Source organism: Manis javanica, chromosome 5 (genome assembly GCF_040802235.1).
Source record: "Manis javanica isolate MJ-LG chromosome 5, MJ_LKY, whole genome shotgun sequence".
Lineage (NCBI taxonomy): Eukaryota > Metazoa > Chordata > Mammalia > Pholidota > Manidae > Manis > Manis javanica.
The window spans coordinates 29,594,952-29,716,847 of NC_133160.1; the positions used below are offsets into that span (position 1 = coordinate 29,594,952).

A 121,896-nucleotide genomic window follows, 5' to 3' on the forward strand; every position below is an offset into this window, starting at 1 on the left:
GAAGCAGAATAATGGACAATGTTTCACAAATGATTACCTGGATGCAGCCACACCTAATCATGCCTATCAGCTCCTTCAGGACCACATAACCATTCAGCTAGGCAATAATTTAAGCAACATTTTTATTTCTATTTTGTAAATGGAGAAACCAAAACATGAAGAAATAAAATAATTCACTGAGTGATCCCACAACTAGTACATGGGAAAGGAAAAGATTCAAACTCAGGCCTCTGCCTCCAGCTTCCACAATATCTCACTGCTATGTCAGCTCGCTTAAATTATTTTCCTGGATTATGCGTTAACATCTCTACAATCTGAATTATGCCTTAGCAAGATGTCAGGAAGTCCCAACACAGAGGCCAGCACGACAATCCAACCAGTGGCTTATATAATCTTGAATTTCACTAGAAAATGATCCCTCCTGGTTTTCTCCACCATTTTTAATTTTTTAATCTCTTTCCTGGTTATTCATACATCATATTATAGAAAAGCAACTCTATACTTTTAGCCTCACAGCCATTCGTGCTTTTAAAAATACTCTTAAAATGGATCAAGGACCTCAAAGACTTCTTGCTTGTGTAGATTATATCTTTTTTGTATTTACTGTTTTAGAAATTAAATCTGAGAGATTTTTAAAGGATGGCTTTATTAAGTCATTTGAAAATAAGTCATTCCATCCATAGATGTTCATAGAAGTAAACATAAGTACTTCTATGAAAAATAACTACATTTTCCAAAACAAAAGCGTAGTGAGGAAATTGGCATTATATTGCATTTCTGGCATAATAGAAGACAAGTAAATCTTACACCTGCTTCTGCACCGGTAACACCCTGATGGCCTGGGCACCGTTGATGACTGGTGGTAAGAACACAGCACGGTTTGGTGCTCTGTGTTGATATGTGCTAAGGCACCAAGAATTTTACCCAACTTTACGTTTGCCTCCTCTGTATAAAGGCCAAGAGAGCCGATATTCAAACCCCCACTGTTGACAACAGAAAAAAACTAAACATAACACTGACCACATGAAGCTTTTGTTTCTACCCCAAAACTGTTTTTACATCTACACAACAGTCATCAGTATTTACTATGCAACTGTTCTCATCATCTCATGTTAATCCGATGAGGAAAGTTACTGGGGAAAGAATGGAAACCTTGATCTGAAGCCAAGAGTGAAAGTAAGACATGCTCCGTCACCTCAGGTGGCAGCTGTTTCTTGTAACCAGGACTCAGGTTTTGTTTTCTGACATAATTGTGAAGGCTATGTGATCCCTACAAATGCCTTTGATAAAATAAGAATTGCATTTTTGTTTGGTTCACAGAACTTTACCACAAAAGTGATCAAACACTGTTTAAAGGAACTGTTTGAGGTACACTGAAGAAAAGGACGAAGTGAGCGACTTTATGATGCTCAGTCTTCTCCTGGATACATCCTAGGTGAACCTGTGGCAGGCAGTTATGTCTAGCGAAGGAGGCCTGTGAGGATTACATGGCCTGTAGTGCAGAATGGATTGTGGTGGAGTCCATCAGCCTCTCTTCTGATAGTAATTCACTCTTCGCTTGTGTACAAAACAAGTCTTTGTATGGCATCATCGTTAATAAGGTGCTTTTTACCTGGTGTGCATACCAATGACAGAAAATCTTCAAATAATCAAGTGGGGTACATAAAACTAAGATCTCTGTTTGTCATTCCTAAAGGACATCTTTAAACACAGGACCAATATTGATTTGACACAGAAAGGCCAAACCAGCACCACCCAATGGTAACCATAGACGAAGTCCTCCATAGTTGTTCTAGCAAATTCCTCAGGCCATAGGGGTACTTGGCACTCAATGTTCTTGGCAATTGTTTTACCCATATCTGAACGCTGTACATTGCTCTCCAGAAACAGCAAACTCTAATGATGTTACTCTTGATAAAATGTCATATCCAAATATTACAACTCATTTTATGCTAGGAAAATGTTAAGTCTAGTTCCTTCATGCCTCACTTTTCACATCCATCAATTAAGTTAAGAAAATTCAACTATTTTAGAAAAATGTGGCTAATATAAGCACTTACTAGAACGCCCTTCTATTCCCCATTCACCCCTGCCAGCTCTGGCCCAGGCTTGTCCTAAGACAATTCCTGAAGGTGTTGCTCAGGAGACAAAGAGTGGAATCTTCTAGATATTGGGCCTTCCAGTGGGTATTATGCATAAAAAAGCAAAAGTGTATAGAGTCCTATTTCTGTGCAATGGCTACTAGGAGAAAATTTCTGTGAATACTATCGTATGTTTATGCAATGTTAAAGTTTAATTTGAGTCTCCATAAAACCTTTAGCTTAACACTAAAATTACAAATATAATTATAGGAAAAATCAATTTATGAAAGTGCTCTTCAGCATAGGAGTCCCTCAAATGTTCCAATGACTGAAACAGGATTCAGCGTACAGTTGAATATGGCAATGCGAAGGTGATCTAGTTCATTTCCTTACTATCTTCTTGTTCTCCAGATCGGGATGGGCTGTATTTGTGATTTCCATATGGCGCTGATGTAGTTCCTATTATAATAAAACCTCAAAAGAGTTTTCAGCAACCCAAATGATAAAAATATATATATGACAGAAATGGAAATAACAACCGGGAAGCCAAAAATATGAGAAATGCTTTAGAAAGAAATGATGGGCTGGAATTAGATCATTTATGGAGTCAAGATGCTGCTGTCATTAGCATTTGACCAAAGTTCTGCAGTTTGTGATGAATTAAAACCAAGAATAAGAAGGAGCTCCTCCCAGCCACAGAGGCATGCACCCACCTCTGTCAGGCTCACCTCCAGTCCTGGTCCAAGGGCCCTGGAGCCTGAACCGGGCACCCTGCCTCCGTGGGCTCCTGCCCAGCAGCTGAGGGCAGGGCAGGAATGCGCGAGAACACAGTCCACCCCAATACGGTAAGCTAGGCTCTCTTTCTTAGTCGAGTGTTGGAACTTCTTAAAACAGGTCTCTCTGCTTACAGCGTGGAGGGCCATCAGGAAGCCCAAACACGCATGCCCTGAGAAGGCTGCTGCCCATCCTTCTCGGGAGCTCACGTCATTGTCATGGACCACAGATGAATTTTGCTTCAATTAACCAACCAGACTTTACAGCCTGGAACTGCCCCCATTTTTGTGGAAGGCTAAGAGTACCTGCACCTGCGGCCTCCTTTTTCCTAAGCAGCCTGGCTCCATCCCCATTCTGAACTGGCCCACCAAAGACCACGACCATCTTCTCACTGTCGACCCCAGTGACCGGTGTCCACTGCACATGACGTGCAACCCCACTGAACCCCTCCACATCCCCTTCTGCTTCGGGCCACCTCCTCTCCATTTGCCCCTCGTTTTAAAGACTGTGTATGTGATCTTATGCTTTTCTCACCTTCTCCTCCCTTCATCAGACGTCCTATTTATTGGACAGGCCCCTTCCTGTAGGGGGAATTTCCAAGTCCACAGTCTCATCCTTGACTTTACCCTGGGCTCCAGTCCTGCGTCTTCAACCACCAGTGGGCATTTCTTCCCCGTCACCTCAAATACAGCATCTCTAAAACTGCGCCTTTCAACTTGGCCTCAGGGCTTCACCCCAAAAGCATACCCCTTGGCTTTCCTTCCCTGATTTGCTTATTTCTGTTTGTGGGAGCATCGAGTTCCACGTCTCCTACACATATTTCGCTCAAATATTAGATTTCACTGATTCTCCATCTTATTAGATTGAGCCCTATGAAATTTCTATTTATGTAGGTCAAAAATGGTCAAATCTCAGTAATTTCGTATGATTTCTTTGATGTTTGCCATCATAAAAGTTCAAGTCCTTTTAATCTCAAATCACTCCAGGAGCCTCCTGCTTTCTGTACTTCCATTTTTCTATGTACAGCTCACTCTGAAGGTCACCAACTTACTAATGCTTCTGAAATACTCATCTTAGAGAACTTATTATTATCTAAAGTAAAAAAACCAAATGCCTTTGCTTTTTACTTACGAGTTTACACAACCTGCCCCCTAGCCTACCTCTTCAGGCTCTTAGCCCTACTCACCTTCAGATTCCCTCTGTTCTCATGGAACTGGTGTAAATACCCTCTCTCTTTCCTCTTTTTCCAGAGAACCATCTTCTCTTACTTCAGAGATCCCTCCAACTCTGGACTCCACTCACACATTGACCTCACAGAGCCTAGGGACATTTCCAGTGTCATTCATTTCACTTCTCATTATTCTTATTCTTCACACTGTTTAAATGCTTGAAAGGACAAATGGTGTCTTTTATGCCTCCTTTTTAATTCCTTAAGCAAAATAAAGAACCTCACGTATGTAATTAAAAAATAGTTACTGTGGCTTTTAGTGATCTTTTAAGTGGTCTGAGCTCTGGCCTAGATACCATCATTTAATCTATGCTTATGAAAAGTACTCTCCTGGCCAGATACGGGGTATCTCTTAAAGTAGTTTTTAGACCCGACTCTTGTTTCCTGTCAATGCTACTGCTGTTCATGCCATCGTGTGCTGGTGGGCTGATCTGTCGCCTGGGCAGACTCCTAGATTTTATCAGAATGAAAACTGATGAAAGATGGAGATTTTCCACAGGTTTTTAAAATTCTTGGACTAGCCTAGAATTTCTTTATATCCCTAGCCACGAATTCTTAGAGAGATGTATGGCCATATATCTCAGAATTTACTAAATCCAAACAGTTAAATCGAGAGGCTTTGATACATGAATCCTCTTTTCATGGGAACTCATAATCTGTTATCTGAGTATCTGGGCAAGAAAATTCCTCTTTTGTCATCAAGTCATAATTGTCTGGTTCTTCCACTGCCTGCTTGATTTATTTTTAAATACCCTTGATGTTTGTCTTCTCATGGATATAAATGATATAATTCTTACGAACTCTGCTGGCCTGCTAATGTCCTCTCTCCATGTTTCATCTATGCTGCCAGATAATTGCTGAGATTCAATCCAAGATGGTTTAAAAACAAGCTGCTTTATGTTTCTAGATAACTCCCTAAGAAGGCAACTCTAAATCCTGAAGTTGTATTTCTTGGGAGATTTCTATTGCATTTTGTCTTTTACTTTATTACATAAAAGGAAAAAGAAAGGCAAAGAATGGGTTGTTTATAATAATTCTGCTCTTCATCAATGGAGTTAAGAAGTAACATCTATAAAAGAGCATGCCCTCTTCTGGTCCTCCAGGCCATTTTCAAAGGCTACTCACAAAAGAACATTCAACAGAATTAAACAAAGGTTTATACCATTAAACCCAGTAAAGAAGAGATTCAGTTCAGAGGACTGTCACAATATGTGAACAGGGAATAAAAGAAATTAAATCTACGATTTAATCTTGAAACAGGACATACTTATTAAATTTTCTAAGAATCTGATATGATAACATCTGAAGTTGTTTGGATTAAATCCATGATTAAAGAAATACAGATAACCACATTTATTTAAATGTACTGTATTCATTAATTATTGAGCCACATGACTGAATTGCTATTTTAACTTTGGTTAAAGTCTAACTCTCGTTCTCCATAAACCTTTCTTAAATCTTTTTACTTTGTAATTAAGTGGAAAGGTTGTTTTCTATGTCATATTAGAAAGGAAGGAAATTGATTGCACTAAGCAAAGACTTCCCCTTGACTCAGACATATTGATCTAAAAATGAGGGCCAAATGGAAGAAAAGATCTTGGTTTTGTTTTTTTTTTAAATCTGGTCTTTGTTCATCCTCTATTATCTTAGAACAGATTGCAAAGATTTCTTAACTAAAAACTTCTTTTCTTGATTTGCACTCGATTTAATAATATCAGAAAAAATTTACCTTTCAATACAAAATCACTTTTCCACTAGTTCTTTCTTAAGTAGTGGTATCCATGAACTAAGTATGATTAATGTAATTTTAAATTAAACATCATATTTCATTTCTCCAAGAGAAAAAATTTACACTTTATTTGCTCTATCTCAACTCACACCCAAAAATACGTATTGATGGCCAACTTTGTGGAAGTACTTCAATAAGTCCAATGACGTTGTGTAAGAAATCCAAGTTTGACGTGTGGATATTTTGATTTTGTTTGTATCAGGGACAGTGGGCAGCCTCTGAGGTAGTTCCCAGTGATGCCTGACTTCTGGTGTTGCTCAGCTCAGATACTAAGCCATGGAGGTCTGCATTCCAGTAGGCTTAGACGCACCTACGTGCCACAGCAGAGTATAATTAATCTTGCTGCCCGACCATGTGCATATCATCACCTGCCACCTTCTTCCACACCTCTGCCCCGCCTCCTCCCACCCCTACCACATGCACACATACCTTCCCTACGTGCCCAGCTCAGTCCATATTCTTGGGCTTATGCTCAGTTGTATGCCCAGTTCCCACTCTGAAATTGAAGCCTGGACTTCACAGACTGATGGACTGATATGTAAGCTGCTACACATGGGCCCTGATATCCAATTTTGAATATTTTGGTTAAATTTGAATCTGGTATCTTCCTATCCCTTTGGGGGCTTTCATTTGGACCCAAGTACAGCAGGGAGGCCCACAGCATCCGTGCTTCAACTGCCCATGGCCCTACCTGTGTCTGAATTCCTCCCTGCACGGCAGTTGTGGCTAGACCTGCAGCATGTCTGGGCCAGGCCTCCGTAGACGTGATGTTACCCTAGGTTAGTTTTATCCAAAAGCCTTTGAAAAGCTAGGTGGCCCAGAGATAAAAGGGAAACTTAAAAGGACTGAATGTCTGTTTTTGGAAACTGAGTATTTTAAGTAATTTTGGGTATATGTAAGACATTAATAAATTACTGTAATATTGTATTTTCACACATGAATGATAATGGTACAGTACAATAAAGAATACAGAAACCAAGATGAAAATGTAAAAATAGATTGTTAGACATGGGAAAGATATAAAATAATGTAAAACCCCTTAAAGCATTCTCTCTATATGCTCATTCTCGAGTTCCTGCGAACCCAAAAGAAAAAAATATGCATTTTACCTAATTTGGGGCTCACACAGAACCTAAAATTTAAACAAAGTTGAGATTAAAAGTCAATTTTGTGGCTCCTTAGCAGACACCCTAAAGAAGTAACAGCTTATCCAAAGGTCCTCCCCTTCCCCAAACTCCACTTGCAAAGCTACCCTGAACTTTAAGGACAATAACAAGATTGATACCAAGTTCAAGGTTTTATCATGTTTTATTACCTTCTCAAGAAACAGGTGAGCATGGGGGTAGCCAATGGAAAAAATGTGGGCTAACAAGTCCATTAACGGCTCTTTAAAATCTTGCTTTATCTAGACTTTTCAAATCTGGAAGCTCTCACTGTCTTTTCTGAGCTCCGCTCTTTATCAGTGGATAGATTAGAGAAAGAAATTTTAAAAAATAGCCTCGTGTGCTCTGACTTCTTCTGTAAGGGCTCTAAAAATATGCTTTAAGTAAACAGGCATGCAGTATTGTTCTTTCCATTCTATCTTGTAAAGCAGTGCACAGGGGACAGAAGTTACCACCATCGTTATTTCTACACACTCTATATTTTATCTGCCACCCTTGCTTAGCAAAGAAAGGGGGCTGCTTACAGAATGAGTCCCAAACCCTCTCCTTACTGTGAGAGTCTGTATTAATCACGGAACCGAAGACCTGGACTAGACCCCAGCCGTTTGCAGTCAGTAACTCTTACAGCTGGGATAAAAAGAAGGCCGACACAGAAAAACTCCCACGGAAGCAAATTTAACCTTTCCCTCTCTGGACGTGATGACCGGTTTGTCTTCACATTAAAGTTGAGTGTGAAGTGTTTCTCCCAGAAGAACATAACGGGAAATACTGGGTTTTTTTCATTGTAAGCATTAAGTTAATAACATGATATGTAACTTGCCTCTTTTGAGGACTTCCGTGGTAGTCCTTTCCATCATTTGCTGGTGGTTTTATATGAGAAGCATCCAAGATGAATGATGTAAAAATGGGTCATTTTTCCCTGCCTCATTCAGGAAGGCAGGGGCGACAGGGTGAAATGTATTCGTGTATATGAATTCTGAGCACTTTATAGCGCTTTCGTGTCATTTCTCTGTATTGACAAGCTCAGTTCCCATCATGCAATTCATCATAATTCCCCTGAATCCCTTTCTCCCGCCCTCGCCCACCCCTCCCCTTTGGTAACCGCTAGTCCCTTCTTGGAGTCTGTGAGTCTGCTGCTGTTTTGGTCCTTCAGTTTTGCTTCGTTGTTATACATCACAAATGAGGGAAATCATTTGGTACTTGGCTATTTCCGCCTGGCTTATTTCACTAAGCTTAATATCCTCCAGCTCCATCCATGTTGTCGCAAATTGTAGAATTTGTTTCTTAAAGTTGAATAGTATTCCATTGTGTATATGTACCATCTCTTATCCATTCACCTACTGATGGACACTAAGGCAGCTTCCATATCTTGGCTATTGTAAATAGTGCTGCGATAAACATAGGGGTGCATATGTTTTCTTGAATCTGAGAAATTATATTCTTTGGGTAAATTCCTAGGAGTGGAATTCCTGGGTCAAATGGTATTTCCATGTTTAAGTGTTTTGAGGAACCTGCATATTGCTTTCCACAATGGTTGAACTAGCTTACATTCCCACCAGCAGTGTAGGAGGGTTCCCCTTTCTCTGCATCCTCACCAGCATTTGTTGTTCTTAGTCTTTTTGATACTGGCCATCCTAACTGGTGTGAGGTGATATCTCATTGTGGTTTTTATTTGCATTTCCATGATAATTAGTGATGTGGAGCATCTTTTCATGTGCTTGTTGGCCATCTGCATTTCTTCTTTGCAGAATTATCTGTTCATATCCCTCACCCATTTTTTTTTGGTATCATTACTCTACAATTACATGAAGAACATTATGTTTATTAGGCTCCCCCCTTCCCCAAGTCCCCCCACATACCCCTTCACAGGCACTGTCCATCAGCGTAGTAAGATGCTGTAAAATCACTACTTGTCTTCTCTGTGTTGCACAGCCCTCCTCATGTCCCCCACTATACATGCTAATCGTAATGCCCTCTTTCTTTTTCCCTGCCCTTATCCCTCCCTTCCCTTCCATTCTCCTCAGTCCCTTTCCCTTTGGTAACTGTTAGTTCATTCTTGGATTCTGTGATTCTGCTGCCATTTTGTTCCTTCAGTTTTCCTTTGTTCTTATACTCCACATATGAGTGAAATCATTTGGTATTTGTCTTTCTCCGCTTGGCTTATTTCACTGAGCATAATACCCTCTAGCTCCATCCATGTTGTTGCAAATGGTAGGATTTGTTTTCTTCTTATGGCTGAATAATATTCCATTGTGTATATGTACCACATCTTCTTTATCCATTCATCTACTGATGGACACTTAGGTTGCTTCCATTTCTGGGCTATTGTAAATAGTGCAGCAATAAACATAGGGGTGCACCTGTCTTTTTCAAACCGGAGTGCTGCATTCTTAGGGTAAATTCCTAGAAGTGGAATTCCTGGGTCAAATGGTATTTCTATTTTGAGCATTTTGAGGAACCTCCATACTGCTTTCCACCATGGTTGAACCAGTTTACATTCCCACCAGCAGTGTAGGAGGGTTCCCCTTTCCCCACAACCTCGCCAACATTTGTTGTTGTTTGTCTTTTCGATGATGACCATCCTTACTGGTGTGAGGTGATATCTCATTGTGGTTTTAATTTGCATTTTTCTGATGACAAGCGATGTGGAGCATCTTTTCATGTGTCTGTTGACCATCTGAATTTCTTCTTTAGAGAACTGTATTACCTTCTCTGCCCATTTTTTAATTGGATTATTTGATTTTTGTTTGTTGAGGTGCATGAGCTCTTTATATAATTTGGATGTCAATCCCTTATCAGATATGCCGTTTATGAACATATTCTCCCATACTGTATGATGTCTTTTTGTTCTATTGATGGTGTCCTTTGCTGTACAGAAGCTTTTTAGTTTGATACAATTCCACTTGTTAATTTTTGCTTTTGTTTCCCTTGCCCAGCAAGGTATGTTCATGAAGAAGTCACTCATATTTATGTCCAAAAGATTTTTGCCTATGTTTTTTTCAGAGAGTTTTATGGTTTCATGACTTACATTCAGGTCTTTGATCCATTTTGTGTTTACTTTTGTGCATGGGGTTAGACAATAATCCAGTTTCATTCTCTTACATGTAGCTGTCCAGTTTTGTCAACACCAGCTGTTGAAGAGGCTGTCATTTCCCCATATATTCCTGGCTCCTTTATCATGTATTAATTGACCATATATACTTTGGTTTACATCTGGGCTCTCTATTGTGTTCCACTGTTCTGTGGATCTGTTCTTGTGCCATTACCAAATTGTCTTGATTACTGTGGTTTTGTAGGAGAACTTGAAGTCAGGGAGAGTAATTCCCCCTACTTTATTCTTCCTTCTCAGGATTGCCTTGGCTATTCAGGGTCTTTTGTGGTTCCATATGAATTTTAGAACTATTTGCTCTAGTTAATTGAAGAATGCTGTAGGTATTTTGATAGGGATTGCATTGAATCTGTACGTTGCTTTTGGCAGGATGGCCATTTTGACAATATTAATTCTTCCTAGCCAAGAGCATGGAATGAATATCCATTTATTAGTGTCCTCTTTAATTTCTCTTAGGAGTGTCTTGTAATTTTCAGGGTATTGGTCTTTCACTTCACTGGTTAGGTTTATTCCTAGATATTTTATTCTTTTTGATGCAATTGTGAATGGAATTGTTTTCCTGATTTCACTTTCTGCTAGCTCATCATTAGTGTATCTGCATGCCACAGATTTCTATGTATTAATTTTGTATCCCGCAACTTTGCTGAATTCCAATAATAGATATAATAGTTTTGGAGTGGATTCTTTAGGGTTTTTTATGTACAATATCATGTCATCTGCAAATAGTGACAGTTTGACTTCTTCTTTGCCAATCTGGATGCCTTTTATGTTTTTGTGTTGTCTGATTGCCATGGCGAGGACCTCCAGAACTATGTTGAATAAAAGCAGGGAGAGTGGGCATCCTTGTCTCGTTCCTGATCTTAGAGGAAATGCTTTCAGCTTCTCACTGTTAAGTATGATATTGGCTGTGGTTTGTCATAAATGGCCTTTATTATGTTAAGGTACTTGTCCTCTATCCCCATTTTGTTGAGAGTTTTTATTATGAGTGGGTGTTGAGTTATGTCTAATGTTTTTTCAGCATCTGTGGAGATGATCATGTGGTTTTTGTCCTTTTTGTTGATGTGGTGGTTGATGTTGATGGATTTTCTAATGTTGTACCATCCTTGCATCCCTGGACTAAATCCTACTTGATCATATCTTTTTGATGTATTTTTGAATTCAGTTTGCTAATATTTTGTTGAGTATTTTTGCATCTATGTTCATCAGCGATGTTGGTCTGTAGTTTTGTTTTTTTGTGGTGTCTTTGCCTGATTTTGGTATTAGTGTGATGCTGGCCTCATAGAATGAGTTTGGAAGTATTCCCTCTTCTACTCTTTGGAAAACTTTAAGGAGGATGGGTATTAGGTCTTTATCAAACATTACTACTAAATGTTTGATAAAATTCAGTGGTGAAGCCATCTGGTCCAGAAATTTGTTTTTAGGTAGCTTTTTTTTTTTATTATCAGTTCAATTTTGTTGCTGGCAATTGGTCTGTTCAGATTTTCTATTTCTTCCTGGGTCAGCTTTGGAAGCTTGTATTTTTATAGAAAGTTGTCCATTTCTTCTAGGTTATCCAGTTTGTTAGCATATAATTTTTCACAGTATTTTGTAATCATTCTTTGTATTTCTGTGGTGTCCATAGTGATTTTTTCTTTCCTCATTTCTGATTCTGTTTATGTATGTAGACTCTATTTTTTTCTTGATAAGTCTGGCTAGGGGTTTATCTATTTTGTTTATTTTCTCAAAGAACCAGCTCCTGCCTTCATTGATTCTTTCTATTGTTTTATTCTTCTCGATTTTATTTACTTCTGCTTTAATCTTTTTTATGTTCCTCCTACTGACTTTGAGCCTCATTCTTCTTTTTTTAGTTTTGTTAATTGTAAGTTTAGACTGTTCATATGGGATTGTTCTTCTTTTCTCAGGTAGGTCTGTATTGCAATATACCTCCCTCTTAGCACGGCCTTCACTGCATCCCACAGATTATTGCTGTCATTTGTCTCCATATACTGCTTGATCTCTGTTTTTTATTTGGTTATTGATCCATTGGTTATTTAGAAGCATGTTGTGAAGCCTCCATGTGTTTTTGGGCTTTTTTATTTTATTTAAATAATATATTTCTAGTTTCATACCCTTGTGGTCTGAGAAGCTGGTTGGTACAATTTCAGTCTTTTTGAATTTACTGAGGCTCCTTTTGTGGCCTAGTATATGATCTGTTCTTGAAAATGTTCCATGTGCACTTGAGAAGAATGTGTATCCTGCTGCTTTTGGGTGCAGAGTTCTGTAGATGTCTGTTAGGTCCATCTGTTCTAAAGTGTTGTTCAGTGCCTCTGTCTCCTTACTTATTTTCTGTCTGGTTGATCTGTCCTTCAGAGTGAGTGGAGTGTTGAAGTCTCCTAGAATGAATGCATTGCATTATATTTGCCCTTTTAATTCTGTTAGTATTTGTTTCACATATGTAGGTGCTCCTGTGTTGGGTGTGTAGATATTTATAATGGTTATATCCTCTTATTGGATTGACCCCTTTATCATTATGTAACGTCCTACTCTGTCTCTTGTGACTTTCTTTGTTTTGAAGTCTGTTTTTTCAGATAGAAGTACTGTAACTCCTGCTTTTTTATCCCTAGTAGGTGTATGAAATATCTTTTTCCATCCCTTCACTTTTAGTCTGTGCATGTATTTGGGTTTGAAGTGAGTCTTTTGTAGGCAGCATATAGATGGGTCTTGTTTTTTTAAATCCATTCAGTGACTTTATGTCTTTTGATTGGTGCATTCAGACCATTTACATTTAGGGTGATTATGGATAGGTATGTACTTATTGCCATTAGAGGCTTTAGGTTTGTGGTTACCAAAGGTTCAAGGGTAACTACCTTACTATCTAAGACTCTAACATATCTTACTTAGTATGCTAATAAAAAAACAATCTAAAGGTTCTTTTTTTTTTCCTCCTCTTTTTTCTTCCTCCTCCATTCTTTATATATTGGGTATCATATTCTGTACTCTTTGTCCATCCCTTGACTGACTTTGGGGTTAGTTGATTTAACTTTGCATTTGCTTAGTAATTAACTGTTGTACTTTCTTTATCATGGTTTTATTACTGCTGGTGACAGCTATTTAGCCTTAAGAACACTTCCATCTATAGCAGTCCCTTCAAAATAGATTGTAAAGATGGTTTGTGGGAGGTAAATTCTCTCAGCTTTTGCTTATCTAGCAATTGTTTAATCCCTCTTTCAAATTTAAATGATAGTTTGCCAGACAGAGTATTCTTGATTCAAGGCCTTTCTGTTTCAGTGCAGTAAATATATCATGCCACTCACTTCTGGCCTGTAAGGTTTCTGCTGAGAAGTCTGATGATAGCCTGGTGGGTTTTCCTTTATATGTCATCTTTTTTCTCTCTCTAGCTGCTTTTAATAGTCTGTCATTATCCTTGATCCTTGTTGCCATTTTAATTATTATGTGTCTTGGTGTTGTCTTCCTGGGTCCCTTGGTTGGGAGATCTGTGCACTGCCATGGCCTAAGAGACTATCTGCTTCCCCAGATTGGGGAAGTTTTCAACAATTACCTCCTCAAAGACACTTTCTATCCCTTTTTCTCTCTCTTCTTCTTCTGGTACCCCTATAATACTAATATTGTTCTGTTTGGATTGGTCACACAGTTCTCTCAATATTCTTTCATTCCTAGAGATCCTTTTTTCTCTCTGTGCCTCAGCTTCTTTGTATTCCTCTTCTCTAATTTCTATTTTATTTATTGTCTCTTCCACCATAGCTAATGTTCTTTTAAAACTCTTCATTGTGTTCCTTAACAATTGGATATCCACCCAAAATTCATTCCCGAGTTCTTGAATATTTTTCTGTACCTCCGGAGCATGTGTATGATTTTTATTTTGAACTCTCTTTCAGGAAGTTTGGTGAGTTCAATTTCATTTGGCCCTTTTCTGGGGTTTGTAAGATTTTGGTCTGTACCAGGTTCCTTTGATGTTTCATATTTGTATGTGGTACCTTCTACTGCCCAGAAGCTCTACTCTCTGGAGCTGCTCAGTCCCTGGAGCGATGTCGGGGGTTGCCGGATACTGCTGCTGGTGGCTGTGGGAAGGAAAGAGCTGTTTCCTGCTTTCTGGCTGCTATGCCTGTCTCCACTGCCAGAACCAGTGGGCTGAACACAGAGGTGTAAGCATCTATGCTTTGTGTTTCTAGCTGCTGTAGGCAGGGCTTCCCTCTGGCTGGCCTGATGTCAGGGCAGGGACTGCCAGTTTATGAGCTAGGTGTGGGCTGGCCGGGAGGAAGACACAGCAGGCTGTGTATCACAGTGAGGAGCCTTGGAGCTGCGCAGCCAGCCAGGGGGATGGAGTACCTGAAGATCATGAAAGTTCCCAACCTGCTGGGCAGAGTGTACCTGGACAATTTTGCCAGTCCTTGCCCCTTTACCAGCCCTCTCACTGTTCGGAAGTCTCTCAGATTGCCTGTCCAGACCAGCTGGATATGGATCCCTGTTTTCCACAAGTAGCTGGAGTCTCAGTCTCTCTAGGTATTCTGCCTGTCTTAGTTTTCTAACCCCACTAATCACCAGAGCACCATGCAATGTAGGTTCATACTTCCAAAGCAGATCTCCAGGGTTGGTGTTCAGCAGTCCCAGGCCTTCACCCCCTCCCCACTCCATTTCTATTCCTCCTGCCAGTGAGTTGGATTTGGGGAAGGGCTAGGGTCCCCTTGGGTCATGGCTTTGGTATGTTACCCTGTTCTGTGAGATCTGTTCTTTTCTCCAGGTGTATGCAGTCTGGTACAGTCCTCTTTCCTGTTGCTTTTTCAGGATTAGTTGTATTAATTATACTTTTGTATTATACATGGTTTTAGGGGGAGATCTTTGTCTCACCTCTCATGCCACCATCTTTGATCCTCTCTTGGCAATGAGAGTTTTTATCCCTAACTTCTCCTCCTTTCCTATGAAACCATTTCCTAGAACAACTGAAATCCATATATTATCTGGCTTCTCCTTTTCTTTTAAATGATTTTCATTGGGATAATTCTTCTTCCAAATAGGTATTTGGCAGTCCCATATTTTCTGGTTGCATTTGTCACAAAGCAGTGTCTAGTTCAGGAGTCAAAGGATCCAGTCCCATCCTATAATCAGAACTCTTCACTTGATATGCAGTTGAGGTTTCTGCCCTCTGACAGCCAAGGCCTACAGTGGGCCTCAGGCTGCATCTGGGGAAGGGCTTGTTGACTCACCTCTTTCCACACTGAGCTCATCTACTTCTCCTTCCCACTCTGCTGGCTACCCTTTCAGACACCTATTGGGAAGGAGAGAAGGGGAACGTTAAAGGCTTTCTTTAATTCTGTTTTGCCCTACACCTTGTCCTCTAGGGCCCGGTTCATGCTCACACCTGACTCTTTCTCTTGCAGATGCTGTTATTGAGTTTTTGAAAGTTGCCCAACCACTATCAGAATATCACTGAAATCTCTAGCCCTGACCTTTCGAATCCAGTTGTTTTTTTGCTTCTCCCTCAGCAAGTTAGACTTTTGTTATCCTGTCAGCTTCTCTTTGCTGGGCTCTTACCCTTTTAAATGGCCACATAATTTGTAGACCTCCATGTACTGACTTCCCTCAGTGTAGAACTCACTGAAGATCGGAGACCCCTCACTCAAAAAGTACTAAGAATTTCAAGCCAGTTACTGCAGACATTAAACCCATCAGAGATTCCTTCTGAGTGTAGGTTACATGTGACCTCACATGTCCCATGTCCATGAAGCTGGCCATGCAGGTGGCTCTTGTGAATAATATGTAAACAAGGTAAGGATGGGGCTTTCACTACTTCCATTCAATATAGTAATGGAAATGTTAGCCAGAGAAATAGGCAAGAAGAAGAAATCAAAATCATCCAAATGGGAAAGGAAGGAGTAAGATTATCTGTGTTCTCAAATTATATGATTTTATAGATTATAAAATCTTAAAGATTACACACATAGACACACACACACATACATGCATACAAGACATGCTAGAACTAATAAATTCAGCAAAGTAGCAGAATATTAAATCAACACACAAAAATCAGTTGTATTTCTAAATACTAACAATAAAGCAATCTCAAAAGGAAATGAGGAAAGTCCATTTACAATAGCTTCAAAAAGAACAAAATACTTAGGAATTAATGGAGGAGGTGAATAACTTATGCAATGAAAACTACAAAACATTGCTGAAAGAAATTAAAGAAGGCATAAATAAATGGTAAGACATCTCATGTTCATAAGTTCTGTTAAGATGCCAATATTGCCCAAAGAGATATGCCTTCAATGCAGTCTCTGCCAAAATCCCAATGCTTTGTTTTTGAGAAATACAAAAATCCATCCTAAAATTTATAAGGAATCTCAAGGGACAGTGGACAGCCAAAATAATCTTGAGAAAGTTGAAGGACTTACACTTCCTGATGTCAAGACTTACTACAAAGCTATGGCGATGAAAACAGTGTGGTACTGGCATAAAGACATGCATATAAACCAATGGATCAGAAGAGAGAGCCCATATATCTGTGAATATATACACAAATAATTTTCATCAGAATGTCAACATCATTCAATGGGGAATGGCCAGTCTTTTCAACAAATGATGCCTGAAAAACCAATTACACACATGCAAAAGAATGAGGTTGTACCATTATCTAACATCATATACAAAAATTAACTCAAAGTGTATCGGAGACCTGAACGTGAAAGTTAAAACTGTAAAACTCTTAGAATAAAATGTCCTAAAAAGCCTTCAATGCATTGGATTTGGCAATGATTCCTTGGATATTATACCAAAGGCACAGGTAGCAAAAGAAAAAAGAGAGAAATTGGACCTCAGGAAATTTTAAAATTTTTTTTTTATTTTTGAGAGGGCATCTCTCATATTTATTGATCAAATGGTTGTTAACAACAATAAAATTCAGTATGGGGGGTCAATGCTCAATGTACAATCATTAATCCATCTCAAGCCTAATTCTCGTCAGTCTCCAATCTTCTGAAGCATAACGAACAAGTTCTTACATGGTGAACGAATTCTTACAGAGTGAATAAATTCTTACATGGTGAACAGTACAAGGGCATTCATCACAGAAACTTTCGGTTTTGATCATGCAATATGACCTATAAACCATCAGGTCAAATATGAATATTCATTTGATTTTTGTACTTGATTTATATGTTGATCCCACATTTCTCCTATTATTATTATTATTTTTATTTTTAATAAAATGCTGAAGTGGTAGGTAGATGCAAGATAAAGGTAGAAAACATAGTTTAGTGCTGTAAGAAGGCAAATATAGATGATCAGATGATCAGGTGTGTGCCTATGGACTAAGTATTAATCCAGGCTAGACAAGGGCAGCAAGACATCCACGGATGCAGAAGATTTCTCTCAAAGCAGGGGGGGTGAGGTTCTGAGCCTCACCTCTGTTGATCCCCAAATTCTCACCTGATGGCCCCCCTGCGACTGTGCCTGTCTTAGGTTGTTCCTCCCTTGAGGAATCTTACCCGTCTCTGGCTAACCAGTCATCTTCCGGGGCCATACAGGGAAATGTAAAGTTGGTAAGTGAGAGAGAAGCCATATTGTTTGCAAAGGTTAGCTTTTTACTTCTTTGCAGATTTATGCCCTGTGGCTTCTATGCCCAGCACTTGTCTCGAGGTATCTTTACCACCTGGAGGAATTATGATACTCGGTAAATTCGATATGAGGCACGAATTCTATTTAAGGTTTGTAATTAGGAAGGAAGAAGAAAAGCTATAGATGTAGCATATGAAGGAAACTTGGGAGGATTGATTATTTCTTTGACATATCTTCTTGTATAGTACCTTAAGTATGTACAGGTTTTAAACTACTAACTAATTTGCACACACATATTAACATAATAGGAATACGGTGACATAAACAAAGCAAATCTATAATTACCAGCCATCTCCAGTGAAGCCAAGAAAACCATTTAGGCACCCTAGGCATTTGTGAAAATTTATCTATGATATGATGGATATTGTCCAACTGTACTTGAACCATCAGACAAATTAAAGTAGCCCATTTCTGGGATCTGTTCACATCCCATATGTTCTTTTAACCATAGATAGTCTATAGTCATGAGATTTTGGGGTGCTACAACTTGCACCCCTCCCAACTCCTGGTTGAGTTCCAACAGTACAGATCCAGTCAAATTCGTTGTCTCACTGTATGCACATGCCAGCCTAGACATCTCCCTCCTCCTTCTTATGGCAAGTCCAGGAGACGGTGGGCTGGATGCAGCCACAACCGCAGCATCGTCCGGATCCCTGTGGAGGCTTTTTGATGATCATCCCCCGGCACGAGTCCTCCAGAGAGTGCTGATGCCGGAAGCTCCTCCTCATATCGTATCTTAGTTCATTTTCTGGGTATCCAAGCTAGGCCTTGATCTTCTGCGTAGAAACAAACAGACCCTTTGCCCACGCTCTGACATGCCCTCTATACCACTGTGCAGAACTCATTGGAGGTCAGCACACAGTAACTGCTTTTTTTTTTTTTTTTTAATTAAGAGAAAGGAATATTATCAGAAAAGAGTACCTCCATAGCTGATCATCTGACACCCTTTAAGTGATCAACATTAAGGATATTTAAAGCATGCGTTGATCTTTGATTTACCAATAGTTTTATCCTGTTAAGGAGTAATCCCCCTTTTCTTTCTTTCTTTCTTTTTTTTTTTTAATTTTTAATCTACACTTACCTGAAGAATACTATGTTTACTATGCTCTCCCCTATATCAGGTCCCCCCTAACAACCACATTACGGTTACTGTCCATCAGCTTAGCAAAATGTTGTAGAGTCACTACTTGTCCTCTCTGTGTTGTGCAGCCCACCCTCCCCTTTCTCCCTCCCCCCCATGCATGCTAATCTTAATACCCCCCTTCTTCTTCCCCCCCCTTATCCCTCCCTGCCCACCCATCCTCCCCAGTTCCTTTCCCTTTGGTACCTGTTAGTCCATTTTTGGGTTCTGTAATTCTGCTGCTGTTTTGTTCCTTCAGTTTTTCCTTTGTTCCTATACTCCTCAGATGAGTGAAATCATTTGGTATTTCTCTTTCTCCGCTTGGCTTATTTCACTGAGCATAATACTCTCCAGCTCCATCCATGTTGCTGCAAATGGTTGGATTTTTCCACTTCTTATGGCTGAGTAGTATTCCATTGTGTATATGTACCACATCTTCTTTATCCATTCATCTACAGATGGACATTTAGGTTGCTTCCAATTCTTGGCTATTGTAAATAGTGCTGCGATAAACATAGGAGTGCATCTGTCTTTCTCAAACTTGATTGCTGCGTTCTTAGGGTAAATTCCTAGGAGTGGAATTCCTGGGTCAAATGGTAGGTCTGTTTTGAGCATTTTGATGCACCTCCATACTGCTTTCCACAATGGTTGAAATAATTTACATTCCCACCAGCAGTGTAGGAGGGTTCCCCTTTCTCCACAGCCTCGCCAACATTTGTTGTTGTTTGTCTTTTGGATGGCAGCTATCCTTACTGGTGTGAGGTGATACCTCATTGTAGTTTTAATTTGCATTTCTCTGATAATTAGCGATGTGGAGCATCTTTTCATGTGTCTGTTGGCCATCTGTATTTGTTTTTTGGAGAACTGTCTGTTCAGTTCCTCTGCCCATTTTTTAATTGGGTTATTTGTTTTTTGTTTGTTGAGGCGTGTGAGCTCTTTATATATTCTGGACGTCAAGCCTTTATCAGATCTGTCATTTTCAAATATATTCTCCCATACTGTAGGGTTCCTTTTTGTTCTATTGATGGTGTCTTTCGCTGTACAGAAGCTTTTCAGCTTAATGTAGTCCCACTTGCTCATTTTTGCTGTTGTTTTCCTTGCCCGGGGAGATATGTTCAAGAAGAGATCACTCATGTTTATATCTAAGAGGTTTTTGCCTATGTTTTTTTCCAAGAGTTTAATGGTTTCATGACTTACATTCAGGTCTTTGATCCATTTTGAGTTTACCTTTGTATATGGGGTTAGACAATGGTCCACTTTCATTCTCCTACAGGTAGCTGTCCAGTTTTGCCAGCACCATCTGTTGAAGAGACTGTCATTTTGCCATTGTATGTCCATGGCTCCTTTATCAAATATTAATTGACCATATATGTTTGGGTTAATTTCTGGGGTCTCTAATCTGTTCCACTGGTCTGTGGCTCTGTTCTTGTGCCAGTACCAAATTGTCTTGATTACTATGGCTTTGTAGTAGAGCTTGAAGTTGGGGAGTGAGATCCCCCCTACTTTATTCTTCTTTTTCAGGATTGCTTTGGCTATTCGGGGGCTTTGGTGTTTCCATATGAATTTTTGAATTATTTGTTCCAATTCATTGAAGAATGTTGCTGGTAATTTGAGAGGGATTGCATCAAATTTGTATATTGTTTTCGGCAGGATGGCCATTTTGACGATATTAATTCTTCCTAGCCATGAGCATGGGATGAGTTTCCATTTATTAGTGTCCCCTTTAATTTCTCTTAAGAGTGACTTGTAGTTTTCAGAGTATAAGTCTTTCACTTCCTTGGTTAGGTTTATTCCTAGGTATCTTATTCTTTTTGATGCAATGGTGAATGGAATTGTTTTCCTGATTTCTCTTTCTATTGATTCGTTGTTAGTGTATAGGAAAGCTACAGATTTCTGTGTGTTGATTTTGTATCCTGCAACTTTGCTGTATTCCGATATCAGTTCTAGTAGTTTTGGAGTGGAGTCTTTAGGGTTTTTTATGTACAGTATCATATCATCTGCAAATAGTGACAGTTTAACTTCTTCTTTACCAATCTGGATTCCTTGTATTTCTTTGTTTTGTCTGATTGCCGTGGCTAGGACCTCCAGTACTATGTTAAATAACAGTGGGGAGAGTGGGCATCCCTGTCTGGTTCCCGATCTCAGTGGAAATGCTTTCAGCTTCTCGCTGTTCAGTATAATGCTGGCTGTGGGTTTATCATATATGGCCTTTATTATGTTGAGGTACTTGCCCTCTATTCCCATTTTGCTGAGAGTTTTTAGCATGAATGGATGTTGAATTTTGTCAAATGCTTTTTCAGCATCTATGGAGATGATCATGTGGTTTTTGTCTTTCTTTTTGTTGATGTGGTGGATGATGTTGATGGATTTTCGAATGTTGTACCATCCTTGCATCCCTGGGATGAACCCCACTTGGTCATGGTGTATGATCCTTTTGATATACTGTTGAATTCTGTTTGCTAATATTTTGTTGAGTATTTTTGCATCTACATTCATCAGGGATATTGGTCTGTAATTTTCTTTTTTGGTGGGGTCTTTTCCTGGTTTTGGTATTAGGGTGATGTTGGCTTCATAGAATGAGTTTGGGAGTATTCCCTCTTCTTCTATTTTGTGGAACACTTTAAGGAGAATGGGTATTATGTCTTCTCTGTGTGTCTGATAAAATTCCGAGGTAAATCCGTCCGGCCCCGGGGTTTTGTTCTTGGGTAGTTTTTTGATTACTGTTTCAATTTCTTTGCTTGTAATTGGTTTGTTTAACTTTTGTGTTTCTTCCTTGGTCAGTCTTGGGAGGTTGTATTTTTCTAGGAAGTTGTCCATTTCTTCTAGGTTTTCCAGCTTGTTGGCATATAGGTTTTCATAGTAGTCTTTAATAATTCTTTGTATTTCTGTGGAGTCTGTCGTGATTTTTCCATTCTCATTTCTGATTATGTTGATTTGTGTTGACTCTCTTTTTCTCTTAATAAGTTGGGCTAGAGGCTTATCTATTTTGTTTATTTTCTCTAAGAACCAGCTCTTGGTTTCGTTGATTTTTGCTATTGTTTTATTCTTCTCAATTTTGTTTATTTCTTCTCTGATCTTTATTATGTCCCTCCTTCTGCTGACTTTAGGCCTCCTTTGTTCTTCTTTTTCCAGTTTTAATAGTTGTGATGTTAGACTATTCATTTGGGATTGTTCTTCCTTCTTCAAGTGTGCCTGGATTGCTATATACTTTCCTCTTAAGACTGCTTTCGCTGCATCCCACAGAAGTTGGGGCTTAGTGTTGTTGTTGTCATTTGTTTCTATATATTCCTTGATCTCTATTTTGATTTGTTCATTGATCCATTGATTATTTAGTAGCATGTTGTTAAGCCTCCATGTGTTTGTGAGCCTTTTTGTTTTCTTTGTAGAATTTATTTCTACTTTCATACCTTTGTGGTCTGAAAAATTGGTTGGTAGAATTTCAATATTGTGGAATTTACTGAGGCTCTTTTTGTGAGCTAGTATGTGGTCTATTCTGGAGAATGTTCCATGTGCACTTGAGAAGAATGTATATCCTGTTGCTTTTGGATGTAAAGTTCTATAGATGTCTATTAGGTCCATCTGTTCTAGTGTGTTGTTCAGTGCCTGTGTGTCTTTACTTATTTTCTGCCCGGTGGATCTATCCTTTGGGGTGAGTGGTGTGTTGAAGTCTCCTACAATGAATGCATTGCAGTCTATTTCCCTCTTTAGTTCTGTTAGTATTTGCTTCACATATGCTGGTGCTCCTGTATTGGGTGCATATATATTTAGAATGGTTATATCCTCTTGTTGGACTAAGCCCTTTATCATTATGTAGTGGCCTTCTTTATCTCTTGTTACTTTCTTTGTTTTGAAGTCTATTTTGTCTGATATTAGTACTGCAACCCCTGCTTTCTTCTCACTGTTGTTTGCCTGAAATATGTTTTTCCATCCCTTGACTTTTAGTCTATGCTTATCTTTGGGTTTAAGGTGAGTTTCTTGTAAGCAGCATATAGATGGGTCTTGCTTTTTTATCCATTCTATTACTCTATGTCTTTTGATTGGTGCATTAAGTCCATTTACATTTAGGGTGACTATTGAAAGATATGTACTTATTGCCATTGCAAGCTTTAGATTCGTGGTTACCAAAGGTTCAAGGTTAGCTTCTTTAGTATCTTACTGCCTAACTTAGCTCGCTTATTGAGCTGTTATATACACTGTCTGGAGAGTCTTTTCTTCTCTCCCTTCTTATTCCTCCTCCTCCATTCTTCATATGTTGTGTGTTTTGTTCTGTGCTCTTTTTAGGGGTGCTCCCATCTAGAGCAGTCCCTGTAGGATGCCCTGTAGAGGTGGTTTGTGGGAAGCAAATTCCCTCAGCTTTTGCTTGTCTGGGAATTGTTTGATCCTACCATCATATTTAAATGATAGTCGTGCTGGATACAGTATCCTTGGTTCAAGGCCCTTCTGTTTCATTGCATTAAGTATATCATGCCATTCTCTTCTGGCCTGTAGGGTTTCTGTTGAGAAGTCTGATGTTAGCCTGATTGGTTTTCCTTTATAGGTGACCTTTTTCTCTCTAGCTGCCTTTAAAACTCTTTCCTTGTCCTTGATCCTTGCCATTTTAATTATTATGTGTCTTGGTGTTGTCCTCCTTGGATCCTTTCTGTTGGGGGTTCTGTATAATTCCATGGTCTGTTCGATTATTTCCTCCCCCAGTTTGGGGAAGTTTTCAGCAATTATTTCTTCAAAGACACTTTTTATCCCTTTTCCTCTTTCTTCCTCTTCTGGTATCCCTATAATACGAATGTTTTTCCTTTTGTATTGGTCACATATTTCTCTTAGTGTTGTTTCATTCCTGGAGATCCTTTTATCTCTCTCTATGTCAGCTTCTATACGTTCCTGTTCTCTGGCTTCTATTCCTTCAATGGCCTCTTGCATCTTATCCATTCTGCTTATAAATCCTTCCAGGGATTGTTTCACTTCTGTGATCTCTTTCCTGACATCTGTGATCTCCTTCCGGACTTCATCCCACTGCTCTTGCATTTTTCTCTGCATCTCATCCCATTGCTCTTGCATTTTTTTCTGCATCTCTGTCAGCATGTTCATGATTTTTATTTTGAATTCTTTTTCAGGAAGACTAGTTAGGTCTGTCTCCTTCTCAGGTGTTGTCTCTGTGATCTTTGTCTGCCTGTAGTTTTGCCTTTTCATGGTGATAGAGATAGTTTGCAGAGCTGGTACAAGTGACCGCTGGAAGAGCTTCCCTTCTTGTTGGTTTGTAGCCTTTGCCTGGGAGAATAGCGACCTCTAGTTGCTTGTGCTGGGCAGCTGTGCGCAGACAGGGCTTCTGCTTCCTGCCCAGTTGCTTTGGGGTTTATCTCCGCTGTTGCTGTGGGCTTGGCTTGGCTGGGGCTGTTCCTCCAAAATGGTGGAGCCCCATTGGAGGGGGAGCAGCCAGGAGACTATTTATCTCCGTAAGGGGCCTCTGTGCTCCCTGCTGCCCATGGGGTTAGAGTGCCCAGAGATCCCCAGATTCCCTGCTTCTGGTCTAAGTGACCTGTCCTGCCCCTTTAAGATTTCCAAAAAGCACCCCTTCACAAGGCGCTGGGTTCTTGCAGGTGTGGATGTGGTCTGGATGTTGTCCTGTGTCCTGTGGTCTCTATTTTAGGAAGATTTTTCTTTGTTATATTTTCATAGCTCTATGTGTTTTTGGGAGGAGATTTCCACTGCTCTACTCACACCGCCATCTTGGCTCCCAGGAAATTTTAAAATTTTATCTTCAAAGATACTGTTAATAGAATAAAAGGCAACCCACAGAATGGAAAAAAATTGTAAATCATATGTCTGAGAAAGGATTAATACCTAGGCTATATGGAGAATCCTAAAACTCAACAACAGAAAAGCAAATAACCTAATTCAAAAATGGATGAAAGACGTGAAAAGACACTTAAAATATTTTTTTAAATTTTGTTATCATTAATCTACAATTACATGAAGAACATTATGTTTACTAGGCTCTCCCCTACCCCAAGTCCCCCCCACAAACCCCATTACAGTCACTGTCCATCAGCATAGTAAGATGTTGTAGAATCACTACTTGTCTTCTCTGTGTTGCAAAGCCCTCCCCTTTCCTCCACCCCCACATCATACATGCTAATCATAATAACCCCTTTTTTCTTCCCCACCCTTATTCCCCCCTACCCTTCCATTCTCTCCAGTCTCTTTCCCTTTGGTAACTGTTAGTCCATTCTTGGTTTTTGTGATTCTGCTACTGTTTTGTTACTTCAGTTTTTCTTTTGTTATTATACACCACAGATGAGTGAAATCATTTGGTATTTGTCTTTGTCTGCTTGGCTTATTTCACTGAGCATAATACCCTCTAGCTCCATCCATGTTGTTGCAAATGGTAGAATTTGTTTTCTTCTTATGGCTGAATAATATTCCATTGTGTATATGTACCACATCTTCTTTATCCATTCATCTACTGATGGACACTTAGGTTGCTTCCATTTCTGGGCTATTGTAAATAGTGCAGCAATAAACATAGGGGTGCACCTGTCTTTTTCAAACTGGAGTGCTGCATTCTTAGGGTAAATTCCTAGAAGTGGAATTACTGGGTCAAATGGTATTTCTATTTTGAGCATTCTGAGGAACCTCCATATTGCTTTCCACAATGGTTGAACTAATTAACATTTCCACCAGCAGTGTAGGAGGGTTCCCCTTTCTCCACAGCCTCGCCAACATTTGTTGTTGTTTGTCTTTTGGATGGCAGCCATCCTTACTGGTGTGAAGTGATACTTCATTGTAGTTTTAATTTGCATTTCTCTGATAATTAGCGATGTGGAGCATCTTTTCATGTGTCTGTTGGCCATCTGTATTTCTTTTTTGGAGAGCCGTCTGTTCAGTTCCTCTGCCCATTTTTTAATTGGGTTATTTGTTTTTTGTTTGTTGAGGTGTGTGAGCTCTTTATATATTCTGGATGTCAAGCCTTTTTCGGATGTGTCATTTTCAAATATATTCTCCCATGCTGTAGGGTTCCTTTTTGTTCCATTGATGGTGTCTTTTGCTGTACAGAAGCTTTTCAGCTTAATATAGTCCCACTTGTTCATTTTTGCTGTTGTTTTCCTTGCCTGGGGAGATATGTTCAAGAAGAGGTCACTCATGTTTATGTCTAAGAGGTTTTTGCCTATGTTTTTTTCCAAGAGTTTAATGGTTTCATGACTTACATTCAGGTCTTTGATCCATTTTGAATTTACTTTTGTGTATGGGGTTAGACAGTGATCCAGTTTCATTCTCTTACATGTAGCTGTCCAGTTTTGCCAGCACCATCTATTGAAGAGACTGTTATTTCCCCATTGTATGTACATGGCTCCTTTATCAAATATTAATTGACCATATATGTTTGACTTAATGTCTGGAGTCTCTAATCTGTTCCACTGGTCTGTGGCTCTGTTCTTGTGCCAGTTACTAAATTGTTTTGATTACTATGGATTTGTAGTAGAGCTTGAAGTTGGGGAGTGAGATCCCCGCCACTTTATCCTTCTTTCTCAGGAATGCTTTGGCTATTCAGGGTCTTTGGTGTTTCCATATGAATTTTTGAACTATTTGTTCCAGTTCGTTGAAGAATGTTGTTGGTAATTTGATAGGGATTGCATCAAATTTGTATATTGCTTTGGGAAGGATGGCCATTTTGACAATATTAATTCTTACTAGGCAAGAGCATAGGATGAGTTTCCATTTGTTAGTGTCCTCTTTAATTTCTCTTAAGAGTGTCTTATAGTTTTCAGGGTATAGGTCTTTCACTTCATTGGTTAGGTTTATTCCTAGGTATTTTATTCTTTTTGATGCAATTGTGAATGGAATTGTTTTCCTGATTTCTCTTTCTATTAGTTCATTTGGTGTATAGGAAAGCCACAGATTTCTGTGTGTTAATTTTGTATCCTGCAACTTTGCTGTATTCTGATATGAGTTCTAGTAGTTTTGGAGTGGAGTCTTTAGGGTTTTTTATGTACAATATCATGTCATCTACAAATAGTGACACTTTAACTTCTTCTTTACCAATCTGGATTCCTTGTATTTCTTTGTTTTGTCTAATTGCCGTGGCTAGGACCTCCAGTACTATGTTGAATAACAGTGGGGAGAGTGGGCATCCCTGTCTTGTTCCCGATCTCAGAGGAAAAGCTTTCAGCTTCTTGCTGTTCAGTATAATGTTGGCTGTGGGTTTATGATATATGGCCTTTATTATGTTGAGGTACTTGCCCTCTATTCCCATTTTGCTGAGAGTTTTTATCATGAAAGGATGTTGAATTTTGTCAAATATTTTTCAGCATCTATGGAAATGATCATGTGGTTTTTGTCTTTCTTTTTGTTGATGTGGTGGATGATATTGATGGAATTTCAAATGTTGTACCATCCTTCCATCCCTGGGATGAATCCCACTTGGTCATGGTGTACAATCCTTTTGATATATTTTTGAATTCGGTTTGCTAATATTTTATTGAGTATTTTTGCATCTACATTCATCAGGGATATTGGTCTGTAATTTTCTGTTTTGGTAGGGTCTTTGCCTGGTTTTGGTATTAGGGTGATGTTGGCTTCATAGAATGAGTTTGGGAGTATTCCCTCTTCTTCTATTTTTTGGAACACTTTAAGGAGAATGGGTATTATGTCTTCTCTGTGTGTCTGATAAAATTCCGAGGTAAATCCATTTGGATGGGGTGTTTTTTTCTTGGGTAGTTTTTTGATTACCTCTTCAATTTATTTGCTGGTAATTGGTTTGTTTAGATTTTGTGTTCCTTCCTTGGTTAGTTTTGGAAGGTTGTAGTTTTCTAGGAAGTTGTCCATTTCTTCTTGGTTTTCCAGCTTGTTGGCATATAGGTTTTCATAGTAGTCTCTAATAATTCTTTGTATTTCTGTTGGGTCCATCATGATGTTTCCTTTCTCATTTCTGATTCTGTTGATGTGTGTTGATTCTCTTTTTCTCTTAATAAGTCTGGCCAGAGGCTTATCTATTTTGTTTGTTTTCTCAAAGAAACAGTTCTTGGTTTCATTGATTTTTTTCTATTGTTTTATTCTTCTCAATTTTGTTTATTTCTTCTCTGATCTTTATTATGTCCCTCCTTCTGCCGACTTTAGGCCTCATTTGTTCTTTTTCCATTTTGATAATTGTGACATTAGACTATCTATTTGGGTTTGTTCTTCCTTCTTTAAATATGCCTGGTTTGCTGTATACTTTCCTCTTAAGACTGCTTTCGCTGCGTCCCACAGAAGTTGGGGCTTTGTGTTGTTGTTGTCATTTGTTTCCATATATTGCTGGATCTCCATTTTAATTTGGTCACTGATCCAGTGACTATTTAGAAGTGTGTTGTTAAGTCTCCATGTGTTTGTGAGCCTTTTTGCGTCCTTGGTACAATTATTTCTAGTTTTATACCTTTGTGGTCTGGGAAGTTGGTTTTTAGGATTTCAATCTTTTTGACTTTACTGAGGTTCTTTTTGTGGCCTTGTATGTGGTCTATTCTGGAGAATGTTCCATGTGCACTTGAGAAGAATGTGTATCCTTTTTGCTTTTGGGTGTAGAGTTCTGTGGATGTCTATTAGGTCCATCTGTTCTAGTGTGTTGTTCAGTGCCTCTGTGTCCTTACTTATTTTCTATCTGGTGGATCTGTCCTTTGGAGTGAATGGTGTGTTGAAGTCTCCTAAAATGAATGCATTGTAGTCTATGTCCTCCTTTAGTTCAGTTAGTATTTGTTTCACATATGCTGGTGCTCCTGTGTTGGGTGCATGTATATTTATAATGGTTATATCCTCTTGTTGAACTGAGCCCTTTATCATTATGTAATGTCCTTCTTTATCTCTTGTTACTTTCTTTGTTTTCATGTCTATTTTGTCTGATACTAGTACTGCAACACCTGATTTTTTCTCCCTATTGTTTGCATGAAATATCATTTTTCATCCCTTGACTTTAAGTCTGTGCATGTCTTTGGGTTTGAGGTGAGTCTCTTGTAAGCAGCATATGGATGGATCTTGCTTTTTTATCCATTCTATTACTCTGTGTCTCTTGATTGGTGCATTCAGTCCATTTACATTTAGGGTGATTATCGATAGGTATGTACTTATTGCCATTTCAGGCTTTAGATTTGTGGTTACCAATGTTTCCAGGTTACTTTCCTTACTCTCTAAGAGTCTAACTTAACTCACTTAGTATGTTGTTACAAACACAATCTAAAGGTTCTTTTCTATTTCTCCTTCTTTTTCTTCCTCCTTCATTCTTTATATATTAGGTATCAAATTCTGTACTTTTTGTCTATCCCTCGATTGACTTTGGGGATAGTCAATTTATTTTGCATTTTCATTTCTATCAGCTGCTCCACCCTCCCTACTGTGATTTTACTACCTCTGGTGACAGCTATCCAACCCTAGGAACACTTCCATCTATAGCAGTCCCTCCAAAACAGACTGCAGAGATGGTTTGTGGGATGTAAACTCTCTCAGCTTTTAATTATCTGGAAATTGTTTAATCCCTCCTTCAAATTTAAATGATAATCTTGCTGGATAAAGTAATCTTGGTTCCAGGCCCTTCTGCTTTATGGCATTAAATACATCATGCCACTCCCTTTTGGCCTGTAAGGTTTCTGCTAAGAAGTCTGATGTTAGTCTGATGGGCTTTCCTTTGTATGTGATCATATTTCCTCCTCTGGCTGCTTTTAACAGTCTGCCCGTATCCTTGATCTTTCCCATTTTAATTACTATGTGTCTTGCTGTTGTCTTCCTTGGGTCCCTTGTGTTGGGGGATCTGTGGATCTCCATGGCATGACAGACTATGTCCTTCCCCAGATTGGGGAAGTTTTCAGCAACTACCTCCTCAAAGACACTTTCTACCCCTTTCTCTCTCTCTTCTTCTTCTGGTATCCCTATAATGCGAGTATTGTTCTGCTTGGATTGGTCACACAGTTCTCTCAATATTCTTTCATTTTTAGAGATCCTTTTATCTCTCTGTACCTCAGCTTCTTTGTATTCCTCTTCTCTAGTTTCTATTTCATTTATTGTCTCCTCCACTGTATCCAATCTGCTTTTAATACCCTCCATTGTGTCCTTTAATGATTGGATCTCTGACCTGAATTCATTCCTGAGTTCTTGGATGTCTTTCCATACCTCCATTAGGATGTTGATGATTTTTATTTTGAACTTCCTTTCAGGAAGAGTCACAAGGTTCATATCATTTAAATCTTTCTCGGGAGTTGTATTAACAATTTTACTCTGGATGAGGTTCCTTTGGCATTTCATGTTTGTATATGGCGCCCCCCTAGTGTCCAGAAGCTCTGTTATGGAGCTCCTGAGCCCATGAAGCAATGTCAGGGGTTGCAGGGGAGTGGTACTGGTGCCTGGGGGTAGGAAAGATCTGTTCCCTGCCTCCTGGCTGCTGTGCCTGTTTCCACTGCCTGAGCCAGTGGGCCAGTCACACAGGTATAAGTTTTGTCCCAGAGCAGCCAGATATGGATCCCTGCTTTCCACAAGCAGCCAGAATCCCAGTCTCCCCAGGAACTGCCTGTATTAACTTTCCAACCCAGTAGTCATGCGAGTCTCATGAAAGCACCATGAAATGTAGGTCTGTGCTCCCAGAGTAGATCTCCGGAGATAGGTATTCAGCAGTTCCAAGCCTTCCACTCCCTCCCTGCTCTGTTTGTCTTCCTCCTGCTGGTGAGCTGGGGTTGGGGAGGGGCTCGGGTCCTGCAGAGCCACAGCTCTGGTACGTTACCAGAGGTCTGCTCTTTTCTCCAGGTGTGTGCAGTCTGATGCCATCCTCTTTCATGTTGCTCTCTCAGGATTAGTTGCACCAATTAAATTTTCTAATTGTATCCAGTTTTAGGAGGAAGCCTCTGTCTCTCCTCTCACGCCGCCATCTTTAATCCCATTTCCGTGAAAAGACACTTTTAAAAGAAGATATACAAATGTCCAATAAGCACATGAAAATATGGTCAACATCACTTATTTTTAGGGAAATTGAAATAAAAACCACAAAAAGGTGCCACCTCACATCCATTAAGATGGCTACTATATAAAAAATACTAACAGAAGCAGGGCGGAGCCAGGATGGCGGCGTGAGTAGAGCAGTGGAAATCTCCTCCCAAAAACACATAGAGCTATGAAAATATAATAAAGAAAAATCTTCCTAAAATAGAGACCACAGGACACAGGACAACATCCAGACCACATCCACACCTGCAAGAACCCAGGGCCTTTCGAAGGGGGTAAGATACAAGCCCCGGCCCGGCGGGACCCGAGCGCCCCTCCCCCCGGCTCCCGGCGGGTGGAAAGAAACTGGAGCGGTTTTTTTTTTTGGCAAGCGCTTTTTGGAAGCCTTAAAGGGACGGGCCCCCGTTGCTAGGGAGGCAGGGTGGCGGGACCGGTGAGCAGGTGCCTGGGACCGGTGCCTGAGGACAAAGAATATCCCGTGTTTCTCCCTGCGGGACCGGCGGGCGGGTGCCTGAGACCGGTGCCTGAGGACAGAGGAAATCGTGCTTTTCCCCCCCTTTTTTTTTTCTCTTTTTGGTGAGCGCTTTTTGGAAGCATTAAAGGGACAGGGACCCCAGTGCTAGGAAGGCAGGGTGGTGGGACTGGTGAGCAGGTGCCTGGGACCAGCGCCTGAGGACAAAGAATATCCCACGTTTTTCCCTGCGGGACCAGTGGGCGGGTGCCTGAGACCGGCACTTGAGGACAGAGGAAATCACGCGTTTTTCCCCCTTTTTTTTTTCTCTTTTCTGTGAGTGCTTTTTGGAAGCCTAAAAGGGACAGGGACCCCAGTGCTAGGGAGGCAGGGCGGCGGGACTGGTGAGCGGGTGCCCGGGACCAGTGCCTGAGGACAAAGAATATCGAGCGTTCCTTCCCTGCGGGACTGGTGGGTGGGTGCTTTTTGGAAGCCTTGAAAGGAGAGGGACCCTGGTGCTAGGGAGACAGGGCAGCAGGACCAGTGAGCGGCTGCCTGGGACCAGCACCTGAGGACAAAAAAAAGAAAAAAAAATCGCTTCTTTTTTTTTCTTCTTTTTTTTCTTTTTTTTTCTTTCTGTTCCCTCTCTCATTGTTGCTGTTGTTGTTTTGGTTTGGAGAGTGCTTTTTGGAAGTCTTAAAGGGGCAGGACAGGTCACTTAGACCAGAGGCAGGGAATCTGGGGATCTCTGGGCACACTCTAACCCCATGGGCAGCAGGGAGCACAGAGACCCCTTACGGAGATAAATAGCCTCCTGGCCGCTCCCCCTCCAATGGGGCTCCACCATTTTGGAGGAACAGCCCCAGCCAGGCCAAGCCCACAGCAACAGTGGAGATAAACCCCAAAGCAACTGGGCAGGAAGCAGAAACACTGTCTGCGCACAGCTGCCCAGCACAAGCAACTAGAGGTCGCTATTCTCCCAGGAAAAGGTTACAAACCAACAAGAAGGGAAGCTCTTCCAGCGGTCACTTGCACCAGCTCTGCAAACTATCTCTATCACCATGAAAAGGCAAAACTACAGGCAGACAAAGATCACAGAGACAACACCTGAGAAGGAGACAGACCTAACTAGTCCTCCTGAAAAAGAATTCAAAATAAAAATCATGAACATGCTGACAGAGATGCAGAGAAAAATGCAAGAGCAATGGGATGAGATGCAGAGAAAAATGCAAGAGCAGTGGGATGAGATGCAGAGAAAAATGCAAGAGCAGTGGGATGAAGTCTGGAAGGAGATCACAGATGTCAGGAAAGAGATCACAGAAGTGAAACAATCCCTGGAAGGATTTATAAGCAGAATGGATAAGATGCAAGAGGCCATGGAAGGAATAGAAGCCAGAGAACAGGAACGTATAGAAGCTGACATAGAGAGAGATAAAAGGATCTCCAGGAATGAAACAACACTAAGAGAAATATGTGACCAATACAAAAGGAATAACATTCGTATTATAGGGATACCAGAAGAGGAAGAAAGAGGAAAAGGGATAGAAAGTGTCTTTGAAGAAATAATTGCTGAAAACTTCCCCAAACTGGGGGAGGAAATAATCGAACAGACCATGGAATTATACAGAACCCCCAACAGAAAGGATCCAAGGAGGACAACACCAAGACACATAGTAATTAAAATGGCAAGGATCAAGGACAAGGAAAGAGTTTTAAAGGCAGCTAGAGAGAAAAAGGTCACCTATAAAGGAAAACCAATCAGGCTAACATCAGACTTCTCAACAGAAACCCTACAGGCCAGAAGAGAATGGCATGATATACTTAATGCAATGAAACAGAAGGGCCTTGAACCAAGGATACTGTATCCAGCACGACTATCATTTAAATATGATGGTGGGATTAAACAATTCCCAGACAAGCAAAAGCTGAGGGAATTTGCTTCCCACAAACCACCTCTACAGGGCATCCTACAGGGACTGCTCTAGATGGGAGCACCCCTAAAAAGAGCACAGAACAAAACACACAACATATGAAGAATGGAGGAGGAGGAATAAGAAGGGAGAGAAGAAAAGAATCTCCAGACAGTGTATATAACAGCTCAATAAGCGAGCTAAGTTAGGCAGTAAGATACTAAAGAAGCTAACCTTGAACCTTTGGTAACCACGAATCTAAAGCCTGCAATGGCAATAAGTACATATCTCTCAATAGTCACCCTAAATGTAAATGGACTTAATGCACCAATCAAAAGACACAGAGTAATAGAATGGATAAAAAAGCAAGACCCATCTATATGCTGCTTACAAGAAACTCACCTTAAACCCAAAGATAAGCATAGACTAAAAGTCAAGGGATGGAAAAACATATTTCAGGCAAACAACAGTGAGAAGAAAGCAGGGGTTGCAGTACTAATATCAGACAAAATAGACTTCAAAACAAAAAAAGTAACAAGAGATAAAGAAGGCCACTACATAATGATAAAGGGCTCAGTCCAACAAGAGGATATAACCATTCTAAATATATATGCACCCAATACAGGAGCACCAGCATATGTGAAGCAAATACTAACAGAACTAAAGAGGGAAATAGACTGCAATGCATTCATTGTAGGAGACTTCAACACACCACTCACACCAAAGGGTAGATCCACCGGGCAGAAAATAAGTAAAGACACACAGGCACTGAACAACACACTAGAACAGATGGACCTAATAGACATCTATAGAACTCTACATCCAAAAGCAACAGGATATACATTCTTCTCAAGTGCACATGGAACATTCTCCAGAATAGACCACATACTAGCTCACAGAAAGAGCCTCAGTAAATTCCAAAATATTGAAATTCTACCAACCAATTTTTCAGACCACAAAGGTATGAAAGTAGAAATAAATTCTACAAAGAAAACAAAAAGGCTCACAAACACATGGAGGCTTAACAACATGCTACTAAATAATCAATGGATCAATGAACAAATCAAAATAGAGATCAAGGAATATATAGAAACAAATGACAACAACAACACTAAGCCCCAACTTCTGTGGGATGCAGCGAAAGCAGTCTTAAGAGGAAAGTATATAGCAATCCAGGCACACTTGAAGAAGGAAGAACAATCCCAAATGAATAGTCTAACATCACAATTATTAAAACTGGAAAAAGAAGAACAAAGGAGGCCTAAAGTCAGCAGAAGGAGGGACATAATAAAGATCAGAGAAGAAATAAACAAAATTGAGAAGAATAAAACAATAGCAAAAATCAACAAAACCAAGAGCTGGTTCTTTGAGAAAAAAACAAAATAGATAAGCCTCTAACCCAACTTATTAAGAGAAAAAGAGAGTCAACACAAATCAACATAATCAGAAATGAGAATGGAAAAATCACGACAGACTCCACAGAAATACAAAGAATTATTAAAGACTACTATGAAAACCTATATGCCAACAAGCTGGAAAACCTAGAAGAAATGGACAACTTCCTAGAAAAATACAACCTCCCAAGACTGACCAAGGAAGAAACACAAAAGTTAAACAAACCAATTACAAGCAAAGAAATTGAAACAGTAATCAAAAAACTACCCAAGAACAAACCCCCGGGGCCGGACGGATTTACCTCGGAATTTTATCAGACACACAGAGAAGACATAATACCCATTCTCCTTAAAGTGTTCCACAAAATAGAAGAAGAGGGAATACTCCCAAACTCATTCTATGAGGCCAACATCACCCTAATACCAAAACCAGGCAAAGACCCCACCAAAAAAGAAAATTACAGACCAATATCCCTGATGAATGTAGATGCAAAAATACTCAATAAAATATTAGCAAACAGAATTCAACAGTGTATCAAAAGGATCATACACCATGACCAAGTGGGGTTCATCCCAGGGATGCAGGGATGGTACAACATTCGAAAATCCATCAACATCATCCACCACATCAACAAAAAGAAAGACAAAAACCACATGATCATCTCCATAGATGCTGAAAAAGCATTTGACAAAATTCAACATCCATTCATGATAAAAACTCTCAGCAAAATGGGAATAGAGGGCAAGTACCTCAACATAATAAAGGCCATATATGATAAACCCACAGCCAGCATTATACTGAACAGCGAGAAGCTGAAAGCATTTCCACTGAGATCGGGAACCAGACAGGGATGCCCACTCTCCCCACTGTTATTTAACATAGTACTGCAGGTCCTAGCCACGGCAATCAGACAAAACAAAGAAATACAAGGAATCCAGATTGGTAAAGAAGAAGTTAAACTGTCACTATTTGCAGATGATATGATACTGTACATAAAAAACCCTAAAGACTCAACTCCAAAACTACTAGAACTGATATCGGAATACAGCAAAGTTGCAGGATACAAAATTAACACACAGAAATCTGTAGCTTTCCTATACACTAACAACGAATCAATAGAAAGAGAAATCAGGAAAACAATTCCATTCACCATTGCATCAAAAAGAATAAAATACCTAGGAATAAACCTAACCAAAGAAGTGAAAGACTTATACTCTGAAAACTACAAGTCACTCTTAAGAGAAATTAAAGGGGACACTAACAGATGGAAACTCATCCCATGCTCATGGCTAGGAAGAATTAATATCGTCAAAATGGCCATCCTGCCCAAAGCAATATACAGATTTGATGCAATCCCTCTCAAATTACCAGCAACATTCTTCAATGAATTGGAACAAATAATTCAAAAATTCATATGGAAACACCAAAGCCCCCGAATAGCCAAAGCAATCCTGAAAAAGAAGAATAAAGTAGGGGGGATCTCACTCCCCAACTTCAAGCTCTACTACAAAGCCATAGTAATCAAGACAATTTGGTACTGGCACAAGAACAGAGCCACAGACCAGTGGAACAGATTAGAGACCCCAGAAATTAACCCAAACATATATGGTCAATTAATATTTGATAAAGGAGCCATGGACATACAATGGCAAAATGACAGTCTCTTCAACAGATGGTGCTGGCAAAACTGGACAGCTACATGTAAGAGAATGAAACTGGACCATCGGCTCACCCCATATACAAATGTAAACTCAAAATGGATCAAAGACCTGAATGTAAGTCATGAAACCATTCAACTCTTGGAAAAAAACATAGGCAAAAACCTCTTAGACATAAACATGAGTGACCTCTTCTTGAACATATCTCCCCGGGCAAGGAAAACAACAGCAAAAATGAGCAAGTGGGACTACATTAAGCTGAAAAGCTTCTGTACAGCGAAAGAGACCATCAATAGAACAAAAAGGAACCCTACAGTATGGGAGAATATATTTGAAAATGACAGATCCGATAAAGGCTTGACGTCCAGAATATATAAAGAGCTCACACGCCTCAACAAACAAAAAACAAATAACCCAATTAAAAAATGGGCAGAGGAACTGAACAGACAGTTCTCCAAAAAAGAAATACAGATGGCCAAGAGACACATGAAAAGATGCTCCACATCGCTAATTATCAGAGAAATGCAAATTAAAACTACAATGAGGTATCACCTCACACCAGTAAGGATAGCTGCCATCCAAAAGACAAACAACAACAAATGTTGGCGAGGCTGTGGAGAAAGGGGAACCCTCCTACACTGATGGTGGGAATGTAAATTATTTCAACCATTGTGGAAAGCAGTATGGAGGTGCATCAAAATGCTCAAAACAGACCTACCATTTGACCCAGGAATTCCACTCTTAGGAATTTACCCTAAGAACGCAGCAATCAAGTTTGAGAAAGACAGATGCACTCCTATGTTTATCGCAGCACTATTTACAATAGCCAAGAATTGGAAGCAACCTAAATGTCCATCTGTAGATGAATGGATAAAGAAGATGTGGTACATATACACAATGGAATACTACTCAGCCATAAGAAGTGGAAAAATCCAACCATTTGCAGCAACATGGATGGAGCTGGAGAGTATTATGCTCAGTGAAATAAGCCAAGCGGAGAAAGAGAAATACCAAATGATTTCACTCATCTGAGGAGTATAGGAACAAAGGAAAAACTGAAGGAACAAAACAGCAGCAGAATTACAGAACCCAAAAATGGACTAACAGGTACCAAAGGGAAAGGAACTGGGGAGGATGGGTGGGCAGGGAGGGATAAGGGGGGGGAAGAAGAAGGGGGGTATTAAGATTAGCATGCATGGGGGGAGGGAGAAAGGGGAGGGTGGGCTGCACAACACAGAGAGGACAAGTAGTGACTCTACAACATTTTGCTAAGCTGATGGACAGTAACCGTAATGTGGTTGTTAGGGGGGACCTGATATAGGGGAGAGCATAGTAAACATAGTATTCTTCACGTAAGTGTAGATTAAAAATTTAAAAAAAAAAAAAAAGAAAGAAAGAAAGAAAAGGGGGATTACTCCTTAACAGGATAAAACTATTGGTAAATCAAAGATCAACGCATGCTTTAAATATCCTTAATGTTGATCACTTAAAGGGTGTCAGATGATCAGCTATGGAGGTACTCTTTTCTGATAATATTCCTTTCTCTTAATTAGAAAAAAAAAAATCAGTTACTGTGTGCTGACCTCCAATGAGTTCTGCAGAGTGGTATAGAGGGCATGTCAAAGTGTGGGCAAAGGGTCTGTTTGTTTCTACGCAGAAGATCAAGGCCTAGCTTGGATACCCAGAAAATGAACTAAGATATGATATGAGGAGGAGCTTCCAGCATCAGCACTCTCTGGAGGACTCGTGCCGGGGGATGATCATCAAAAAGCCTCCACAGGGATCCGGACGATGCTGTGCTTGTGGCTGCATCCAGCCCACTGTCTCCTGGACTTGCCATAGGACTGAGGAGGGAGATGTCTAGGCTGGCATGTGCATACAGTGAGACAACGAATTTGACCGGATCTGTACTGTTGGAACTCAACCAGGAGTTGGGAGGGGTGCAAGTTGTAGCACTCCAAAATCTCATGACTATAGACTATCTATGGTTAAAAGAACATATGGGATGTGAACAGATCCCAGAAATGGGCTGCTTTAATTTGTCTGATGGTTCAAGTACAGTTGGACAATATCCATCATATCATAGATAAATTTTCACAAATGCCTAGGGTCCCTAAATGGTTTTCTTGGCTTCACTGGAGATGGATGGTAATTATAGATTTGCTTTGTTTATGTCACCGTATTCCTATTATGTTAATATGTGTGTGCAAATTAGTTAGTAGTTTAAAACCTATACATGCGTAAGGTACTATACAAGAAGATATGTCAAAGAAATAATCAATCCTCCCATGTTTCCTTCATATGCTACATCTATAGCTTTTCTTCTTCCTTCCTAATTACAACCCTTAAATAGAATTCGTGCCTCATATCGAATTTACCGAGTATCATAATTCCTCCAGGTGGTAAAGATACCTCGAGACAAGTGCTGGGCATAGAAGCCACAGGGCATAAATCTGCAAAGAAGTAAAAAGCTAACCTTTGCAAACAATATGGCTTCTCTCTCACTTACCAACTTTACATTTCCCTGTATGGCCCCGGAAGATGACTGGTTAGCCAGAGACGGGTAAGATTCCTCAAGGGAGGAACAACCTAAGACAGGCACAGTCGCAGGGGGGCCATCAGGTGAGAAATTGGGGATCAAAAGAGGTGAGGCTCAGAACGTCACCCCCCTGCTTTGAGAGAAATATTCTGCATCCGTGGATGTCTTGCTGCCCTTGTCTAGCCTGGATTAATACTTAGTCCATAGGCACACACCTGATCATCTGATCATCTACATTTGCCCTCTTACAGCACTAAACTATGTTTTCTACCTTTATCTTGCATCTACCTACCACATCAGCATTTTATTAAAAATAAAAATAATAATAATAATAGGAGAAATGTGGGATCAACATATAAATCAAGTACAAAAATCAAACGAATATTCATATTTGACCTGATTGTTTATAGGTCATATTGCATGATCAAAACCGAAAGTTTCTGTGATGACTGCCCTTGTACTCTTCACCATGTAAGAATTTATTCCCTATGTAAGAATTCGTTCACCATGTAAGAACTTGTTCGTTATGCTTCAGAAGATTGGAGACTGACGAGAATTAGGCTTGAGATGGATTAATGATTGTACATTGAGCATTGACCCCCCTATACTGAATTTTATTGTTGTTAACAACCATTTGATCAATAAATATGAGAGATGCCCTCTCAAAAAAAAAATACTAACAGAAGATCCAAGTGCTGACAAGGATGTGGAGAAATTAGAAACCTATGCACTCTTGGTGGGAATGCAAAATAGTGTAACTGCTGTGGAAAACAATATGACAGGTCCTTAAAATTTAAAATAGAATTACCATATAATCTAGCAATTCCACTTTTGGGCATATATCCCAAATAATTGAAAGCACGGTCTTGAAGAGATATTTGTACACCCATGTTCATAGTAGCATTGTTTACAATAGCTAAAATGTGGAAACAACTCAAATATCTATTGATGGATGAACAGATAAGCAAAAGTGGTATATCCATAAGAAGGAATATTATTTAGCCTTAAAAAGGAAGGACATTTTGACAAATGCTACAACATGGATGAACTTTGAGAGCATTATGCTAAGTGAAATAAACCAGTCACAAAATGATATAAGTGGTATGATTCCAGTCATATAAGGCACCTAGAATTGCCAGGGGCTAGAGAGGAGGGAGAATAGAGAATTATTGTTTATTGGGCATAGTGTTTCAGTTTTTCAAGATCAAAAGAATTCTGAAAATCTTGGTGGAGAAAGAAAATGTTCTGATGGTGTAGGTGGCTGCACAAGAATGTACTTAATACCATTGAACTGTACATTTAAAAATGGCTGATAGTAAATTTTATATTATGTGTGTTTTACTATAATAAAAAATGTTTTGCTTTTTATAGCTGAATTTCTGTGATTCTGTGAGTTCTACCTTCCAGTACTAGTTATCTGTGTAAACTAAAGTAAACCACGTAACTTCTCTGGGATTCAATTGTCATGGATTTTTTTCTACTTCCAAAATCCTACACGTTTTGGAAGCTGAAAGATGATAAAGGTGTATTTCTTTCCTCCTGAATAATCAATGTCTTGAGTAGAAGAGGCTCCAGACAATACATATTCTTTCTACGGAGAATGTAGTAAAATTTGGATTAACATTGAAGCCTAATATAAATTCATGAGAAATTGATTTTCAGGATATATTTTAGATAAATGCAATTTCAAAAACTTAGGTTTTAGAGAGGATAACAGGGTAGCTGAGTTGAAGCCATGTTTCAATTAATAGATGGGAATGAGCAAGGCAGTACTTTAGTGTACACACGTCTGAATGAACACAGGTTCTGAATTTAAAGGGACCCAAAGTAACATGGATCACTATTCTGCCTTGAAATTGTGTGGTTCTCTATGATGTCTCTAGAGGTGACAAAGTCAACCTACTTAATTTTTTCTTAAAAAAAAGAATGAAAGGAATTTCAAGTTTCTAAAAAAGTATTTCTATGTCATGGTAGAGCACAAATTTCTTATAGTTATCCACAGAACTTAAAAAAGTTATGATGTATTGCTAGAACTTCAGTAGATATTTATGAATATTATGGGCTTTGGATGAAAGAATATATTTGCATTAAAATATCTTTACAGGAGCATGGAACCCAATAATAAAAACCAGGGAAAATTATTCTAATTGTAGAAGAAAAATTAACACTACTGTCCCCTCCAACCTCACAGTTAATGTCTGGTGGAATTCTATAACCATCCATATGATTCACTTGCTGCATATGTAGGGGATGTGAGAGAGGACATTTTCTGAATTAAAAAATATCTCTCTTCTTTCCCTGTACCCCAGTTCCTGGCAGCCACCATCGTATTCTGTTACTATGAGTTCAACTTTCTTCTTTTTCTTTTTTTAGAGTCCATATGCACATGAGATTATGCAATATTTGCCCATGTTTGGCTTATTTCACTTATCACAGTGCCCTCCAGGTTCATCCATGTTGTCTCAAGTGGCAGGATTTTCTCTCTTTAAAAAGGCTGAATGAACAGAATTTTATTGTTGTTAACAACCATTTGATCAATAAATATGAGAGATGCCCTCTAAAAAAAAAAAAAAGGCTGAATGATATTCTATGTATATACCAAGTTTTCTTGATCCATTCAGCTGTTGGCTGACATTTAGGTTTTGTTTCCATATCTTAGCTATTGTGAATACCATGCAATGAACATGGGAGTTCAGAGACTCTGTTTCAAATAATGATTTTATTTCCTTTGGCTATGTAACCAGAAGTCAGTTTGCTGGATCATATGGTAGTTCTAGTGTTTTTTTTTAAAGAATCTCCATACTGTTTTCCATAATGGCTGTGTCAATTTATATTCCCATCAACAGTGCACAAGTGTTCTATTTCCTCTACATCCTCACCAGTACTTTTGATTTTTTGCTAATAGCTATCCTAACAGGTATGAAGTTTTTGATTTACAGTTTCCTGATAATTTGTGTTGTTGAACATCTTTTAATATATCGTTTGGACATTTATGTCTTTTTTGAAGAAATGTCTAGTCAGGTCCTTTGCCCATTTTTAAATTTAGAAAAATTTCTGGATATTAACTCTTTATCATATATATGTTTTGCAAAAGTAATTGCATTCTGTAGGTTACCATTTCATTTGGTTGATTGTTTCCCTTTCTATGCTCATTTTTGAGTTTGGTGTAGTCCCAATTGTTTATTTTTGCTTGTTGTCTGCACTTTTAGTGTCTCAAGGAACTATGAAAAGAACAAAGCCCACAGTTTGTAGAATGAAGGAAATAAATAACAAATAGCAGAAATAAATGAAATAAGAGTTTAGAAAGACAATAGAAAAGACCAACAAAACTAAGAGTTGGTTTTTGAAAAGATAAGCAAAACTAACAGACCTTTAGCTAGACTAAGAAGAGAGAAGACTATAATAAAATCAGAAATGAAAGACAGGACATTAAAACTATGTTATACCATAAAAACATAAAGGATCAAAGGTACTACTATGAATTATTGTATACCAACAAATTGGATAACTTAGAGGAAATGGATAAATTCCTGAAAACATACAATCTACCAAGACTAAATCATGAAGAAATTGAAAATCTGAGTAGATCAATAAGAAGTAAGGAGATTATATCAGTAATTAGAACTTTCACAATGAAGAAAAGCCTAGGATCTAATGGCTTCACTGGCAAATGCTACCAACCATTTAAATTTAAAGAAGAAGTAATATCAACTTAAACTCTTATAAAATTGAAGAGGAGAGGACACTTCTCATTTTACAAGGTAAATGTTACCTTGATACCAAAGTCAGAAAAGGACACTACAAGAAAAGAAAATTGTAGGCCAATATCCCTGCTGAACATAGATGCAAAAATCCTTGATAAAATACTAGCAAACCAAATTCAACAGCACATTAAAGGGATCATACACCATGATCTAATGGAATTTATTCCAGGGATAGAAGGATGGGTCAACATATACCAATAAATATATATGATATACCACATTAACAAAATGAAGGATAAATCATATGATCAACTCAATTGATGCAGGAAAAGCATTTAATGGAATTCAAAATCCTTTCATGACAATTTTTAGCAAATTAGGTATGAAAGAAATGTACCTCAACATAATAAAGGCCAATATGACAGGCCCACAGCTAACATTATATTCAAGGGTGATGAGCTGAAAGATTTTCTTTAAAGATCAGTAACAAGACAAATGTGCCCACTCTCACCACGTTTATTCAACATAGTACTGGAAGTCCTAGCCAGAGCAGTCAGGCAAGAAAAAGAAATAAAGGAATCTAAATGAAAATGGTAGAAGTAATATTGTCTTTATTTGTAGGTGACAAGATCTTATATATACAAAACCCTAAAAATGTCACCAAAAAACTGTTAAACTAAATTCAGTAAAGTTGCATTATACAAAATCAATATATAAAAATCAATTGCATTTTTATGCACTAACAATGAACTATCTGAGAAGGAAATTTTAGAAACAGTCCCATTTATAATAGCATCAAAAAGAATAAACTATTTAGGAATGAATTTAACCAAGGAGGAGAGAGACCTATACACTGAAGACTAAAACACTGATGAAAGGACTTGAAGAAGACACAGTTAAATGGAAGTGAACTCATGTTTATGGGTTAGAGAATTAATACTCAAAACAATCCACAGATTCAGTGCAATCTCTATTCAAAATTCCAATGACATTTTTTACAGAAAAAGAAACAAACAATCCTGAAATTCATATGGAGCCACATAAGACACCAAATACCTCAAGCAATCTTGAGCAAGAAGAACAAAGCTGGAGGTATCACACATCCTGATTTCAAGCAGTGTTATAAAGCTGTAATGATCAAAACCGTAAGTTATTGGTGTAAAAACACACACAGATCAATGGAACAGAATAGAGGACTCAGAATTAAGCCCATACATATATGGTCAACTAATTTTTGACAAAGGCCCTAAGAATGCACAATGTGAATAAAATAGTATTGCCAATAACTGATGTTGGGAAATTGGGATTCACCTGCCAGAGAATGAAATTGGACCCTTATCTTACACCATACACAAAAATAATCTCAAAATGGATCAACTCAAAAGACTTAGATGTAAGACCTGAAATCATAAAGCTTTTAGAAGAAAACTTAGGGGAAATCTCTCCTTGCCATTGGTCTCCTTAGAGAGAATTAAGAGGGAAGAAGAAATGTAGAAGATTCTTCTATAATCTAGGTGTTACCAGGAGCCTCTACATTCTTGAGTTCTAGCTAGGATTGCCTTTTGTTCTTTTCCTATTTCTGCAAATCTTTTCTCCTAATTACCTCTCCATTAAATAATTTAGGATTGTTTATTTCTAATCCAACATTAATTCAAACTTGAGGCGTGACTGCTGCTTTTCTCCCAAAATTAATTGTAAGAGTCAACAAAAGGCAACTTATAGGGTCAAATATCTACAACTGTGTGTGGTAGATCTTACTGTTGACTGAAGTAAGTGCGGGGAGCACACACTACAGTGCTACTTGGAAAATAATCTAAAATTGAATATTGGCTTCCTGGTGTCCAGAAATTCTCTTGTCCATGTCTGCCAACTTGGATTTCAGTGTTTCAACTTGTTATTCAGCTTTCTCTCCTGCTTCTCCTCTTCCCAGATGTGACAAAAATTCCTTGTATTTTATTATTATAAAGAGCATTTGTGCTCTAGCACTCATCCTCCCCCACAGTTCACACTTTGCATAGCTCAAGATTTATTAATGTGCTTTGCTAAAGAAAGGTTCATGTATTATTCCAGTGTCACCTTTTCTTTTTTCTCTGTCCCCAGTTAGTTTCTATAGAAGCAGGGAGAGAAATGTAGTTTATTTCCCCAGAGGTAAGAATTATAACTTTACCTTAGTAGACAGGAGGGTACAATTGGTTTGGGCTTAATTAACAATTGCAACAAAATCTCCATTATGTTACTGCCCCAGCGTAAAGAGTTGGGTAATGCTAGTTTACTAGAAGGGCTACTGAGAAAAGACTCAAGAGACCAGGTTCTTATCCTGATTCCATCACTGGCAAGTTACATGATTTGAGGGGTAAATAAGTATCTTACTGGGCCTGAATGAATGAACAGTCTCTAAATTCCCTGTCAATCCTACAACTCAATGATTTGTCTGAGAGTTTCTCTGGTGTGTAATTCTATAAATGCAGCCAAGGCTGGGATTCCCCCTCTTCACAGGTGGGTGAACATCCCACCACTCCGGACTGTATACCAACCTCTCCCTGGCCAGCTATCTGGTCGACGTCTGCTGTCAAAAAGCAATAGAGGTTTTTTACAGGTGAAGCTTTGGAGCCAGACTCAGGCACCAATCCTGGTTCTTTAACTCATGACTTCCATTTATTTGCTTTCTGAATTGGCTTCCTTATTTGTAAACTGGCATAATAGTATCTACCTTGGAAGACTCTGAGCATTTAATATAATAATGCAAGTGAAACACACTTAGTGATGTGTCTGGCACATAATAAATGCTCAATAAATGGAATTAATGGTCATTAACATCATGTTTGTCATAAAGGGGCTGAATAAGTGTTATGGAAAACTATTTCTGGGTCTGCTAAGACATCTTAGTGTGCGTGGTCAGACGAACTCAGCTTATTTTACAGGTCAACTCCTAAGCTTTGGTTTTGTTGAGTGGAAAATACAGTCTGAGAGGGAGAGCTGACTGGCTTTAGTAGCAATTTTTTTTAAAGCTTTGTGCAGGAAAAGGAAGACAGATGGATTCCAGAGTCAGGAGGAAAGGGGATTTTGAAACAATAAACATGACCAAGGGGGGTGTGATTCAGTTTCTGTACAGCAAATAGCAACATACATCCTTTTTCTGTCTCCATGAATCTTAAATTTATTTATTTATAAAACTTAATATAAATAGCACTGTGGAGTGATATCTCTTTTTGGAACTTATCAAACTGTGGAATTCTGCTCCATGGTGGGCTTACGTATAAGGGCAGAGACCGTGTGAGGAAATCCTTCCACTTAGAACACATATTCTGAAGATATTAGGCAGATTACATTGTAGGTAGTGACTCAGCACCTGGGGTAGGAGACTATATCATTTATGCTCTTGATGTTCAAACCCAGATCTGGCCAATGACCCTGTGAAAAATGGGACAGTTTTGCTGTTATCAGACCTGCCCCCTCATCTGGCTGGCAGTTTGCAGGGGTACAATGTATACCTATGGTAAAGAAACAGCTGAGGAGAGCCTGCATTTATCATGGAACAGTGCCCTCTGCTGTTTCTGAGGGAGCCATTTAGCCGTAGTCAAATCATGAGGGAAGAGCGCACTGCTCCAGAGACAAAGCAAGCTGCTCCTTGTTTACAATGGCCAAGATACTGGGAGGCCAGCTCCTGGCACCTGCAGACAGTCTCACCTGTAAATATTCAGCAGGAGAATCAAGTAGTCCAGCCATAGCAGCTGACCTCCCCTACATCTGTTCCTAGGTTCTAATCCCACACTGCATGTGAATGCTCCTTCCCTGTTTTCACTGCAAACACAGAAGAACTTCCATTAGTTTTGCTCCTTAGCAGAAGGAATTTTTACAACAGTGATTTTAACCACTGAAGCTTGTCTTTAGAAAACTTCTGCTTCTCAGTATCATAAAATTAAAGGAAGCACAGTCAATGGCTGCAGTGAAGTAGTCATGTAGAACAGAGCAGCAGTTCACTGTCGGAAGTTGACACTGCTAAGGGATCAACCTCATTTCCTTTCTTTCTTTTTTTCCTTCCTTCCTTCCTCCCTCCCCTGCTCCCCCCTCATCATCATCATCTTTTTAATAAAAATATCTAAAGTTGCCAGAATCTTTGTCTACAGGAATTATGTCACATAGTGGAAACTGTTTTTTTTTTTTGCTGACCCACTTTACATTCTGGGAACAACTTCTTTTTTTTTTTTTTTTGAGAAGGCATCTCTCATATTTATTGATCAAATGGTTGTTAACAACAATAAAATTCTGTATAGGGGACTCAATGCACAATCATAATCAACCCCAAGCCCAATTCTCAACAGTCTCCAATCTTCTGAAGCATAACGAACAAGTTCTTACATGGTGAACAAGTTCTTACATAGTGAATAAGTTCTTACATGGTGAACAGTGCAAGGGCAGTCATATCACATAGACTTTCAGTTTTGATTTACGCATCATGAACTATAAACAATCAAGTCAGATATGATTATTCGTTTGATTTTTATACTTGATTTATATGTGAATCCCACATTTCTCCCTTATTGTTATTATTATTTTTTTTAAATAAAATGCTGAAGTGGTAGGTAGATGCAAGATAAAGGTAAATAACATAATTTAGTGCTGTAAGAGGGCAAATGTAGATGATCAGGTCTGTGCCTATAGACTAAGTATTAATCCAAGCTAGACAAGGGCAACAAAATATCCACAGATGCAGAAGATTTTTCTCAAAACAGGGGGGTGAGGTTCTAAGCCTCACCTCTGTTGATCCCCAATTTCTCACCTGATGGCCCCGCTGTGACTGTGCCTGTCTTAGGTTGTTCCTCCCTTGAGGAATCTTACCCATCTCTGGCTAACCAGCTGTCTTCTGGGCCATACAGGGAAATGTACATTTGATAAGTGAGAGAGAAGCAATATTCTTTGAGAAGGTTAGCTTTTTACTTCTCTGCAGATTTATGCCCTGTGGCTTCTATGCCCAGCATTTGTCTTGAGGTATCTTTACCACTTGGAGGAGTTGTGATACTCGGTGAATTCGATATGAGGCACAAATTCTATTTAAGGGTTGTAATTAGGGAGGAAGAAGAAAAGCTATAGAGGTAGCAGATGGACGAAAACATGGGAAGATTGATTATTTCTTTGACATATCTTCTTGTAGAGTAACATAAGCATGTATAGGTTTTAACAAACTACTAATTAAATTGTGTACACACATTAACAGAATAGGAATACAGCTACATAACAAAAGCAGACCTACAATCACCAGCCATATCCAGTGAAACCAGTTAGGCACCCTAGGCATTTGTGAAAACTTATAAATGATATAATGGATATTGTCTAACGGAATTTGAATAGTTTGAAAAAATCAGACAAATTAAAACAAAACCTTCCTGGGAACTGTTCACATCCCGTACGTTCTTTTAACAGTAGATAGTCTATAGTTGCACGATTTTGGAGCACTGCAACTTGCACTTCTCCTAATTCTTGGTTGAGTTCCGACAGTATAGGTCCGGTCAAATTTGTTGTTTTACTGTATGCACAGGCCAGCTTAGATATCTCCTTCTTCATTCCAATGGCAAGTCCAGGAACCGGTGGGATGAATGCAGCTACAACTGCAACAGCACCAGGATCTTTGTTGACGTTTATTGATGATCATCTTCTGGAATGACTCTTCCAGGGGATGTTGATGTTGGAAGTTCTTCTTCATATCGTATCTTAATTCACTTTCTGAGTAGCCAAATTAGGTTTTTGATCCTCTGTATAAACACAAACAAACCCTTTGCCCACACTTTGACATGACTTTTATACCATTGTGAAGAACCTATTGGAGATCACCACACAGGAACTGCTTTTTTTTTTTAAGAGAAAGGAATATTATCAGAAAAATGTACTTCCATAGCTGATCATCCGACACCCTTTAAAAGATCAAAATTAAGGATATGTAAAGCATGCATTAATCGTTGATTTGCAGTTAGTTTTATCCTTTCAGGGAGTAATCCCCCTTTTCTTTCTTTTATTTTTGTTATCATTAATCTACAATTACATGAAGAATATTATGCTTACTAGGCTCTCCCCTACACCAAGTCCCCCCACAAACCCCATTACAGTCACTGTCCATCAGCATAGCAAAATGTTGTAGAATCACTACTTGTCTCCTCTGTGTTGCACAGCCCTCCCCTTTCTCCCACCCCCCACATTATGTATGCTAATCATAACACCCCCTTTCTTCTCCCCCCCTTATCCCTCCCTACCCACCCATCCTCCCCAGTCCCTTTCCCTTTGGTAACTGTTAGTCCATTCTTGGGTTCTGTGATTCTGCTGCTGTTTTGTTCCTTCAGTTTTTCTTTTGTTCTTATACTCCACAGATGAGTGAAATCATTTGGTATTTGTCTTTCTCCGCTTGGCTTATTTCACTGAGCATAATACCCTCTAGCTCCATCCATGTTGTTGCAAATGGTAGGATTTGTTTTCTTCTTATGGCTGAATAATATTCCATTGTGTATATGTACCACATCTTCTTTATTCATTCATCTACTGATGGACACTTAGGTTGCTTCCAATTTCTGGCTATTGTAAATAGTGCTGTGATAAACATAGGGGTGCACCTGTCTTTTTCAAAACTGGAGTGCTGCATTCTTAGGGTAAATTCCTAGGAGTGTAATTCCTGGGTCAAATGGTAAGTCTATTTTGAGCATTTTGAGGACCCTCCATACTGCTTTCCAAAATGGTTGAACTAATTTACATTCTCACCAGCAGTGTAGGAGGGTTCCCCTTTCTCCATAACTTCACCCACATTTGTTGTTGTTTGTCTTTTGGATGGTAGCCATCCTTACTGGTGTGAGGTGATATCTCATTGTGGTTTTAATTTGCATTTCTCTGATAACTAGTGGAGCATCTTTTCATGTGTCTGTTGGCCATCTGAATTTCTTTTTTGGAGAACTGTCTGTCATTTCCTCTGCCCATTTTCTAATTGGATTATTTGTTTTTTGTTTGCTGAGGTGGGTGAGCTCTTTATGTATTTTGGATGTCAAGCCTTTATCGGATCTGTCATTTATGAATATATTCTCCCATACTGTAGGGTACCTTTTTGTTCTATTGGTGGTGTCCTTTGCTGTACAGAAGCTTTTTAGTTTGATACAGTCCCACTTGTTCATTTTTGCTTTTGTTTTCCTTGCCTGGGGAGATATATTCATGAAGAAGTCATTCATGTTTATGTCCAAGAGATTTTTGCCAATGTTTTTTTTAAAGAATTTTATGGTTTCATGACTTACATTCAGGTCTTTGATCCATTTTGAATTTACTTTTGTGTATGGGGTTAGACAGTGATCCAGTTTCATTCTCTTACATGTAGCTGTCCAGTTTTGCCAGCACCATCTGTTGAAGAGACTGTTATTCCCCCATTGTATGTACATGGATCCTTTATCAAATATTAATTGACCATATATGTTTGGCTTAATGTCTGGAGTCTCTAATCTGTTCCACTGGTCTGTGGCTCTGTTCTTGTGCCAGTTACTAAATTGTTTTGATTACTATGGATTTGTAGTAGAGCTTGAAGTTGGGGAGTGAGATCCCCGCCACTTTATCCTTCTTTCTCAGGAATGCTTTGGCTATTCAGGGTCTTTGGTGTTTCCATATGAATTTTTGAACTATTTGTTCCAGTTCATTGAAGAATGTTGTTGGTAATTTGATAAGGATTGCATCAAATCTGTATATTGCTTTAGGCAGGATGGCCATTTTGACAATATTAATTCTTCCTAGGCAAGAGCATAAGATGAGTTTCCATTTGTTAGTGTCCTCTTTAATTTCTCTTAAGAGTGTCTTATAATTTTCAGGGCATAGGTCTTTCACTTCGTTGGTTAGGTTTATTCCTAGGTATTTTATTCTTTCTGATGCAATTGTGAATGGAGTTGTTTTCCTGATTTCTCTTTCTATTGGTTCATTGTTAGTGTATAGGAAAGCCACAGATTTCTGTGTGTTAATTTTGTATCCTGCAACTTTGCTGTATTCCGATATCAGTTCTAGTAGTTTTGGAGTGGAGTCTTTAGGGTGTTTTATGTACAATATCATGTCATCTGCAAATTGTGACAGTTTAACTTCTTTACCAATCTGGATTCCTTGTATTTCTTTGTTTTGTCTAATTGCTGTGGCTAGGACCTCCAGTACTATGTTGAATAACAGTGGGGAGAGTGGGCATCCTGTCTTGTTCCCAACCTTAGAGGAAATGCTTTCAGTTTCTCACTGTTCAGTATAATGTTGGCTGTGGGTTTATCATATATGGCCTTTATTATGTTGAGGTACTTGCCCTCTATACCCATTTTGCTGAGAGTTTTTATCATGAATGGATGTTGAATTTTGTCAAATGCTTTTTTCAGCATCTATGGAGATGATCATGTGGTTTTTGTCCTTCTTTCTGTTGATGTGGTGGATGCTGTTGATGGATTTTGGAATGTTGTACCATCCTTGCATCCATGGGATGAATCCCACTTGGTCTTGGTGTATGATCCTTTTGATATATTTTTGAATTCGGTTTGCTAATATTTTATTGAGTATTTTTGGATCTACATTCATCAGGGATATTGGTCTGTAATTTTCTTTTTTGGTGGGGTCTTTGCCTGGTTTTGGTATTAGGGTGATGTTGGCTTCATAGAATGAGTTTGGGAGTATTCCCTCCTCTTCTGTTTTTTGGTAAACTTTAAGGAGAATGGGTATTATGTCTTCTCTGTATGTCTGATAAAATTCCAAGGTAAATCCGTCCGGCCCCGGGGTTTTGTTCTTGGGTAGTTTTTTGATTACCGTTTCTATTTCTTTGTTCATAATTGGTTTGTTTAACTTTCGTGTTTCTTCCTTGGTCAATCTTGGAAGGTTGTACTTTTCTAGGAAGTTGTTCATTTCTTCTAGGTTTTCCAGCTTATTAGCATATAGGTTTTCATAGTAGTCTTTAATAATTCTTTGTATTTCTGTGGAGTCTGTCGTGATGTTTCCATTCTCATTTCTGATTCTGTTGATGTGTGTTGATTCTATTTTGTTTATTTTCTCAAAGAACCAGCTCTTGGTTTCATTGATTTTTTCTATTGTTTTATTCTTCTCAATTTTGTTTATTTCTTCTCTGATCTTTATTATGTCCCTTCTTCTGCTGACTTTAGGCCTCATTGTTCTTTTTTTCCAGTTTTGATAATTGTGATGTTAGACTATTCATTTGGGATTGTTCTTCCTTCTTCAAGTGTGCCTAGATTGCTATATACTTTCCTCTTAAGACTGCTTTCGCTGCGTCCCACAGAAGTTGGGGCTTTGTGTTGTTGTTGTCATTTGTTTCCATATATTCCTTGATCTCTATTTTAATTTGTTCATTGATCCATTGATTATTTAGGAGCATGTTGTTAAGCCTCCGTGTGTCTGTGAGCCTTACTATTTTCTTTGTAGAATTTATTTCTAGTTTAATACCTTTGTGGTCTGAGAAGTTGGTTGGTAGAATTTCAATCTTTTGGAATTTACTGAGGCTCTTTTTGTGACCTAGTATGTGGCCTATTCTGGAGAATGTTGCATATGCACTTGAGAAGAATGTGTATCCTGTTGCTTTTGGATGTAGAGTTCTATAGACATCTATTAGGTCCATCTGTTCTAGTGTGTTGTTCAGTGCCTCCGTGTCCTTTCTTAATTTCTATCCAGTGGATCTATCCTTTGGGGTGAGTGGCATTTGAAGTCTCCTAAAATGAATGCATTGCATTCTATTTCCCCCTTTAGTTCTGTTAGTATTTGTTTCCCATATGCTGGTGCTCCTGTGTTGGGTGCATATATATTTAGAATGGTTATATCCTCTTGTTTGACTGAGCCCTTCATCATTATGTAATGTCCTTATTTATCTCTTGTTGCTTTCTTTGTTTTGAAGTCTATTTTGTCTGATACTAGTATTGCAACCCCTGCTTTCTTCTCTTTGTTGTTTGCCTGAAATATGTTTTACCATCCCTTGACTTTTAGTCTGTGCATGTCTTTGTGTTTGAGGTGAGTTTCTTGTAAGCAGCATATAGATGGGTCTTGCTTTTCTATCCATTCTATGACTCTGTCTCTTTTGATTGGTGCATTCAGTCCATTTACATTTAGGGTGACTATTGAAAGATATGTACTTATTGCCATTGCAGACTTTAGATTCGTGGTTACCAAAGGTTCAAGGGTAGCTTCTTTAGTATCTTACTGCCTAACTTAGCTCGCTTATTGAGCTGTTATATACACTGTCTGTAGATTCTTTTCTTCTCTCCCTTCTTATTCCTCTTCCTCCATTCTTTATATGTTGGTTGTTTTATTCAGTGCTCTTTCATGTTTCCTTTAACTGGTTTTAGTGGGTAGTTGATTTTATTTTTTTGCCTTTAGTTAGTATTTGGTTGGTCTGCTTTCTTTGCTGTGATTTCATTTTCTCTGGTGACATCTGTTTAGTCTTAGGAGTGCTCCCATCTAGAATAGTCCCTCTAGAATACCCTGTAGAGGTGGTTTGTGGGAAGCAAATTTCCTAAACTTTTGCTTCTCTGGGAATTGTTTAATCCCGCCTTCATATTTAAATGAGAATCGTGCTGGATACAGTATCCTTGGTTCAAGGCCCCTCTGTTTCATTGCATTAAATATATCATGCCATTCTCTTCTGGCCTGTAAGGTTTCTGTTGAGAAGTCTGATGATAGCCTGATGGGTTTTCCTTTACAGGTGACCTTTTTCTTCTCTGTAGCTGCCTTTAAAACTCTGTCCTTGTCCTCGATCTTTGCCATTTTAATTATTATGTGTCTTGGTGTTGTCCTCCTTGGGTCCTTTCTGTTGGGAGTTCTGTGTATTTCTTTGGTCTGATCAATTATTTCCTCCCCCAGTTTGGGGATGTTTTCAGCAATTATTTCTTCAAAGACACTTTCTATCCCTTTTACTCTCTCTTCTTCTTCTGGTACTCCTATAATATGGATATTGTTCCTTTTGGAATGGTCACAGTGTTCTCTTAATATTGTTTCATTGTTTGAGATCCTTTTATCTCTCTGTGTCAGCTTCTATGTGTTCCTTTTCTCTGTTTTCTATTCCATCAATGGCCTCTTGCATCTTATCCATTCTGCTCATAAATCCTTCCAGAGTTTGTTTCACTTCTGTAATCTCCTTCCAGATGTGTGTAATCTCCCTCTGGACATCATCCCTTAGCTCTTGTATATTTCTCTGCATCTCCGTCAGCATGTTTATGATTTTTATTTTGAATTCTTTTTCAGGAAGACTGGTTAGGTCTTTCTCCTTCTCAGGTGTTGTCTCTGTAATCTTTGTCTGCCTCAAATTTTGCCTTTTCATGGCGATAGAGATAGTTTGCAGAGCTGGCACAAGTGACAGCTGGAAGAAGTTCCCTTCTTGTTGGTTTGTGGCCTTCCTCTTTGGGGAGAACAGCAACCTCTAGTGGCTTGTGCTGGGCAGCTGTGCACAGACGGGGCTTCTAATTCTTGCCCAGCCACTATGGAGTTTATCTCCGCTGTTGCTTTGGGCATGGCCTGCCTCGGCCTGCTGCTCCAATATGGTGGAGCCGTGTTGGAGGGGGAATGGCCAGGAGGCTGTTTATCTCCATGAGGGGCCTCTGAGCTTCCCTGATATCCAGGGGTTTAGGGTGCCCGGAGTACCCTGCTGCTTGACTAAGTGTCCCAGGATGCTTCTGTCCAGCAGTGGGGTCCCTGTCCCTTTAAGACTTCCAGGAAGCACTCGCTTTTTTTTGTCCCCGGAGTGCCAGCTGCAGGGACCTGCTCACAGGTCTTACTGTCCTGTTTCCCTAGTATCCAGGACCCCACGCATGCACTGTGTCTGCGCTCTGGTGCGGATGGCTAGGGCTGGCTATTTAGCAGTCCTGGGATCCCTCTCCCTACCCTTTCTGACTCCTCTCCTCCCACCCAGAGCTGGGATGTGGGGCACTCAGGTCCCACTGGGCCGTGGCTTGTATCTTACCCCCTTCATGAGGCACTGTGTTCTCGCAGGTGTGGATGTAGTCTGGTTGTTGTCCTGTGTCTTCTGGTCTCTCTTTTAGGTAAAGTTGTCTTTGTTGTATTTTCAAAAATATATTTGGTGTTGGGAGGAGATTTCCGCTGTTCTACTCATGCCGCCATCTTGGCTCCACCGGGGAGCAACTATTTTTGCTAGTTCTCTCCACTCTCTGAATTCTCATTCTCAATTTTGTATTCTGGGTGTTACCCTGAATGATATAGTCAACCTTTACTTAATCCAACAACAAGGGCAATTATGGACTTCAAGATGTTCTTAGGGATTTGTGTCCTTCCTAACAACTTTTGACTGTTTTCTCAGCATTATTTCACTTAGCTACAGCAGAGAAAACAGTGATGAATAATGAAATACACATGAAAGGAACAATTTTTTAAAGTTTTCTTAAGTGATTCTGAAATCACAATGTGTGAAAATACTTTTTGTTTCATGATTCTAAGTCTCAAATTCATGAGTGCAGAGGAGTGGATTTCTTGCTCTATCATGTGGCAGGACAATGGTAAATGGGAGCTGGCCATACCTTATCCTCCCCTTGTGCCAAGAAGGAAGTCTGGTTTAATGAAACACCTACTAAGGCCACACCTACTGGGCAGAAACTGCCAGATTCCCCTGGACGCTAGAATGCCACTGCCACTCAGTGTGGGAATAAGCTGCACATGCAGTGCTGCTCTTTGAGATGGTGGAGGGTGTTTCCATTTAGGGTGCCAGGTAAAAGCTCAGTGACTTGTATTGTCAGACAATGCGTATTTGCACATTACTCTAGTAATTGCCAGGAGAAAAGGATTTTGTTTTCTCTGAGGCCTGGGGTTAAGAATTTACTCATTCTAGGCAATTTACCAGATTAAGAAAGTTGCTTAATTTTTATTTTCCTTTTGGTCATTTCTGTTTGAAATATTTATCTGTAGTACAAGATGCCTTTAAGCCTTTCATTAAAGGATGACTTTGCTGACACATGATCAGCTGATTATGGGACAGGGATAGGCAATTGACCTCAGCCAATACAGATTCTTTGGTCTTTCCTGCTGTAGCTATTGGAAAAGACTGATTGTGCTGAAGTTGCTAACTTGGTAGCATAGGATTTAGGTTATTGGCAGAATATTGCCACTTAAAGGAGCAATGCCCATTCAGAGAAAGGAGGGAGAGAGAGTAAGCCTTGAGGACGCTGGTGAAACTTCTGGATTCAGTCATGCCTGAAACCTCAGATTTTTAGTTCCATAAGGCAATATATTTTTTTAAATTTTGCTGTAATTTGTATGTTAGCTTAAGTTAAGGTCACTTGCTGCTATAGAGTTCTAATTATCAGTAGTGAGCCATCTGCATTGCAGAGATTCAGTCTCTTACATTTTTAAGATTAACTAGAAGTATTGATGGACTCTAACTTTGCTTAGCATCTATGACATTATTCTGAAAATGGTCTACTTTGTTTACTATTTCATACTATTTAGCTTATCCTATAGCCACTGAAATCTATTGACAGAGCTGTTTACTGGGCAAGGTCTATCTTGGAAAGACAACATGGGAGGAAAGGTAATCAGTAGGCAAACCTCAAGGGAAAAACTGAAGAAAACATCTTCCCTCTACAAGTTCCACCATCTCCTAGTGTACACAGTCAGGTACCACTTGCCTTCTTTTTGCAAGGATGTTTTTTGGGGATTAGTGGGGCAGCACGTCCTCAGTCTGAAGTGTGAGAGATGCAGAGAGGAAGCTTCTTAGCCTCCACAAGGTGCTCCTGTTCAGTATCTTGGGTAGTATGTTGATTAGGAGATCTGGATTTATGAAGCTTATGTCGAAAAACAAGTAGCCCAGCAGTGTGATGAAAAACAGGGTAATGAAAAAGAGAAATTGAAAAATCCTGAAAAGACAAAGCCAAAGCAAGAAACTGCTAGCCAGATGTTAGAAAACCAGGAACAAAATAGTAAGTCATACCTAAATGCACACCTGGTTCCTTCTTGATATTCAAATGTCTCCCACTAAATCTTGTCTCCGTTCCCAGCAACCCCTTGTAAATGTGGTCCTTCCCTTGTGCTGGCTTGCTAGTTACTATCTTCCATCACTGTGTTTTATTTTCTTTTAGTATTTATCATTATCTGAAATTATCTTGTGAAGTAGTCACACCAATTTATACCCCACTAGCAGAGTCTACATTTATATTAATCTGCACCCTCTCCAACACTTAACCATCAGATTTTTAAAGTTTCACTAATCAAATGGGTGTAAAGTAATTTCTCATTATAGTCTTGATTTGTATTTCCCTGATGAACAGGGATGCTGAATATCTGTGCATAGGTTTATTGGTTTTATGTATTCCTTTTGCCATTTATCTTCTAGGTTGTTTGAGCTTTTCTTACTAAATGGTAAAAGTTCTTTATATGTTCTTGATATGAATCCTTTTTCATGTGTACTTTGAATAACTTCCCTCTACTTTCTGACTTTGACTTGCTCTAAGGGTTGAAGAGCAAAAGTTAATAATTTTTAATAAAGTCTAGTTTATCAACCTTTCCTTTAATTAGAATCAATCCTTTTTATGTCGTGTTAAAAATCCATGCCCTATACCAAGGCCTGAAAGATACTTCTATCTTCATTTGTAGCATTTTGAAAATATGTTCACAAATTCTTTGATACTCCTCTCATTATGAGATTTCCCTTCATTGGGATGTGGACTGGACTTAATGGCTCATTTCTAAAGAATACAATATTGTGGAAGTGACAGTGTATGATTTCCTAGACTAGGTACTAATGACACTGCAGCTTCTTCCTTACTCTCAGGAGAAAACCAGCTGTCATATTGGGAGGATACTCAACCAGCCCTGTGGAGATGTGCATGTGATGAGGAACTGAGACCTCTTGCCAAAATCCAGCAAAAAAGCCAGTGTGAAAATAGATCCTCTAGCCCCAGCCAAGCCTTCTAATTCCTGTAACTTTGGCCAACATCTTATCTGTAGCCTCACAACAGACCTTGAACTAGAACTACCCAGCTAAATGACTCAAAGATTCCTGACTCACAGAACCTATGGGATGACAAAATGTTTATTATTTGAAACTAGTAAGTTTTGGGGTAATTTGTTAAGTGGGAATAGATAACTTATGCTGAATTTTAAAGATTCCTTTCTTTCTTTTTGTGGGCATTTAAGTCTTTAACACATTGGGCTTGCTTTTTATATATGCTGAATGTTAGTGATCTGATATCATTTTTTATCTTATTTGGATAACGTTTTCCCTTCCATATTTTTGAACAATTCTTCCTTTCCCCTATGACATATAATTAGTGTTACATATCAAAGGTCTAAAAGTGCACTGTTTCTAAGCTCCTTTTTTGTTCTGTTTGATTGTTCAGTTTTCCTAGTCTGGTCCCAGTAGCACACTATCATAATTATTGTAGCTTCATAGTAAGTTCTGATATCTGAAATGGCATATTCCCCACCTACTGCTTTTCTTTAAAATTTCCAGGTTATCTCTGACCCTTTACTCCTCCAAATATACTATATTTTAGAATCATTTCATTCAATTCCATGAAAAATCTTTTGGGGAGTTTGATTGGAATTGAATTGACTATTTATCAACTGGTGACAACTGATATATTTCTGATGTTAAGGCTTCCTATCCAGGATCATGGTATTTCTCTTCTTTCATTCATGATACTTTTAATATTTCTTAACACAATTCTCTAAATTTCCCTATAGTGGTCTTGATTTCCCTATAGTGGTCTTGATTTCTTCCTTAAATGATGAATTTTTTTGCCCTTGTTGTGTTGCTATGATTTGCATGAGCAAACCACCACTGTTTCCTTCCTACATTAACCTTATCCAGCTGTTCTGGGCTGCCTCCAGCCCCAGGACAAATTCATCACCACCTGCACTCACTAGTCAAAGAGAACCCCTTCCCCACCAGTTCTCTGAGGTCTTTCTCTAGAGTTGATCTTAGAGCCAGGATCCAGGATCCATGCTAGTAAAGTATCTTGGAATTAGAATCAGAGCCCTGTACACACCTCCTTCCTCCTTCCTGCAAATCACCTTGAAGCTGGAGACAATATTCACAAGGAGGTTCTGGGTGACATTCCCAGGGACAATCTTAGGAATAACCAACTTTTTAATCTCCTGAGTTAACGGCCATCATACCAGTGCCCCACAGAATGGTCGAGTAAAACAAGAGGAAAGGTATTTGTAGTTTGCTGAACTAAACTTGTACATCCTCCTCCAGATTACCAACTCTCATTAAGGCAGACAGTCCTTGGGAGTCCACATGGGTGATTCCATGCTGGGCACTGATGTTAAAAGTATAGGTGAAGGCAGTTCTAGGAGTTCTAGGAAAAATTCTACTAGTTGTTCCAGGAACACTATATTTAGGGATATCAAAATATGTAGTACTTCATTTACCTCGTATGAAGGGATATCCCCCTTAAGCCAATATTCTAGACAATTGGAAATTACCTTTAAACACCAATAATTTTATGTTAATCATTTTGATGGAACCCTTTCTAAATCATATTTTATACCACTTTGAATCTATGTTTCTGTATGCCTTCTTAAACAGATTATATTGAACATAATTTGATCTTTTCTTGAAAATGCAAGGGCTACATGAATACAAATTTTTGCTGTCACAGTGATTCCTTCAGAACCAATATGCACTCAGTTGTTTGAATCTTGAGTTCTTACTCAGGTTAACAAATATTTTTGAGCAATTATGATGTGCTGGATACTGTTAGGTGCTTTATCTTTTTTTCAAAATCATTTCCTCTTTTAACTGTTATTTGGCAGCAGTATACTTGCGTTTAGAAGTTCTCTCCCTATGTATGTATATATTTTTCATGTCAGGGGTAAAGAGCTGACATTGTGACAAGGTTTGAGGGAGGCAAATCTCATACAGTAGGGTGAAAACCCAATCACTATGCTTATGAACCCCATTTCTAATCTACTGACTCTAGTGGGGAATAAGATACATCAAATGAATTCAGATTGTTAAGAAAGAGGGAGTATGAGATTTGCCACATCTCTTTTAGGTGATAAGATTCCTGTTTCTGATGACTACTAGGCTGTTGGCTGCTAATGCTGGAAAATGAGATTAGTCATTGCCTTTTGGCAAGAAGTCATAGCATTAGAACTGAGAAATGTGGTCACTGATGACACTAGTTTGTTGACTGTGTGTATGTGTGTGTATGTGAGAGAGAGCGTGTGTGAGTGTGCATACAAGGTTCTCCTTGTCATCTGCAGGATGGCTAGAAGATCTCCCAGTTTTCAGAAAGTTTGCTTAAAGATATTTACTTGCCTTTTACAGAGCCATATTCCCTTCTTTTGGAGAGAATTGTCCTGGGAGAAGAAGAAAGGACATTGATAAATAAACAATTTCTGGAAGCTGTCATCACTGTCAAGTAATATTCAGTGAGCCATTAGTTATGTTACATTTAGATACCATACAAATTTTTTCATAAGCATAAACAGATTAAGTTTTCAAAGGCAATGTATATACATATATATGCATATATGTGTGTGCATTATTTATATATACATATGCATATATATATATACACTTACATATTTATATATAATTTTGTATCACCTTCTTATATACTGATAGGAATAAAGGAAGGCATAGTAATGTAAAGTCTGTTGCCCAAGGTTATATAGCTGGTAAGTGGTAGGGCCAGGCCTGAAGCCTGGGACCTCTGGGAATCCACATTCTGGGCTCTCATAACTCTTTGCTTACCTTCTGCTCAGCCAGGAACCCTTAGGGGAATGAACAAGCTATGGAAACCACACAATATATTCTGAGATAAGTTTCAAAAGGTATAAAAAATGTAAAGATGAAGATATATCCTGAATTTCTGTGGCATTTCTTTTACAAAATATTTTCTTAGTTATTTCATTTTCCTTTTAACTTCCTTGGGAGATTAAAAGATAGAGGAATTAAGATCACATTTTAAAATTGTGTAAATAAGGCTCATAGAATTGGAATCATGAGAAACTATGTTTTACAAATTTGGTTCTATAGCTTGAGTCTGATGAGGTGAAGTGCCCTCTAATCAGTGCCCAGGGAGCGTCTCTGTAAAGACGGCTCAGACTCAGGGCTCGGGACCATCATGGGACTCTCATAATCTTGATGAAGACACTCTGTTTTTCCTCTGATGGGAAGTCAGAAGAATACTTTGATGAACCATTGGGGATAGATGATGGGACATATCAGAAAGAATGCTAAACCTCATCCTAGAGAGGGGGAGTCCAGTTAATTTCAGGGTCCAGTTAAATTTTTTGCTGAGTGGTATATGCAAGAGAGGGGCCAGAATAACTTGCTCAGAACAATTGGAGTCATGGCCACTGTGGGCATGTCTGACATATACTCAAACATCTGGATGACTCCAGGGACAATGGTGGATTACTGATGTTTGCTTTTTAGGAAAAGAGGACTTCGTTTTTTTCTGAGATTATCAAGACCATATATTTCATGCCAAAAAATTTCTGGTGAATGTCAACCTTGCCTCTAAAACCAATATATATTACAAAAATAAAGTTAAATAAAAGTTTGTCTTTTAGCCCTGTGAACTTGCTGCCACAAAATGCCAAACAGGCAAAGAGCCGTGATGCTCTGCATCCAATTCTATGTCCTTCTGACCTTTGCATATGTGCTGGTGACATCACAATGTTAAACATGAACAGACTTGGAGCTGTGTCATAAGGAAGTGATGACTTCTTATGTTAACTCATGGGGAAACTCTGATCAGATAGTGACAGGTAACCCTGGTGCTCTGTGTTTTGAAAGATTTGGGACCAAGTTGGGATCATCTGGAAAGAGCTCTGTGATTGCAGGAGGTGGGCAGTGTGGTGTATGTGTCATATATTAGCCCCTTCTCTGTAGAGCATACCCTCGGTTAATGTTCCTTCTTGCTTGCGTTCTGAACCTTCTTAGGTCTTAGACTAGTTTCTACGAGGACATGTCATTTACAGTTGTCTTCTTTGTTTCAGGTTGGAATGCTTTGAAATTATATTTAGTACTGTTCTTGGAAAATGCACATGGGAAGATTTGTGTATGTTTCATGGCTCATAGTGTTTTGGAAACTTTGACAGGCAGTGGCCCTGAAAGGACACAGGGTGGAACGCTCACCTTATTATTTTGGCTGTTGTATTCTTTTCTTGCAGAGTTCATGCTCAAGACTTTTGATCTAGGGGGAAATGAACCAAGATAGGGATGGAATAAAGTACACTCAAATATTCATACTACACAATGATTATTTAAAAAGTTTTATGCTCTAAAGCTGTGCTGTCCACTATGGAAGCCAGTGGCTGCATGTAGCTATGAACATTAAAATTAATTAAAATAAAAAAAATCAGTTCCTCAGTCACACTAACCATGTTTCAGGTATTCAGTAGGTGGCCAGTGGCAACTTACTGGATAGTACAAAGTTTTACTGGGCAGCTCTGTTCTAGAAACTTAGCAGTGAAGCCATACTTAATGTTCAAGAAGGCTCTCAGGAAACTTGAAGGTATCCTTCAGAATTCTAAGTCCTGGTACCCTGTGGCCCTCCCAGGCCACAATGCATACCAGAGCTATTTAGAGGTGGTATGAAGTTTGGGTCTCTTTACCTTGATCCCAAGATTCTAAAATATTTAATAAGTGTAAGTACTTCTCGCCTAAGTTAAGATTTAACTTCTAAAAAGGGGCCAAGAAATGGAAGTGAGATTTTTTACTTTGTTTTCTCACTATTTCAATTCTAGACAAACTCAGAAAGGAGGGGCTTTTGTCTTACCATTTCTAATCTTTAATGGTCATAGTTTAGTAGTTAATATAGTGTACAGTTTGAGTTTTATAATATGATAGCCTTCATGTGTCTAGAGGTTAGTTTCATGCCTATCTTATATGGCTGAGTCTCTATGTTTTTGGGGAAATGAGGGTGGTATTAGTTTACAGGGCTTTTCTGTGAAAGTAGGAATGTCCTACTCATCAGAGTGCCTGACCACCACCCTTTTAAAGTCAGATATCCCTGGCCTTAATACAAACCTGAATAGTGGAAAATGTGATAAAAGCATGAGGGGAGATGTGTTTCTGTGGTTTTTTAAAGAAGGATGGAAGAAGGACCTGCATTCTAAAGTTGGTGTGGTTTAGTGGGAGTCAAACAATCACTAACAGAAGGGAGAGAGATGTGGTGTTGGGGATCACTCAGTCCCAAGTAGGAATTGGTCAGAGGAATGTTTGCTCTGATCCAGGCTGAGATAGTTACCACTAAAACCAAGAAGTTCCTTTTTTTGTCAAAACTCACACTTCTCTCTCAAGGAGCCGAGTCTCTACTTCTTCTTCAATGTTCTTTGAAGTTTCCTGGTACATTTTCCAAGAGAAATAAAAGAAACCACAATTACTAATTAGAAGCCTTACACTTTTTCTAATCATCAGAAGCATGTATTATTACATGGTAACATGAATGTTTGGTCTCCTTTTCCAGCCCCCACCACCACCACCACTCCTGATCACTTGCTACACTTCCTACCTTCCCAGGCAGGTCCCTGGGTAATTGGCGTCATGAAAGGAATTTAAGAGCCCAGAGGTCAGGAGACCAGGGCTGTAACAGAATGATATTGGTGGTGGGTTGTCAGGGACACAAAGTCCCTTTGTAATGCCACTTTGAAGAGTTAATACTGTTCTAGAAAGTGTTCTTTGAAAAGCCTGGTTTCATATTATCCTGTACCTTACAAACCCTTTTCTGTCCTGTTACCAAGAAACTGTACCTTAATGCAGATGACCTGATCTTTGCAGAGCTGGGCCACAAATGCATAGTCTTCCATTACATGGGAAACCAAAATTTAGTCTTAAATTTCTTTCAGGAAATTTCTCTAAGAACCAGAGTATACTTGTTTCCTCCTAAATCCCAGACTCTAAATGTAGTTTTATAATTGTTCTAAATATGTTTTTGATGTGTATATGAACTCATTTCTTTTCTGAGGCTAGATAAGCTTTATTTTGGGGAGAATTTTATTTTGGGACAGTTGGGAGAAGAATAGATACTAATTTGTTGAAGATACAGATATGGAGCATATCCTGTAAAAATTATTGAAGAGAAGGAAACCTAGGAGACTGCATTTATCTTCCTTTCCTTCATCCCCTCCTAAACCCCATAATAGTTCTGGATCTGGAACCTTATTATATAACTTAATCATTTGCAGAATGTATTGCATCGTCTAACTGAACATCAACTTTTCCTTCCTCTGGGAGAAGTAATACTGAAATTAACACCATCACCTTGGCCAGTTCCTTCTCTTGGTCAGCGCAGGAAGTTTCCAGGAAGGTTGTAACTTAACCTATAGAAAGGGAAGGAGATGGGTAACTCAACGTGCAAGAAGATTCCATTCTGAAATGCTGTCTCAAAGGTTATCTTACAGGTGGTTGATGTGCATCAGATATGATATCAGATGTCTTTTTACTGGAGGAGAGTCAAACCATGCAGCGTCCTTCTGGCTAGCCTACCCTTCTGCACTCCCAAGCCCTTAGCATTCATCAGGGCTCCACTCATGCTTAAACTACAATTCTTAGCTTCCTTCCTTGTTAGCTATTTCTCTTAGGAAAAACATCAATCTTGAATAACTTCACTCTTCCCTTTCCTTTTATATAATTACGGCTCACTCCTTTTTTGCTCTCCATATTCCTTCTTTCTTCTTTTCCTTCCTTGTTTGATGAAAGCCTACTCTATATTGGTCACTATGTTGGAGTGATGGGCGGAGGGCCATGAGAGTAGAAAGGATATAGTGGTGAACAGGACTGACAGGCAGAGTCTCTGCCTCACAGAGCTGACATTCTAGTTGGGGACATTAACAGATAAGTCAACATGATAATGATAAATGCTATGAAAGAAATACAAACAGAGAAATGTTGTGATATCGATGGCATGAGAGCTATCATAGGTGAAGTCCTGTCTGATGAGATGATACTGGGTTGAAATCTAAATGGTAAATATTAGCCAAATGGAGATTTGGAAGAAATATCTCCCATGCAGGGTTGCAGCAAGAGCCAAGACTGTGAAAGAGCACATATGTAGTGTGTATGTGGAAGTTATGTGGCTGGAGCATGGAGAAACACCTGATAAGGAGGAGATGAGGTGGGGAAAGGTTGACGTGGGTGAGATTATGTAAGGCCTTATAGCTTCTAGAGATTGGTTCTTTATTTCAATTGCAGTGAGAAGCCAGGTGTGAACTCGAAGTAGTAAGGACATAATCTGATTTGTGTTTTTAAAGAATAAGTCTTTTCTATGTGTGAAAAGTAGATTAAGGGTAAGAGCAGAAGCAGGAAGACTAAGAGGCTAAATTGCAGAATGTATTGCATCGTCTAACTGAACATCAACTTTTCCTTCCTCTGGGAGAAGTAATACTGAAATTACTACCATCACCTTGGCCAGTTCCTTCTCTTGGTCAGCACAGGAAGTTTCCAGCTGTTGTAACTTAACCTATAGAAAGGGAAGGAGATGTAACTTGCCTTACATCCATGCAAGGGCTTTTGCAGAAGGGTGGCTTGCAAAAGGGTAATAGTAACAGAGGAATAGATGTGCTTGGGGTATATTCCCTAGTTAGAGCAGACAAGCCTGTGTTTTTCCTTCCTTCCACTTTTAGTTCTACTGTTCCTACTTTGATGTAGGTACCATTGTTTCACATCTGAAGACTTCTAACACTTCCTTTCCTCTTCAGTCAATTATATCCAGGGCCAGAGAGCCAAATGTGCTAAAGGTTGTATTTTCAGGACAGTGGTCTGAGACACAAAGAGGTGCAGCAGGCTTACCATTAAACTGATGAGCTGATTGCCAGGATGTAAGAACAGAAACAAGAGATGCTATGTATTTCATAGAACTGGGAAATCACTTGAGAATTCTACAACATATGTAGGCAAACGGGAGTAATTTAAAGGGTCAGTAATGCTTTAGCGTTCTTTGGAGATGGGCTAATAGCTTCCAGGAAAATAATGGCCACTGTTCTGACAATACCTGGAACTACCTATAGTCTTTCGGCTCAGCTGAGGTGACACAGCATCACCAGACTTAAAGCCTTGCCATGGGCTCTGGTGGGCTACTGTCAAGAAAACTTGTTTTGAGCAGAAGGAAGCAAATGCAGTTATATGACAAGGCTAGTCAAGGGGCTTCATGAGCCTTTCTAACCTGAGCCCCAAGTTTATCCTGAAGCACATGCAGGCTCCACATTTCTTCCTTTCCAGATACATTTCCTGGCAGGCATGGCCAGCAAGCTGTTTTGGTGGCTTTGGACTTCCTGTTGTTGTTGTTTTTTTTTTGTGTGTGTGGCCATCAGTACTAATTTGGCTGACAGGAAATAGGGTAGTAATTCTCTATTTTTCACTTTCTATTTCTATTTTCAGTGTGTCCATCTCTGCAGAGGCTCCACAGACGTTAGTATGGGCTTAAGTGTGAGCTTATAAGGCAAGGGTAAGATGGAATTTTACAGAAAGTATCAGGTAAGAATTGTACCTGCTTTCTGAAGAAAACAATAAGTCCACCTTTTTGCATCTTTGATCAGATGGATTGTGGTTGTGCCCAGGTTTTTATCTTTGGAATACAATTAGAGAAATGCTAAGCAATGTATGATGTATTCAGCAGATAGAGGTCACTGAATATTTGAGAGATAAATTGAATGAATCCTTTTCTGGATAGGTGTCAGTGATAGAGTGTGTAAATTACCTAGTGCACAATTGGTTGACAAATCCTAGCTCTGCTCTATGAATCCATACATTTGCCTCAGCTAGACTTTTAAATAATCACATTAAATATGTGACGTTTCAAGGTTTTACTCTTCAAAAAATGGAAAGAGTATTTTTAAAATATACAATTTCATTCAGTTTTCAAACTGAGGCTGAAAGGGGCTGACTAAATTGCCCAACTTTATATACCTCACTAAGTGCTGGGACCAGGATATAAACCAGGGACTTCAGTGTTATATATGCATTGTGCAATTGTGTTCTGCTCTTCCTGCAGGAAGAGAAACAAAATGTATGGCTTCAGACTTAAATTCCTTACCAAGGGCAGAAAAGAATTCAGTACTCACTAGCCTAGGCTTAAGTCTGACATGGGCTAAAACTACAAAGAATTTATATCAGTTTTGGAAGTTGTTTCCACTTAAAAGCTTGCTTCCTGGTCACGTAACCCAAACCCACTCAAGATTGCTTTTTTGTTTACCTTTGACTCTTTGGGTGCTCCCTTTAGATGGCCTTGTTTGCACTTGCTTGCCTTCTGTGATTTCTTTGTAAGCTATGATTTTAAATAAATACATATTTCAAATAAAAATACATCAAATAAAAAATTCTAGAAGACACACTGTTTCGTGTGTGGAGTCAATAAGATGGCCTTGATAAAGCTGCCAGGAGATGGTCCCTTAATGAATACTTGGTGCCCTTGGAAACATCTTTATTCTACCTCCATCTTCTTCTCACTAGTCTTGGCCACCAAAGCTAGGGCTGCACAAGCAGGAGTACTTCCCTGAACCCTATGCCATTCTGGGCTACAGAGGGCTGCAGGTGTGGGTCAGAAAGTAGTGCGATTATAGGAAACCCACTGTATTTTGAGCAGGAGTTGAGGTGGAGTGAAGGCCTGGATAAGGAAAGGGGAAGCCCTTGGCATTTAAGTATTTTAAAAGTCTCTGTTGAAAATTAAATTAACCTTTCACCTTCCAACAATGTCAGTGGATTCCATTTTCTTGTGATAGAATGAAAAACCCACGGGATCACCAAATAGCCCAAATGTCGCACCCACTCCCTTCACCTCATGCTTGCAGGGGAAGTGCATGGCATTCAGGGATGAGGCTCAGCCTCAGGACAGGGGGGCAGGGGTAGAACCCCCCCAGCACAGACTTTTCTGACATGTGGGATCCTCTGTGATCATTTTCCCTCCCTTGTCCCTTTGACACCTGGAGCCCCTGCGGGAAATGTGGGGAAAACTAGAGCCCCGTCCCACCTTTCTTTGAAGTTCCCTTATACCATGCACCAGAGTCTCATTTTTCCTTTCCTGTTGAGAGAAAGAAGCAGAGCATAGGTGTGGATCTCCCTGCTACCACCCATCTTTATTCAGTGGATTGGTCTCCCTTTCACCTGGTGCTATTTTCCTGCAGTCTCTACCTCACTGCATATTGTCAGGTAGGGACCCGTGGTTTGATTTCCACATATGTATCTATACCAACTCACCAGGATAGACATGCCCGCATGCAGGGCTTCCCAATATGAAATATTACCCAAGAAACTATGCCCTCAACACATATTTTAGCATGTCTTTTGACTTTTATTTGCATGTAAAAAAGAGGAGACTAGCTTATCTGATGACTGATGAGAGACAAGCTGAGGAATAAAACCTATCAGATGGCTCTTACCAGCTTTTTGCTTACAAGTCTGGCTATTTCTTCTTCCAGGTCTTGCAATGTTCTTTCCCTTTCCACTGTGGCACTATTCTGCTTCTCCCACTCCTCATCTTCGGTCAAGTCCTGGGGCTGAGTGATCTCACTTTCCAGCCTGAGTGAGACAAGCACATAGTGTGAGGAACAGACCGCTTCAGAGCTGAAACACATCTATCAGGGTTTTTTTTTGAGAGGGCATCTCTCATATTTATTGATCAAATGGTTGTTAAGAACAATAAAATTCAGTATAGGGGGGTCAATGCTCAATGTACAATCATTAATCCATCTCAAGCCTAACTTTCGTCAGTCTCCACTCTTCTGAATCATAACGAACAAGTTCTTACATGGTGAATGAATTCTTACATAGGGAATAAATTCTTACATGGTGACAGTACAAGGGCATTCATCACAGAAACTTTCAGTTTTGATCACGCATTATGAACTATAAACAATCAGGTCAAATATGAATATTCATTTGATTTTTATACTTGATTTATATGTTGATCCCACATCTCTCCCTTTATTTTTATTATTATTTTTATTTTTAATAAAATGCTGAAGTGGTAGCTGGATGTAAGATAAAGGAAGAAAACATAGTTTAGTGTTGTAGGAGAGCAATTGTAGATGATCAGGTGTGTGCCTGTAGACTAGGTGTTAATCCAAGCTAGACATGGGCAATAAATCATCCACGGATGCAGAAGATTTCTCTCAAAGCAGGGGGATGAGGTTCTGAGCCTCACCTCTGTTGATCCCCAATTTCTCACCTGATGGCCCCCCTGCGACTGTGCCTGTCTTAGGTTGTTCCTCCCTTGAGGAATCTTACCCGTCTCTGGCTAACCAGTCATCTTCCGGGGCCATACAGGGAAATGTAAAGTTGGTAAGTGAGAGAGAAACCATATTGTTTGCAAAGGTTAGCTTTTTACTTCTTTGCAGATTTATGCCCTGTGGCTTCTATGCCCAGCACTTGTCTCGAGGTATCTTTACCACCTGGAGGAATTATGATACTCGGTAAATTCGATATGAGGCACGAATTCTATTTAAGGGTTGTAATTAGGAAGGAAGAAGAAAAGCTATAGAGGTAACATATGGAAGAAAACATGGGAGGATTGATTATTTCTTTGACATATCTTCTTGTAGAGTACCTTAAGTATGTATAGGTTTAAACTACTAATTTGTACACACATATTAACATAATAGGAATACGGTGACATAAACAAAGCAAATCAATAATTACCATCCATCTCCAGTGAAGCCAAGAAAACCATTTAGGCACCCTAGGCATTTGTGAAAATTTGTCTATGATATGATGGATATTGCCCAACTGTACTTGAACAGTCTGAGAGAAATCAGACAAATTAAAGCAGCCCATTTCTGGGTTCTGTTCACCTCCCATATGTCCTTTTAACCGTAGACAGTCTATAGTCATAAGATTTTGGAGTGCTACAACTTGCACCCCTCCCAACTCCTGGTTGAGTTCCAACAGTACAGATCCGGTCAAATTCGTTGTCTCACTGTATGCACATGCCAGACTAGACATCTCCCTCCTCATTCCTATGGCAAGTCCAGGAGACGGTGGGCTGGATGCAGCCACAAGCGCAGCATCGTCCGGATCCCTGTGGAGGCTTTTTGATGATCATCCCCCGGCACAAGTCCTCCAGAGAGTGCTGATGCCGGAAGCTCCTCCTCATATCGTATCTTAGTTCATTTTCTGGGTATCCAAGCTAGGCCTTGATCTTCTGCGTAGAAACAAACAGACCCTTTGCCCACACTTTGACATGACCTCTATACCACTGTGCAGAACTCATTGGAGGTCAGCACACAGTAACAGCTTTTTTTTTTTTTAATTAACAGAAAGGAATATTATCAGAAAAGAGTACCTCCATAGCTGATCATCTGACACCCTTTAAGTGATCAACATTAAGGATATTTAAAGCATGCGTTGATCTTTGATTTACCAATAGTTTTATCCTGTCAAGGAGTAATCCCCCTTTTCTTTCTTTCTTTCTTTTTTTTTTTCCTTAATTTTTAATCTACACTTACATGAAGAACACTATGTTTACTATGCTCTCCTCTATATCAGGTCCCCCCTAACAATCACATTATGGTTACTGTCCATCAGCTTAGCAAAATGTTGTAGAGTCACTACTTGTCCTCTCTGTGTTGTGCAGCCCACCCTGCCCTTTCTCCCTCCCCCACATGCATGCTAATCTTAATACCCCCCTTCTTCTTCTCCCCTCCATCCCTCCCTGCCCACCCCTCCTCCCCAGTTCCTTTCCCTTTGGTACCTGTTAGTCCATTTTTGGGTTCTGTAATTCCGCTGCTGTTTTGTTCCTTCAGTTTTTCCTTTGTTCCTATACTCCTCAGATGAGTGAAATCATTTGGTATTTCTCTTTCTCCGCTTGGCTTATTTCACTGAGCATAATACTCTCCAGCTCCATCCATGTTGCTTCAAATGGTTGGATTTTTCTACTTCTTATGGCTGAGTAGTATCCCATTGTGTATATGTACCACATCTTCTTTATCCATTCATCTACCGATGGACATTTAGGTTGCTTCCAATTCTTGGCTATTGTAAATAGTGCTGCGATAAACATAGGGGTGCATCTGTCTTTCTCAAACTTGATTGCTGCGTTCTTAGGGTAAATTCCTAGGAGTGGAATTCCTGGGTCAAATGGTAGGTCTGTTTTGAGCATTTTGATGAACCTCCATACTGCTTTCCACAATGGTTGAACTAATTTACATTCCCACCATCAGTGTAGGAGGGTTCCCCTTTCTCCACAGCCTCGCCAACATTTGTTGTTGTTTGTCTTTTGGATGGCAGCTATCCTTACTGGTGTGAGGTGATACCTCATTGTAGTTTTAATTTGCATTTCTCTGATAATTAGCGATGTGGAGCATCTTTTCATGTGTCTCTTGGCCATCTGTATTTCCTTTTTGGAGAACTGTCTGTTCAGTTCCTCTGCCCATTTTTTAATTGGGTTATTTGTTTTTTGTGTGTTGAGATGTGTGAGCTCTTTATATATTCTAGACGTCAAGCCTTTATCGGATCTGTCATTTTCAAATATATTCTCCCATACTGTAGGGTTCCTTTTTGTTCTATTGATGGTGTCTTTCGCTGTACAGAAGCTTTTCAGCTTAATGTAGTCCCACTTGTTCATTTTTGCTGTTGTTTTCCTTGCCTGGGGAGATATGTTCAAGAAGAGGTCACTCATGTTTATGTCTAAGAGGTTTTTGCCTATGTTTTTTTCCAAGAGTTGAATGGTTTCATGACTTACATTCAGGTCTTTGATCCATTTTGAGTTTACCTTTGTATATGGGGTTAGACAATGGTCCAGTTTCATTCTCTTACATGTAGCTGTACAGTTTTGCCAACACCATCTGTTGAAGAGACTGTCCTTTTGCCATTGTATGTCCTTGGCTCCTTTATCAAATATTAATTGACCATATTTGTTTGGGTTAATGTCTGGAGTCTCTAATCTGTTCCACTGGTCTGTGGCTCTGTTTTTGTGCCAGTACCAAATTGTCTTGATTACTATGGCTTTGTAGTAGAGCTTGAAGTTGGGGAGTGAGATCCCCCCTACTTTATTCTTCTTTTTCAGGATTGCTTTGGCTATTTGGGGTCTTTGGTGTTTCCATATGAATTTTTGAATTATTTGTTCCAATTCATTGAAGAATGTTGCTGGTAATTTGAGAGGGATTGCATCAAATCTGTATATTGCTTTGGGCAGGATGGCCATTTTGACGATATTAATTCTTCCTAGCCATGAGCATGGGATGAGTTTCCATTTACTAGTGTCCCCTTTAATTTCTCTTAAGAGTGACTTGTAGTTTTCAGAGTATAAGTCTTTCACTTCTTTGGTTAGGTTTATTCCTAGGTATTTTATTCTTTTTGATGCAATGGTGAATGGAATTGTTTTCCTGATTTCTCTTTCTATTGATTCATTGTTAGTGTATAGGAAAGCTACAGATTTCTGTGTGTTAATTTTGTATCCTGCAACTTTGCTGTATTCCGATATCAGTTCTAGTAGTTTTGGAGTGGAGTCTTTAGGGTTTTTTTATGTACAGTATCATATCATCTGCAAATAGTGACAGTTTAACTTCTTCTTTACCAATCTGGATTCCTTGTATTTCTTTGTTTTGTCTGATTGCCGTGGCTAGGACCTCCAGTACTATGTTAAATAACAGTGGGGAGAGTGGGCATCCCTGTCTGGTTCCCGATCTCAGAGGAAATGCTTTCAGCTTTTTGCTGTTCAGTATAATGCTGGCTGTGGGTTTATCATAGATGGCCTTTATTATGTTGAGGTACTTGCCCTCGATTCCCATTTTGCTAAGAGTTTTTATCATGAATGGATGTTGAATTTTGTCAAATGCTTTTTCAGCATCTATGGAGATGATCATGTGGTTTTTGTCTTTCTTTTTGTTGATGTGGTGGATGATGTTGATGGATTTTCGAATGTTGTACCATCCTTGCATCCATGGGAGGAATCCCACTTGGTCATGGTGTATGATCCTTTTGATACACTATTGAATTCTGTTTGCTAATATTTTATTGAGTATTTTTGCATCTACATTCATCAGGGATATTGGTCTGTAATTTTCTTTTTTGGTGGGGTCTTTGCCTGGTTTTGGTATTAGGGTGATGTTGGCCTCATAGAATGAGTTTGGGAGTATTCCCTCTTCTTCTATTTTGTGGAACACTTTAAGGAGAATGGGTATTATGTCTTCTCTGTGTGTCTGATAAAATTCCGAGGTAAATCCGTCCGGCCCCGGGGGTTTGTTCTTGGGTAGTTTTTTGATTACTGTTTCAATTTCTTTGCTTGTAATTGGTTTGTTTAACTTTTGTGTTTCTTCCTTGGTCAGTCTTGGGAGGTTGTATTTTTCTAGGAAGTTGTCCATTTCTTCTAGGTTTTCCAGCTTGTTGGCATATAGGTTTTCATAGTAGTCTTTAATAATTCTTTGTATTTCTGTGGAGTCTGTCGTGATTTTTCCATTCTCATTTCTGATTCTGTTGATTTGTGTTGATTCTCTTTTTCTCTTAATAAGTTGGGCTAGAGGCTTGTCTATTTTGTTTATTCTCTCAAAGAACCAGCTGTTGGTTTCGTTGATTTTTGCTATTGTTTTATTCTTCTCAATTTTGTTTATTTCTTCTCTGATCTTTATTATGTCCCTCCTTCTGCTGACTTTAGGCCTCATTTGTTCTTCTTTTTCCAGTTTCGATAATTGTGATGTTAGACTATTCATTTGGGATTGTTCTTCCTTCTTCAAGTGTGCCTGGATTGCTATATACTTTCCTCTTAAGACTGCTTTCGCTTCGTCCCACAGAAGTTGGGGCTTAGTGTTGTTGTTGTCATTTTTTTCTATATATTCCTTGATCTCTATTTTGATTTGTTCATTGATCCATTGATTATTTAGTAGCATGTTTTGAAGCCTCCATGTGTTTGTGAGCCTTTTTGTTTTCTTTGTAGAATTTATTTCTAGTTTTATACCTTTGTGGTCTGAAAAATTGGTTGGTAGAATTTCAATATTTTGGAATTTACTGAGGCTCTTTTTGTGAGCTAGTATGTGGTCTATTCTGGAGAATGTTCCATGTGCACTTGAGAAGAATGTATATCCTGTTGCTTTTGGATGTAGAGCTCTATAGATGTCTATTAGGTCCATCTGTTCCAGTGTGTTGTTCAGTGCCTGTGTGTCCTTACTTATTTTCTGCCCAGTGGATCTATCCTTTGGGGTGAGTGGTGTTTTGAAGTCTCCTAGAATGAATGCATAGCAGTCTATTTCCCTCTTTAGTTCTGTTAGTATTTGTTTCACATATGCTAGGGCTCCTGTATTGGGTGCATATATATTTAGAATGGTTATATCCTCTTGTTGGACTGAGCCCTTTATCATTATGTAGTATCCTTCTTTATCTCTTGTTACTTTCTTTGTTTTGAAGTCTATTTTGTCTGATATTAGTACTGCAACCCCTGCTTTCTTCTCACTGTTGTTTGCCTGAAATATGTTTTTCCATCCCTTGGCTTTTAGTCTATGCTTGTCTTTGGGTTTAAGGTGAGTTTCTTGTAAGCAGGATATAGATGGGTCTTGCTTTTTTATCCATTCTATTACTCTGTGTCTTTTGATTGGTGCATTAAGTCCATTTACATTTTGTGTGACTATTGAGAGATATGTACTTATTGCCATTGCAGGCTTTAGATTCGTGGTTACCAAAGGTTCAAGGTTAGCTTCTTTAGTATCTTACTGCCTAACTTTGCTCGCTTATTGCACTGTTATATACACTGTCTGAAGATTCTTTTCTTCTCTCCCTTCTTATTTCTCCTCCTCCATTCTTCATATGTTGTGTGTTTTGTTCTGTGCTCTTCTTAGGAGTGCTCCCATCTAGAGCAGTCCCTGTAGGATGCCCTGTAGAGGTGGTTTGTGGGAAGCAAAATCCCTCAGCTTTTGCTTGTCTGGGAATTGTTTAATCCCGCCATCATATTTAAATGATGGTCATGCTGGATACAGTATCCTTGGTTCAAGGCCCTTCTGTTTCATTGCATTAAGTATATCATGCCATTCTCTTCTGGCCTGTAGTGTTTCTGTTGAGATGTCTGATGTTAGCCTGATGGATTTTCCTTTATAGGTGACCTTTTTCTCTCTAGCTGCCTTTAAAACTCTTTCCTTGTCCTTGATCCTTGCCATTTTAATTACTATGTGTCTTGGTGTTGTCCTCCTTGGATCCTTTCTGTTGGGGGTTCTGTGTAATTCCATGGTCTGTTCGATTATTTCCTCCCCCAGTTTGGGGAAGTTTTCAGCAATTATTTCTTCAAAGAGACTTTCTATCCCTTTTCCTCTTTCTTCTTCTTCTGGTATCCCTATAATATGAATATTATTCCTTTTGGCTTGGTCACATAGTTCTCTTAGTGTTGTTTCATTCCAGGAGATCCTTTTATCTCTCTCTATGTCAGCTTCTATACGTTCCTTTTCTCTGGCTTCTATTCCTTCATTGGCCTCTTGCATCTTATCCTTCCAGGGATTGTTTCACTTCTGTGATCTCCTTCCTAACATCTGTGATCTCCCTCCGGACTTCATCCCATTGCTCTTGCATTTTTCTCTGCATCTCATCCCATTGCTCTTGCTTTTTTCTCTGCATCTCTGTCAGCATGTTCATGACTTTTATTTTGAATTCTTTTTCAGGAGGACTGGTTAGGTCTGTCTCCTTCTCAGGTGTTGTCTCTGTGATCTTTGTCTGCCTGTAGTTTTGCCTTTTTATGGTGATAGCGATAGTTTGCAGAGCTGGTACACGTGACTGCTGGAAGAGCTTCCCTTCTTGTTGGTTTGTGGCCTTCCTCTCCTGGGAGAGTAGCGACCTCTAGTGGCTTATGCTTGTCAGCTGTGTGCAGGCAGGGCTTCTGCTACCTGCCCAATTGCTATGGAGTTTATCTCCGCTGTTGCTGTGGGCGTGGCCTGGCTGGGGCTGCTCCTCCAAAGTGGTGGAGCCCTGTTGGAGGGGGAGCGGCCGGGAAGCTATTTATCTCCATAAGGGGCCTCTGTGCTCCCTGTTGCCCAGGGGGTTTGAGTGCCCAGAGATCCCCAGATTCCCTGCCTCTGGTCTAAGTGTCCTGTCCTGCCCCTTTAAGACTTCCAAAAAGCACTCTCCAAACCAAAACAACAACAGCAACAATGAAAGAGGAAACAGAAAAAAAAAAAAAAGGAAAAAACACGCGATTTTTTTTTGTCCTCAGGTGCTGGTCCCAGGCACCCGCGCAGTGGTCCTGCTGCCCTGCCTCCCTAGCAACGGGGTCCCCATCCCTCCTAGGCCTCCAAAAAACACTTGCCAAAAAAAAAAGGGAAAAACGCGCGACCCTCTCCGTCCCCAGGCGCCGGTCCCAGGCACCTGCTCACCGGCCCTGCCGCCCTGCCGCCCTGCCTCCCTAGCACTGGGGTCCCTGTCCCCCTAAGGCCTGCAAAAAGCACTTGCCAAAAAGAAAAAAATGGGAGAAACGCGCGATTATCTTTGTTCTCAGCCACTGGTCCCAGGCACCCGCCCACCAGTCTTGCTGCCCTGCCTCCCTGTTATTGGGGTCCCCGTCCCTCCAAGGCTTCCAAAAAGCACTTGCCAAAAAAAAAAAAAGAGGAAAAACGCGCGATTTTCATTGTCCTCAGGCGCCGGTCCCAGGCCCCCGCCCCCCGGTCCTGCTGCCCTGCCTCCCTAGTATTGGGAAAAATGAGCAATTTTCTTTGTCCTCAGGCACCGGTCCCAGGCACCCGCCCACCAGTCTTGCTGCCCTGTTTTGCTGGTATTGGGGTCCCTGTCCCTTTAAGGCTTCCAAAAAGCACTTGCCAAAAAAAAAAAAAAACCGCTCAGGTTTCTTTCCACCCGCCGGGAGCCGGGGGAGGGGTGCTCTGGTCCCGCCGGGCCAGGGCTTGTATCTTACCCCCTTCGCAAGGTGCTGGGTTCTTGCAGGTGTGGATGTGGTCTGGATGTTGTCCTGTGTCCTCTGGTCTCTATTTTAGGAAGAGTTTTCTTTGTTATATTTTCATAGCTCTATGTGTTTTTGGGAGGAGATTTCCACTGCTCTACTCACACCGCCATCCTGGCTCCAGAATAGGTTATTTTTAAGGCCTTGACCATTTCTGAAGATTCCTCATTGACATGACCCCTTTATACTGAGAGGACTGATGCTATTGTGGTTACCACCAAGTCATCATAAAGCAGAAGTTAATTATAAAGTAAGTCATAGGAGCACTGTGAGAAAGGATTGTTTTATTTTGGTTTAATTTTTTGAAGGAATTTATAATGTAAAGATTATCTTCACATTTTATTGCATTTTCATTTTAACAGTCACTGATCCTTTCCAGAGAACCCTACATACCTAAGCACTGAATGCCCTCCAGTGACATTGTAGGCATTGTCTGTCATCTTTAGTACTTGTGAAGCAGGCTGCTGAAGGCAGTGTTGATGCTCAGAAGGCCTCCTGCTTCTCCTTCCTGCTTCTGTGCTGGGGGTGGCTGGAAATAGGCAGGGACGTCCAGCTGCACCTCCTAGTTGAGTTTGTGTCCTTCCCAGTGTTTCCTGGCCTTGAATTCGAGTGTGCATGTGTGTGTGTGGGGGTGAGAGAGAGAGAGAGAGAGAGAGAAAGAAGAGAGAGAGAGAGAGTGCACTTGTGGGATTAGGTGCAGGTGGGAGCTGGTGTGGTGTGTGTATGCCTCTGGGTCTGTGGTTAGGGTGAATTCTTCAGAGGCAGACATTCCTTTCTGTGCTTGGATCACAGACAACTTTGTTAGTGCCTTAAAAATGCCTTTTTCATTTTTATATTATAAGAGTAACAATGCTTTTTATTAAAAAGAACAGAAGACACAGAATGGTATAAAATATAAAACACAAAATGACCAGTAGTCCCACTATCCTGAGAAAAATATCTTAGCATTTTAATGCATGTCCAGACTCTTGTATGCACACATAACTGTGTATAGAAGTACTCAAGATCATATTAAGTAGAAGCTAAATTATTCTGATAGATGTTCATTTTTTGTAAGAATGGAACCTCATAATACTACTAAGCAAAATAAAAAGATAAGGATCACCTATTATTCCACTACCCAGAGAGAACTATATAAGTATGTACTACATAAGTTAAAACGTTAATGTAAGTTAATAAATGCTTCATAGTACAAAAATGATAAAACTTTGTTGTTTTGAACCTGTTTTTTTAAATTGAAGATCTCTGATACCAGGTGTATATTTTAATGGAAACCGAAGTTATACTAGTCCCAAGGAAAATTGAGAGTTGTTAGGGATTATCATAGTGTAGGATCTAACACAGGAAGAATTTAATTCCATGACTGTGAAGGGCACCAAGCTCATGGGTTGCTTCCCTTCTGAACATTTGCTTGTTTAAATCCTGGAAACAGGGTCTAACCATTAGTTATAACTGAAATACCAGACAGAAGCACTACATGTTGTATACATGGTGGGAGAGTGGATGCTTTCCATGAGATGGACTAAGGGCCAACGGACATTTTAGCATTGCTAGTTATGAATAGGGAAGCGTTTTACTGTGCCTTATTATTATTATTATTTTGCAGTTAACTACAAATCTTTTATTGTATTAGGAAAATGTTATTTGCTGTCACCGATAACCCAAACAAATAGTCTGGCAGCACTTCTAAATTTAGCAGTTAACTTTGTTCACATACTTGAAATTCAGTAGTTACCAAGTAGGAAGTTTTTTACAATCTTCTGAAGGTTTCACATGAGCAACATTGTGGTTCTGACATTCACCCATAGTACCAAGTCCTCACCCCCTCTATTGTGGTCACTGTCTATCAGCGCAGTAAGATGCTATAGAGCCATTACTTGTCTTCTCTGTGCTGTACTCCTGTCCCCATGACCTACCTATATTTTAATAGCCAGTTACAGTGCTCCTTTAATCCCCTTCTCCCTCCCTCCACACCCACTGTCCCCAGCCTCTTCCCTTTGGTAACCATGTATGTTCTGTGCATTATTTTTGCATATAGTGTTTATAAGTTGATAACTTGAAACTCTGGCTGTTTCCAAAAGCCCAGCTAGTTCTAGCTAATTTCTTGAAATCCTGTCTATTTTCCTAAAGCCTGATGTCTTCAGAACGATTTAAAGATACACAGTTCATGAATGATTTATTTTAACTTTCTTTTTTTGGATAAGTTATTGAAACTTTTACAAAAGTTTTAGAGCGTTCTGTACCCACAGGTACATAGTCCTGCTGCAGCCAGAAGTGAGCTGCCTGTTCATACCTGTTTTGAGCTAGGGCTGTGTAGTACTGGGGGCTTACCAGTGTTGTTGATGTCAGAGGCTTTTTTGATTCATTGTTCTTTCACATTTCACATAATTTAAGCAGGTTTAACCAGCTTAAAGACTAAAACACAAGTTATGAATGATGTGGTACTTGCTTGCTAAGTCTGATTATAGGTAGGTGGTTTATCTGGACAACAGGAGTTGTTCAGCATTGTAAAGACCTTTATTGCCATAAATTATTGTGTCAGTAAATACAATGTACCTGGTATTTTCCTGTCACTGGCAACTCGGGACCATTTAATAAACCTTTTGTTTAGATTAAGCTGGCTGTCAGTGAACTGATTAATTATATTTTTAAAAGTTAAATGGTAATTTAAATTTTCCTAATAGATTGCTTGATTCACAATAATAGTAAGTAAAAATCTACATTGATTAGAGAGATTGGTGTTTCCTTTGGAAACCTACTAAAGTACATTTTAAAAATTTCAGCCAGGAAGTACCTCAACATAATAAAGGCCATATATGATAAACCCACAGCTAACATCATACTGAACAGCAAGAAGCTGAAAGCTTTTCTTCTGAGATCGGGAACAAGACAGGGATGCCCACTCTCCCCACTGTTATTCAACATAGTACTGGAGCTCCTAGCCACAGCAATTAGACAAAACAAAGAAATACAAGGAATCCAGATCTGTAAAGAAGAAGTCAAACAGTCACTATTTGCAGATGACATGATATTGTACATAAAAAACCCTAAAGACTCCACTCCAAAACTACTAGAACTAATATCAGAATTCAGCAAAGTTGCAGGATACAAAATTAACACACAGAAATCTGTGGCTTTCCTATACACCAAATGAACTAATAGAAAGAGAAATCAGGAAAACAGTTCCATTCACAATAGCATCAAAAAGAATAAAATACCTAGGAATAAACCTAACCAAGGAAGTGAAAGACCTATACTCTGAAAACTACAAGACACTCTTAAGAGAAATTAAAGAGGACACTAACAAATGGAAACTCATACCATGCTCCTGGCTAGGAAGAATTAATATCATTAAAATGGCCATCCTGCCCAAAGCAATATGCAGATTAGATGCAATCCCTATCAAATTGCCAACAGCATTCTTCAATGAGCTGGAACAAATAGTTCAAAAATTCTGAAAACTGAAAGAACAAAACAGCAGCAGAATCACAGAACCCAAGAATGGACTAATAGTTACCAAAGAGAAAGGTACTGGGGAGGATGGGTGGGAAGGGAGGGACAAGGGTGGGGAAAAAGAAAGGGGGCATTACGATTAGCATGTATAGTGTGGGGGGGTCATGGGGAGGGCTGGGCAACACAGAGAAGACAAGCAGTGATTTTACAGCATCTTACTATGCTGATGGACAGTGACTGTGAAGGGGTATGTAGGGGGGACTTGGTGAAGGGGGGAGCCTGGTAAACATAATGTTCTTCAGGTAATTGTAGATTAATGATACCAAAATTAAAAATTAAAAAACATTTCAGCCAGGGAAGATATTTTATGACCTGAAGTACAGATGAGGGTTGGCTGGAAGGCTGGATTTGTGGGAGAGGTCTGAGCAGTGGGTACCCAGGGTCCTGGCTCTTCTCTGTTCACTTCTAATGCTGTGGGCTGTGTGTAGTCTGACCCCTGGTCCTCCTGATTATACAGGTGGTAGGACCTCTAGAAAATGGGAGGGTGGGGGACATTCATAGCCAGCCTGACACACCTCTTTGGTCCCAGTGTGTTCTTGAGTAGGGGCTCTCAATAAGATTTTTTAAAATTTTACTTTAATATCATTAATGTACAATTACTTGAACAACATTATGGTTACTAGACTCCCCCTATTATCAAGTTCCCCCAATGTACCCCATTATAGTCACTATCCATCAGCATAGTAAGATGTTATAGAATCATTACTTATCTTTTTTATATATACTGCCTTTCCCATGACCCCCACCACCACCATTACCTTATGTGTGCTAATTGTAGTGCCCCTTTTTCCCCCTTATCCCTCCCTTTCCACCCATCCTACTCAGTCCCTTTCCCTTTGGTAACTGTTAGTCCATTCTTGGGTTCTGTGATTCTGCTGCTGTTTTGTTCCTTCAGTTTTTTCTTTGTTCTTATACTCCACAGATAAGTGAAATCATCTGATACTTGTCTTTCTCCACCTGGCTTATTTCACTGAGCATAATACCCTCTAGCTCCATCCATGTTGTTGCAAATGGTAGGATCTGTTTTTTTCTTATGGCTGAATAATATTCCATTGTGTATATGTACCACATCTTCTTTATCCATTCATCTATCGAAGGACATTTAGGTTGCTTCCAATTCTTAGCTATTGTAAATAGTGCTGCAATAAACATAGGAGAGCATATATCTTTTTCAAACTGGACTGCTGCATTCTTCGGGTAAATTCCTAGGAGTGGAATTCCTGGGTCAAATGGTATTTCTATTTTGAGCATTTTGAGGAACCTCCATACTGCTTTCCACAATGGTTGAACTAGTTTACATTTCCACCAGAAGTGTAGGAGGTTCCCCTTTCTCCACAACCTAGCCAACATTTGTTGTTGTTTGTCTTTTGGATGTTGGCCATCCTAACTGGTATGAGGTGATATCTCATTGTGGTTTTAATTTGCATTTCTCTGATGATTAGAGATGTGGAGCATCAATAAGATTTTTTAAAAGCATGAGTCACAGGTAACAAAAAGCTAACACAAAAAATGTTGGTGTTTGGCCATACCTGTGTATATGTTTGCCTTTGACCTAACAGTTCCACTTGTAGTAACTTATGCTGAGGTTGTACCTTCACAAATACAGAAATATCAAATACACAAGGTCTTTCATTGCAGCATTATTTGTAGTATAAAATGGGACAACCCGAGTGTCCATCCAGGGTGAGTGAACTGAGGTACATCTATGTGACAGAAAACTGTGCAGCTGCAGAAATAAAAGGAAGACTCCTATGAATGGTAGGGAGTGATTGCTAAGATATTTCAAGTGACAAAGAAAGTACAAATCAGTGTACTTCAATAAAATGTGGTAAGAAAGACTGGTACTGTTTGGTGTCTCTTACTGTTTGGAGGCTCCTGGCACAGTCAAGTTAGAGAGACAAGGAGGACATTGGGTGCCAGCAGAAGGGGGTGCGGTATGTGTTCACTGGGTGGAGTTTCAGTTGGGGAAGATGAGAAAATCCCAGGTATGGATAACAGTGACAGTGATACAACAGTGTGAATGTTTGTTTGGTTTTCTTTGGATCCACTTTCAATTTATTACTCCATCAGAGATTATTTCTGTTTCTTCTGGTGTTTAAAGTCTTTCTAAACTGAGATGGACATGTTAATTTTGTTTCATATATTAGCTAATCCTGTGAAATCTCCTTTACACATCAATTTGAATTGAACTAAACTGGCTTTTTTTCACCTACCACTGAGAAATCTTCCAGAGGAGTTATATCTTTACAGTTCGAAGTATTTGTTTCCTGCTGGCACCTCTTGATCTTTGGTCAATTCTGTCTATGTGGAGGCACAGTCAGAAATACCCACTTCTTTCCGTGGAGCTGAAGATGATTCTGTACCCGCTGTGTCACTCCCAGCCTAGCAGCACAATCCGTGTTGTGCTTTTACAGTCTGTTGGCATTCTTGCAGCTGAGTTCAGAGGTGTGGGTGGTTGATTGGGAGTGGAAAGAGATTTTTAGGTATGAGGCCTTCTGGGGCAGGGCACATCTTGAGAAGTGGGAAGATTGGAACATCATCTAGATAGTGTTCATGTGGACATTGTGACTGAGGAAGCATTCCTCAGAGAGCGCTTCTTCAGTGTCTTGTGAAAACATGTAGAAGATATGTCCTCTCCTTCCCTCTCTGGAATCTCTGGAATCGGTCAGGTGCTCCCAAGCTCTCTTGATGATATCAGTAGTTGTCTTTGGCCAGGTGTACAGGACGTTGTTGTCTTCCAACAGATGCAGGAAATGTAAAGTTGCTAAGTCAGATATTTCTCCACCTTCAGCCAAGAAGCTTTTCCAGGGAAGGCGTCACACCTTTCTCATCTTTGTTTCCCCACTGCTTGGCTTGGTTCAACAGCTGACAGAGAGCAGTTTCTCAGTACGTTTGTGGAGAAATATTACTGAAGTGTTCTGCTCCATTTTGAACTTTATTTTAAGGACCTGAATAGCATCATATCAGCATTTGTATTCCTGGACCCTTCTTGTGATGAGAGTATACCCTTCTTCACATGAGAGTATAAAATGCCTTCATGATGAGATGACGTGAGATGAGAGATGCCAGCGTGAATGTTCTTAATGCCACAGAGGTGTATGCTTTAAAATGGTTAATTTACCACAATTAAAAAAAAAGAGAGATCTGAGGCAGGCCCAGAACCCTAAGTGATGGACTTAGCTCAGAGGAAGAGGAACTGACAGGTGGAAGGAGAAACCACCTTGTGACACCTGGAAGGGGCCTCTCCTCCAGGAGCCTCGGTCTGCCTGAGGTTTCCATATTCACAGTCTCCAGGACAGGGCGGGGCCAGCAGAGTCTGACTGTAAGAAAAAAAAAGAGAAGAAAAATGGGAAATAAGAAAGAAAGGAAAATAATGTTTGTGTATTTGCTTCTTGCTGCAGAAAGAAACACCCAAAGATAGTTTAGAAACTAATTAAAATGAGAATTTATCAAAGTTGGTGGGGATAAGTTGTAAGGAATCCATCTAGGAGTAAAACTTCTCTGAGTATACCTTTTTAAAACAATTTTGGCTTCTGAATCGTGCACACATTCTTCATATTCAAAAAATTAAAATGACAATGATAGAAGAAAGCTAAAATTGAATTAAGATGGAATAAATGAACCTATAAGTATATTTAATTAATAACATAACCACATAGAAACAGTAATTCAAGTCAGTAAACAGCACTCTATACCTTAGTGAGGTGTGTTAAAAAGAAAAAACAGACTCCAGAGAAATTTGCCACAAAGATTTGTTGTTAACAGAGATCAATGTGGTAATTCTGAAATCACTGGGTATATTTTAGGATAGAGCAAGTGAATAAACATACCCATGTTGGGAACCAGGGTTCTCTGTGAGAAAGGAGATTAAACATGGTATGAAAAAGGTGAGGAAGAACTCAAAATGGGAGGTGTCAGTGTGCGTATGTGATTAAGAAATTCCTAGGTGTGTCCTCTGAGAGGGTCTAGGGATAGTGACACTCCAGTAGCAACGGACACACCTAGCCTCCAGATCTTGGTTGCCAAATTCCATTTCCCACTAATGGAACCAGGGATCCTTGGAGAAATAAATTTTCTAGGTTCTGGGCAGGCAAAATTCAGTGTGAGCCTGGATATCTTGTACCAGAAAGCAAGGAGGTGTTCTAAAATTGATGGGGACATGTCAGAAGAAGAGTGGCTTGAATGGGTTCCTGCCCAGCAAATCTGGGGTGTTTGAGCATTGAAAAAGAATGATGATGGAGTGGATGTTTGTATTTAAGAAGTACGTGCACACTGTGTGTGAAAGTCATGATGTATTCCAGAGGAGTGTGTGGGGCTCCATTATGCATGATACCAGCAGAAAAGGAAGAGTGAAATATTTGGATACTCAGTATTTTTCAATTAACAAGGTGATCATGGATTAAGAGAATGATCACCAGTGGTCATCAAACAGCACTGTAAACATTTGGTGGGGTGGGGGAACAGGATGCCCATAGTCTGAAGCATCATCCCACAGATGGCTGAGTACAAGGGGAGGCTCTGTTTACATTGGATGATGTGGCCGATTCCACCATGACCAGGTGTCAACTCAGACTTCCCCATGTGGACAGATATGTGCCCCTCAGTGGGATGCAGGTGGGGGAAGAGGCAACATTCTTTGCCAAAAATATTTAACCTGAGTCAAATAATGAGAAATAATCAGACAAATCTAGACTGTAGGGCATTCGTCATGGCAGTGGCCCAGACTTTTCAAAATAAGTGTTGTAAAAAGGGCTGAGGGCCCTTCTAGATTGAAGGAGACTAAAGAATCCTGAAAGTTAGTGCCTGGTCCTTGATCAGATTCTGGATTAGAAAACAAAGCAGAATGGCTTCTAGAGGCCATGATTGGATGATTGGGAAAACTTGAATATAGAAAGAACATTTGATAAGATTATTGTTAAATTTCTTGGCTGTTATAGTAGTATTGTGGTTATGTGGTAGGATGGGCCTTGTTCTCAGGAAACATTTACTGGAAGGATTTAGGGAGGCATCATGATGTCTCTAGCTTTTAACAGTTCCACAGAAAAAGTGCATGTGTGTAGAAAGAGACAAAATGGATATGGAGGGACATTAATAATTGGTGATTCTAGGGGAGAGGATATATAGATGTCTCTTGCATCATTCTTTGAACTTTACAGTGGGTTTGACATACTTAAAAATAAAAAGGAAAAACATAATATGGGAAGTTAATTGATGACAACCTATACTTCATCTTGTACTGTATGTTAGATGGTATGACTTTATTGTCTTAAAAACAACTAAAAAAAAACAAACAAGAAGCCTCTTTGTTCCCAGACTCATAAAAGGAACATACCACATACAGATGGGTTTTACTTCTTTATGACTTGACACCCAGTCTAGCATTTATTGGTTCATAAATTACACTGGGTGTGAATGACCCCTCTCTTTGACACCAGGGTTGAAGTGGGAAACCAAACCCCTCTTTTAACCTAGGCATAGCTACATGCTGGAACCGTATTCTTATTTATCAAGGGATAGTGCTTCCCCAAGGGGTGTATCGCAGATTGTTCAGCATACAAGTTTCCTCAAAAGGAAAGTGAGAATTCTCTTTTCCCTCCCTATTGACAGTATTCAAATGGAATAAACATGTATTTGAATAAATATGCAAAAGGCAAATAGGAATGCTTAGGGTACCTAAAAATTAATTTCCTGTTTCAGGGTAACTTAGGTGATTTCTGCTTTATTCGTGGCATGACATTCTTGGTCAGGTGCTCTTGCAGGGCGTGGGGCGAGTATGAGGCATGCTGTGCAGGTCCTCGGGGCCAGTTCTTCGTGGATTTAGGCATGAACAAACACAGCCCAGTGTGGATTTCTGGTTTTGTTTTGGTTTAAGCTACACATTTGCCTGTTCTTACTGTGAGTGACATAGGAAGCATTTAAATATGGGTAAATACATAGTGTGAGCTTGTGTGATGGTTGAGAAAGTACTTGTTTATGTTTGGAAGCCTCAGGCTATACTGATTCATGGACTTTTTGTCTCAGATCCCTTTACATCGTTAAGCGTTATTGAGAATCAAAGAGGTTTTGTTTATGTGGGTTTTATCTATTGATTTTTGCTGTGTTACAAAGTAAAACTAAAAAAATCTGAAATACCTCTATTAATCCATTCGAAAGATTATCATTACATGTTATCAGTATGATATTTTTATGAAAAATAGTGAGAAGAGTGGCCTTGTTTTACATTTTTGCAAGTGTCTCTTAAATGTCTGACTTGATTGACGAGGGCTAGGTTCTTGCACCTGCTTCGGTAAGCAATCTGTATGTCACAGAGCCTCTGGAAAACTCCCCTGTATATTCCTGAGAGAGTGAGGTGAAAGAAAGCAGAGTGCCTTCGAATGTTACCAAATGTTTTTGGACCTTGCAGACACCCCTCTGCAGGACCTCAGGGTCCCCCGCCCCTCACTGAGAACAGCTGCTTACATACTGAAGTACCATGTCGTCCGATCTCATAGGCTGTGCCCACCAGAATCATCTGGAGAGCCACTTAAAACCGACTGCTGGGCCCACCCCAGAGTGTCTTATTATCTGCTGTGTGTGGGGCCCAATGAGAAATGTGTTACTCCTCCTTTCCTGCTCAGAGCCACTGTTCTAGAGAGTTTTGAAAATGTTTGCATCATTTTGAACACCCTGCCCACAGTCACTTTCTAACATCATTCTTTTCCTCACTGACTGCATTTATTCTGACATTAATTTCACAAACGTGTGTTTGGGACCCACTCTGCCTGCCATCAGGGGCCTCAGGGCTGTCCATGCCCTCACTGCGTTCTGTCTAATGGGGAGGCCAGGACCCAGCCCATACTTCCTGACATCCCCGCTGCTCTCCAGCCTCAGCTTGCTGCAGTTTTTGGTACATATTTTAATTTTATATTTCAGTTTAATTTTAATTCTTACCAAGTGTGGTTTTAAAGTCCAGTTGTGCCCTGCAAGTGGCGTAACAAAAGTAGCTGCAGTGTGACGCTTACCACCCTTCCTCCCACTCCCAGACTCCTGACTGTTCCCTTCCAGTGTTTTGCCCCTCAATTTTTGAATGTTTCTATTGACTTTCTCTGTGGCTGGTACCCCCACGTATTTCCCTTTTGTGTCCTCCATTCTTTCAGTACATTTAGTGGTAATCTTGGTTAATAGGCACTCTGTGTCTATATTACTTTGATTGCAGACATTTCACACAGCCAACCCATTCAGTATGCTGTGATTACATTTCCTTTCTGATACAACCATTTGCCTTTCCTAGAGTTAGTAATTGTGTCACGTTTCAGTAGTTTAGTTTCCTGGGTGCCCATCAGTAGTTCCCTTTAGCTTGTATTCTGGGATCTCATCATTCAGCATGTGTCCTGGACCTCACTGTTGTGTACTGGCGCCCCTGTTGTTGTGCAGGAACTTGGCCCCCCGCCACTGGGCCTGGTGACCTGCTTGGGGAGCACCTCTGGGTGTCTCTCCTGAGTCAGCTTTCCTGTCTGAGGTTCCCATCAGACACTTAGCCAGGCTCTTCCCAGGTGCACCACTGACACCTGGTCCACTGCCTGTGCTTTGCTTGGGTGTCGGACATCCCTTCTGTGGCCCTTACTTCCTGCATTCCTGTTCCATGTGAGTTCCCACCTGTCCATCCATCCCTATGCATCTTCTGGAATGCTGGGGCCTCTCCTCTTGAGCTGTGTTTCCAGTGGACTTTTAGGAGGGAGTGGAGAAGGACTCGTGTTCACCCACGTAAGCCCCCTCCTCAACACCCCATGTTATCTTCAGAGCAGGCTTAGGGATGTGCCCGTGTCCCATTCTCACTGGCCCCCCTGTGGCCCCTTGACCTGGAAGGGGAGGACGGGTTGGTGTTACTAAGCTGGGAGTAGCAGGGCTGGGGCCTTCTCTTTTCCCTTGATGTAATTAATCTGTAGGAATCTGTGCCAACGTGGGATTGGCTTAGCCTTTCTCAACTTGTATTTTGTGTGTTGTGGAAGTTTCATATTTTGACAAAGCCCACTTATATGAAATCAGGTTTTTGTAACCCTAGAATTTACACTACATTGATGTACCATGTTGCTAGGCATTTATTATTTTCCAGTTTTCTCTAGTAGGGGTAATGCCACTATACCCTCAACCATAATTTACTTTTCACATCCCTAACATCTAGGAAGACCTAATTTTGTGCCTAAAAATTGAGGTTCTTCTCTTGGGCTTTGGAGCTGTAGAAATTTGGAAGGGGTTTAGTCAGGCTTTCTTATCATTTCAGAGTTTTTTTGTGGCATCCAGAGTTGGTAATGAAGGGAGGAGGCAGAAAATCCTTGGCTTGGCTTCTGGAAATACATCATTTGTTTCAGCAAAAGCTTCCTGTCACTGCTGTAGAATACAAGCCCTGACACTGGAAGCTGATGAGCTGCACTGCACTGCCTGTGTCTCCTTCCCTGCCCGGCCTGCAGAGGCCTGGCCCTGGGCAGCACTGTTAGCCATGACCCTGTGTGTCCCCTCACGCTCACAACCGTGGCACTGGCCACCCTGCGTGTCTCTTCACTCAGCTGTGGTGCCGGCCACCCCGTGTGTTCCCTCACGCTCACTTTTTGAGGGAACTTCTGAGCTGACACTCTGGGGCTGGGTGGAATTCACGGGGCCACGTGCAGAGGTGGGTGTGTCCAGGAGGAGCTGATGGGGAGAGGCCTGATAGGGAGGAGGGTCCTGAGGTGGGGCAGGGTGGACCTGCAGGGCCAGCCAGGCCCGGAGCCCTGGTCTTCAGTCCCAGGGAAGTTGGGTTGAAGAGTTTAAGGAGAGAAAGGTAGGTAATGAAATTTATTTTTTTCAAAAGATGGGAGTTTGGAGAGGGCAGGAGTAGGTGGGCACACCAATCAGGAGGTCAATGCAGGGTTGAGCGAGGCTGGTGACCACATGAACTAGGGGGTGTCTGAGGAGGAGGAGGAGGGCCAGTGGGCCAGGGCTGCAGCGACCCTTGGGAGGCGGTAGTGATGCACCCCTGTGGAGCCCCATAGCTGAGTGGATGTGGGAGGCTGGTGGAGCCTGGGCCTGCTTGGGCAGGTGGGAACAGGAGATGAGGCAGTGGGGAAGTGGGAGTCCTATTTTTTTCCATTGGTTGATTTCTATTTTTTATCATATGAAAAACACTTATTCTACCTCCTTGGAATCTCCTGTTCACATTTCTGTAGGTCTGAGTAGCATATTCAGTATACGCATGCTGTAAAAGCATGCTTCACCTGATTGTGTGTTAAACACTATTACATTTTTGTTTATTTGTTATTATGTGATATGGGGAGCTTGTAGACAGTTTTAGGATTGGAAAGAGATTAAAATGTTTCTGGACTCTAAGTTTCTATGTTCCTTTTCTTTTTATCGAAGACATACTAAGTGGCTTAAAAAACTTGTGATACGTTGAGGATGGGACTGCTTTCTGTGGAAACAAGAAGTACAGGGACAGGGTGACCAGGGCAGCTCTTTCTCCTCTGTCCTTTCCCCCTGGTGGATGGTGTAACTGGTGGTGGTCTCCCTAGGACTGGCTGGCATCTTAATTTCCTAAATAGCCTTCCCTCTGCTGGAGGAGATCCCTTTGTTTTGCTGCCAGTGTCCTGTCTGTCATCCCTCAGAAGGTTACAGATGAGTCTTCCTTGCAAAGATGTTCAAAAGACACGGTGAGATGCTTATCCTTTACCAGAAGAAAGGCTGACTTCTGAAGATGCTGCGTGCCCAGTCTGTGACCATCCATACCAGGAGAAGCACCGGGGGCTGTGTCTCCTGGCGGCACAGCCGAAGAGCTGGAGAGGCAGGGTGTGAGGAGATGAGATGAGGTTCCCCCTGACACATGCTCATCCAGCCTCCTTTGAGACAGGGGAAGATCAACTTGGCACCATTTTTCTTCAAACTGTGATATTTCTGGTGACTAAGTCATAACTGTCCTTTTTATTTTCCTTTTTCTTTTTTCACTATTATGTTTCCTACTACATTTTTTTATTAAGGTATCATTGAAATACAATCTTATGAAGGTTTCACATGAGCAACATTGTGGTTACAGCATTCACCTGTATTATCAAGTCCACCCACTTTATCACTGTCCATCAGCATAGTAAGGTGCTACAGAGTCATTACTTGTCTTCTCTGTGTTGTACTGCCTTCCCCGTGTCCCACCCCTCTACATGATGTGTGTTAATCATAATGCCCCTTAATCTCCTTCTCCCTCTCTCCCTCCCCAACCCCTTTCCTTTGGTAACCGCTAGTCCCTTCTTGGAGTCTGAGTCTGCTGCTGTTTTGTTCCTTCAGTTTTGCTTTGTTGTTGTACTCCGCAAAATACAGAAATCATTGCTACTTGTCTTTCTCTACCTGGCTTATTTCCCTGAGCCCTCTCTAGCTGTCCTTTATTAAAAGAGCAAACAACATGCTCCAGAAGTGCATGCCACAGGACAGGTGGACCTCCCCACCCACCATGAACAGAGCGGTGTGTTCTCACAGGATGAATTTCCTTCTCTCCACGTCCCTCCACCCCCAGTAAAGCACTGCTGGCTGATTTAAAGGCCCATATGTAGACAAGTGACAAAAATAAATCAAGTATTGGAAACATCTGTAATAGTAATAGAATAATTCTTATTCTTGATGGTCTGTAGTTCCCACTACAGACTGCTTTCGTACATGGGGGCCCTAATGTGAGCTGGGACCCACCTAGTGTGGGCTGGACCACTGAACCCTGTCTGCCACCCCTCTGTCCAGCAGGCCCACTCCCCGGTGATGTAATGACAGCCTTGGAGGGACTGATGGAGGGCCTGTACTGTTGACTTGTGTGCTTCAAGAGGGAAGAATCCATGTTCAGACTTACAACCTGTGAGATCCAAGGTTCTGAGGGGGGGGGTGCTTGTCTCACCAGCTAGTTTGTCAGCAAGCTCTGGGTGGGCCTGAGAGCCTGCAGTCCTAACATGCCCCCTGCCTGTGCTGCTGTCTCTTGCAGAGTCCTGCTTCAAGGCCGTGCTCCCCGACCAGCTCACACAGGCTGCTGAGGAGCCGTGCATGGGCAGAACTCTGTGGTTGGACAAGGAAGGGAGTGGGAAACCCCTGAGGTGCCCCATGCTTGTGAGATTGAGACTATGCTGGGAAGGGGAACCTTTGCTCCTGAACTTGCACTTGGAGTGGGTGTGGGACACCCCTCTTTGGCTCTTTGTGCAGAAGGTGTTGGGTGACCAGGAGTCTTGTTTGAGGAACTGTGAGAAGGCCAGAGATAATTGGTGAGAGAGGCCGAATCTGGACCTGTAACTGTCAGACCCAAGCCCAATTGCTTTCCCCTTTGGACACTTCTCCCTTGGGGAGAAAGCCCAAAGCTGTGCGCTGGGCTGTCTGCAGTGGTGGGTGATGGGGACCCCTGTTGCCTGGTGAGTCACTGGGGCATCTGTGCCTTTTCAAGTTATCAGTAAAGGAGTGTTTGTGGTCAGGTGTGGAGTCAGTGCTCGGCCTGGGCATGGGTGCCCTCTGTGGATGTAACAGTGCAGGCCCCCTCCCTGCATCCTGCTGCCCATCGGTCAGTGTGACGGGCACTCAGAGCCACTTGTAGCAGGATGGCTGTGGTGCTGTGAAGAAAAAAGAAAGCGTCTTTCTCTTTCATTTAAAAGCTCTGTGAAACCATGCAGAGAGGGCTGTGTCCTGAGGCTGGCCCCTCCTGCCTTGTGTCCACTCCATGTGTCACGTGGTCTTGGATTTCTGTTTCTGGAACAGCCCTCCAGGACAGGCCAGTGGAAGATGAATTGTTTTTCTGGTCAGTGTGCTTTTTTCCAGCACAGCGTCCTTGTTTGCTGGGCTCCCTGGAAGCGCAGAGGTGTGATGGGCAGCAGACATCTTAAGGGAGCCCCGCGAGCAGCCCTCTGTGGGCAGGAGCTCAGGTCCTGCTGGCCGCTCCCTCGGGGGCTCTGAGCACAGGGACCAGGTGCGTCTCCTTTTTCTGGTGTGATTCTCCTGAGGGACAGAAGAGACTCCGCTTGGGAACAGCTTGTACTGTACCTGCTTGTCTTCCTCTTTTCCACTTGTTATGAAGTTTTATTTCACTGCATCATTGAGGGGCTTGGTTTACTTCACTAGGAAGTAAAAAACAGAAAAAAACAAGGCTGAATTTCTATGCTGTGGGAAATAAAAAGCCCCTTTGTGAGCAGGTCATCCATCCTTCTATCAACATGGCTGAGTCTGGCTGGTGAAGAGAAAAGTCCACTAGCCAGAGTCGCTGGACACTATCCTCTTGGTGATTTTGAAAGAGAATGCAATGCATTCATTTTAGGAGACTTCAACATGCCTCCAAAGGATAGATCCACCGGACAGAAAATAAGTAAGGACCCAGAGGCACTGAACAACACACTAGGACAGATGGACCTAATAGACATCTATAGAACTCTACATCCAAAAGCCACTATTTACAATAGCCAAGAAATGGAAGCAACCTATGTGTCCATCAGTAGATGAATGGATAAAAAAGATGTGATACACAATGGAATATTATTCAGCCATAAGAAGAAAACAAATCATACCATTTGCAACAACATGGATAGAACTAGAAGGTATAAATAAACCAGGTGGGGAAAGACAAATACCAAATGATTTCACTCATATGTGGAGTATAGGAACAAAGAAAGACTAAAGGAACAAAACAGCAGCAGAATCACAGAACTTAAGCATGGGCTAACAGTTACAAAAGGGAAAGAGACTGGAGACAATGGGAAGGAAGGGAGGGATAAGGGTGGGGAAAAAGAAAGGGGGCATTACAATTAGCATGTATAACGTGGGGGGGGGGCATGGGAAGGGCTGTGCAACACAGAGAAGACAAGTAGTGATTTTACAACATCTTCCTACGCTGATGGACAGTACTGTAATGGGGTTTGTGGGGTGGACTTGGTGAAGTGGGGACTCTAGTAAACATAATGTTCTTCATGTAATTGTAGATTAATGAGAAAAAAAAAAGATCCAGTGATCTCTTGATTAAAGAAGCACTGCAGTCACCAGGCAGGAGGCCTGTCCTACGGCTGCCTCTCCTTGGCAGTGGTGGTCAGATACTTGATTTAATGCTCAGCATTCTAGAGCTGCTTGAATTTTTTTATCCCTCTCAAGATTGGGTCCTAGGTACTGTCCCACTTCAGGTGCTGTCACTTTGAGATTTAAATCGATCTTAAAAATACAAAAATAGAGGCGGAGCCAACATGGCGGCGTGAGTAGGACAGTGGGAATCTCCTCCCAAAAACATATATATTTTTGAAAATACAACAAATACAACTAATCCTAAAAGAGAGACCAGAAGACACAGGACAACAGCCTGACTACATCGATACGTGCGAAAGTACAGCGCCTGGTGAAAGGGGTAAGACACAAGCCCCGGCCGGCGGCGGGACCGCAGCACACCTCCCCCTAGAGTCCGGAGGGAGGGAGAGGGAGCCCAGGACTGCTAAACACCCAGCCCCAGCCACCTGCACCAGAGCGCAGACACAGTGCATGCGTGGAGGGCTGGAAACTAGGGAAATAGGGCAGCAAGACCTCGGAGCAGGTGCCGAAGCTGATGCCCCTGTGACAAAGAAAAGCCAGTGCTCTTTGAAAGTCTTAAAGGGACAGGGATTTAACAGCTAGACGGAAACAACACAGGTCACAGCCCAGTGGCTGGAAATTACAGGGAAAACTGGGCGCACTAACCCCCTGGGCAATAGCTCTGAGACCCCTCACGGAGGTAAACAGCCAAACAGCACCCCCCCCCAACCCCCCAGTCCATTACCCCTCCCAGTGCTGTGAAAGCAGAGAAACAGCCTAAGGCAAAACAGACCCACAGAAAGGCAGAAAGGAAAATTCCTACACTTCAGCCGGGCAAGACACAAAGACCCAGCCTACACGCAATGACCTAACACACGCCACTAGGGGTCGCAGTTGTCCCAGTAAAGAAAGGCCAGTAGCAAGTGAAAAGATTGGCCCTCCCAGCTGACAGTCAATAGCACCTGTCAACATGAAAAGGCAAAAAAATATGATCCAGACAAGACTAACCCAGACAGCTTCGGCATCTGCTACATCTTCCCCTGAGAAGGAACCTGGGGAGATAGATTTAGCCAGTCTTCCTGAAAAAGAATTCAAAACAAAAGTCATAACCATGGTGATGGACTTGCAGAGAAATATGCAAGAACTAAGGAAGGAGAATACAGAAATAAAACAAGGTCTGGAAGGACTTCAAAACAGAATGGACGAGATGCAAGAGACCATTAATGGTCTAGAAAACAGAGAACAGGAACGCAGAGAAGCTGATGCAGAGAGAGATAAAAGGATCTCCAGGAATGAAAGAATTCTAAGAGAGCTGAGTGACCAAATGAAAAGGAACAATATATGCATTATAGGAATACCAGAAGAAGAAAAGAGAAAAAGGGATAGAAAGTGTCTTTGAAGAAATAATTGCCGAAAACGTCCCCAAACTAGGGGAAGAAATGGCCTCTCAGACCACAGAGGTACACAGAACTCCCATGACAAGGGATCCAAGGAGGGCAACACCAAGACACATAATAATTAAAATGGCAAAGATCAAAGACAATGACGAAGTATTAAAGGCAGCCAGAGAGAAAAAAAAGGTTACCTACAAAGGAAAACCCATCAGGCTATCATCAGACTTCTCAACAGAAACCCTACAGGCCAGAAGAGAATGGCATGATATACTTAATGCAATGAAACAGAAGGGCCTTGAACCAAGGATACTGTATCCAGCATGACTATCATTTAAATATGATGGCGGGATTAAACAATTCCCAGACAAGCAAAAGCTGAGGGATTTTGCTTCCCACAAACCACCTCTACAGGGCATCCTACAGGGACTGCACTAGATGGGAGCACTCCTAAAAAGAGCACAGAACAAAACACACAACATATGAAGAATGGAGGAGGAGGAATAAGAAGGGAGAGAAATAAAGAATCATCGGACCGCGTGTATAATAGCTCAACAAGCGAATTAAGTTAGACAGTAAGATAGTAAAGAAGCGAACCCTGAACCTTTGGTAACCACAAACTTAAAGCCTGCAATGGCAATAAGTTCATACCTTTCAATAATCACCCTAAATGTAAATTGACTGAATGCACCAATCAAAAGACATGGAGTAATACAATGGATAAAAAAAGCAAGATCCATCCATATGCTGCTTACAAGAGACTCACCTCAAACCCAAAGAGATGCACAGACTTAAAGTCAAGGGATGGAAAAAGATATTTTAGGTAAACAACAAAGAGAAGAAAGCAGGTGTTGCAATTCTGGTATCAGACAAGACAGACTTCAAAATAAAGAAAGTAACAAAAGACAAAGAAGGACATTACATAATGATAAAGGGCTCAGTCCAACAAGAGGATATAACCATTATAAATATATATGCACCCTATACAGGAGCACCAACATACCTGAAACAAATACTAACAGAACTAAAGGAGGAAATAGAATGCAATGCATTCATTCTAGGAGACTTGAACACACCACTCACTCCAAAGGACAGATCCACCAGAAAGAAAATAAGTAAGGACACAGAGGCACTGAACAACACACTAGAACAGATGGACCTAATAGACATCTACAGAACTCTACATCCAAAAGCAACAGGATACACATTCTTCTCAAGTGCACATGGAACACTCTCCAGAATAGACCATATACTAGGCCACAAAAAGAGCCTCAGTAAATTCCAAAAGATTGAAACTCTACCAACCAACTTTTCAGACCACAAAGGCATAAAACTAGAAATAAACTGTACAAAGAAAGCAAAAAGGCTCACAAACACATGGAAGCTTAACAACACGCTCTTAATCAATGGATCAATGACCAAATCAAAATGGAGATCCAGCAATATATGGAAACAAACAACAACAACAACACTAAGCCCCAACTTCTGTGGGACATAGCAAAAGCAGTCTTAAGAGGAAAGTACATAGCAATCCAAGCATATTTTAAAAAGGAAGAACAATCCCAAATGAAAGGTCTAATGTCACAATTATTGAAATTGGAAAAAGAAGAACAAATGAGGCCTAAGGTCAGCAGAAGGAGGGACATAATAAAGATCAGAGAAGAAATAAATAAAATTGAGAAGAATAACACAATAGCAAAAATCAATGAAACCAAGAGCTGGTTCTTCGAGAAAATAAACAAAATAAACAAGACTCTAGCCAGACTTATTAAGAGGAAAAGAGAGTCAACACAAATCAACAGTATCAGAAACGAGAAAGTAAAAATCACGACAGACCCCACAGAAATACAAACAATTATTAGAGAATACTATGAAAACCTATATGCTAACAAGCTGGAAAACCTAGGAGAAATGGACAACTTCCTAGAAAAATACAACCTTCCAAGACTGACCCAGAAAGAAACAGAAAATCTAAACAGACCAATTACCAGCAACAAAATTGAAGCGGTAATCAAAAAACTACCAAAGAACAAAACCCCCGGGCCAGATGGATTTACCTCAGATTTTTATCAGACATACAGGGAAGACATATTACCCATTCTCCTTAAAGTTTTCCAAAAAATAGAAGAGGAGGGGATACTCCCAAACTCATTCTATGAAGCTAACATCACCCTAATACCAAAACCAGGCAAAGACCCCACCAAAAAAGAAAACTACAGACCAATATCCCTGATGAACGTAGATGCAAAAATACTCAACAAAATATTAGCAAACAGAATTTAAAAATACATCAAAAGGATCATACACCATGACCAAGTGGGATTCATCCCAGGGAGGCAAGGATGGTACAACATTCGAAAGTCCATCAACATCATCCACCACATCAACAAAAGGAAAGACAAAAACCACATGATCATCTCCATAGATGCTGAAAAAGCATTTGACAAAGTTCAACATCCATTCATGATAAAAACTCTCAGCAAAATGGGATTAGAGGGCAAGTATCTCAACATAATAAAGGCCATCTATGAAAAACCCATAGCCAACATTATATTGAACAGTGAGAAGCTGAAAGCTTTTCCTCTGAGACCGGGAACTAGACAGGGAAGCCCACTCTCCCCACTATTATTTAACATAGTACTGGAGGTCCTAGCCATGGCAATCAGACAAAACAAAAAAATACAAGGAATCCAGATTGGTAAAGAAGAAGTTAAACTGTTACTATTTGCAGATGACATGATACTGTACATAAAAAACCCTAAAGACTCCACCCCAAAACTACTAGAACTGATATCAGAATACAGCAAAGTTGCAGGATACAAAATTAACACACAGAAATCTGTGGCTTTCCTGATACACTAACAATGAACCAACAAAAAGAGAAATCAGGAAAACAATTCCATTCACAATTGCATCAAAAAAAAAATTACCTAGGAATAAACCTAACCAAAGAAGTGAAAGACTTATACTCTGAAAACTACAAGTCACTCTTAAGAGAAACTAAAGGGGACACTAACAGATGGAAACGCATCCCATGCTCGTGGCTAGGAAGAATTAATATCGTCAAAATGGCCATCCTGCCCAAAGCAATATACAGATTTGATGCAATCCCTATGAAACTACCAGCAACATTCTTCAATCAACTGGAACAAATAATTCAAAAATTCATATGGAACCACCAAAGACCTCAAATAGCCAAAGCAATCCTGAGAAAGAAGAATAAAGTAGGGGAGATCTCACTCCCCAACTTCAAGCTCTATTATAAAGCCATAGTAATCAAGACAATTTGGTACTGGCACAAGAACAGAGCCACAGACCAGTGGAACAGACTAGAGAATCCAGACATTAACCCAGACATATATGGTCAATTAATATTTGATAAAGGAGCCATGGACATACAATGGTGAAATGACAGTCTCTTCAACAGATGGTGCTGGCAAAACTGGACAGCTACATGTAGGAGAATGAAACTGGACCATTGTCTAACCCCATATACAAAAGTAAACTCAAAATGGATCAAAGACCTGAATGTAAGTCATGAAACCATTAAACTCTTGGAAAAAAACATAGGCAAAAACCTCTTAGACATAAACATGAGTGACCTCTTCTTGAACATATCTCCCCGGGCAAGGAAAACAACAGCAAAAATGAACAAGTGGACTATATTAAGCTGAAAAGCTTCTGTACAGCAAAAGACACCATCAATAGAACAAAAAGGAACCCTACAGCATGGGAGAATATATTTGAAAATGACACATCCGATAAAGGCTTGACGTCCAGAATATATAAAGAGCTCACATGCCTCAACAAACAAAAAACAAATAACCCAATTAAAAAATGGGCAAAGGAACTGAACAGATGGTTCTCCAAAAAAGAAATACAGATGGCCAACAGACACATGAAAAGATGCTCCACATCGCTAATTATCAGAGAAATACAAATTAAAACTACAATGATGTATCACCTCACACCAGTAAGGATGGCTACCATCCAAAAGACAAACAACAACAAATGTTGGCGAGACTGGAGGTTGGAGAAAGGGGAACCCTCCTACACTGCTGGTGCGAATGTAAATTAGTTCAACCATTGTGGAAAGCGGTATGGAGGTACATCAAAATGCTCAAAATAGACTTACCATTTGACCCAGGAATTGCACTCCTAGGAATTTACCCTAAGAATGCATCAATCAAGTATGAGAAAGACCAATGCACCCCTATGTTTATTGCAGTACTATTTACAATAGCCAAGAATTGGAAGCAACCTAAATGTCCTTCGATAGATTAATGGATAAAGAAGATGTGGTACATATACACAATGGAATACTACTCAGCCATAAGAAAAGGGCAAATCCTACCATTTGCAGCAACATGGATGGAGCTGGAGGGTATTATGCTCAGTGAAACAAGCCAAGCGGAGAAAGAGAAATACCAAATGATTTCACTCATCTGTGGAGTATAAGAACAAAGGAAAAACTGAAGGAACAAAATAGCAGCAGAATCACAGAACTCAAGAATGGACTAACAGGTACCAAAGGGAAAGGGACTGGGAGGATGGGTTGGTAGGGAGGGATAAGGGAGGGGGAGAAAAAGGGGGGTATTAAGATTAGCATGCATGGGGGGGTGGGAGAAAGGGGAGGGCTGTACAACACAGAGAAGACAAGTAGTGATTCTACAACATTTTGCTACGCTGATGGACAGTGACTGTAAAGGCGTATATAGGGGGGACCTGTTATAGGGGAGAGCCTAGTAAACAAAATATTCATCATGTAAGTGTAGATTAATGATAAAAAAAAAAGCAGTTCCTGTGTGGTGACCTCCAATGAGTTCTACACAATGATATAAAGGGCATATAAAAGTGTAGGCATAGGGTCTGTTTGTGTTTATACAGAGGATCAAAGCCTAGTTTGGCTACCCCGAAAATGAACTAAGATATGATATGAAAAAGAACTTCCAACATCAGCACTCTTGGGAAGACTCATGCCAGAAGATGATTATCAAAAAACCCCAACAAAGATCCATGCACTGCTACAGGTGTAGATGCACTCATCCCACCAGTTCCTGGACTTGCCATGGGAATGAAGAAGGAGATATCTAAGCTGGCCTGTGCATACAGCAAAACAACAAATTTGACTGGATCTAAACTGTTGGAACTCAACCAAGAATTAGGAGAAGTGCAAATTGTAGCGCTCCAAAATCTTGCAACTACAGACTATTTACTGTTAAAAGAACATATGGGATGTGAACAGTCCCCAGGAATGGGTTGTTTTAATTTGTCTGATTTCTCTCAGACTGTTCAAGTTCAGTTGGACAATATTCACCATATTATAGATTAGTTTTCACAAATGCCTAAGGTGCCTAACTGGTTTTCTTGGTTTCACTGGAGATGGCTGGTAATTACAGGTATGCTTTGGTTACGTAACTGTACTCCTATTATGTTAATGTGTGTGTGCAATTTAATTAGTAGTTTAAAACCTATACATGCTGAAGTTACTCTACAATAAGGTATGTCAAAGAAATAATCAATCTTCCCAGGTTTTCTTCCACCTGCTACTTCTATAGCTTTTCTTCTTCCTTCCTAATTATAACCCTTAAGTAGAATTCGTGCCTCATATCGAATTTACCGAGTATTATAATTCTTCCAAGTGGTAAAGACACCTCAAGACAAATGCTGGGCATAGAAGCCACAGGGCATAAAATATGCAAAGAAGTAAAAAGCTAACCTTTCAAACAATAAGGCTTCTCTCTCACCAACTTAACATTTCCCTGTATGGCCCCGGAAGATGACTGGTTAGCCAGAGACGGGTAAGAGACAGGCACAGTCGCAGGGGGGCCATCAGGTGAGAAAATGGGGATCAACAGAGGTGAGGCTTAGAACCTCCCTCACCCCCCACCCCAGTTCTGAGAGAAATCTTCTGCGTACGTGGATGTTTTATTGCCCTTGTCTAGCTTGGATTAACATATAGTCTGCAGGCACGCACCTGATCATCTACATTTGCTCTCTTACAACACTAAACTATGTTTTCTACCTTTATCTTGTATCTACCTACCACTTCAGCATTTTATTAAAAATAATAATAATAAAGAGAGAAATGCGGTATCCACATATAAATCAAGTATAAAAATCAAATTAATATTCATATTTGAACTGACTGTTTATAGTTCATAATGCGTGATCAAAACCAAAAGCCTCTGTGATGACTGCCCTTGTACTGTTCACCATGTAACTTATTCACTATGTAAGAATTTGTTCTCCATGTAAGAACTTGTTCATTATGCTTCAGAAGATTGGAGACTGATGACAATTAGGCTTGGGGTGGATTAATGATTGTGCATTGAGCATTGACGCCCCTATACAGAATTTTATTGTGGTTAACAACCATTTGATCAATAAATATGAGAGATGCCCTCACAAAAAACAAAAAGGTACACACTTCCAATTGTAAAATAAGTAAGTAACCGGGATGTAATGTATAGCATAAGGAATATAGTCAAAATATTGTAACAACTTCGTATGGTGATAGCTGGTACCTAGAATTATCATGTATATAAATGTTAAATCACTGTGTTGTACACCTGAAACTAATGTAATACTGTGTGTCAACTACCCTTCAATAAAAAAAAATACAAAAATACAAAAATACTCCCTACCCCCACCCCACAAACTACACAGGAGTGACTCTGGTCTGGTAGTGGAGAATGAGGGCTGAGGGGCATCGTCGGCAGTTGGGGCTGACCTGGAGGCCTGGGTCCAGGTCACTGTTGGCACTGGTGTGGGACTCCTATGGGGAGAACAAGGCTCCTAGGCACTTGCCCAAGTCTTCCCAGCTATGTGCTCGCAGGCATGCATGTGCTGCCAGGCCGGTTGTGGGCTCCTAGTTGTGGAGGGGCCAGCCTGGTTCTCGCCTGGGGAGGCAGGTGAGCAAGCAGAACAGCAGGATGTATGCACCCACCAGCTTCCCAGGAAAGATGTTCTCTGGACAAGTCCTGGGATTGGAGAAGCAGCTGTGTGTGCAGGGGCCAGGATGCAGCATGGAAGTTGGGGGTTGTGTCCTAATAATTTTGGGGTGAGAGCGCTGGTCTTCCTGGTGGTCCTGGACTCTTACCTCTGTCATCTCTTTGCTTCCTTTCTGGTCACCTCGGTCTCTCTGGCCCCTATCATAGAGAAGCAAAGCGCTGTTGTCCCTTGAGGGCAGGGGATGCAAGGTCTGCTTGGTTTCTGGTCATGACTTTGCAGGGTGGGCCTCCTTGGAGGAGGATGTCTCTTCAGGACTTACAGAGGGATGCTCAGAGGCTGTCTTCGCAGGCCCTCGGTTCTGCTCACTTGGACAGATGTGTGTCTGTCTTCCGAGCTCGTCTCTGTGCTCATGTGTACCTTGCTAGGAAACATTTTCTAGGAATGTTTGTACTGTGTCTTAATTATAATAGTACCCGAGCGTATTTTCAGTGACTGCTCATGACAAGCATTCTGGACAAGCCTCATTAATTTGCAGCCCAGGGAGGCACGTGCGAGTCTGGGCTCTTGAGGTTGGCATCCCCTCATGGGGCTCCGGGTTTCCTGTTCCACCAGGGGAGAGGGAATCCTTCCCTTGAGGCAGAGCATGGGGTCTGAGAGGGTGCTGAGCTCCTCAGTGGGGAGGTGGGAGGCTGTAACCATAAAAAGGGGACATAGAAGTTCATTTTGGGCAGCTGCCCACCCAGGAGGCGCAGGTGTTCTTGTGGGGCATGGTTGGTTTTGACCACATCAAGTCCCACCACAGTAATGAGGTGACTCAAGTCTCCAGTCCAAGCTCCTGCTGCTTGCAGCTTCTTGTCACTAGATGGGCCCTCCTGTCGCTGAGGAAGTGTTTGCTGAGCCCTTGCTGTGGACCAGGGGCTCTTCTTGCCTCGGTGCAGCAACAAGTGACCTGGGCCAAACCCCAGGTTTTTCTTAAGTGTTTTAGTACTGTGTTTGCAAAGTGTGGGAGTATTCAGTAACAAAATAGGTGTGTTCCTAAAGGTTTCATAGAATGAATCATTTTTCCCATGAATTCCACTGTATTTTCAGAAACATTAGTCTAGGAAAAAACTCTCCACCTGAATATTAGCCCCAGGGTAAAGACCACATTTAGAAGATCAAATGAATAGTGACATGAGTGACATTCATGAAGGCCTCAACTAAAGATCCTGAATGGAAGATTATTGAGAGTCATGGTCAAAACCACCTTCTGATTAATATGAACAATATGAGCAAGTCAGTGGCCCACTAGATAGATGAGAATAAAGGTGTAAAGTCAGCACTCAGGTAAGTGGAATTTGTTAAAATATTAGTGAACTGGTACAAAAAATAGGGTAGAAGTTATATATCAGTAAAACTTAGTTAATAAAAAAGTAAGGTGGGTGTGATAGACTGAGAATGGCTGCCAAAGATGTCCAGGTCCTAATCCCTGGAACCTGTGAAATGTACTTTCTATGGCAAAGGAGGCAGGCAGGTAGCCCTACACGTGCTCACAAAGGTCCTACAAGAGGAGGTGGAGCAAGGTTTGTCTGTAGGATGGCAACGTGGTGACAGTAGAGCTTTGGAGGGCTGTGGCCACGAACAGGGAGCCAGGCAGCTGGGGAGCAGCCCCCTGGGCTTCCAGAGAAGTCAGCCCTTCCAGTCCCTTAATTTTAGCCTGTAAGATTCCTGTCATTCTCTAGCCTCCAGAACTGTTGAGTAAATTTCTATTGTTTTAAGCTACTAAATTTGTGGTAATTTGTGACAGCAGCAATAAGAGCTAGTACGGTAGGGAAAAGCTTACTGGATTCCAGAGAAGAAAACAGCCTGGTTGAAATGGAGGAGACCAGGTGCTAAGCATGTCAGTAGCTGTGGAGGGAGGACTGGGGAGGGAAGAGACCACTGCCATTTCAGTAATAAGGTAACATTTACCCAGGTAGCTAATTATCACTGTGCTATTGCACAGTATTTTTCTTAAGAGTATATCATTATATATTTGCACACCCATGTTCAGAGCAGCATAGCTCACACCACCAGGTGTCCAGGGTGGGTGGAGGGGCGAACACTAGAAGTCCACTCACCCAGGCACAGATCTCAGCCTTCACCAGCAGGGACATTCTGATGTGTGCTGCCACGCGGATGGACCCTGGGGACGCGGTGCTGAGTGAGATGAGCCAGGCCCCAGAGGACACATGTGAGCGACTCCCCTTCTGTGGGGTCCCGTGAGCAGGCAGAGCCGGGGAGACAGAAAGTGGAAGGGTGAGTGCTCCTGGGGACAGTGTGGGGAGGTGAAAGGCTCTGGGTGGGGGGCTGCACATGTGAGCGGGCCGTGCACCTGAGCCGGACTCCTGAAATGGTCAAGATAGTAAATTTTATGTGCATTCTATCACATTTAACAAATAGATTTTTAAAACGACACCATCATAGGCTTTTCTGAGGTTAAGTGGCAGTAGGGATTCAAAGCCTCAGAAAGTGAAGGCTTCTTCAATGAATCAACCCCAGTTCTAAATCAGGCATGTGGAGAGGCACAGATGGGTGCTGTCCACGCGGTCTTTGCCTGCTCACACCTGGGCAGTGGTGCCCAGCCTCACTGGGTGTCTCTGTCCAGTGGGGCACAGCTACCATTACCGCTCTCTCCCTGGCACTCACGTGTTCAGTCTGTTCTTGCAGGCACCTCCTGCCCAGTCTGCTGGCCACTGGGTCCTCATCCGCACCCTCCATCTGCACTCAGTCCCAGGCTCAAGCCTTCAGTGTGGCACCTGTGCTGGTAACCCCTGGCTTCACACCTCCAGCTCACCCCACCCTGAACTCCGGGCTCGGCTGCCAGGTGGTCGTCTCATACTCATGGTGGCTGGAGCTCTGAGTGCCTCCTCAGCTCCCTGTCTCAGTGACAGCAGTCCCCTCCTTCCAGTGACTCTGGCCAAAACCTCATTCTCTTAGCCAACATCTGATCCATCAGGAACCCCGTCGGCTCTACCATTAGAATATATCCAGAAGCCTCATCTCTTACTCTGCGGTGCAAACCACCCTGTCTCTGCTGGGACTGTGGGTGCGCTCTGCTCACACTCCCTGCCCCCACCTGCCCTCCAGCCTTCTCTCAGTAGGCCACTGACCAGTTTCCTTCAGGCAGACCCTGTACGGCTGCGCTCAGACTCCCCGGGCATGCTGGCCTCCCTTCCTGCCTTACTCTGCTCCAGCCGCCCGCTTCCTTGGGGCTTAGGCCACAGGCACACCTCAGGCCTTCGGCCCTGGGTGTGCCCTCAGCATGGGACCCTGCATCCCACGTGCCCCCTGCCCAGGGTCTCTCTGAGCTGTGTCCTGCCCCGGAGCTCAGGGTTCTCCACCACGTCATTTGGGTGGTTGGCAGAATTCAGTTCCCTGTAGTTGTAGGACTGAGATCCCAGATTTTTTGCAGCTGTCGTCAGGCAACAGCTGCAGGGCCTCGTGGTCACCACAGATCCATCCATGGCAGCCCCTTTAGGTGCTGCCGTTTGCTTCTTCTCTGTGGCTGGCTGCCCAATACAGGTAACATTTGCATGGACCAGTGCATTTGCCATGCAGGGTCATGCCATCACGTGCTCCTCTCTGGATCCTGTCCCCCAGCGTCCAGTCCTGGAGCAGCCAATGACCGAGGAGCCAGGTCACTGCCAGGCCCTTGCAGGAGGCCCCTGGTCCAGGAGCCTTCCATGCAGACCCTGCTTTTATCAGCTCTGTAGTGACCACTGCCAAGTACAAAGGGCCCAGCAGGGGGCTCAGACACTTGAGGAAAGCCTCCAAACAGGAAACGGAGAGACCAAAAGCAAACCAAAAAAAAAAGGAGCAGTGTGCAGAGAGTGAAAAAAACTTGGAAAGTAACATTTTCACCACAGGTTAAGGATGACATCATGTGCAAATAACTAAAAATTAAAATTGATATTAGAAATGAAATAAAACATCCAGTTGAAGGATTGGAAGATAAAGAATATATCCCAGAAGGTTCTTTAAAGGGCAAAGAGAATAAGAGATAAAAGACAGGGAAAGTACGTGATTAGCCAGGTGTAGCTTCTGACCACAGGTGCACTAGAGGGGAGCAGAGACCCTATCAGGCATCCTTCAGGAAGACTTCCCGAACCCAAGGTTGGTGCCTGCAGTGGGAAGGGCTCCTTTTGTGCTCAGAACAGTGAGGAAAGTAACTCCAGTAAATGCAGTGAGTCCTGTCAATAAAGAGGAGGCACCCACCAGTCCAGAGTTTCAGACAGGCTGTGCAGACCATCAGGACAGGTGGCCGACTCTGTGGCCCCAGCAGGAGGGATTGGGTGGGGCAGCACCTTTCAGCCTGGGACCAGATGCGGCACCTGTCCAGGGCAAGGAGGGGTGCAAGTGTCTCAGGAACATGCCCAAGGCCCACAATGCAGGCCCTTCTAAGGAAGCTGCAGAGGCCTCCCTGATGAGGGGCGTCAGGAGTGTGGGTGCAGGACTGTCAGCATAGGAGCAAGCACAGGGGTGACCAGACATTGTGCAGCAGCACTGAGTTCTGTGGTCTGAAGGAGGCATGCAATCCTGTAGAGTGGTTAGCTAGGGCAACAGGTACCAAGGAAATTAGGTAATTGCCAAGTACAGGAAAAACTGGTGTGAGGCAGGCAATGCTACAGCTTAAATGTACTGAGCGAATAATGTAAATAAGCAGACCTTGGGGGAGAGTGCTGAATTCTCAGTTCTCACCATGGGAGACCAAAATGAAGCCTGCAGTTGGAAAGCTAAGAAATAGCACCAGGAGCACATTAATTACAACAGGCAGTGACCCTAAAACCCACTCAAAGCTATAGAGCAGAAAGAAGGGCTTCTCGGAGCATGGTGGGATGGAGAGAGACCTTGGCAGCACGGTGACTTTTTGAACTGTGTACCTGTATTTAACTTTCAGTTTTTTCCCTCCTTTACTTGCTCTCAGAGGTCTAGGTTGGGTCAGGAGTTGGGGGGGGGTGTCCCCATAAGGACGGAACCTTCCGTTCTCTTATGTGCAGTGAGGTGACAGCTAGGCGGAGGGTACACTGCCACCCTGCAGCTTGGGGTGGAGTTCTGTGAGCCAGAGAGTCCTCTACCCAGTGGGTCACCATTTCAGAGCAGAGCCATGGGGGAGCCCCTTCTCAGAGCTGCTCCCTCTGCTTCCTCTGGCAGTCCCAGCTGTCCAGACCTGACCCTAAAATGCCATGCTTCGAGGTTCCCTCTGACGGGTGTGGTTCCGTAAATGCTGAGAGTATGTGCTTTAGGAACTTCTACAAATTCTGTGTCTTTTCCTCTTCATGTTTGCATAAAGCGTGAGTGTGTCCACTGGACAGTTTTTCTGAGAATTCTCACGTGCACTTTAAGATTTTATTGTCTTTAAAATAACATGGAGACATTTCTATGAATATACAAAAAAAACCCCACTGCATTGCACCCTTTAAATGGGTGAATTATACGATATGTGAATCACATTTCCATGAAGCCATTAGCAGAAATAACACAGTCAGAACTGTGGTGTCCCCTGAAGCAGCTGTTGCAGCAGCCTCAGCCCCAGCCTCTCCCTGCCCTGCTGCACCAAGATCTTAAAACAGTGAGCAGTGAACATGTGGGAAAGGCAATCTGCCGGGCTGCAGTGATGACACATGCAGGGAGGAAGTAGCTTCTGCTGCTGGAGACGACTCAGTGCCACCCAAGCACGTCAGGAAGAGCCAGCCGGTCCCTGCCTACAGCGCTGCGAGCAGGCTGTGTGTTCATGAAGGACACAGCTGCTGACGTTCAACACCTGTTTTTGAAACACAAAAATGGATTCCTGAATGTGATATGTACCTCTGGGAGCATGTGGAATGACTTCTTTCATGTAAGAGCAGCATGATGCTTTTATTCTAGAATTTTCTAAGCCCTCCCCCAGACCAGGGACAGTTATCATCACAGTCCATCATCACAGGTGAGCTAAGAAGTTATTCTTACACAACACACAGAAAAACTGAGCTCCAAATAAGCACTTTCAGTATTGGAAAACTTTTAATATTATTTAAACCCTTCTTTCTTTCAAATTTAAGTTTAGACATAAACATACATTGCCTTTTAAGTCACCTAAAAGTAAACATTAGATTTACTTGAATGACTTCATCTTTCCCCAGCAAGATCCATTAGTTCCAGAGTGGTTAAGATGTTCGGGCAGACAGGAGACTTTCACCATGTGTTCATACTGGCCACATTTTAAAAAATGTATTTCTTCCACTTGTCTAGAGAAATCTCTGAGCAGGATCTTTAAATTGCTAAGCATAACCTCTGAAACAGTTATGTGCCTAGTGGTTGGTGTGGAGCAGACCTACTGGTGGTTAAAATCTCTGTCCCTGGCTCTCTGCCCAAGGTCCCAGAGCCCTGGGGCCGTCCTGTGACTCTGTCCTGCAGGCTCAGGAAACAGCATACGGGAAGCTCGGTCTTACTCAGTTAATTTGCTAGAAAGTTCCAGATAGAAAACCACTGCTCAGTGGGAAGCTTGAATCATCCATCATTTGTGTCTAGCTTTCAAAGGCCCTGAGAACAAAGTCATGGCATTTCTTCATTTTTGTTTTGTTTTTCCTGAACTAAGGACTCAAACCAGTGCCCACTTGCTAGGGAGCCGGCGCCAGGGTCCTCGCAGAGCCCTGACAGAGCTGGAGTGACACTGGGAGTGGCAGGCACTGCTGGCGGGACTCATGAATGGCAGTGGCTCCTGACACAGGGGGACTGAGATGTCCCATCTGTGTCTCTTTTCTGCTGCTGGATTTGATAAGAAGTTTTTATGCCACATCATCAAAATCCAGGAGGTTGTTTCCATCATTGCACTGCGGTTTTATTCTGCTTAAAAGCTGACTGTCAGTAAAGTATATGAGGGAAATGGAGACCTGGAAGTAACAGTGGAGCTCTGGGGCTTTATGATGATCAAAAGGATGTAGATTTATAAAGCTGAGGTTTTTTTCAAACCATTTCAGTCAGTGAAAATGTCCTCACAATTAAAACTTGTTTTGTTTTCCAAGAAGGAATTATTAAAATTTCCATCGTTTTAGTAATCTAATAAAGTGTATAAATACTGTGGAACATGCATACTTCCACACCCATTTTTGCTTTGTTGTGCATTTCCCCATCCTCCTTTTTGTTTTATTAAGTTGTATAATTCTGTAATATAAAAAAATCTTACTATTAATGGAAATTCTCAGACATATACAAAAGTAGAGACAATATTATAATAACCCTGTGTGCCCCTCGCCCTGCTTAATGATCAATTGCGACAGCCTTGTCCCACCACCCCTACCACCAGTGTTGTCAAGCAAATCCCGGACATCATATCACTTTATTTGCAAATGTAAATAAATACATTTGAGTACATATTTCTGAAAGGTAAGGATTCTTAAGTGGGACAACATCGAACAACCTGCAGAACAGGAAACCATCGACCAAATGAAAAGACAGCTGACTGTATGGGGGAAGGTATTTGCAAATGATGTATCTGATAAGGGACTAATATCCAAAATATATAAGGAACTCTTTTGACTCAATACCAAAAAAAAAAAAATTCTGCAAAAAAAAAAAGAAAAAACTCCCGCATAGACATTTTTCCAAAGACACGCAGATGCCAACAGATACGTGAAGAGATACCACACATTGCTAATCATCAGGGAAGTGCAGAATAAATGGTGCCACCTCACACCAGTCAGAACAGCTACTGTCAGTCACCAAGACAAGAAATAACAAGTGCTGGTGAGGATGTGGGGAAAAGGGAGCCCTCCTGTGCTGTTGGTGGGAATATAAATTGGTGCAGCCACAATGGAAAGCAGTATGGAGGTTTCCCAAAAAAATAAAAATAGAAATGCTGAACAACCCAGCAATTTCACCTCTGGGGAATTTACCCCTAGAAAGCAAAATCACTAAATCAAAAAGATACGCACTCCTGTGTTTATTGCAGCCTTATTCACAATAGCCAAAATATGGAAACAACCTAAATGTCCATCAACAGATGAATGGATGAAGATGTGATACATACACAATGGAATACTACTCAGCCATAAAATAAAATGAAATTTTGCCATTTGCGACAACATGGATGGACCTAGAGGGTATTATGGTGAGTGAAATAAGTCAGAGAAAGACAAATACTATATGCTTTCACTTATAAAAAAACAAAACAAACCAGAAATAGACTCATAAACACAGAGAACAGCCTGGTGGCTGCCTTTGGGGAAGGGGGAAGGGGGATGTGTGAAATAGGTGAAAGGGAGAAAAATCAGAACATTTGCTTCTGATCTGGGTGATGGTTACATGAGTATATACACATGCCAAAATTCATCAAGCTGGACCCTAGATTGTTGCCTTTTATCATATGTCCTTCAATAAAAAACCACCTAAACTGAGCTGAAAAGCACAGCTCTATTTAACGTACTCCAGGCTTATTTCCAAAGTGTCAGTGAAGAAACAGAACATATACATCCCCTTCCTGTCTTCTATTTATAAACTTTGAAAAGTATGTCATTTTGACTTTTCTGACTTTATCACAACAATTTTTGTTCTTCCCCGAGACCTACGTCAGGAAAGTTGGAAATGGCATCTTAATTTGTAGGTGTTGGGACACACTTCCAGGTGTAAAGGCAGGTGGAGCTGTCTGTGCAGTGGGCCCTGGATGGGCAATGGCTGGACCCTGCAGGAGGGCGCCCTTGGAGGCCTCTGGCTGGTGTAGTTAAGAGGACCTCTTGGAAGCATCTGGGAAAACCCACTGTATGTATGTTTAGCTTCTTACAGATGCTCTTAGAAGTGTTGATGCGATCAGGTGGAGCTGCAGGCCTCAGTTTGGATGTTCAGAAACGATCTATGGTCAGGTTCCTCTCCTTGCCCTGTCCTGCACACCCACAGATCTGGTGTGGAGCTCGTGAATAGCTCAGGGAGCCCCTGGGAACATTTGCTCTTTATATCACTATGGCCTGCCTTCCTCTCCATGGGACACCAGTTTGTGCATTCTTATGTTGATGGAAATTTAGGTTGTTTCCATATTTTGGCCATTACAATAAAGCCTCTATGATCATGTGTGTGCAGGTCTTTGTATGGAATTATGCTTTCATTCCTCTTGGGTACAATCTGGGTGTGTTTGGATCATACAGTAGGTAGGTATATGGTAAACCCAATGAATTTTCAGACAGTTTTCCAAAGCGGTTGTGTAACTACATCAGCAACAGCAGGATATGAGAGTCCCAGTTCCTCCACATCTTCCCAAACATGGTGCACACGGATGGCCAGTCTTCTTAATTTTAGTCATCCAGATATATACGTATCTCATTGTAGTTTTAATTTGCATTTCTCTAATGCCTAATGATGTTGGCTTGAATCCTTAAATCTATTGAAACTTGTTTTATGGCTCAGAATGTAGTCTGTCTTGGTAAATGTGCCATGTCCACTTGAAAGGAGTGTGTTGTACTTTGATTGGCTGAGCGTGCCCCAAGTGTATGCCAGGCTGGTTTCTGATCAATATAAGCTGTGCTGAAGTACTACAACAGGATGCTCCCTGTGAAGTGCTGTGCTTTCCGTGGATTCTGTGAGGGGTGCGTCTGTAGTCAGAGTGAACAGCGCTTAGCCAACTTGTTCTGGTCCCCTCTCCACATCTGCAACACAAACAGTGTGGCTTGCTAGGGAATGTCCTCTGTCAGGTAGTCCTGTAGGAGTAGCCCTGGCCTCAGTATCTGGCTGCGGAGGGGCTCCTGCGCTTCTGGACCTGCCTGTGCCCCTCTCCCAGAGAGGGCACCACCTGCTTTGACCCTTCGTGTGCTCCCTTGGCTAGGGTTTTCTGGCTCTGCTGGATTTTGCAGGAAAAGGCAAAATTATTTTTCACTGTCTCTTTTTTTCTGGAAAGCCTCTGAATAGAGAACTTGGGGCTTAGAGAATTAGAACTCCCCCAAATCATCAGTTATATGGAAGTTTATTTTCCAAATTAGAAAGAAAACATAGGTAAGGTGAACTTTATAAAATTTATACTTTGATTCATCCTTGCTCATTTTAACATGCTAACATGTGAAAGCACTTACTCTTAGTTAATGATTTGTTGAAAAAGCACTGGGTTAATGTTTCAGAACGAACACTTGGTACTTGGTGTTCAGTTAGCAGCTTCCTTGTTGAAATTCTTAGGGATCTTAAGGATAGATTGGGGGGTTTGGACTGAGTTAGATACCCTTTGGGTGTCCTGTCTAGACACCATGTAGTTCAGGAATAAAGGCTTTGTGAGATAGAGGAAGGCATTTTATGAAAAATTCTGATTAAGCTATGTAAAGAAATGAGCTGATGAGTGGACTTCTGAGCCTAGTGTCTGTCTCCATACCACGCAGGGTCCTCAGGTAGAGGGATGGGGGTGGCCACTGTCTTCTTCCTGTTGTGGAGGGAGAAAAGGGAGATGTCTCTGGCTCGAGAATCCTGGACAGTCAGGGTTAGTCGGCTCGGGACTGTCCTGTTCCAATGCAGCTTTGTGCCACCCAGGTGTGGCGGTGGCAGCACTTGGCAGCCCGCCCAGCACAGAGGCAGCTCCGAGGCACATCTGTGGACGATGAGGGTGCATGGGTTTGGCCTTAGCCAGGGCTTGTGCCCGCTGTAGCCTCAGCCCAGATTCCACACCTTTGAGTTACCCTGTCCATACCCATCCCTAAGTGGGCACATGCTCCAGCCCTCCTGCCCTTTGGGGGCTGCCTGTAGGGCCCTTCACTCCTCTTGTTGTCACAGGTCAGCTCTCTCCCTGGCAGAGTGCCTCATCTCCCTCCAACCCCCACGCCTCACTTTCTTGCTCCTTTCTCTTTCTGTCTTTTTCTCTCTCACATTCCCACCTCCCTCCCTCCCTCCCTCTTTAAAGTTTTCATAATGGAAAAGTTCAAACCTATACAGCAGTAGAGAACAGTATAGTGTCCCACTGCAGCCTTTCTCTCAGTCACAGCCTCAGTTCCATGTATGTAACCATGCATGTGCCTTAGCCCCTGATTTTTTAGGTATCTAAATACTTTAGTAAGTTCATCTAAAAAGCAGTGTACTTTGAAAAATCATTAAAATACTGTTATCACATCTGCAGAAGTTAATGTTTCCTTAAATAATATCGGATATTTAACAACAAGTATTCAGTATTCCAGATCAAGATTTATATTTCTAATTAGCTTATAAATAATGAACTCTTAAAACAATTTATTTGAATCAGGATCCAAAGAAGCCCTTCCATGGTGGTGGGCTGACTTGTCTCCCTCGTCTTGTAAGGGAGCTTCCTTCTCCATCTCTTTTCCCTCTGAAGTTGGCAGGTTACTTACCTGTCTCTGTCAAGGCCCTGTGGACAGGGTTCTGCTGATTTGCATCCTGCCATATTGTTGAAACATGTTGCTTGGATCATTTGATTTTTACATTGCTATTCAAAGGTTTTTGTTTGTTTGGTTGGTTTTCCTTGAAAGTCCAATAAATTCACCAGAGTAAGTCTTGGAGTAGGTCTTTTAGGGTTGGAAGTTGATATTATTAGGTACCCCATGTATTCTTTCAATATGTAGTTAAAATCCTTTAGGGAGGTTTTCTTAATATAGATTCAGTATTTGTTTTGTACCTTTGATTCTTCTTCTCAGGACCTCTGTTACCCATATAGTAGATCTTCTTTTTGCCTTACTTTCAGTATTTGTCACTTTGTCTTGGATCTTTATCTCTTTATTAATTTAAGACCTTTGTTGAAGTGTGATTCATATGCCACAGAATTCACCCCTTGTAAGTGTACAGTTGAGTGGATTTTAGTAAATGTCATGCATCATCAAACACCACAGCCCAGGCTTTACATTTCCTGACCCAAAAGATCCCTTGTGCTGTTCGCATTCAGTCCGCGCTTCCACTGCACAGGGCTGGGCAACCACTGATGTGCTTTTCATCACTACAGACTTGTCTGTCTGAAAACTTCCAATAAATGAAAGGATATAACTTACAGTCTTTAGTGTCTGGCTTTTTTATCTAGCAGAGTGTTTGTGAGGTTCACTTGCATTGCGGTATTAGCATTTCATTCCTTCTCTGCTGTGTTGACAGACCACGTTTCGTATACGCACTCAGCTGGACGCTTGGGTCACTGCTACTCTCGCAGTTATGAATACTGCTTGTTACGCACATTTGTGTGGACATCTTTGTTAGTTCCTACAGTTTTCTTTCTTTGAGTAGAAACCTAAGAGTGGGGTTGTTGTGTTGCATGATAAGCTCATATTTAACTTCTCAAGAAATGGCTAAATGGTTTTCCGAATTTCACGGTGGGGTCCATCCTCCAAAGGTGCCTGTCCCAGGAGGCCGCAGGCTCTTTGGCAGTGCAGCAGGCCTCGGGGCACAGGCCTCGCTGGCAGCACACAGGCGGTGGGAAGGGGGCAGAGTCTCTCCAGGGAGCACAGTCTGGGGAGGGTTGTACAGCCACAGTAGGTGGCCAGTGAGGGGCTGAGGCACAGGCTCCGAGAAGCCTGGCTTGGCACTTGGGGCAGAGACCATACAGATGGCCAGTGGCTTCGAATTTCCCCTGCAGCAGCTGGACTGTGTTGAAGTGAGCCCTCAGAACAGGCCATGATGAGCAGCTGAGGCTTCAGTCCTTAAAGGCACTGTGAGCGTCTCCCAGCTGCTCCTTCTCTGCCACCAGGAGTTCCCCATTTATCTCCTGCAGTGGGTGGTAGATGTAGGCGCCATCTAGGTGCCAGCTCTGCTCTGCTCTTGAGCTGAGGAGCAAGGACATGTTGGCCACAGAGCTGATCAGCAGGAGGAAAACCAGGGCCAGGGTGAGGGTCAGCCAGGTGGTCCTGGGGGAGGAGAGAAACCGCAAACGGGGCTGTTAAACAGTGCTGGACAGGGCTCCCTCCCAGAACAGGGGCCTCCGGGGACCACACAGGGTCTGTCAAGGACAAAATGGGCCAGTGGGGCTGGGGGCACACTCCACACACGGTCAGGGAGCAGCGGTGACAGTGGCCACGTGGGACACAGGCCAGTGCTGCCACATCGCTATTTCAAGAGCAGTCAAGAAAAACAAAATGTGATTTTCAGACCTTGCTGATCTTAAAAATGTTTAAATTGTGCATGCCCAATAAAATACAGCTGGAGACCTGATGATGCCCCGGGAGGCACCCGTTTGCATCCTGTGGTCCAGGCAGTGTTGATAAGAGGCGGGGCTCTGCTCCAGAGCGGGGAGAACAGCACCCCTTCCTCCAAGGCAGGGAGCAGGAGGGGGTCTTTCAATGATCTTTATTCCTTCACTTGAATCTTGGCTGGAGCCCCCAATGTCAAGGTGAATGCCAAAGGGTTCCAGGTTTGCATGGGGCTGGGGGTGAGACTCAAGTATCACACCCTTAGGCTGGGGCATAGGGCTCCTGGGATCCACTGTCCGTTCTCATGCATTTTCAAAGCACATTTTCAGGAGTTCTCTGGGGGTGGTTCTGGGCCTTCAGGGCCTCACCCCCGACTCACAGGGTCAAGACCCCCAGGAGGGACCTGGGATCTGCATCAGTGACAAGTGCCCAGGTGCTGCCTCTGCCTGGTTCCACCTCCAGAATGAGTGGGGTTGGGCAAGCTGCGCACCCGGTGTTGGGCTATGAGAGGTGAGAACCATGAGAAGGCAGGTCTCTGGACCAGCAGCATCAGTATCCCTGGGGATTGTGCTGGAAATGCAGATCCTTGGTCCCCACCCAGGACCCAGAGGCAGAGACTGGGGATGGAGAGCCCAGCACTCTCTTTTAATACACACTTCCTGAAGTCAAGTTTGAAACCTACTGCACTAAAAAATAAGAGATAAAGCCCTTAACACAAGGCCTGAGCACACAGAGGGGCCTGAGAAATGATGGGAGTTCCTCAGAGTTTAGTTATTCTGCACTAAGAGCAGAGGAACAAAGTTGTGAGCCTGGTGGCCAGAGAAAGAGCGCCTACACCCCGCCCCAACGCTCCCCCAAGGGCAGGGACCTGGGTCCCTCCACACCATCCCCCTGGATGGCTCAGTGGCTGCAGCATCAGCTGTGACTCTTCCTCTGCTTACATGGAGAAATGTCCCATGGACATCCAGATGGCACCTCCTAGCCTTGCCCAGTCCCTGGCAAAGAGGCCAGGCCTCGAAGGTGGAGGGGAGGGGATTGCTCCCACCCCTGCCTGGTCCCACCAAAGCACCTACCCAGTGAGGAGGAAGAGCTCTCCTGACTTCAGGGTGGCCTCGGATGGCTGCAGACACTGCTTCACTGTAAGGTACCAGTGAGTGGCTGAGGGGCTTGGAGGGAGGGGTCTGTCCCCTCCTCCCCCAGAGGATCTGGGAGGGACCATACCTACCTTGTGAGAGGATGCTGTTTAGGGCAGGTGGGGAGAGGCTGATGTTGCCAGTCTGGGAGTTGCAAGGACACTGGTGTTTATACTCACATGGCTGCTGGCAGCCAGGCCCGTGCCAGCCAAAGGGACACTCTGTGGAGAGAAGATGGAGGGACACAGGTGGAAGCCTTGGTGACAGGACCTCTCTGTACTGACAGGATGGGCCCCAGGGGTATGCAGAGCTGGGCCAAGGCAGAAGCAACCCCTTAACCCCGCTCCCCCAGGCCAGACCTTGGAGGTGCCCTTGGGCAGTACTCCTGGCTGACATGGGACCCATCCAACTTACCCTGAGCGCAGGTGTCTCCAGTGAAGTCAGGGGGACAGGTGCAGGTCCCCTGAGCTGGGTCACAGGCAGCTCCATTCTGACACTGGCACTTCCTGGCACAGTCCTCCCCAAAGGAGCCGTTGGTGCAAGCTGGGATGGGCGAAGGGGCGACTTTGCAAAATCCAGCCCTGCCCCTCCAGGGCTGGGGCCAACAGGACTGCAAATGTATCTCAGTCACCCCAAGTTGCCGGTGAGTTCATGTACTTTCCCAGGAGATGAAGTCACGTGGCAGGCCCTGAGACCGCGTCCTCCCGGAGCTTTCAGTCTAGGAGGGCAGATGGCCAGGAGCCAGGAAGCTCATCACAGTACAAGTGAGGCCATGAGACAGAGGATGTGACCTGCGTGACAGCAGCAGACCACTGGAAGGAGGGTGGTGGGCACTTAACAGGGGGAGACCACGGAGGATGCGGCAGAAGAGGGGCACTGGGAAGGAGTGGGCAGGGGAGACCACAGCATCTGGCCAGCCATGCTAGGGGGGCTCAGGTTTCTGAGTGGAAGACCAAGCCACTGCAGTGCTAAGCACCGAGAGTGGGTGGAATGTGTCCCCCAAATATATGTCCTATCCTCGGAACCCATGAATGTGGCTTTATTTGGAAATAGGGTTTTTGCAGATATAATTAAGGGTCTCAAGATGAGAGCATCTTGGATTTAGGGTGGATCCTAAATTCAATGACCCGGGATCCTTGTCAGAGAATGGAGAGAGATTTGAGACACAGGGGAGAAGACCATGCGTAGACAGAGGCAGAGACTGGCGCTCTGAGGCCACAAGACAAGAACATGGGGCACTGCCAGGAGCTGGAAGAGGCAGGAAGGGTTCTCCCCTAGACCTTTCAGAGGGAGTATGGGTCTGCTGAAACCTTGAATTTGGACGTCAGCCTCTAGAACTGGAGAATGTTTCTGTTGTTTGAACCACACAGTTTCTGGAATTTTTGCAGCAGCTGCAGGACACGAATACAGTGACTTACACGTGAGGTAAGACACAAGAGACAACAGGTGGGGCTAAAGGCAGCTGCCACCTCACCCTCTCCCTGGGTGTCCAGGGCTGAGGAGGGGGCCCACTTGGGGGCTTTACCTTCACTGCAGCTGGACCCTGTTCACCCAGCTTCACAGCAGCAGACAGCTGCCAAGACAAGGCAGAGAAGGCCAGGTGAAGATGGGGCAGGTTGGGGCAGGGGGGCTGGGGGTGCGGGTCAGAGCAGCTTCCCCAGAGCCCACTCACTCTCAGTGCACAGCCCGTGCTGGCTGCAGTTGGAGGGGCTGCAGTCCAGCCTGTCGCAGGCGGCACCCCGCCAGAAGTGCCCTGTCCACTGGCAGTACCCCACCATGCAGGTCCCGTGGCCATGACAGTCAGGCAGCTGGCAGCAGGGCTCATGTATGCACACCACAGTGGACACATGGCAGGGGCAGCGCCACATGTTGTCCTGGCTGCGGGGGGACACGGCGTGTGAGGAGAGGCACAGTGCTGGCCATTCCCAGCTGACCCTCATGCCCCCTGCTGCAGCCAAGGGATGCCTCTCTCCATTTTATAGTTTTTTTTATAGGCTCTCTGGCTTTCATAGATTCTTCCCACCACCCCACAATGCCTTCAACCCCAGGGCCTTTGCACATGCTGTTCTGTCTGCTCAGAAGACTCTCTCACCCCTGCTTTGCCACCTCCTCATACTTCAGATCTCAGCTTATGCTTCATTAGGCTCGGAGAGGTCTTTCCTGACCAATCAAGCCCCCTTCATTGGTTTGGGTAGTGGTGGTACACTGTGACTGATTCCACACTCCTCCTGTGCGCAGTGAGAGGCAGGGATCTTGGCTCTTCCTCCTTACTACACACAATAGGTACACAGTATTTATTGAATGAGACTAATGAGACTGTTGGAGATGGGCCTGGGCATGGACCTCCAGAAGGGGACTCTGGCAAGCTTACCAATGATCTGATGGGTAACTGGCCAAGGTCCCGTTGAGCACAAAAGGGGCTGAGTGAGGCCCCTCCATCCAGGTTGATGGCATTGACCACATCCTGTTTCAGCAGGAACTCCACCATCTCCCACAGGTTAATGCTGCAGCACAGGGACAGGGCTGCTGACAGCTCCACTATGGCTGGCAAATTTCTAAATGGGCCTCCCAAAGATGTCCCACCCCGATTCCCAGAAGCTGTGAATATAATGAGATCATTTCTGTTATATTACAGGGCACAGCTGTCCAAAAGTGGGAACACCATCCTGGATTCTCCAGGTGCACCCAATGCCACGACAAGAGCTCTTAGAAGCAGACCTTTCTCAGTTGGTGGCAGAAGGGAAAGTGAGAGACATTGGGAATACAAAGGTATTGGGGGAATTCTGAAACACCTTTGTCACTCAAAGACAGAGCGGGTACAAGCAGAAGGAATGTAGGTGCCCTGAAGGCGTTGAGAGTCAGCAAGGAGACATAGGCCTCAGTCCTAGAACCATGAGGAACTGCATTCTGGCAACAACCTGAATGAGCTGGGAAGAGGATTCTTCCCTGGAAGCTCCCAATAAGCACCCTGCCTGGTGAATTGCTTGGTTTTGTCTGTGAGATAACCTGAACATAGAACCCAGTTGAGTCTTCCAGACTCTCTACCGAATTGTGATCTAACAAGTGGGCGCTGTTTGTGCTAATTTGTTATGCAGCCTTATTGAACTAACACTCTCTTTAGGAAGGAAGCAACTGGCTCAAAGAGGTTGAATGACTCGTCTGTGGCCATAGAGCTAGCAGATGGCAGATCTGGGATAGGAACCAAGGTCTTCTCTCTGAGAGCTTGTGATTATTCCCATCATCCCAACCAGGGCTCAGGAGAGAGGAGGCCTAAGCTGGGGAGACTGAGAGGCAGTGTGCAGATGATAAGGATGGGGCACAGATGGGTGTGAACATCCCCAGGGAACAGTTGGGGGCCACAAGGGTGGCTGTCAGTGGGATGAAGTTCCTCAAAGCAGGTCTCAGCCCAGGCCCGGAGGCCCTGGTTCCCAGCGCTCACCCCGCTGCTCTGTCTGCCTGTCTGCATGGAAGAGCACTAGCTGTCCCTTCTGGTCGTGGCCCACGGCTGTCCTGGCCAACATCACGGTCACAAATTTGCTAAATGAACCTGAAGGAAGAGAAGTCTGGCTGATCACCTGGCCCTCTGGAAGCCTCCTGGGCTCTGCCTCTCACTTCTTGTCAGTCTGCCGCCACTCCCCATCTTCCAGCCCATGCCATCTAGCAGCTTGCTTGGACATGAGTCTCCCTGCCTCCCCTCTGTCCCCTCCCACTCAGTCTCCATACGGTAGCCAGAGAGCTCTTCTGAGGTGTGAATCAAGCAACATCTCCAGGTGCAAACCCTCTAATGGCTTCCACTCTCTTAGAACACAATCCAAGGCTCAGCACGACCACCTCAGCCTCCTAACCTCATCTCCTGGAGCACCCATCTCACTGCCCTGCAGGCTTTTCTTCATTTCCTCTGGCTGGACTGCACTTCTCCCCAGCTCTTCCCAAGGTGTGCCCCTTCCAATCCAGGTCACCTCCTCAGTGAGGCCCTCCCAGACTGTTCGGTGTAAAACATCAGAGCCTGGTGTCCCTTCCCCACTCCAGTCTTCTGCATCCCAGTGGTTCTCAAACTCAAGTGTCCATCAGACTCACATGACTGGGGGCTCATTAAAACACACAGGTTTGGGCCTCACCCCCAGAGCCTGTGAATCATAGGTCCTTTCCCCCACCAATCCCTTTTCCTCAAACTTTATCTTTCTTAACACTTACCATTTCTTTTCAGCATATTTTGTATTTATTTTATTTCTTATACATTCCATGAGAGCAGGGACCTTAACTGTCTTAATCTCCATTGATCCCCAGTCTAAAATGTACTTGCTGAAAGACTTCAGCATAGCTTTCCCCACCCCTCCACTGGTCCTGGTTCTCAGGGGGGCTGTGCTAAAACCCCTAACTCCCAACCTGTCTCCTAGGTCTCATCGCACTCCGCCGCCTGGCTTTCATTGATGTAGAAGCTTCCATTGCACATCAGCCACAAGACCCCACTCAGCAGCTGCACAAACACACTCTCAGCATCCAACACCTCCTCTTCAGACAGGTACCTGGACCCAGGCAAGGCATGATACTCACTCAACAGCAGGGGCAGTAAGGCACCCTCCCCCCTCCCTACCTCAGCCCAGTTGCTTGACTCCTCTTGGTACCCCAGGAACCCGCCTGGATCTGGTCCTGAGTCAGCCTTTGTAAACAGCATACACTTCTCGTAATAGAAACAACCATCCTCAACAGATCTCAAGTCCATCTATGGCCTCAGTCTCCTCGGCCATCACCCTATGCCTGCAACAACTCTTAACTGGCACCCCTGCTTCTACTCTGGCCCCTCCAACCTAGTCTCCAGCCAGAGTTAGAGCGAATGTTTAAATAGTCATACTCCTGTCATTCTCTGATACTCTGCTCCTTCCTTCAGTCCTTCACACACACCAAACCGTTATGCACCTCTGAGCCTTAAGTGCTCGCTGCTCCTTCTGACTACAGTGCTCTTCCTCCACTTCTGACGTTGGCTGACTTGTAATTAATCTGCAGGTCTCAATACAAGTTAATTACTCAGAAAGGCCTTTCCTGATCACCCTCCCTAAAAAATAACACTCCATTTATAATTGCTCACCCTGTTCCTTGCTTCCCTGATTATACACAATCTAAACTTGTTCTCCTGGCTTTTATTTACTTTTGCCAGTAACAGGGGAGGTCCATGAAGGCAAAAGTTGTCTGTGCTTGCTTAGTGCTATATTCCCACAAAGAACACTGCTGGACAAAAGCAAATGCTCAGTGACACTAGATGAAGAATAAACCCTGCAAGTGAAGTATGACTATCCCATTCTGTGGATGAGCAAACGGAGGCTCAGCTTGCTTGCTGCGTAGGTGACTTGAACAGAAGCACGGCTACAACACAGATCAACACAAATCTCAGGTCGTCTACCCTCGACAGTCACGGGGATTCCTGCCTTCTCATCCGGTGACCAGGGCCCTGTCGCGGCGGATCCCGAGCTGCGCGTTTTGCAGCCCCCCGGCGCTGCTCACCCGCCGCCCGTCGCTCACCACGTTCCCGAGGCACGCCAGTGTCCATGCGAAAGAAGCCGCTGTAATGGGCGACGCTGCAGCCGGCTGCCCGCACCGTCTCCTCGTCGGTGGCGCGGCGCCTGGACGCACAGCGACCGGGCGCGCCAGGCTACAGCACCGGGAAGGCGCGCAGGGACTCGGCAGCCCGCGTCAGGTGGCCGGAGAGCGCGCGGTCGGCGAAGTGCGAAACGAAGGTGCGCACGGCGGGGCTGCGGGCGCCGGGGGTCGCGGGGGAAGGCGGCCAGCTCTCGTGCTCGCGGCTGCCGGCGCGCACCCGTGTACAATCCCGGGCGGGTAGAGCACCAGCAGGTCGTCGTCGCGGGAGGCCCTGCGGGAACAGGAGGGGCGCAGAACTCAGAGGACTGTGCCTCAGACGGGGGAACCCCAGAACCCGGTTCACCCTCACCCGAGGGCTGTACTCACGTGGGGCTGAGGCCGCCAGACGCCTGCCCGAGGAAGCAAAGCACCGCAAGGAGGAAGAGAAACCAGCGACGCATGGAAGCCACCATGTTGAACGCGGGCCTCCGGTCACGTGGACCCTCCCCCACGTGACCCAAGACTTCTGGTGGCAAATTTTAGTCTAAAAACTATTTAGGCTCCTCGGATATCGCCAGGTCTCGTCCTGTAATTTACTGTTTTGTTTTGTTTTAGAGAGGACGGCGCTGGGAGTGGTGGAATGGGACCTTCTCATGTTGATGTAATTTCAAACGTACAGAAACTTCAAAGTGTAGTATAAAGAAAACGCCTATACCTTTTACTTACTTTTGCTGGTTGTTAAAGTTTGCCCTATATACTCGATCATTTGCACTTTACTCATGTACATTTTTAAAACTATTTGCAACAAAGTTCAGACATCAGGATCGTTCACTTTAATACTTTATGTATCCTCTTCTAACAAGGCACTTTTTCTTATAAAACCACAGGCCAAGGAAAATTAGGACATTTCACATTGATAGAGTTATAGGAACTAATACGCAGTTCACATTCAGATTT

The 121,896-nt window shown here is 41.9% G+C and overlaps 1 protein-coding gene and 2 pseudogenes across 1 annotated transcript; all 3 read right to left on the reverse strand.

Annotated features, from left to right (window-relative positions):
* Positions 1–59,278: 59,278 nt before the first annotated feature.
* LOC118972293 (small nucleolar RNA U13) lies at positions 59,279–59,374 on the reverse strand (annotated as a pseudogene).
* A 3,340-nt stretch (positions 59,375–62,714) lies between these two features.
* On the reverse strand, positions 62,715–103,285 carry LOC140849722 (transmembrane and coiled-coil domain-containing protein 5A-like). The gene is made up of 8 exons (XM_073238065.1): positions 103,250–103,285; positions 100,862–100,974; positions 67,820–67,943; positions 67,396–67,446; positions 66,622–66,693; positions 64,834–64,890; positions 63,185–63,241; positions 62,715–62,786 (listed from the first exon to the last, which is right to left on the reverse strand). Exons 1-8 carry the CDS (start codon positions 103,283–103,285, stop codon positions 62,715–62,717), a joined length of 582 nt encoding a protein of 193 aa, XP_073094166.1.
* An 8,994-nt stretch (positions 103,286–112,279) lies between these two features.
* LOC118972268 (N-acetylglucosamine-1-phosphodiester alpha-N-acetylglucosaminidase-like) lies at positions 112,280–121,537 on the reverse strand (annotated as a pseudogene).
* Positions 121,538–121,896: the final 359 nt, after the last annotated feature.

Excerpts from the sequence above, each read along its gene's own strand:
- LOC140849722 (XM_073238065.1), bottom strand. The coding sequence starts at position 103,285 with ATGTCCCTGCTGGTGAAGGCTGAGATCTGTGCCTGG. Across the intron at positions 67,944-100,861 it reads CAGACCAGAGTCACTCCTGT|GCTGGAAAGTGAGATCACTC; the intron begins GTAGTTTGTGGG and ends TGTCTCACTCAG. Across the intron at positions 63,242-64,833 it reads AAGAGAAGGAACTGGCCAAG|GTAATGGAAGACTATGCATT; the intron begins GTGATGGTAGTA and ends TTGGTTTCCCAT.